The 144,179-nt window shown below is 37.9% G+C and overlaps 6 protein-coding genes across 6 annotated transcripts; 3 read left to right on the top strand and 3 right to left on the bottom strand.

The window, feature by feature from the left end:
• Positions 1-35,589: 35,589 nt before the first annotated feature.
• LOC109039072 (cathepsin F) lies at positions 35,590-44,984 on the bottom strand. Its single transcript, XM_019054405.2, has 8 exons — positions 44,802-44,984; positions 43,867-44,074; positions 42,976-43,127; positions 41,478-41,577; positions 40,410-40,678; positions 39,378-39,477; positions 36,518-36,597; positions 35,590-35,701 (listed from the first exon to the last, which is right to left on the bottom strand). Exons 1-8 carry the CDS (start codon positions 44,928-44,930, stop codon positions 35,627-35,629), a joined length of 1,113 nt encoding a protein of 370 aa, XP_018909950.2. The 5' UTR covers positions 44,931-44,984; the 3' UTR covers positions 35,590-35,626.
• An 18,259-nt stretch (positions 44,985-63,243) lies between these two features.
• flw (protein phosphatase 1 catalytic subunit flapwing) lies at positions 63,244-82,028 on the bottom strand. The gene is made up of 8 exons (XM_019054311.2): positions 81,873-82,028; positions 80,844-80,975; positions 79,264-79,494; positions 72,856-73,032; positions 71,431-71,582; positions 70,303-70,437; positions 69,799-69,905; positions 63,244-68,245 (listed from the first exon to the last, which is right to left on the bottom strand). Exons 1-7 carry the CDS (start codon positions 81,922-81,924, stop codon positions 69,807-69,809), a joined length of 978 nt encoding a protein of 325 aa, XP_018909856.1. The 5' UTR covers positions 81,925-82,028; the 3' UTR covers positions 63,244-68,245; positions 69,799-69,806.
• A 3,961-nt stretch (positions 82,029-85,989) lies between these two features.
• On the top strand, positions 85,990-101,159 carry LOC109039000 (cathepsin F). Its single transcript, XM_019054304.2, has 8 exons — positions 85,990-86,233; positions 88,016-88,223; positions 91,824-91,978; positions 92,360-92,456; positions 93,513-93,778; positions 95,700-95,799; positions 96,118-96,197; positions 97,700-101,159. The coding sequence occupies exons 1-8, from the start codon at positions 86,108-86,110 to the stop codon at positions 97,772-97,774; spliced, it is 1,107 nt and encodes a 368-aa protein (XP_018909849.2). The 5' UTR covers positions 85,990-86,107; the 3' UTR covers positions 97,775-101,159.
• LOC109039001 (uncharacterized) lies at positions 101,084-122,625 on the top strand. The gene is made up of 16 exons (XM_072297582.1): positions 101,084-101,335; positions 102,736-102,943; positions 103,632-103,789; positions 104,489-104,585; positions 105,922-106,187; positions 106,770-106,869; positions 108,183-108,262; positions 109,614-109,679; positions 116,895-117,044; positions 117,646-117,853; positions 118,199-118,353; positions 118,801-118,897; positions 119,322-119,590; positions 120,527-120,626; positions 121,206-121,288; positions 122,386-122,625. Exons 1-16 carry the CDS (start codon positions 101,228-101,230, stop codon positions 122,458-122,460), a joined length of 2,220 nt encoding a protein of 739 aa, XP_072153683.1. The 5' UTR covers positions 101,084-101,227; the 3' UTR covers positions 122,461-122,625.
• Positions 122,626-124,144: 1,519 nt separating this feature from the next.
• On the top strand, positions 124,145-136,056 carry LOC109038999 (cathepsin F). Its single transcript, XM_019054303.2, has 8 exons — positions 124,145-124,324; positions 125,832-126,051; positions 127,699-127,853; positions 131,502-131,598; positions 132,183-132,448; positions 132,833-132,932; positions 133,416-133,498; positions 135,911-136,056. Exons 1-8 carry the CDS (start codon positions 124,205-124,207, stop codon positions 135,983-135,985), a joined length of 1,116 nt encoding a protein of 371 aa, XP_018909848.2. The 5' UTR covers positions 124,145-124,204; the 3' UTR covers positions 135,986-136,056.
• A 460-nt stretch (positions 136,057-136,516) lies between these two features.
• Positions 136,517-143,035, bottom strand: LOC109039003 (cathepsin B). Its single transcript, XM_019054307.2, has 6 exons — positions 142,603-143,035; positions 141,348-141,611; positions 140,307-140,498; positions 139,269-139,449; positions 137,860-137,976; positions 136,517-136,887 (listed from the first exon to the last, which is right to left on the bottom strand). Exons 1-6 carry the CDS (start codon positions 142,705-142,707, stop codon positions 136,682-136,684), a joined length of 1,065 nt encoding a protein of 354 aa, XP_018909852.2. The 5' UTR covers positions 142,708-143,035; the 3' UTR covers positions 136,517-136,681.
• Between the last annotated feature and the right edge of the window lie 1,144 nt (positions 143,036-144,179).

The raw sequence follows: 144,179 nt of genomic DNA, 5'->3' as shown, positions 1-144,179 counted from the left end.
ACTATTTTTTCGTGACGTCACCTTGACACCCGCGGTCGCTGATAACAGGGAAAGAACAATTTGCTTTTGGTGTTTTCATGAGAAGGATTGTAATTACATGGGCAGTATGGCAACATCGGAAGTTTACACAATGCGCTCTGACCTTTGTCGTCCTAATAAGATCGTTTCCTCAGGCGTTTTTTTTTCTTGTGCCTGAGCAAGGGTGCAGTGGCGTGGCGTGAATTGCGATGTATCGATTCTTATGCCATTTAAACCTATGGTAAAGAATCGATTATTAAGGTGTTCGATGCGAACACCCTGTTTATCGATCCTTTACCGTTGGTTAAATGGCAGATCAATCTATACATCGCAAAGCACGCCACGCCACTGCAAGGGTGGTGATACGTCGCACATCCCTCGACTACTGAATACTTTTTTCTTTCGTTTTTACATATAGATACCATTCGTATGTATGTATGAGCCGCTTCTACGGCGCACTAGGGCGCTCTGCGACGCCTACTCTCCACAGGAATCTGTCATGGTAGAGATCCTCCGGAAGCTGGCGTCTCTCCATCTCTTCACGGATGCCCTCTACCCACCGTTTGGCTGGACGCCTTCTCCGTCGCCAACCTGGGGGGACCCACTCCAACACCTTCTTCGGCAACCTGGTATCAGCCATTCTCTGCACATGCCCATACCATACCAATTGCTTGGTCATGATATCGTGCACAATCGTCCCCCCAACGCCCATTATCTCTCGGATACGTTCATTCCTGACACGTTCTCTCCTCGAGATTCCAGCGTCCAGCCGATCTTTGCCAGAAATCCATCTCGGTCGCCTTGAGCATTCCTTGGGTCCGCTTCTTAAACTGCCACACTTCACTGCCATAGGTTATTATAGGCTTGACAACCGAGTTAAAAATCCTTTTCTTGTTGTCCTTGGAAATCCTTTGGTCCCAAAGGATCCCATTAAGCATGGCGATGGCTTTCCTTCCTTGAAGATTACGGTCCCGAATGGCCTGATCCAACTTCCCATCCGAAGTCAGCTTCACCCCCAGGTACTTGTATTGTTCGCAACTTTCTATATGTTGACCATCTTCCAGGACTATGCTTTGCTGAACACCTCCAACTGACATCTTTTTCGTCTTACGGATACTAATATACACTAAAATCACTAAATCTTACACACTAAATCTTAGATACCATTCGTAACGGTGAAAGTTTCTTGCGTAGAGAAAAAATTATACGTATTCTAAGAGATTTCACCATATTTTGCTGAAAAACTGACAAAGATAGCGGGAGAAGGTCCTGCTGAGCGTTACGTAATTTATTAGGAGGATAGAGAGGGAGGGAAGGGGGGGGGGGAGTCAGTCCAAAGGGAGGAAAAAATTGATAATATACGACACATAAGACGTGCACGTTGTGAGAATAATGCACCCACCCCAATATACTTAGCGACGCGGAAATCAATTTGGAATTTGATTGGAGAAAGACAAAGCATTTTACCTCGAGGTTATATTGCAAAATTTTCTGCTAAAACTTAGGGACTCAATTTCTTCTTGAAGTATTATTAATAATTGACCGACTAATAATCGAGACGATTCGAATGAGTTTTGTTAGTTTTCTTTGAGTAAGTCACGGAGAAAAGGAGGTAAGACTCTTGGAAAACAAAAGTTCCATCGGGACCGATTGAGTAAGTGCCTCTCGAGAGGAATGGCTGAAGTGGTTGTCCGGGAAATCGGAAAAATAAACCTTGATCTTAGGGAATTAAAAAAAGTTGTCGATAGCGATAGCTCGGGTTAAATGTCAGAGTATCATGGCAAGAGTAGCAATGAAACTAGACGTCGTCGCACAATTTACAAAAACCGCGGTTCAAAGATCATCATGCAAGAATGTTTTAAGTAGGTATATCTGAGAGAAGTCCCGCCTAATTTTACCTAAAGCCGTGTCGTGAGGTATGGTGTATGGGGAAAGTTTTGGCACATATTCCTGAAACGCTTATGTGGCGTCGAGAATTTCCTATATATTTGTATCCGCCAGAAAAGGTACACGACCAACCATTTAAATAATATAATAATTACTTTTACCCCTATATTTTGCTCTTTTTTTAGTTTAATCTATTAGCGTCATCCTTAGGTTGTGTTCGTGTTTTTTTTTTCTTTTCCTTCTACTTTTCTCTCTCTCTCCCCCTTTCTCCCTTTTAAGGGGAAATGGTAAAGAAAGATTTGTTTCTGTCGATCAATAAATTTTGATGATTCTCACCCAATCGGGAAACGCTTAAAATCGTTTTTCAATTAGGTGAGAGTCATCATGCGTTTTGACTGAACGAAACTCTAAATTTTGCTGTTTCATAGGTTTTAAGAGAAAAAAACGATCCTGCAAGACGTTTTGGTGTCACATTACTTGAGAACTTTATTGTCCATATAGCTGCAAGCTTTCAAAGTCGCATATGAAACTGGAGTTGCACCCGGAAATCCATGAAATGGCAGGCCTTTCATAGACATTTGCACCATTGAGTAAAGTATTACTACACTTAGAGATCGATTTTTTGGAGTATTGAAGAAAACCGAATCTAAAGCTCGAAATCTCTGTTAAAATATCATTATACCAAGATTATTTTCCAATTTTTCTTCTCCTCCTTTTTATTGAATTATTGCGTTCGGGACCAGTCTATGTTTCCTCCCCGTATTGAACTTGCGGAGCATAATGACACAGAGCGACTTGGGAACTTTCTTCTGACCTCTTGCGCTTTGAACTTGAGCCGCGAACTTCCTTCGGATGAAACTACGTCACGCTAGAAGTTGAGCAGAAAGAGACGTCTTTTGAAGGGCCTTACGAGCCTCTCCAGTCGTCCTTTTGCTCGCAAAGTCTGCAGCCCACTGCCAGGCTTTAGCTAAAAGCGAATCGTCGTACCACATCGTGTCGCCCGGGTTGCGTTGGCGCTTTTTGAGGCGCAATTCGGGAGACGACCTCAAAGGCGAACCGAGAGCCGATTTGACTGGACTTCAAAAGATTCATTCAGCGTCCTCGTTGAAGTTGGTGCAGAATCTTAAAATCTCAAGGTAAATTACCTGAACTCCCAATATAAGAGGGGGAGGAGGGAGGCTGGTTTTTTGATCGTTATTGGTAAAAAGGCTACCGTTTTCAGTCATTGAGTCTTGAAGCATTACGAGATGCACATCGACGGTGTAAGTACCCGACTACGTATCTCGTTTGCGGTGTTTAAAAATATCTGCTCCCATTTTATTTTTTTAGAGAAAACAAATTCATAGAGTTTTCTTTCTCTCATAGAGAGGGAAAAACACGGAAGTTTTCACAAATTGACGTCGAGTAGTTTGCTATTTAAAAAATTGAGTCTATAACGTCACAATCCGAGATACGCGCCTTGGTAAAAATTGGCGATGGGAGCTGCGTTTCGAAATACAATAGGAATTCTTATAGCCGGCTATAGAATGCGATAGAAAATAATTTATCTAGCTGTAGAAAGCGAAGAAAATCATACAGCCGGGCTTTTGTTCCTATCGCCGGGCCGTATAGTTAATCACCTGGCTGTAGCTTTATCGCTATCGGCTGTAAAAGACTATAAGAAATTGTATAGCCGACTATAGAAGCTACATGAAATCTTACAGCCGGCTGTAGGTTTATCGTATTTTGGAACACAGATACGACTGCCAATTTTTACCAGACCGCGGTCTGGTATAGTTCACCGTCAACATCCTTTCTTGTCGCAATTTTGGTAATTAATGTTAGTCCGAAGTTTTTAGGCTCAAAAAGGGCGTGGGAAGATGTTATAAAACCTCAAAAGCTCCTAGATTTGATGACTGAATTGTGCCTAAAAACGGTGTCGTTATGAATAAAAGCGTGGACATTAGCATTGATTCCGGTGGCAATAAGTTAGCACCAACAAGCGGATCGGACACACAACTGCAGTTGCAAATCACGGATCGCCTGCCAATGTGTCGCTCGAAAAAGGGGAGTGTGCAAACATTCAAGCATTTAGCACCCCATAAATTACCCTATTGATCCAGACGCCTGAGCACGGGCCAGACACAAGGACACAAAACAATGGAATCGAACCCCGACCTCCAAGGTGAAGCCCTAGTTCCTGACTGTGAACTTTCGCGCTTGAGTGGAGCCATTCAAATCTGCAAATTAGTTGCCAGATTTGCCGCGATTAATTTTGCAACAAGATTAAGCTTAAGCTTTTAGGAGGAGGGGTTTTGTGCTGCCGTGCTAAGGAAGAACGCCGTATGAACATTAGAGAGTTGCCGAATTTCCCTTGATAAAAAATGTATTTTTGACGACATTCATTTACGTTTTTCTTTGAAATTTTCAGATATTTTAGATTAAATTGCGTACAAAATAGTCTGAAATGTTTGGAAAAAAATATTCACAATTTTCCCAGTAAATTCGGTTTTTATTGAAGGACACTTGGCTACGGCTGAAGGCTCTTACGGCGTTCTTCCTCAGCACGGCAGTGTAGGTCTTATATTCTGCCGTGCCTAGAAAAACGCCGTATAAACCTTTAGACGTTGCCAAATTTCCTTTCATAAAACACGACTTTCCTGGTAAACACATGAATATTTTCCCTCCAATTTCTCAGATAATTTTCTTGGCAATTTCACATAAAGTTCCTGAAAATTCTATGGAAAAATATTCAAAATTCTCCTCAAAAATTAGCATTTTATCGAAGGAAATTTGGCAACCCTCAAATGGCCGTACGGCGTTTTTCCGGAGCACGGCAGTATTGATCAGTAGGATTGGGGGCTCACTAAAATATCCTGGTTAGCATTTACCAAAATGAGTAGCGAAATCATTCCTTTTTGTCTCACTAATCTCAAAATTTTTCCAAACTTTTCCTTATCCAGTTTTGTTTTTTTTTGTTTTTTTTGCTAAACGTTTCTGCAGATCTGGGAGTTTCCTTGAAAATGTTGAAACTATCTCGCGCGACACGCACGAACAAACTTTAGGAACAATCTAAAAAAAAAAAATAGTTTTTTTTTTACCGATACACAGCTCGGACATTCGAATAGCTCAACTGCAGTTGAACTAAAGTTCAGTGGAGGAATCGGTTTCCCCCCCCCCTTTTTTTTCCAACATTTGTATATCCTCTATTATTTAACAAAGGGTGGAATTTCACATTGGTTTTTATGCAAACGTCGACACTTATCAGTTACTGCCTGAAACATACAGCTTACATGGTTTTAAAATGTTTTTTTTCCTCAAACATTATTCTCAAGCAATTACTTACATAACATCTTGTGGTTTCATTTGATATTTGTATAGGTATAGTATGTCGAGCAAAGTTTTTAATCAAACTTGATTTAGCGGTATCCTTGCCTTTTTAGGACTAGGTAACGCAAATATGACAAATATTCGAGGATTCAAAAAACGAATAGTTGTTTTTGGTACGTTAAAACTTGCTCGGATATTTGAAATCCTAGAGAATTTGGCACCGTTTGGACGCTTGATTAGGACGACAATCGCGGTTATTTCTGAGCAAAGTGGGGTTTGGCGACACCTTTCTCAGACATTATCGTCATTTGATCCATAATTGGTTAGCCGAGAGTTATCATCCCATGAATCCCACTTTGCATAAATAATACGAGTAGCGCAGGACTCATGAGCTAATTTTTTGTTAAACCGCTCTCCCATTCAGCTGTCCGTTTGGGGTTGCGCGAATTATCCTGTTTAACGGAGCGAAAATCGTGTGGAGGGCTGACAACTGTGAGTTTCAACGTGCAGATGCGACAAAACTCGGGAATGAATTTCGGTGGACGGAAATTACAAACTTTTAAATGAGCGCATTCGAATAATCAGACTTTGAAACTTTTTCATCCACACAGAAGGCACAACGTCCTGAAATTACATTCCTTCGATGTAACTCCGAGGCTTGGTGTATATGTGCATATTGCAGTTCGTGTTCATTTCGGTCAGTGTTTTTTAGACCACTGATATTCATTCATATGCCGAATGGCAGGCGCTTGAGATAGACCAATCTGTGCAATGCGGACACAAAACGTCAAATATATGATGAGAAAAAACCTGAAAAATCGGCAGACAGTGCATGTGTCGTAGGCAATTAGAAATCGCCGGTAATTTGCAAGCGGTTCACATGTCGTTTCAATATATCGCAATGATGCGCATCGGCATAATGCAATTTTTAAGAGTTTTGGTCTTCAAAGGTATGAGCTCGGCTTGAAGCGCCTTCATTTTTTGTGATACTCTACGCTTTGTCACGATGTTAGTTTAGTTGCCTGTCCGATCTCAACCAAACTAATGTCACGGAGTTCACTGCACGCTCTCCTGAGGGTGCATATTTCTGCCATGTTTTCTAGGACGGAAAAGTGTCTATTCACATTATAGGCAACATAATCAGCACTCAAATCCTGTTCTTTTATTTTTGAATTATATGATTTTCTATATTTATTCACCACTGACTTGCAAATTGCCGGCGATTGCTAATTGCCTGCGACACATGCACGAATGTGATATGTAATTCTGGAAAAATAGTGTGATTCCGGAATTCCTTCGATATTTAAAATGTATGCTTTCCATTGCAAACGGGAAATATTCTTTATCTTACTTCAGAACATGAGCATCATAATTTATTGTTTTCGGAGATTGATTTTTGATTGAAGCATCAAATTGGATTGAAAAAATGCCGATAGGTTGCCGTAGACGATTCTGGATTTCCCCCTCCCCTTGCAGAACACGTGGAGGACGCCCTGCCAAATCGTGGATTGATGGAATAAGGCAGGAAATGAGGAGATGCGATTTTGATGAGGAGCTTTGGCAGGATCTCTATCAGTGGCGATTGGATGTCGCGGAGAGCACGGAGGCGCCATTAGAGCGGTATGTCAGTAGTATCAAATTAAATTGATTAAAAAAATAAGATTTAAAATTGTTTTCTTATGCAAAATTTTTGCAGGATTAAATTTTGCAGAGGAAGTAAATCCTTAAAAACTCCACAAACTCATTGCGGGCTTGCAGCCATTTTTGTGCGGAACACTTTGTGGATTCAACCGGCCCCAGTCCGCAGGGAACGATGTATATTAATCCAGGAACAATACACACAAAATTGCTAAACTTACACTCCACATTGTGCCTTCTATGATATTCCCTCGCGCAAAGACTGAACAATTTCAAGACTTCAAACCTACATTTCTCCCCCTCAAACACCCTCCCACAGTTGTGAATAAAATTAATCTTCCTGTTGATGTTAAATCTCGAAACCAATGCTTTATACACCTTTATTTCATTTCGTCGGGGGGAACTTCTTTTGATGGCAGTTGGAGATTCTTCTTATTCAGACGGTCCGCATTGTGAAAAACTTAGCATCTTCATCCCTCAAAGAGACGAAACCGACAATTTGACTGGCTCAAGAAGCCAATTGATCTCATTAAAATTCTTCCGCGTCAACTTTTCAAACATTTAGCGAGCGGCGAGGCGGCGAGGGGGAAAGACAAGGCGGCAGTGGAGAGTGGAGTTTCTTTAAGTTGCAAAACAGACCCTCCTTTCTCTTATGATCTTTGTGTATCCGGCTTTGTTCTGAGGGATGTAATTACGGTCCAGAAGAAGGTCTAGCGTAACGTTGCCGCATTTTTATTCCAATATTTTTCCTCTGTTTAATTAAGTTTTTCGTTTCTTTTTCATTTGCACCGAAAAACTCTGAATCAAAGTCTGGATCGGAAAAATTTTGATGAAAATAGAGACAACGAAGCAATCCCTACAGACAACTAGGGTATATTTACTAACTCGAAGCTTTCCCAACTTCTTCTTCGTAAGATTTTTTCAAGCAGGTGCTTTTTGCGAAATGTTGCTCCTAATTTACGACGATACTCAACCCTCTGTCATACGGCATAGCGTTATGAATGCGTAGCAACGTATTTTCGGGGTTTTTAAAAAATTAATCTCACCCCTGTGGGCCTTGTGCCATACTTTTGCAAAATTTCATTATTTTTTTTCTTTTTTTGGAAAATTGATTCCCTTAACCCTAAAATTAGTGTCCCCTAGAATCTGAGATCCAAAATTAATTCATGGCAAGGAGTGTTAAATGGTTTACTATGCAAAATGAATATGATGTGATCGAGTGAATGTGATAAAGAATGGTTTTATTTGTGTGTTTGAATTTTGTCAATGTTGTGAAACTCCGCGGTTTCATATATGTATTATGGAGATCTAGAAGTCTTTCTCTCTTCATCCCAATAACTGCAGTCTTGCTAGATGCGCATCCGAGTGAAAACTTTTGGAAGTATATTTCGAGGTCAACAGGACCTACATTTTAACTCCCTCTTCAATAGGAGGAGCACTCTGAGGGGGTGAGCGTGGATTCCAACTATTTTTTTTCTCAAAAGGAAACCTATATCTTGTGATACAAGTTTGAAAGGGTATAAAAAAGTAATATTTTGGCGCAAATTTGCGGTCATCTCCTAAAATCGATTTTTTCCCCAAATCGAGCCTGGAAAATAAAAATACATGAATGAAAAATGAAATAAGAATTTAATTTAATAGGGACATTTCTGTGAATTTCACTTTAACGAGTGCCTCAGTATTTTTTTCTATTCTACTCATTTTCAGCGAAGAGCAATTTGTATAACAACCTCAGTGAGATTGCATTGAATCCTATTCCTTCCCTCTAAATTCAATCCAAACGCATTGTGCGTTCCAGACACATTACTTATATCGGTGCGCATGACATACGAGTAAGTAAATCACCCTCGGCGGCTTCGCACAGTGGAATGAGTCTTTCTTAGAAGTCGGACAAGACATTTTTGACAAGAATGGTATAATTGTACGTTTATCTCGTTTCAATTTCAATTTTAAGGGGTGATTTTCATTGAAAATTTTACGAGAAAACCAATGAAACTACTTTTAAAACATCAAAAATTTATATTAATGAAGGTATACGGTTTTCAAGTTTTTAAATCATGTCCACCCTCTCCCACTGACTCGATCCACTGTGCTTCGGTTCGGAGCTCGGATGCTTAGTCGGTATGGTGCCCCGCTAATGTTCAGACCGTATGATACGCCTTCATTTTTCCGTGCCACTTCTCGCGCGCGCGGAAGATCGGATAGTTAACCACTTGGAGTTGGAATTTATCCTTCTGTATTCAACAGGAACCGCGAGTTAAAAAGCATCCTCTGGTTTAAATTCGCCAAAATGTAGTTTCTTCGCCTTGACATCTGTATTAGCTTTCGGCAGAGAAAAGTCATGTATTTAAATGCTTTAAATCTGATGCTGAAAGAAATAGAAATCGAAAGAAGTCTGCAACGCCGCAAACCGAGATACGTATTTCTGTTGTTCCACCATCCATATGCAATACCTGTCCTATGAACTGTTGCGCATGTCCGTAGACCTTTCTTTAAGACTAAGCGTGTAGATAGGCTATTTTTGATAAAGTTCATCTAAATTTATGTATGCAGCTTCCATGCGTTGGTTGAGCCCTGAAAATTCGTCAGCTGAAAGGGTAGTTTCCAAACAACGAGGCTGAGAGATAAAACAATCGAGTTTTTGCTGCTAATTTGGTGTGGAAGCACTTGCATGAAATTATCTCTACTAGAAGATTTTAAAGTTAAAAAAAATTAGCTATTTGCTTTGCTGCATATTTTTAGCGCTGCTTCTTCATCATTCTCATTTTGGAATGCCACCAATTTTTGAAAAACTTCGTTACTTATGTCCGGTAGTTGCTGATTTTTTCGAGTCCATGAGGTATTATGAGCCAAAATTTTTTGAGAATTAACAGAACAATTTTTTCGAACCATTAGAGTTTCTGGCCTTCAGCGGAAGGAAATGGCCCTTCGGGCTATCGAAGTGCGAATGTACAACAGCGAACTCGCTCTAGGAGAGCGATTCTATATTCTCTAAAGCAAGCAGTTTTAAGGTATCGAAGTTATACTTTGGGGGCTGAGATGATGTGGGGAGTCAAAAATGGTTTAATGAGGATTTGTCAGGAAAGTTTCGGAGGTGTTATCGGAGCTCCGCAAGTATACATTACCGCACCGCGCTTGTTTAACGTTCGTTATTTGATAATTTATCTTTTCCGCACAAACTGAAGCTAAACAGGCTCCTCTGCATTATTGTGGCCAACGCTCTATGCTGAAACCTTTAACTTTATTTAATTTATGTGTTATTGTTATCCTGACTCAAAGCTAAAGGAAACTTCGTCCATATACACACCCATATCGGTGTTTTGCACATAGGATTTTCCATCAACTATTCGATTTGGGAGTACTTGGATATTTTGAAGTTGAAACTATCAAAAACTGATGCTAACTTTCTAAGCCTTCGTATTCTTTATGACAACTTGGTCCTTGATTTTAAAGTCACCTAATCTGTGCTAGTCTAGTGAGTTTTTTTTTTTTTGCATTTACGTTTTATTACCTCTGTAAGTAAATTGTAATGACTCGAAATACAAAACGACGAAAGACCAGGTACAAATCGTTCAAAGTGATGTTAACCAGTACTACCGTGTTAAGGAAAAACGCCGTATGAACATTCGAGAGCTGTCAGATTTTCGCCCTATAAACTGTTAATTTTTAATGGGAATGGACCACTAGACAAGGTACGAGTTTCATCATTCTGGTACATGTTTCATAACTAAAATTTCACGTAGAACACGATGCGCACGACAAAAATTACCGCAATTAACTCCTTACGGAGATAAATATTGATTCTTGATGCGTGAATTCAAACCACCCGCTCATGAAAACTCAATGCTCTACGTGATTCACATCCCGCGCTAAACGTCATCATGACAGTCTCTGCGATATAAAAATCTGGCAACCTCAATCTTGACGCTTTGGCTCAGCTATAGCTAATCGCTAATAGTTTGAACAACACATGGTGGGAAATTAACATTGCTCGATTGAGAAGCTTGCTGAAACCGTTGTAGTGCGCGATTTGACTCACGTAGAGCTTTGAGTTTCTTGTGAGTGGGCAGTTTAAATTCCCCGTGACCAATATGAAATAAAAACGTTAATATCTTCGTTAGGAGTTGGTTTCAGTAGTTTTCGTTGAACGAATCGTGTTCTGCGTGAAATTCTTGTTAAGGAACATGTATTAGAATGCTTAACTTCGCACCTTGTCTAGTGGTCCATTATGAATATTTTTCTTGAAAATTTCTGACACTTTAGATTAAATTGTGAATGAAATTCTGTGAGAGATTGAGAGAATATGAACCGCAAGTTTTCTAGCAAATCCTCATTTTATCGAAGGAAACTTGGCAACGCTTGTTGGCTCATAGGGCGTACTTCCATTGCTGGCAAAATAATACTCAGACTCGAGCAAATTACACGTTTTGTTGGATCATTTTAATCATTTTTAGGAAAAAATCCTTATTTACGATATTAGCTTCGCATTTAGACCATACATACATTTTAGTTTAATTTCAATCAACGTGCAGGATTCCTCTAAATAAAATTTCAATTTAATTTTCCCGTGACAAACAATGTGATTTGTCTAAATCGCTAAGTCGATAGAGCCTCTAGCTAAGTAGTGCTTTTTAATCGATGTCGAACAACAATTTTATACTTTTCTTGAGGTGATTTGTTTAATTTTTTTTTAAATTTGCAGAGTCGAATTTCTGAAAATTTCATATGACGATGTTTAAATTGTATTACTACAAATAGTAAACTATTAGAAGAAATTACGAGGTATCGGTGTTTGGATATAGCGTTCAGCAATCGGACTAATGAGTATCACTCGAGACCTTGCATTATGCGAAAGTTTCGAATTAACGTGAATGTCGTGTAAACTTTCTTTTCTATGTAAGTTTTCTTGCAGAAATAAGAAAACGCCTGGAAGCGTGTTGAATCAATGTATACAGGAAGGTTAAAAAAAAGGCTAAAGGCCGTTCGTAGCCTCCCTTCCTGGCGTACCAACAGCGGCTCAGGTTAATCTTGTAACCGGAACATCGCGGGGAAAAGATTTTCTTTACAGAAACTGCAACTTAGTTGCAACATAGGTGTGGTGAAAGATAACCATTCTCGATTATAAAATATATAAAACCCTGCTTATGTCTGAAATCTGGCAACGCACATTGCAAGTTGCGTCCCGCGATAACCGGAAAAATGTAGGGACGCGCCCGCCGCGAACCTATCGCCTCCCTCTCCGTAACAACCTCCTAAAGTTCAGCCCCTCATGCGGTTCTAATCAACTATATTCAAGCAAACAAAATAAAGAAAGCGAAAGTTGGGAAAGGGAAAGTCTCCCCTCGAGAGAACACAATGGTGTGATAAGAAGAGCGGAGGTATCCCTAGCCACTAACAAGCACAATGTGTTGGCTACACCGCGGAGTAACGGGTGCTGCCTAAATAACCGGGCGCAGGGCGGCCGTCCTGCAGCGGCGAGGCGTGAATGATCGATTATCGATATTTCCCCCTTTGAAGCTATGGTAAAGAATCGATTGTTAAGATGATCGTTGCGAACGCCCTTCCATCGATCCTTTTCCATAGGTTTGATTGGCAGCTCAATCGATGAATCGCAAAGCACGCCACGCCACTGCCATCCTAGTGATTTTTCCTAAGTTTTGTGTGCGTGCGTGCGTTCTCTAAGCTTTTGGATACCTACAGGGTGTCCCAGAAGGCTGGATACTCGGCTTTTACACATTTTTTCCAGAGGAAGTGGATTAAAAACTTAGATGAGACTTTCATCAGCATATGTTCCTTTCGGATTTGAGCTCTTTGAGTAGTTCAGTTTTACATAACTCCTTGGTTTTAAATAAGAAAGAAAAAGAAAGAAAGAAAAAACAACTGAGTAGGTAACGCTTTGAAATTTTTCAAGAGCTCCTTTCAGCTTTATTTTACATTACATCGTTCTGCTTATATTCGCACAACAGATTCAATAATATTCTGAGGAAACGTATTTAAATTTACAGATGAGGGGTGTTTTGACATGTAAGCAAAATATCTCACATGATTATAGCCATATCCCATACGTATGCCTACATTTCCAAAGACTGAGGATGAGGAGAAATTTCATCACTTTTTGAGGCACCCGTTAGGTCTTTCGAATTTGAACGTGCGATATTTAATAAAACGGTCGGTTGGCGGTGGTAGACCGGAGAATGTAGCATTTGGAGGGAATGAGTTGGAATGCAATAAAATTTGTTGTATTTTCCAAATGGCGAGGATATCCAGGAAATAACGAATGAGAACGTCTTTCAAGGCCGCTTCCTGCTGTTTGCTTTTTCCTTCGATGGAATCTATGGCTCGATGTAATTAACCTTGTAAATCAACGGCCGACTGCTCTTCAGCTGCTATAACCCACCCCCAAATGTTTTTCCTTTTTAAAATTCTTCCTTTTTGCGGTGTGAATACTAAATGAAGCTTATCTAAAGGTTACTATTTTCACCTTATCTGTTTCTAAATCAATTGCTTCGGCGGCCGACGTTTGCAGTAAGAAGGTTACATGATTTCACCCTCCACCGAAAGTAAGAAAGTTGGATTTTCGATTTCGAATTTTTTGACCTCCTCCCTCGTGCGGTGACGCATCCATATCAAAGGTCTGCATCCCCCAACAAAAACTCTTTTTTCCACCCCCTCCCCACAATGTGACGTTTTGTAATGAATTTGGGATGAAGAATTGCCATCTCGTTGCGTATTTTATGGACGATCCCTTCTTTAATTATGACAGTTTGATTCTATTTCACAAAAATTTGCAACGATCGCACAAAATGTCCGTGTAGCTTTTCTGCCGTGCCAAGGAAACACGCCGTATGAACCTTCAGATGTTGCCGAATTTCTTTTGATGAAACACGAATTTCCTGGTAAACGTAAACATATTTTCCCTCCAATTTTTCAGATAATTTTCTTCGCCATTTCACCTACAGTTCCCGAAAATTCCACGGAAAAATATTCACAAATCTCCTCAAAATGAACATTTTATCGAAGGAAATTTGGCAACTCTCGAATGTTCATACGGCGTTTTTCCTTAGCACGGCAGTTTTCACCTCTGTCGCGTCAGCTCATCAGCAGAAGCGAGAGCACGGTGATCAAAAGCACCTCAATCGAATGGCTCCGGGAGCAGTGATTGGAAAAACAATAACTATCGGACATGAATGAGTTGAATAATGACAGATTTATGCCCGTGTCGAAGGCCCCCCTCCCTTCCAGCGAGGGGTTGCTCATTTATCACATCGCAAAGCAACCCCTGCCCCACAGCTCCCTGCATGTCGTATCGCCCGCTTTATGAACGCGCGGGGCACCTACAATGAAACGTTGAGCGCCATCATGTACTACCTGTCAGCTCGAATTTGGCCATTGAATAAATTAATGTCCGGAGTGCTTTCGCCCCGGGCCGAGCTGCGGAGGTAACGGGTTCGCACTGTTGCGTGGGGAGGAGGGTGAGGGCCATTTAGGCGGGTCGTAAAAACCCGCCTGAAAATTTATGCACCTGAAAATGCGGTTCCCGCACAAGGGGTGCATTCTATTTTATTGGGTTTCGTGAGCTCAATCTTTTCCTCGGCGGATTATTTTAAGTACATCGATCAATTTTCTTTAAGTAGGACGTGCGCATCCAAAGAAAGCAATTTCGGTCAGGAAGACTGAAATTCAGTTCACAAGGAACATCAAAGTTTCCGATACAGGTAATTGAAGTTGTTGATAGGAAATATGACCCTTAGTACGACTAAAAAAGCTCTGGTTCTCTGAACTTTTGATCCCTTTGACCGACAGCTTAGGTTGTCTAAACCGTATGGCATCTGAACCGCAGCCCCCCCCCCCCTCCTAAACGTAACGTCGGCTGCTGCTCGAGAGATCCAACGAGCATTAAGTTACCACTATGTATATAAACGTTTGAAAATGTGTTCAGTTTCAAGGATATTTTTGTAATTGTCAGTCTCGTAAAATTGATGATTTTTGTACGCAAGAAGGATTCAGATGGTAATTACACATCGCACTCTGCTTGTACTTGCTCTTACCTTCCACTAACATGACACGCAGTTCTGCAATTTATTTTACCCAGAACCAGCTACAAATATTTTGTATGAATTTTGACCATGCGAGAGATGATCTCAATTAAGGAAAGTCCAGTGCGTGGTGCAAGCGTATTTACGATAAACTCTCCTCAATTGGGATTGTAAGTCGTTCAACACAAAACTTTTCGCCAAAAGTTGGTGGATCGTACCCCGTCAAAATCTGTAGCCATCGACAAATGACGGCTGCTAAAAGTCGATATTAATGGTTGAATTAAACAAAAATGTTGTTCGTAATTATTGTTTCGCTCACCCCTTAATAACTTTTATTTTCGTCTTTCACACACTTCATCTTCGACATCTAAAACAAAAAGTTATTCTCTATTTCACTGCACATTGAACTGTACCAACATGGAGAATCACGCATTCCTCAATTGAGTGTAGGGCTACCAGTGTGCGGCGGCTCCTTGGTTTGTGTGCTCCATGTAATTAGGCGCCTTGAAATTTACACCACCTCAGCTCAAGATCAACCCCCGGATTTTACCCGAAATTACAACCCTCAATTTTTGCGGTTGGCTCCTTTTTCGGAGATAGTTTGCTTCCTTCGTCCGCTCTCCTTTCAGCCGTAGTAATATTGCGGTATCTTATAGCCTTAGGGAGAAATCCACGCACCTTTTGTTGTTTATGACGCTCTCTCCAAATGTTTAAAAACAATTAACCACCCTCGCGTTTGAATTGTCTTTTCCGAGCGACCATGCAGTGCGGTATAATAACTGGAGAAGCGTTAAAAGTTATGTGCCCATAGTTGCAGTTTATGATTGAAAAATGAAAAAAGGGGTGGGCTAGGCATGGCGCTAATTTTTTGGTTCATTATATGTATGCTCGGTGCATTGACATACTTCTGATTAGCAAACCATTTTGACAATTTAAACACACTGTCGGAGAAATATGGAACTCTATTCAAGGCAACTCTGGTGGCGGAATATTAAATTGAAATCCACTGTGGATGGATTTTTACTTACCTTTTCGTTCCCTATCTCTTTTTTCTTCCGCTCTCTCTTGTTTTGCTTAAACGGTGATTCATTGTGACTGAGCGCACTTCCTGCGTCGCGTATCAAAAGCTCCTCCAACTTTCCCTTTCCCCGACTCTCTCTTCCGATTCACCTTTTCTATCTCTTAATATTTTTATCTTTTAACCCTCCACTTGACAATATTTTAGCTAATAAGTCACGCTGCTTCGGCGTTTGCGCTAGAAGCAAGCGGTTTTCGCCATTTCTCTTTTCTGTAATATTCCTCTCCCTTTTCAATTTTCTTCACTCGCGTTTTTTTCTTGAATCGTGAGTGCCTCGGCTAGCCTCGAGCTTTTTATGCCGGCGGTTTTTTAAAATATGAGTGGTGCCGTGGTGCGGAGCTACAATCTTTAGCGCGGTTTGACGTGAAAGCTCTGCATAAAGCGGAGGAATATCGCGGAGCCCTTTATTATCATTTTTTGAGGATGTTTCATAAAAGTTATTTTCTTGCTTGACCATTTAGCTTTTTTCCGTGCTGGTTAAGTTTTCTCTATTCCTATCATAACTGACAAGTGTATTCATGCAGGGGGCTAAAAATTGCGATGTATGCCTTGAGAAGCTGAATCGTAATACAAGACATTAGTGCTGATTTGATCAATTTACTAGTTGCAAAAAAAGCCTTATGAAGGCAGGAGGCCAATGTCTCCCGAGATTAACTTTGGCGGTATAGAGGGATAAATGAAAAACATTGGAAAATTATCGAATAATGAGCATCGAAAATGCTACTAGTTCTAATTTTACTTCATCGTCTATATTTTCAAATGAGCGTTAGTCTACAAAATTCAAACTGATAAACTTATACGAGCGCATGATTGAAGGAGTGTTTTGAGACGATTTTTGCACAGCAAATCGACTAAAAATTTCAGACAAAACTGGCGTTGTGATTGGAAAAACATAAAGTTCTGAGGGAGGGGTATCCATAATGGAATTTGCCACGTTCAGGGCACAAATAAATTACCCTAATTTAAAATGCATCTCTCTAGTTTTTCATCTTCTAGTCTTCTCTCAAGTTTTTCACCGGTGCAAAAATGTACTGCTCAGTTGCTAATTTTTTGGAGGAAGGAGGGGCATTGGAAATATTTTGTTTTCGAAATTCAAAATACGATTTATTGATAATGGCCCATGAAGCCATGAAGGTTAGAGATGTGGACGTGGCCCTGCGATGGGCTGTTTGAAAAACGAGCTGCCTGGCTGCATGGTGTCCGCTCTAAAGACGAGGCGTCCCAATCGTCTCTTGCGGTCGTGGGTTGCGAAGATCTAATCAATTAATAAATTATGAAATAATTTTTAGCATTTTAAGAAAATTATGAAAACACAAAGGAAACTACGTCCCAACCAAAAATCTTGCAAAAAGAGCTGTTTGTACGTTTTCAGGGCAATACAAACCAAAAAATTACATGGTAAAATGATTGAAAGAATAATCGAGCTACGAGCCAAAATAAATTGAACAAATAATATTTCAAACTACATAGAGATGAGAAATACTAAAAAACTTACAGGAAACAAAACGAAACAAACGTTTCGACCGCCAACACTGCGGCACTGGAAAAAAAAACATATTGGATCTAGAGACCAGACTCTTAAAAACATCGACAAGAAAAAATACTCTTGATTCAATCGGATTTTTGCTTAAATCAAGAACCAAGCATCTTAATTTGAGCGGATTTCCTTTTGATTTAAGCTTAAATCTGATTGAATCAAGAGTCCTTTTTCTTGTCAACGTTTTCAAGAGTCTGGACTCTAGATCCAATATGTTTTTTTTCCAGTGGGTCTTCTTCAGTGCAACAAGTGGAAACATTTTACGAAAACAAATCTAAAAAAATATATAAAAAAGCTACCAAACAATTACTAACTAAAAACAAAACTAAACTAAACTAAACCTAACAAAACAAAACTATTACAAACTATTAGGCCAAAAAATCACGCAGAAAAGGCACGGTCACAATACATCGATACAAAAACCACAGATTCTCCATTCAATCTCATTAAGATGAAGCTAATCACACGTTTAATTTGGCAACTCTCGGAAAATGTCGCAATATCCGCATGGGCGAGTGGGTGACGGCGATTAGCGAATGAACAATCCGATAATTGCGCCGTAATTGGTCGCAGCAGCCGTAAATCACGGGCGCTCATCGCCAAAGGGACGACATCGGGGACGCCCGCGGAGGCAGGGCTTGTTTTATTTCGTCGGGGAATCCATGTTTCATCCCGTCGCAAGAATTAATTAAGTGGAAAACGGTTGAGCTTCGGCGTCGATAGTGGAGCAACGTAACGGAGGAGTGGAAAACTTCGGGGATGAGGGTGGAAACCTGCGAGGAGGTCGAAGAGGGAGTATGGAGCATAGGGATATGGAGAAGAATAGGAGGGAGGGGTGCTGTTAGCAAAAAAAATAGGTTTATAGTTTCATGCTGTAAGGGATGAGTAAGAGCAGAATAGAGAATTAGCAGGTGTCTTAAATTTTGTGTGCTTCATCTTTAAAATGATACTGCCAGGAAAACTGAGTACGAGGATATCCTTGGTTTCTAAATTGGACAAGTATTGGAGAAAATATTATAAAATAAACTAATCAGTGGCGTGGCGTGCTTTGCAATATATCGATTGATATGTCATTTAAACCCATGGAAGAGGATCGATTAACAGGGTGTTCGTAGCGAACACCTTAATAATCGATTTTTTATCACGGATTCAAATGGGGAAATATCGATAATCGATCATTCACGCCTTGCCACTACTAATCTGCTAATATACATGAGTTTAAATGGAAAATGCCGGATGCCAGATGACGTCTTAAGGCGGCAAATTTTCTCACTTTTAAATTTATTTCTCTCCGAATGGGCCTGTTGCAAAAGTTTGCTAGGGCAAAAATAGGAGTTTTTCCTTATAAATAATGTCTCAAAAATCACGATGAGCGCATCGGCAAACTCTGAGATGCACTCCTAACTTCACAATCTGCGTAAGAAATTTGCGTTTTTTTACGTTTAATAAAATCGACAAGAAAAAATACTCTTGCCTCAATACGATTTTTTCTTGAATCGAGGAGCCGAGCCTCTTGACCTATGCGGATTTCTTCTTGATTCAAGCAAAAAGTCCGATTGAATCAAGAGTATTTTTTCTTGTCAATGTTTTTAAGAGTATGGACTCTAGATCCAAGCGACTTTTTTTCCAGTGTACGAATTTTAACATTTAACGAAAACACGGCATTTAACGATACAAGAGTCTGAGGAAAGGACATCGACCGGGAGAAGTCGCGGAGAGGCTGAGGTCAAGAATCAAATTTGAGAAATGTTCAAGCCCCGGCACGGACGCTGTGAGGGCCACACAAAGCGACGACAGGGTGGGGGAAAAAGCGGTCGTTTTACGCTAAGTGATTCAATTTCTTAATTAAAGCTTTCGCTCTAATCTAATGTTTTATCCGCTCGACTCGCTAACTCAATTCTGCGTCCGCCCCATTGATTAATCGCGCAACATTAGCGATTGATTCAACGGCTTCGTCTCGACTGAAAACTGGACCTCCTATATTTATCCGGTCGTGAGGGAGATCGAAAATGTTTCGACGATTCATGAAAAGGAATGAAATAGCTGATCAATCATTCAATTAGGCAGAAGCAGAACTTCTGTCGAATATGTCTCGCTTGCAACAAAAATTGGACCACACGAAAAAAAAATAAGGTTAGTGGTTAATAGACTCTTGGTTATACAGGTAAGTTTCCTTGGAAAGCTTGGAGCCACTGCTAGGTTTGTGACAGTGCTTCATGCGGCCGGTTAACGTAACTAGAGGTATAATCAACACTAACATATCAGTGGCGTGGCATGCTTTGCGATATATCGATTGATACGCCACGAAAGCTACGAAAAAAGATCGATTTTCAGGGTGTTCGCAGCGAACACCTTAGTAATCGATTCTTTAACCTAGATTCAAATGGGGAGATATCGATAATCGATCATTCACGCCACGGCCGGCCACGCCACTGTAACATATCAACACTGCGGTTACTGAACTTCCCGCGATTCATGTATACAGGCTCGGATTGGCTAAAAGGCCAATCTGCCATTGGCAGATACGCCCCTTTTGCGGGCTGAAAACATGCCCCTCTTAAAGATAGCAAAAGAAGAAGAAGAAAAAATTACGACCGTGAGTATGAGAGAAAAATTTCTTAAATGAACGGAGGAAGAGAGAGTTAGGAGTAAAGAAAGGTGCTTTAACGCATGATAGTGGTGAACAGAGGTCCAAGAACTACTTTCTGAAGCGTAGACTATTTTCTGTGAAATTTTCACCTTCTTCTTGGAATACGGGCGCTTTATCATCCCCCTCCTTCATTCGCTATGTGTAACTCCCTTAGAGGCGATAGTCGGTTCGATTTTTAGACATACGCATCCTTCATGGACCTCTTAAGAGACCTGTAAACATATTTCCTCCTTTTCAAATGACTATTGATTTGGACATACCGTAACATAGCTCGGGCAAACTTAACCTTACTTTATCTCGAAATTCAAAAATAAGAGACAGCTATGTAAACGTGCGATACAACTATTCGCGCAAGATGGATGTCCACATTGTATATGAAAAATGTAAGACGCGATGCCGTGAGTCGTGAACTCGCACTGCTCTACTCTAGTTTGAAGCAACATTACAAATAAGACGAACGCAAACAAACACGATATGGAAATAAAGCGAAGGAAAGGATGCGCGTTAACGACGGCGCAGAGATACAACTATTCGTACTTGATGGACGTCCGTGTTGCATCTGAAAAATTGAAGGCGCGATGAAGCGAAGCGTAAGCTCTCAATTCTGTGCTTCACGTTCAATTTTGCAATTTTTAACTCCGTGCGATCAATAAACTTTGAACCTGAAAATAGCGTAAACTTGTGCTGATTTGCCAAAATTTTCTGAGCCCCTCTCCACATAGGGAATGCTCCACCAGGAAATATCACATTACGCCCCTTTAACCAGCCAAGGGTCTACGCCCTCAGATGCGTTCGATGATATCGGATATGGGCGTCAAACATCAGTTGGCCATTTAACATAAATTCACACAACTTAAATAAAAATAAACTTCCCAATTCATATATTAATCACTTATCGAAGAAACCAAGTCCAATGCGTATGATCATCCGTTTGACTTTTTTACTAAACGAAATAGAGATTTTGATTGAAGTTAAGCACTAATTTGTTGAACCACTCAAACCATTGGCGGATCCAGCAAATTGGCAACATTGTTTTTCTCCATTTAAACCTGTGGAAATATATCGACTCTTGGAGGGGCCAGGTGCTCCGACAAGAATCTATTATTTAACATAGGTTTAAATGGTGGGAATCCGGTGTTGCCAAAGTGCTGGATCCACCTCTGGACCCGCAGAGTCCCACTTTTCTATTTCCCGAAACTAAAAGGTCTCACTCTAGATTTTCAGTAATTTTAACTTTTCCTGTCACTCTTCCACGACGATGTGTCATCGGCCGGATAGACACCATGTGGCAACGAGAACCCAGTGGAGCTTTTGCGGTGTTGCGAGGGGGTTGAAGCCTCCCCCAAGTTTTTCTCGGCGCGCACGTGACCAATCAACCCTCCCGCGGCTTCAATAAGAGATTGTTTACGGCCTCAAATCAATGTTTTATTGCTTTATAACGGAGCCATTCGGAAGTTTATGAGCTCGGCAACTTTACAAAATCCTGCCGGACCTTGGCTTCCCCCGTGGTCATCCCCGCCTCCGGCCCAGACTTCGCAATAAAAGAGGCGGATTTGACGCGAATGAATTTTGATTTGCTGCTCTCAGACTCGTAAAGCGTCGGATCTGCCGCATATAGTGACTTTGGGGCTCGTTGCCTGTGGCATCTGACATTGATAACGGTTATCTCACGGGACGAAACAAGACCTAGATATTAGAACAGGGATTATACAGTGGCGACAGGGGGTTTTAGAAGAAATAAGGGTTTGCCAACTCCCTGAAGGGCTTTGGGAGGATAGGGGACTTTGGCGGCTAGGAGTCGCAGAGCGCCAGAGAGCGCTATAAAAGCGGCTTTGTACATACATTATATCGTTCAATGGTATATGGAGACACGTATCTTAGTCTTTGATTGAGACGACATTTTAGCGTTTCATTTTAAGTTCACACATGGAAGTAAAAAAAAAAAAACCCTTAAATGCAACTCCTACGCCCACTAACGTCTTCCTTACCAAAAATCACGATAAGCGCATCGAGTAAGTTTGAAGCACACTCCTAATTTCACAATCTGCGTACTGAATATGCGTTGTTTTAAGATTTTCGCTTCAAAAACGATACTACTGCATAGGTGAACATTTTGAAACAGGAGTCATCCCATCTAACCATTCCGCACTAACAATAAGATGCTACACAACATTCAACATAGCTGACCATGACCGGATTCACCTACTTTGCCGCCCCGTTCTCATTCGTTTTGAAACTCGATAAAAACCATCAAATGAACGTGTTAGCTGGGGAGGGGTGCATAAGACGCATTTACTCGTGTTGAACACATTTTTTGGGAAAGCCCTGTCAACACTACTAGCAAAAGTTCACGGAATTTTGCGCGAAAGTTAAGTTCCGTAAACCTATTTCTGTGTGGACAAGGCCTTCCATTCATAAGAAATGAACGAAAAAATTATGAAAGAACAAACATAAATGTGGATCAATGATTTTAACTTCCGCCGCCGCGCCGCGCAGACCGCACCGTGTTTGGCGCAATGCGTGAAGTATTCCGAAAGTCTTGTAGGCGCTATGCGTTTCACGCTGACCGCAATGACCGCACTCTGCTTGATGCAATGCGTGAAGTATTCGTGCAGTCTTGTAGGCGCTAATATGTGTTACATGCCGATCGCCTTGCCGAGGGCTTCTTCTTTTCATCTCAAGTCCTCGTTATCATTTCTCTCTAAGTCGCGCCGTTCCAGGCTAAATTGCGTGTTTGGTCTCTCTCGTAACTCGACTTATTGAGGGTGCTGTCTCTTGTATCACTAAGAGACGACAAAATTAGAAATTACTATACTCTCAGGAAATGAGAGATTTTGTCGTCTTTTCTCGTTTGTAATTTGGTTTTCATAAATTCGATTTTTTTTATACCTGCACTTTAAAAAATTGGAAATTTTTGCCGCCCCTTAGATATGCCGCCATGGGCCGCGGCTCATGTGGCCACCCCCTTAATCCGACCTTGTAGCTGACGCTTTCGCGCGAAGATCGTAAATGTAACTATGAGCATATCGGTTGATAAAATCCCGTCTCGTCACATGTTTGGCGGGTTGTCGTCGGCCATGTTGAATTTTGCGTAGCCTCCTGGTGCGCAATCCAGTCGGAAAGAGCGACGCCAAAAACGACCGTTTTTTGGCACAATTTGGGCCAGAAGGGATTTTTCTGAAACCGGGCCCAAACGATACCTTATGATACCCTAAAACTCTGGTAAAAATTTTAGCTTGAGTATACGCACCGTTTTTGAGAAATGGGGGGGCAAAGTTGCCAAATCGCCATCATTCTGGACAGCATTTTTACAGCAAAAAGACGGGAAAAATGGACGAAAAAGTTACACTATTGATGGGTTTGGGCTGTAAATGTTCTTATTGAGCCCCCGTGCATGTAACTGTGTTCAGTTTCAAAAATTTTGGACGTACAGTGGTCCAAAATGGGGAGAAATCGTGGACAGATAAGGATTCTTTGTCAAACTTTTTAAAAATGGAAGTAAAATTGTTGGTCTCCTGCAGAGATCATGTGGAAACAATGTTCTTATCGGTCTTCAATGCATTCAATTGAGTTCAGTTTATCAAATTTTCATCGCACAATGGTCCAAAATGGGAAATCAGTGGACAAATTAAGATCTTCTGCCTAACTTTTTAAAAATGATGTACGACTATTGGTCCCCTGCAGAGATCATGGGGAACAATGTTCTTATCAATGCATTCAATTGGGTTCAGTTTATCAAATTTTCATCGCACAATGGTCCAAAATGGGAAATTAGTGGACAAATTAAGATCTTCTGTTGAAATTTTTGAAAAATAACATGAAACTATGAGGTTTTTCACTAGATTCGAAAGGTGTAAATTCAAAATAAGTTAGTAGCCAATAAAAGCTATCCATGTTCACTGTTTTGAACTGAACAAATGAGGTCTGGAAACGGTAATTCAGGAGGAACTTAGCTTTTGGATCCTTAAAATCCGGCTAACTGGGTGGTTTTTGTCCTAGTTAGTTGTCAGAGAATAATTGTAGTTAGAATAATACTTTACAATAAATCCTTTCTAAGGATTTAGGAAAGGTTAGGTTAGGTTAGGTTAGATTTCAACAGAAGATCTTAATTTGTCCACTAATTTCCCATTTTGGACCATTGTGCGATGAAAATTTGATAAACTGAACCCAATTGAATGCATTGATAAGAACATTGTTCCCCATGATCTCTGCAGGGGACCAATAGTCGTACATCATTTTTAAAAAGTTAGGCAGAAGATCTTAATTTGTCCACTGATTTCCCATTTTGGACCATTGTGCGATGAAAATTTGATAAACTGAACTCAATTGAATGCATTGAAGACCGATAAGAACATTGTTTCACATGATCTCTGCAGGAGACCAACAATTTTACTTCCATTTTTAAAAAGTTTGACAAAGAATCCTTATCTGTCCACGATTTCTCCCCATTTTGGACCACTGTACGTCCAAAATTTTTGAAACTGAACACAGTTACATGCACGGGGGCTCAATAAGAATATTTACAGCCCAAACCCATCAATAGTGTAACTTTTTCGTCCATTTTTCCCGTTTTTTTGCTGTAAAAATGCTGTCCAGAATGATGGCGATTTGGCAACTTTGCCCCCCAATTTCTCAAAAACGGTGCGTATACTCAAGCTAAAATTTTTACCAGAGTTTTAGGGTATCATAAGGTATCGTTTGGGCCCGGTTTCAGAAAAATCCCTTCTGGCCCAAATTGTGCCATTCTTGGCGTCGCTCTTTACATTGAAATAATATTCAGCCAAACTCAAGGAGATTGCTGGGAGCTTGTGATGAGGAGCTTCGGGTATAAAGGTTGACTCAACACACCCGCACACTGAGTGTGTAAGATTGTGATGTTAATATTGCCATAATATTAAGAATTCAAGCTCAGGTAAACACTAGGTGGATTCATATTGTCAAAATGTTGCAGCAATATTAGGAACACAATACTGTGAATTTAACATCGGTATCGGTAAGGGAGTATAAGTGCAATCGTCCAACAAGAAATTGTCAATCAATTGCTTGGAATAACTCAACATCATACATTATTATTGACCTGTAAATTTTGAACTTTAGTTGAGGACAATTTTAGCCTGCTTTGATGTTTACTATTATGGGCAGCATTATGTCTGAAATATTATGTACTTTTATACCCAGCATTGTCTATAAAAATAGTTCGGTTGATCTTAAAAGATTTCAAAGTAACTACAATAATCTATGTTTATGAATGAGTACATTTTGTACTGGAAAATAACTTACAAAGCCTTCTTGAATCAAATCGGGCAATAAAAATAATGAGAGAATGTTCCATGAACATTTCAAAAATAGCAGTTATCAAGTAGCAGTAATTTTTAGACTTTTTCGATGGGTAAATTTTGTCTTAATTGGACCGAGTTAAGCAGAAAAGAACCAAACTACATCACCAATTGCCAAATTTAATTGGGCCCTTTAATTTTTTACATGGAAGGTTGTGTAGATTCTTGTGCAAATTTCAGTTAGCTTTCTGCTTAGTACGAAGCAAATTCCTTAACATTTTCAAAGGAATTCGTACGAACATAATCTTGTTAAAAAATTAAAGCTAAAGTTAAAAGCCCAGTTAAAGACAATGGCTGATTAGCTGAGGTAGCTTGGTTTCTTTCTGCTAGACGTGGTCTAATCGATTCTTACAACTGAGAAAAATTAGTTTTTTAGTCCACTTAAATTTTGCCCCAGCCACTTAAAATCGCTACACGATGTGCTTCCTCATTAAAATTTCAAGTAAAAATACTGACAATTATAAAATTCATTGAGCTGGTCTTTACAATATACGTTAGTAATAAAACATGATTTTCATCCCGTTACTATACGTATTGATCGATACTAACTCCCCACTTGCAAAAAGAAGGAAAAAAAATCGTTAGTGACATCGATGTGTATCTAAATAAAATGAATTAGTGACTGATTGTAAAAGTAAATGCACTGCAAAAACTTCTCGCTATCCCTGTGAACGGGCGTCGAGTAAAATGCAGGATGCCGAGAAAAACTTTCGATCGTAACACATGAGAAATTAGTTTTGCACACAAATTGACTCCAATAAATTGTTTTATGGCGAGCGTCCGAGGTGATGGTTCCCATAAAAGTTCCTCTCTCAATTAATTATGAATTTACTGGGGACATTTTCAATAAATACACTATATTCGAGTTACACTTCAATAAGGAAGTATGGACTATGGCACTTGCTGTTCCATTTTATACGCAAGGTCTAGGTCTACAAGTCAGCGCTTTTACTATAGAACTGATTGTGAGGGATGAGCTAAATCAGCTGTACATTAGGAGGTTCCAAACCGACGGAAACCAACTATTGCCAGTTTGTTAGACAAAGTTGGATTTACTCATTCATCAAGTAGGGACGAGGTCGAGGAGGGGTAAGGAATCAAATAAATAGCCCATAAATTAGTAAACCTCTTAATTACAATTTATTGACCGCAACCCCCCTCCCCCCGTTACGTCATCGTGAGTCTGTAATCCCGAATAACTCAATTAATCGGTCATAAAAATTTGCCACCCAATTAATGAGACCAAAAATCGACGGGAAGTTCCGGCCCTGAGAGAGAGGAATCATCCCTCAAAACAGAGTGCATTTCCGCACAGATGCCAAATTTTAGCGCCGAAATTCAACGCGGTAATTTACTGTAGTTTTTCTCCTCCTCAGGAAGATTAACTGCTTCGGCAGCCTGACGCCTTTTAGCAGTTGTACTTATCAGTGTTTTGCTTAATCTGGCACCCTGGTTGATCGAGGGGGTTGGAAAATACTTTCCGGGCTCGAAACGGGCATTTTACGAACTTGGGGAGGTTGGGACAGTATTGAGACAGTGTCCGAGGGTTTGCGTCGAAAATTCAGTCTATGTCACCCTCCTATCACCCCCCGCTAGGACCATAAAATTCAACGGTCCTCTTGGTGCGCGATAACACGCGTCTCAAAAATGCGCCCCATCAGTGATGCTACAATGTGCGAAATAATTCAGAATTCTTTCAGTGCACTGAGAGAAATACTCGGCCCAAAGTACAAAATTTTTCGTGAAAAATCAAATGTAAAAATCTAAAATAAATGTAATGCACAGTATAAAGGTGACTCTTATTTTATAGAAAAATCAAAATCCTCATTATGAGAGAAATGGAGCATGCTGTGAAAAAAGGCACCGCGTGAACAGTCTGCTACCCCTCTTCTCTGCAGCTCATGCACCACCACGCATCCCTACAGCCATTTATTATATTTGTTTTTAGTTTTTTTTTTTTTTTTTTTTAATTTGCGTTAAATATTATTCTTTTCACTCTCTCGCTCTCCTTGCTGGTAGAGGAAGTATTGCCATACATAAAAAAAGTTTCATCATTTCTAGGCGTCTAAAGGTGCCAGGAGTAAAAAAAAACCAAATTTGAAAAAATGTGTGTCAGTCCGTCAGGCGCCCCTCAAATCTGTGCACAGCCATATCTCAAAATCTATCTATTAAATTTTAATCACAATTTGCATGGAAGACCAAATCTATGGTCTCCTTATGCACGACAAACGATTTTGGGGCATGCTAAAATTTAGAGGGGAGGGTGGCTAGGGGCCAAACATGATTCTTAGGAAAATCATACGGATAGCTCATTTTGAAGGACTGTGAATTTCGAAAAAATGCCTTTTTTAATTTGTCTGTCCTCTATATCCTTCAAGTATCATTCTATTTTAAAAAGTATGATATCTCTTGAGAATTTTAATGTTATTGAAAAGCTGCACATGAGAGGCGCGAAGCGCCTGAGGGAGTTGGACCGCGGAGCGGTCAGGAGGGAAACCTCTGGGAAGGAATAATTTGTCAGACGATATTACGGAGTAATGTGACGACATTAAGTCCCTCTGGCCCTGACCTTATTTTCTAATATTAACGTACTAAAGTTTGGCATTGTTTTGATGTTCGGTGGCGAATTTTCCGTCAAATCTTGCGTCTCCGGATGGAGTGAGGGCGTGGGTGTCGTTACGCGTTTTCGAACGGGTTTTCAGGAAACTGTGATGGGTTAGCCCTCGCTCGACCCTTCAGCGACATTCCCGTCACTCCGCCGCTGTCGTGTTGCGTGGTTCCTTGTTTGGAGGGTTGCGATATGACATGTTTACCGAGGTGGCAATACTCACCCGGACTAGTTTCAGGAAATCATCAATACTTCGGCTCGGCGTCGTCCATTTTGGCGCCACCCCTGTTTCTGAGCTCTGAAACCACGAACTCTCTTCGTGGAACAACTTCCAAAATTTTCGAATATGTTAATTTTGGTTGGCTGAATAAGGACACAGTCTGCCGTGCTAAGGAAGAACGCCGTATGAGCCTGCGAGCGTTGTCAAGTTTCCTTCGAAAAAAACCAACCCAACAAGAAAAATTGTGAATATTTTTCCCAAAAATTTCAGATAGTTTTGTACGCAATTTAATCCAAAATATCTGAAAATTTCAAGGAAAAATATGCATAAATGTCGTCTAAAATACATGTTTTATCAAGGGAAATTTGGCAACTCTCGAATGTTCATACGGCGTTCTTCCTTAGCACGGCGGGCAGTGGAATTTTCTGAATGAAACATTTTGAAAGAAGATAACACAAGGCTGTTCTGTCATGCTGAGGAAGAACGCCGTATTAGCCTTCAGACGTTGCCAAATTTATTGGGGAAAAAAGTAAGAACATGATTTCCCAAAATTTTCAGACAATTTTGCACGCAATTTAATCTAAAATGTCTGATAATTGCAAGGGAGTATTTACATAAATTTTGTCAAAAGTACATGCTTTATTATAGGAAATTTAGTAGCTTTCGAATATGCATGCGGCGCGGCGTTCTTCCTTAGCCTGGCCGCATTAGACTGGAAAATAAAGAAATCACCATAGCACATGTTTCCTCATCAACATTTCACTTACAACCAGGTAGAAACAACGAATATCTAAATTCAAATCATACATAAGTTTGTCACTGTGTAAGTTGATCGATGTCCTCTGTGTTCGTCATGTTAATATACAAACAGCCCACTTGGCAGAAATCCCTAGTCTATATTTGTATTCAATTGGTCATAAAAAACAGCAAAATACTGCGGTAGTACTATATGTATGAGTCACCGTTTATTCAATGATGGTTTAAGTCTGCAGATATTCTTACTTACTACTGTTGCGATGTTCATCGTAACATTGTTTTTTGTCGAAGTTTTTCCCTTCATTGATTGCGATTAAACAAGGCGTTCGAAGTGACGCATGTTTACGAGAATCTCGTTAATGTATATGTTACGGAATAAAGGAGAGGGGAAAAATACGGTAGCTGGGACGCTAAAGCTCAGTCTACCTGGCACATGAGTCTTATTACTGGCTCGAGTAAGTTGGGAAAGGAAACACGAGTTATGCGAATCTGCATAATTCTTTGATTTCTCCGTGGTGGTGCATCCCTAATTTGTAATGTCAATGCAGATCTATATTTTATTTACAACGCGGGGAGGGGGGGCGGTCAACAGGAGTGCCTACAGGAGAGCGGTAGGGTTGGCTCCGAAGGGTTCGCCAATTGAAAATCCTCCTCGAACATGAATATTTATGGGCGGAAACAAGAAGCACCCTTCGTAAAAAAAAAAGAAAAAACGGAAATTTCTGTTTTGCGTTCTTCAGCCTTTCGTTTTTCGGACTTTGTCGTCCTCGTGTTTTTATCAAGTCTCTTTGTCAAAAACATGTGCTTTTTTGGCGTTTCAGCTGAGGCTGAGTCCCTGTAAAAGGATGTTGGATGAAGTAGAGCTCCAAAGTATTCGGAACTTGCAGTCATCAAAATGAGGAGTTTTGCTTGCTGTCGAAAAGGGAAAAAAAATCTAGCCCTCTTCTCTTGTGGGAGAAAGTGACGTTCGGGGAACAATTTTTTTTTATTTTTTTTTTTGGATAAAATGATGTTAGTGAATGGAAATTATACACTCACTGAAAATTATTTTTCGATTGAGTGATTCTCAGATTAAATACGGCCGATTTTTTTGATCAAAACTGTTTAAAATTAAGACGTAAAATAAATCTATGAAAATTTACATTTTTTCAGAAGAATAAGAGTATCAGGATGGTCTTTTCAGTTGAGATATTTCCCGTTACTTTTCAAAAGTTAATTTTCATAGTGAAAAATGAAAATAAACCCTGCGCATGCGCCTGGAAAATATGGAGGTATAAAAGTAATACGTACTTTTACAAGTTTGACGTGTGAAATATTCGCAGAAGTGATGGTGGATAATTTGTGATACCCAACCATAAACCATAAATTCAATAAGGACCTTCAATTTTTATCTGACTGTGAGAAGAGGTATGACTTCGAGTACGTCTATAGTAGTTGCGCGCAAGGCTTCGATTAATGATCTTATCTAAAGAGAGTATAACTCGCTCCGACGACAGTCGCCATACTTACTCCGAACGGTGAAAACACTTGGTTAAATTATTTATGAGGTTAACTGAAGTAGATTCACCTCTGTATGAAAGTTTTGTCATTGTTGTCAGATGGAAACTGAAAAAGTTAGGTTCAACTTTCAGATCAAAAATACGTTGTCACATTTAGATCATTCACAAAAGCTAATAAGGCTCTTTCAGGGAGAAAAAAAAAATTATGAATAGCATTAGGTTCTCAGGCTAAAGATCCGTAATTGCAAATCCTCTCAGATTTCGATACTCTTTATTAGCAGCTTGAGCCTTCACTGTAGTTTGATTTATTTCAAAGGAACAATTATTTTACGACGTAATTTTTTACGATTACGTTAATTTACCATATATTAGTATGCGTCGCGTTCAATTTTCATGATGCTATCTTAAAGAAGGTCAGTTGCGTTATACACAGAATTGTTGTTTGATAATTTAAGCTTACAGATTAGCAAAAAATAAGATTTATCTAAACGACAGGTCTCCATACTTCCATTATTAGATCATGCATTAGAATATGCTTTCTTCCAACTTGGTTTCATCGGTAATTGATGAAACCTAAAAGGTGGGAGATACCATGATATGCACAACAGTGGTGGATGACATCAAACACCTTGTTTTTCGATGAGTGTTATCTACGTAAATATTGGAAGTAGAAAGTCGGCTTTTGAACAGCATTTATTAGTTTTCGCGAACCCATGACCACAAATTAAGACAACATTCCACGCAGCTTCACTGAACAAAATGCAGAATTTTGAAGTTGCTGAAATTCAAATAATAAGTCAGTTATTTCAATTTTGACACATTCCGCTGATATTCCTAAAAATATTCTTGCAGAAGGAATATCATCATTGACGATTTCATAACGATAATGAAATTGAGTGAACTTGTGAAATTACTCAAAAGATGAGAATTTATAAACCATTAATTATCATGATTAACACTGATCATTGTCTAAATGTAATGGTGACCTAGAGTCGCCCATAAAAGGTCGTCAGAAAATTGTTCTGGTTTTCCCCTCCCACCTTGACCTAACAATTTCTTCACTGCATAGCCGCCACACGGAAAAAAAGAGCAAAGGATTGTCGGATGATACGAGCATTTCCAATTACTTGTGGTAGTCTGGTAGTACACCAATGAACTAGGTTACTAACACAAATGTTGCAGTTCTACTTCAACTTGAGTTGTGGCACTATCAACATTAATTGGAAATGTCAATATCATCCAACAAATCAAGGCAGTACGATAATTTTAGGGAATGACCCCTAACACTTTTCTTCTCTGCGCTACACTACGTTTTGCCCCTTTGAAGATTTACAATTTATATTCTTGTTAAGGTGATTCGTCGGTGGCCATTTTTTGTGTCAGAGCGACGTGCGATACATCGCATCAATTCATTCCATGATTTCAGCAACTTGTCTTTTTTTTCGAATTTTGAGAGCGCACTTCTGGTGTCATAAGACTAAAGAATTCATGTACCAAATTTGACAAAGAAATTCTACTTTTAAAGGCAGGGTTATTTCGGAGAAAAAATATCTCATTCGAGTGCAGTTTCGATATCAATATCGAATGCGCAGTTTTTCCTCTAAAAAAAAACCCTACCTTTATTACGGTGAATTTCTTTGTCGGTACATAAATTCTTTAGTCTCATGACAAGAGAAGTGCGATCTCAAAATTCGAAAAAAATGACAAGTAGCTGAAATTATGGAACGAATTGATGAGGTATATCTTACGTCATTTTGACACAAAAAATGGCAACCGTCGAATCACCTTAAGCCGTTCTTTGAAAGGAAAGTTACACCGCGCATACTGGCAAGATCGCGGAGCCACAAACTAACCGATTTCTTGATAAAGCAAGGCAGCTACGCTTCGATCCCATTGCAAAAACGGGTCGACAAAGATCGAGACGTATCATTTTCGTGGCTGGTGGGACGGGCGGGAGGGGACCTTTGTCGCTAAGTAAGTGGCGGAGACAATGAGAAAAGTTACTCGTGCTCTAATAACAATGAAGATGAAAGCAAAAGTTTATTTCTCGACGATAATTTAAAATCACCCGATCCGGGAGGGCAGCTGCAGAATGTGGACGGAAAGTTTCGTTGCAGATAAAACGCAGTCTTTCGTCGCTCCTTCGAGTCTTTTTTGGCCTAATGAAAGATGATTAGAAAGTTTCTGCCTGCTATCCCCTGCGATTCTGGAAGTGGAATAAATCAACGCTGTATTTCCTGAGAAATCAAATCTCAATATCTAACTTACGAGACAAGGAATACATTTTCAATTGAAAATATTTCGAAGTTGATGACGCATCGTATCGTATCAATTGCTAAGCAACATGTTTCAATCAAATCTGAAAGTGCACTTGTCGATGAATACTTCTTCATCACAGGCAAGTACTTATTTTTGAAATCCAAGAAAACATAATTGATCCCTTTAATAATTTTTCAAGAGAGAGACGATTTGACGATGAGCACTCCCTTATACTCTACCAAATCAGTCAGAGCTGTTTTAGTTATTCGTTGTCGCCGTTCAAGACACAGAGTTGCTTTATTTGATGATTTCGAGCCCCGAATGTTTCAATCTTCATACAACGACTCTTCACAATAGCTATTTTAAAAATGTGAACTTGACTTTGGCATCACTTTGATATGGTTTCCCATTTTTGGGAATTTTTTGTGACAAAAAATTGGTATAACACTTACCTAAGCAGCACAATAAATCGTATTCGATACATCAAACAGGTGAGATTGTATCGATACCGATTGGTTCAACATGCAAACATAGTCTCAAAGTCAATTTAGATTTCTGAGGGAACGGGTCTTTTGTGATAGATTTTTTATTTTTTTGGGTGCCAAATGTCAGTGAAAAGTGTAGTTGTTAAAAATGCTCTCATTTTCAGCTTTTCTAACTGAAATCCTAAAATGTTTGTTTGAGGTTATACTCAATCGTTTTGAACCAGACGATACATCGAACCACTATCGAATACGGTCTATACTCTATACATATGTTAGCGGCAGAACCCGATTCCAGGCAGAACTAGATTTGCCTAGGCAAAACCTGTTTTGCCTGTTTTCCGTTGGCAAAACTAGAATTGCCTAGGCAAAACTAGCCGACCGTAGGCGGAACTAGTTTTGCCTGCTGATGTTCAGGCAAAACTGATGAGGTACGGCAAAACTAGTTCCGCCGGAAATGAACCGGCAAAACTAGTTCCGCCTGAAAAGAACCGGCAAAACTGGCCCTGCCAATTGAAATTGATAAGTACAAGCGGAGTGTTCGGCGATGCTGAGCGAGACCGAATTACGTAACACTGTTTACATTTCGGGAGGGACATGGATCTATCACCATAGAGTTCATAGAGTCGTAATGTAAATGGGAGAGCTGGCGCCATGTTCTGCTCAACGAGTTCCGAGCCCGGTGTGCGCCGAGTTCGGGTCACTTATTCGATACATGTTCGATCCAAAATGGCGGTGTGGAATACGTGGTGATTCCTATCTTCTTTGTTTACATCGGATGGCCGGGTACCCGTGTATCGCAAACAATCGATTATGTATCGAAAAAGTGACCCGGCGTCACACAGGAGTCTCGGAATTTGGGACCTGGAAAATGCTTAAAAGTGGCGCCAGCTCACCTACTTACATTACGACTGTAGGAATTGCCTCCACATTATCTCAGTAAGGTCAAAATCAGTTCAACATTACGTTGGCAAGTCCCCAAATTTTGGGAAAAGTTAAAAAAACGAAATTTAAGGTGATGAAATTTGACCGTTTAAATTTCGTTTTTTTAACTTTTCCCGAAATTTGGGGACTTGCCAACGTAATGTTGAACTGATTTTGACCTTACTGAGATAATGTGGAGGCAATTCCAGAGGAAATTGGCTTATTTCTTGGGAGAATTGAATGACCTTTGAATTGACGTATTTGGGGGTCCGAGCCCCCCCTTAAAATTAAATCGAAGTGATTTCTGAAATTTTTACGTAAAAGCGAACACAATTTGGTAAATTTTCCCGTTTTATTTTTTTCTTTACGATAAATTGAACCGGAGTTATGATTTTTTGAAAATAGGTCAAATTTGACCTTTGACCTATCATAACTCGGTCAAAAATTGAGATATTGATCTGCGGTTTGCGCCAAAATTCTTAGTTTTTTATGCTCTTTCGAATGAGGTATCACAAGATAGGGGTTGCTATTTGAAAAAAAAAAGGTTGGGGGCCCCTGTCCCCCCCTGAGGGGGGGACCAAAATTTTGACCCCCTCAAAAGATGGTCCCCTTTGAGATAGGAACATTCCCAAAGTTTCATTTCCTTAGCTCAATTCGTTCAAAAGTTAGAGGGGGGGTCGGGGACTTTTCGCTCACCCTGTATGTACATACTCTATGTCTGTCACCGGCAGGTCGGGAGCACCTAGAATCCGATCAGCTGAGCTATTATCAGTGTCTCTCCCACTGTTGAGAAGATTCGGACGCTCCGATGAGTGATATTGCCGCTTTGTGCTAAGTTGCCGAACTAAGAACGTTGTCTATAGTGTGTCATTTCATATTGAATATTTTCTTTTATGCAACTCTAAATGTCATGGCAGCTCCGCATGCAACAATAAATAGATAAATTGTTACATTTATTTTTTAGTATAAGACTTCTGTGTGTAATAAATAAAGTGACCCCCTGCTCTTAAATTTTTCGTAAAGTTACTACCTATTTTATCCTATCCTTTATTTTCTTTTTAATTATTATTTTTCATTTTTTTTCGGTCCGGCAAAACTAGTTTCGCCTGGTCGTGTTCAGGCAAAACTGACAGCGCTCCGGCGGAACTGGTTTTGCCTACTTTGCGCAGGCAAAACTAGATGCCTCGGAAAAATACATTTTTGCCTAGGCAAATCTAGTTCTGCCTGGAATCGGGTTTTGCCGCTAACACATATACAAGAATCTCAATTTTGAGGTTTTTAGCACTTTATAAGGTTCTTTCTTTCGTGAGCGGCATTTGTTATTGTTTAATTAATGAAAATAAGCAGGTACATTTATCGGTAACCTCTTAGTAAATTTATTTTTCAGTTTTATTCAATCTCTGCTGAATGAGGGTCCACTGCAACACCGCACGAGCTGTCGCCTCTGTATAGATAATAGTATCCCTGAAAGAACATAACGGTAATAACAAAGCTAAATAAGCTAATAATGAAGGAAGAGTAATAATGTGTCGAACGACACGTTATAGGTTACTTTCGTCGTATTGATTTAGTTCGTAGATGCATGTACTTTGCAGTTAAAAGAACATAACAGAAGAAGGTATTCGCAGCTTTACATTTACAACGTCTTAAAAAAAATAAAAAATAAAAAAATAAAAATAAAAAAATAAAAAAAAAATATCAATTTTGCCAGAAATTTATTTTGATCATATTGTCTAAATTTTCATGGAGCATAACAACATGCATGTGAAGCATGCATGGTCAAAAGGGCACAAAATCACGTTTCCCCACTTTCAAAGAACTGAGAGCAACTGTAATTTTTTTTTTTTCCACATGATATGTTTTTTTGAGCCAGAGCTTACATTACAGCCTACGATACAATATAATCCTACCTCTTTAATTATGTAAGTGGGTAATTTATAAAATTCTCATTTAAAACTTTTGAATGTATTTTTTTAAAATTTTTGCTCATTCCTTTAAAATTTTAAAAATTGTTAGGTTAATTTCCCACTAAAGACCCCCAACATTTAATGTTTGTTAATCCTTTTTAATTTATTTAGATACAGCTTCAATATAGTATTATGAATGACTGCTGTTATCCATTTTTCGTCAAAAATACTCTTGGGCCCTCTAGATCCTGCATCATGCTTCACGTGACAGAATGATGTGAAAATGATGAAGATACATTAAGATATCCACGGTTCATTTCTCATAAATTTCATTCAGGGATTGGCATTGTGGCCATAATAAGTGTTATCTTACCTTTGCACCCCATTTTTCGCCCCAGCTATTTTTCGCGATCCAGTATGGTATTTTCTTTTTGCGGCCATTAGCACGTTCAACTGAAAAGGTGACAGCGACTCTTAGAGAATTCAAGACAACGATTAATTTTAATACCTATACATAAATGTCAATAGCGGGTCCAGAAACAACTTTAAGGGTTGTTGATTTTAACAGAATGAGTCTAAGACAGACATCTCCAGTGCAGAGGGGCGGGGATCCGAGAATCTTCTCGGAAAATTTTACGAAAAACTTCTTAATGTTGGAGCAGCTGAAAATGATGTTTAAACTCGACGGACTTGTACCTCTTTTACTGTGATTTTTCTCGAGTACATAATTTGTTACTATGGGATGTAAAGTATTTGAGGAAAAATAGAAAAAATGAGAGGGCTGGAGTCTGAATGAAACCATGTCTTCTTCAGTAACAAACATAGGACTCCCCTTCCCACCCCCCACCCCCCACAAACAAACTACGATCAGGTAGTATACCCATTGTATTTAGTTTCTGGGCATACTTTTCACTCAGTTTTTCTCTCTATTTTCATGTTTTTTTGGGTGAATGGGAAGGGGCGGTATGAATTGGCCACTGATAAATGCATAACCCGGGATAGCATTGGCTCAGCGTGATTATTCATATTATTTTTTAGTTATGCATAGAAATGATATATCCAAAACACGCGGCAAAATGTCTTACTTCAGTGCTGTTTGGCAAAACGAAGAAGAATATGATAATAATTATTGGTCAGTTATCTATATGAACATTCAAGTAATTGCCTCTTGCGAAAGTTCACGTAAATGTGACTGACATGGGACTTTTGACATACTGTAGAGAGGTCCCAGAATGAGGTGAAAAGAAGAATATACCTTAAAATCACTTAATAAATCAAGCTTTAGAGGGCCTTATCAACGGCCGCCGTGAACGGACGTGTCTCTGCTACGCTCCGAGTTTTTAATTCGAAAAATGTGTAATACGGGCGTTTTTCGACATGAGTTTAATATCAAGTTACTCGTCTTAGTCTCATCTTCAAGGCTATGTGTGAATTTTCCGCGATTTTCATCTTTGCGTGAAGTTTTTCTCGAGTTTTCTCAGTGAAAAAAGGCTTATAGCCTAGTATTTTATCAGTTACATCGCGCAGTGCAACGTGACTTTGTCGTCTCGCCCGCAGTAATCGCGCAAGTTAATCTCGCCGCTGATAAGGTCCGGGGCATTGTCGGACGAAGCCAAAGGCCCTTTACACCTCTGGTGGGCGCCGGCCGCCCCCCCCCCCCTCCGCACCTGGACATGTGCATCAAAAACGAAGGTTTTTTCTCCGTTCGACGGTTTTCCTTCGAGTTATCCTTCCGTAAGGAAATCAAGACAAAGGTGGTGATTTGACATTGAGAAAGACATCTCACTTCTGTGAAGTTGTACTGTCGATTGTTTTCTGAAGTGTTGGCATTGTTTTCCTCTGCGGAGTCAAGAGCTCCAGTCATGTTTCGGATGCCAGACTCCATATGCAGGCACGGAGACGGCCCTCGACGGTTTTCCTCTGTTGTATCAGCGTTCCAGTCATGTTCGCGAACCACGATCGTCAGGCATGGAGACTTAGTCGTGGCTGCGGGAAATCGCACGCAGGCCTCGAGGATTCGAGTATTTGGAGTCAATCCAGCGGGCATTTTTTCTCCAAGGCGATACGGACGACAACAATTATGACATCATTACAGGCTTGACCTAGTTATTCTTTTTTTTTTTTTTTTTTTTTTTCACTTCAGACGTTTATCGTCTAGTTACTTCATGTGTCTTTTCTCTTTTCTGTTAAATCACCTTCCTGTAGTTAATTCTTTTATTTCTGTTCTTACAGATTTCATTAACGGCCTTCTGCCGAGTTTTTATTAATTTTTAATAATAGCATCAGAGTCTTGCAATCTCTTCCTTTTTTTGAGCAAACCCTGATCTGTGGTTCTCGCGGGCCGGCGTTTTATAGTAAGGTCGCAATTGCTGCCGGTTGTACTTACAAAGTACCGAAGTTAGCTGCGGACAGAAGGGGGGGAGGGAGTTCGGGTTTTATCTTGGGGGGACCTGGGGTTTTTTTCCGATGCACGACTCCGCTAAAGTTATTTCTTCTTCAAAATTTTAATTTTAAAATTTTCCTTTTTTTCATTATTTTATTTACTAAAATAAAGTAAATTTTTCTTTTTGGCTTTCCCAAAATGTGATAACGTCCTAGTTGACAGGTTAGGGGTACGTATACCGGAAGGTGATTCTACCCTATTTATTAGAGTGTATCGTTAGGCCATCGGACTGGGGCCCTGTCCTCCCCGGTTTCCACCTTGTTAAGATTCTCTAATAAATGAAGCCCGAAAGGGAAAAAAAAAAAAAAAAAAAAAAAAAAAAAGCTTTAGAAAAATTTGGAAGGAAGCAACAACTAATCCCACAGAAGCAAGGAAAAATTGGATTGCATTTTGCAAAAAGGAACCACTAGCATTGCAATGATGCTAAGATTGTGCAACTTCATCCTTTGCAATAAAATTGCGGAAATCGTGAAAAACTATGAAATTTAGATGGTAATTTTTGTCTTAAATCCACAGTTTTTAGCGAGTAAAATAGAAACTATTAATGGATAATCGGGGTTTTCCTACAAGATAAAAGAAGTTGCACAATCTTAGCAACATTGGAATGCTAATGGTTCCTTTTTGCAAAATGCAATCCAATTAAAATTCATGTTTACTGAAAATTAACGGGAAGGGCCGTAAAATAATTTGGTTACAGATGATGTAGAAAAACTAAAAAGTATAAAAAGAATCTGAAGGCTCAGATGTTCGTTTAGGTGCCATCAGGTGCTTTGCTTTAAATGTAACTTACCTTGCACACCGTATCCTACCAATGTGATTTCATGATTCAAATCAGCTTCTATTTTAGAACACATGCTCTCAGGTGGGTGAGCAATTCCATCTTTATAGCCCTGTTTTTTTAAAAAAATAAATATTATTAATTTACTAGTATTTGACGGGTACTTAATTGACTTTCCCATAATCTCTTTTGTAAGTACCTTTCGATCATGGCAATTTTATGACTGTGAAGTTGTCCAAACTTTTACCGACCGTGACTCACTGTGCAACAAGCATTTTTATTCAAAGCTCTTCGTCTCAGATTCATCGTTAGACCCTCATAACTACAGCCCCTTAACAACTCTAAACTTCTAGACCTTGCCAAAAATGAGTGAAACTAACTATTCTCAATTGCACCAATACCAAAAAATTTCAAATTTGGAATTCTAACGATGAAAATTCCAGCTTGAAAGAGCCTCAAACTTACTCGGATTATTGACAGTATCGATATGTAATTTTCCGCTTAACGCCATTTTCATGTGGCAGTTACAAAAATCACAGTTTTTCCCTTCGTTGTGTTGAAGATCATTTTTGTATTCACACTGAAAAAAAATTCTCGGCGTTTTTACCAAGGTCCGTTGATACCTTTACCATCTCACTTTTTTTTACCAATTATTGGTAATTTTATCAAGAGATACTGGTAAGCTTACCAAAAACCGGTATTTTTACTGTTTTTTTTCAGGTAAGAATACCACTTTTATGGTAATCAATTCCCGGTAACTTTGCCATTTTATCTAGGTAATTCTACCACAGTCGATAAAAAATATTGGCGTTTTTACCAAGGTCTAGTAAAATTACCGAAAAAGTTCGATAATTTTACCGAGATTTCTTGGTAAAATTACCAATCCCATAAATGGTAATTTTACCAAGAAAAAACTGGGATCAAATAGAACCCTGAATTCTTGGTAATTTTACCCTTTTCTTAGTAAATACACCGAGATTTTTTTTTCAGTGCACGACTGTAACTGTATCGAGGGGACCCACGAACGAGAATAACGTTACTTACATACATTGCGTTGGAGTCAACAGCAACCTTAACGGGCCCGTTTTTGAACAGCCACCTCGCGACTTTCCTCTCCTCGTTTCTGGGGAGCGGAACGAGGTCTTTAACCTTCAGAACAAAATTAGTTGAATTCTGATGGCACGGTTCAGTTTGGGCTTTGTAAGGGTACGTTTCATTCAGTTCTAGACCTCCTGCGCTCTTTATGTAATTCACAGCATCGGACATGAGGCCTCCAGCGCAGCCATATGATTCTGGGTCACAGTCAACGAGCTCTGAGAAAAAATGTGAGACGTGGCGTTTACTGAAATAAAATTGCAAGACAACTGTCCTCGAAGGTTCTAATTTCGTTGTTTTCTAGATTTAATAGACGAAGAAATGTAACTCATTAAGGTTGTAAAATTGACCCAAGCAATCCATTTTTTTACGAGAATATAAGCAAATTTTGTCTAAAAAGTTTCTGATTTTTCGAGTAATTTGAAGAAAAAACAGTAGAGTTTTTAGATAATCTTTCCTGGAACTATCTTAATGAGAATACAATTAACGAGTGTAAATTTTGCAACACTGGAATAAGTTATGCTCACGCTTAGAAAACGACAATTTTTGCCAATCTGAGCTCTTTAACGGCATCAGAGAGTTTTAACAGATTTTTCCAAGGATAGCATCATGCTTATAATTAAAATAGCGACAAGCACAGATTTCTATTAGAATTTAGAGGGGAAAGAGGGGGGGGGGATTAGATTTAAATTTTTTTCCCCTTGAAGCAAGTTCTTGTTTCTTCTTCTCCGACCAACGTAAAATAGGATCATAATATATTTGTGTTCAGCGCAAAAGTACTTGGGGAAATCGAGTGTTAAGTGCATAATTGTAATTCGTACACATCGAGCGTCTTAAAAATAATTTTATTAGAGTAGAGAGGATTTTCTGAAATGATGGTACTTCTTCTGAATTAAGATGGTACTCAAAGATTCATGAAATTATGAGAAGAATTCTTGGGCAACCCGGAAATTTGGAAAAGAAAGAAACTTGATACTTTGATCAAAAAAACGCGTGTCCGGAATGTTAAAAACTTACGCTGCTCAGAGAAAATTTCCATTTTCTTATGTTTCAAGTAATATAAACTTTCCAATACAGCAACGGTCGCAAATGCCCAACAAGAACCACAATGATAACCCTGGTAAAGAAAGAGGAAAAAATTAAAGAAAAGGAAGTAGTAAGAAAAAGCTCCCCGGCGGGGGAGCGAGAGAGTAAAAATGACGTCTCTTATTCTTTGTTAGGTACCTTTCACTTCTCACTCGTGCTTTTTATTTTTTTCATTTCTTTTCAATTGTTTATTTTTTTCATTTTTTTTCAATTTTTCATTTATTTTTTTATTTGCCACCGAAAGGTTTACAGAAGGTTTACAGGTTTCTCACTCGTGTGTGGCACAGAATCGTACTAGGTAGTCGGATTTATAGAATCGTCAAAAATGATGAAATGGGCCTGTTGCAAACTTTTGCTAGAGCAAAAATAAGAGTTGTTTCTTCTAGATAATGCCTCAAAAATCACGAAGAGCGCATCGGCAAAGTCTGAAATGCACTCATAACTTCACAGTCTGCGTAAGAAATTTGCGGTTTTTTGAGCTTCCCGCTTCAAAAGCGATACTACGGCACAGGTGAACATTTTGTAAAAGGAGTCGTTCCATCGTCGGCAATACTCATCATGGCCGACGCCAATCCGCCAAAACACGTGTGATGGGACGAGATAATACCTGAACTGGATTAGACCAGATAACAATCGGCGTGTTTTAACGTTCATGTTTTCCACGCCCGAATTGATTGACCTTGAACGCGCAAGCGTCGGCCATGATGAATATCGCCGACGATGGAGCGACTCCTCTAACAAAATGTTCACTTGTGCCGTAGTATCGTTTTTGAAGCGGGAAGCTTAAAAAAACGCAAATTTCTTACGCAGATTGTGAAGTTATGAGTGCATTTCAGACTTTGCCGATGCGCTCATCGTGATTTTTGAGGCATTATCTATAAGAAACAACTCTTATTTTTGCTCTAGCAAAAGTTTGCAACAGGCCCATTGCGTCTGAGTTCAAAGTCTACTCTCTAAACGTCGTCGTTTACCCCACGAAAGAACGTAACTACATTTGAATGTTGCCAAATTTCCTCTCGCAACCTGCATTTTTACAAGGAGAATCTTACGCATTTTCAATTGAAAAATTCACTGATTTTTCATGTGATCTTATACAAAAATCAGATAAATTTTGGACAACAATTATCATCAGGTACATTCTTGTAAAAAATTGAATTGCTTGAGTTGATTTTGCAACCTTGTAACGGAGTTTCGTTCCTTTATCTGAGAAATAACGATATTAGTCATACCATAAAATAATAGCTAGACTACTCTAGGGCCAGACAAAAAGCGGCAGTGATATAGTCGAGTGATGTTTATCATATTTTCAAAAGCTCACGCTTTCTATTTGTTTAAAGACAATTTGGTTTCATATTTTGTTTTAACGCGGAAAATAATTTGTTCCATGGGCTGTTTTCGTTTCTAAAATTAGATATTTTGTTCAGCAAACCTGGCTTTTAACTGGTGAAACAGCGCTCTTGGTTCTCCAATCAAAATTCTGTGGAATTTTCAAATCCTCTATATTTAAGGCGTGAGCTCCGTCGGCCTCTGCCTTGCGTGTATACTTCGTTTTAAGCAACATTTTCTCTTTAAATTCCTCTTCTGAAAAACATTTCAAAACACATCTTAACAAATTCAGTGCGCAAAATTAATGAGTAGACCTTCTCCTACCACCAATTTTCTTCATGAGGAAAACACGACGTCAGTGAAATTCTCACAACATTTACATTAAAAATTGGAGACTTCTTATATTATTTTCAATTATCAGTTTTACATAGTGAGCTATTGTTTACCTGCTGCTGCAGCTGATTCTTGCAATTTTCTTCCCTCTGGATCACCAATTCATACTTTTTTACAGTGTTTTAAAAAATGTTACAAGTTTTTTTGCAGCACACCCCGTCTCCTCAGACCTCCCCGGTCTCCTCAGATCCCCATACAGGAGTCAAGTGCTAGCCATTGAAGATGGACATTTTGCGTGTTGTCAAGTTTTAATATAGTGTAATTTAATTTAAAAACACTTTACGTAAAATAAGTCGAGCCAACATGCTGGACCCTCACAATGCTGCTTGCATGGCCGCGAAAGAGGGAGTTTGAAAGATTTTATCTGCGAAGAAATTATCTGCAGCACTTGAAGTAATCTTTGCGCCAAATTTTAGGGAGGCAAAAACTTTAAAGACATGTTCTCACAATATTGGGGTCAAGATTGTAAAAATGCCCTATTTCGAAATTCATTCAAAGACATGCGAGGATAAAGCTATTCGCCACTACTTCCATGTAATGTACAACCCCCTGTAAATAATGCGATGGAATGACCTAACTTTCGTAGGTATCAGCAGATTACCTGACATGTCCGAAAATTCATCAATTCCGTACACCGCTGTTCCCATGTCCGCTTCATTCAAAATGTCGTATTTTTTCAAATTCTGCACGAATAATTTTAGCCTCCTCTCCTTCTCTTCATGACTTTTGTATTCCTTGTTGTGCTCTCTGATGAAATTGTCGAACAAATTTCGGACAGCTTGCTCATCAAGCGATCCATAGTGAACTTTCTGGAAAATATAAACCTTAATGTGCAGTATCTGTTATAATATTCTGATGTAAATGGAGCAAAATTGATTGCGAAACTTGTTTGACGTTGGGGAGGGGTAAAACTTTCGTTAGGATCTATTTTGCAGAAAAAGTAAAAAATGTAATGTGTCATGATTCATTTGAGGCAACCTTTTAGCCTCCAACGAAACCATGCTTTCGACGCATAATAACAGAATGAACAAATTATCGCCATTTTGAATTGAGTCTAAAGCGATGTAATTTGAGCATGTTACTGTTAGGGGAACCTTTCTATAAAATAGTTGGCGGCTCCGATAAGTCCAAAATTTTGAAAATATTTTTTTACGACTATTCATGCGAAAAATGGTAAAAAGTTAAAAAAGAAAGGTATAGGAACATTTGAAACTTTCAGTCAAAGGAAATGAAATTTTATCACTCACTTCAGATTTTTTTGATCTTCTTCAAACAACATTTTGCGTATAATTTAAGTTAGCTGTTATTTTGGACATTGGACATTATTTTTGACAGGTTATTTTGTTTAGTGTGGCTTTATTCATTATATGAATGCAGCATACAGAGGTATATACACATCGAACATAATAGTTCTAAATGATGATAAAAACTGCGCATTCCTCAGGCTGATCTTCGGAAACAAATTATGCTAGAAAAGTTCGGAATCGTTTGGCGCAAACTTGTAGAGTTTTCACTTTTCATGAACGATGAACTCACCTCTGATTTCGTAATTTCAAAGTCCTCCAAAACTGCATCCTGGTTTCTAAACTTAACATCACAGCCAATTTCATGTACACCAATAAGAGCTAAGAGCTCTACCAAAAGAAATATTGCAATACCACTCATGTCGTCTTCTCAATTTAACTCTGTTTCTTTCATTTCGGTCATGAAGAATAGCAGATAATGAACGGATGACGAATTAAATTTTCAAATTGAGAGCCACTTGAGCGCATAATTGAGGGGCATGGAGGACAAGGCGCATAAGTGCAGTTCTTGCTGTTTCGAGAAATACGTGTTTGAAGTTTCGAAATTACATGGATCTTTATGGCGGAAAGAAAGTTCAAACTGACTTTTTGATGCTTAAAAATTGAATTTTGGAAGCGAATTTTTCACAGAATATGCCTTAAGATTAGTTTTACTTGAAATAATTAATACGCCAATTTTATCAAAAATTGCTCTTATGCGCCTTGTACTCCGAGCCTTCCAATTGTATTTGTCACTGAAAGAATTAAACACTTCAAAATCTGTCCGAATATGAAACTTGTGAATTGATGTGAAGGCAACATGCGATTTGATTGTGAAACTAAAAAATCAAGTATTTCAGTTTGTAACGTTGCAGATTTTATAAAGTATTTAACATTTTTAAAAGACGATCGAGCATCTCAATCAATACTCAGCAACTTCGTATGACTTGTTCTTGCATATTCTCTAAAATTCAATGCGGAAATTCCAAATTTTCGAACATTTTAATCAAGGCACATACGTATTTTCAAATAGTGGCATTTTTATGTAGCATTAAAGGTGCGATTTGATTTTTGTGGATATACTGAAGATAACAGTATCACATATGAGCGAGCCGATTCAGACGACTCGTCTACTATCTCTACACCCTAAATCGACCCGAAGGCATTCTATAAAATTATTTTCAGCTCCCCAAAAAACTTCTTTGGGGTATCTTTTTTTGAGGGGCGGGGGAGGTACCGGCAACAACCCCCCCCCCTCCGTTTTATCTAAAGTAAAAATGTTAACGTTGTGACTCCGAATTCAGGTTCTGCCATAAAACATGAGACATCAAGCCCTTAGAATTTTCCCTCATGCCCCATTTAATGATTAAAACACGGGGATCATGATGGAAACGCGGGATAGTAAAATATATTATAATGGTTGAATTTGAAAAATATAACGGACATTTGCACCTCTTTATTAGCAGGCAGGAGAGAGGCCTTGATAACAGTGGCGTGGCGTGCTTTGCTATCTATCGATTGATCGGCCATTTAAACCTATGGAAAATTATCGATAAACAGGGTGTTCGCAGCGAACACCTTAATAATCGATTCTTTACCATAGGTTTTAAATGGTATAACAATTATCAGTGGTATTCAATGGTATGGGTATCAATGGTATCAATGGTTATCAATGGTATAACAATGGTATCGCAATTCACGCCACGCCACTGCTTCATAATTAAATAGCATTACCTCGGATCTGTTAGCTTCGAAGATATGATTAATGCTAACGCTATGAAAAGTGAATATTCGTTTGGATAAGCCTCAGAGGCGTGATGCATGTCTCAGTCCATTCTCTCTTGTAGGTATGCGTGAACTTCAATGCAAATGTAGCTTTGTATCGCAAGATATTATCATTCGAAGCGCATTTCGTTCTTGTAACTTCTCATATTTGTTACAGCATCTTTGAAGTGGCGCAGGGATAAAGAAAAGTTTTATTTCGATCCGCCTCCCAGCAAACTTCGTCCCGCAACGTAAACTTCTCAATGTGATCCGTTTCCTCTCACCGGCCTCTACCCTATATTTTCTCGATACCATTCATATCTAGGCTAACCAAACACGACGACAATGGTTTGCCAGAGTTGTCAGAAATATATTTTCCAGTGGGAGTGTTAAAATAAAATCAACACAGTGAATTGATACATACTAAGAAAAAAGTTTTTCTTTCGAATTGTGTTAGGTTTCATGAGAGCTTTTTGCAGTAAATATACGTCATCTGGTGGTATCGTCTGCGTAAAAGTTAGGGAACCATACTAAAAAATGACATCCATGGCAAAAATATTAAAAAAAAGCACACAGGCTACAATTGAAAGCGATCAGTATTAAATTCGATCTGTGATTGCTGGAAGTTTGACTAGATTCGCTGCCAAAAAAGCAAGGTCACAAGACTTGCAACTTATTTTCTCGTGAAAAATATGCATTGAATTATTAAATTTTGTAAGAGGTGTGCACATTTAGTTTGAAAAGATGTTGCTACGTGTAGAATCTTTTGTATTATCTTTCAAAATGAATGCACAGTGTAGAAATTGATTTTTGCACGATCCTATAAGTTTTGCCTGGATCTCATGAAGCTTATTCTAATTGAAGCACTGGGTGCAGAAAGGACATTTCTTGGTTGCGGGGTCTCAGAATCTCCACTAATGTTTCATCCTTTATAATTTAAGCAAATGAATGGAATTTGTTGAAACTTGTATTCAATTTTCTTCCGTATTTTACAATGCTGAAAACGAGAAATTTCAGAAAATTTACTAAAAAGTCTCCTCTCTAAATTATTTACCGCAGTGAATATTTTGAGACACCAGAACCATGAAATGCCCTTTTTCTACCCGACCTTAACTTTTCGACGGAAAATATCATTGAGCTGTGCTTGCCGCCTCACAGTGGATCGAATCAATTAGCGAAGTTGGACATGAAATTTTTGACTTAACCTGCAAATTATCATGTTTATTTCGTCACATTTTAAACTCTAAGGGGTGCTTTTTGAAGAAAATTTCACAAGAAAACCAATGGAACCACTTTTAGAACTCCAAAGTTTTGTGTAAATGGAGTTACAAGCGTTTAAACTTTCCAAATGTTTTCCAACTTCTCCAATGGAGAATTTGCAGGTGTCTTAAATTATGTGTATTTCATCTTTAAAATGATGCTGACAGGAAAACTGAGTACGAGGATATCCTTGGTTTCTAAATTGGCCAATTATTGGAGAGAATATGACAAAATAACCTAATCTGCAAAAATACATGTGTTTAAATGGGAAATGCCGCCAGATGACGTCATAAGGTGGCACATTTTCTCACTTTTAAATCTATTTTCCTCGAATTTCCCATGTCAGAAAAAAATTATGAAAAATACTGAGAACTCAACTCAATAGGCACTCTCAGATAAATGTATACAATTTTTGTGTGCAAATTCTCCATTCACTCGATCCACTGTGCGCCTGTGCGCCATACGTTTTCAAAGGCTTACTTAAGTGCAGTCTGCACTTAGCTGCCGAGAAAATCATGCATGGAGAAATTTCCTGAACGAGCAGAGCGCAAGAGAACTCTGTTGGATTTAAAACTGTTCAATGCATGAAAAGGGACGTGGAGAGGAGAGGAAGGTCCCGAAGGTAAGTATGCGAATCAATCAGACGAGATGCGGCTGGTGCATAAAAATCGAGCAGGAGGCCGAACGGAGGGCAGAGCACGTTTAATCAATAAGGGGATTTTAAGATATATATTGGTTTAATCAAAGTTCTTTTGTCATTACAAACTCTCATCTGTCTGCGAATTGCGGGGAGGGAGCCGTTCGAGGCACCCAAGGCTCACAAATTGGAAACTGGAAGAGAAAATAATTTGTCGGAGATCTCTGAGGGATTCCTACCTTTTTTTCCCATTTTGCCTCCGTGTAAGAGGGGTTAGAAGTCGAGGCTTGGACGTGTGCGGAGTCGCAAGTGAGGAAAGTTAATGGTACTTAGAAGGTACTGTTACACCGTTGCCGTTCCGAATGACGTCAGGATTTTACGTTAGTTCTGAGTGAAAAGTACCTGGAACGGACGACAAGGACCGCTGCGCTGTTGAGAAGGATATCTACAATGAATGGGGTTTAATATCGTCGTGCCCCAGACAAAGTAACGTAGCTAAACTGAATGTCGTAAAATTTCAAATTGTATTTTTACTTGCTAATCATTGGAATTTGTTTAACCTAAACCTCCTCTGATTTTCTTAGAATCACAAGGAATATAGAACATAATTGCATGGCATATTAAAATTCTTGAAGAAAATTGAATTTTTTGAGTAAAATCCGCAATTTTAGGATGCAGTAATGTTCCTTTGTGTGGAAAACAGCGACAGATCCTCAGCTACAGGAAAAAAATTCCAACAATACATAATATCTCCTATATAAGTGATAACAATTTTATACGTTAAAAAAATATAAAATTCTTTATGTGTCTTTTATTTATTGAATTAAGGGATTTTGCTCCGTTTTTCGGTTCCGTAGTCTCATTGGCTAAATAAAATGTACAAAAAGTTACAATGTACAAATTTGCTCCAATCCGCACAAAGTGCGAGAGCTTTCTTCGAGCTATCTGTGAGTCTTGCGTAAACTTTAAGATTGTCTCATTTTATACCGGAGGAGTTTTAAGAGCATAATACTTGGGAAATTAACGGCGCAAAAAAATAACATATCTGATATTCTAATTACTACGCAAATTCAGTGCCAATTATTTGAAAATTTACATTAGATTCCATGATGTTTTCCAAAAACAGAACCATTCTCAATTTTCAGAAGATACACGAGAATATGGCTAATGCAGTATGTTAAGTTGTAGGCAATTTGACGATCCTTGAGGCTTGGAAACGCAGGCAAAACAGTCTATTTTTTCTTGTTTAAAAACAAAATTGAAATAATTTATCTCTCTCTACAAGAGTTACGAAAATCAAGTTAAAATTGTCGTAGTAAATCCACTTTCATTTCAGATGCTTTCAGAAAATACCGCACAACTAGGCCACTCTGGAAAAATAAGCCAACATCGAGGACTGACTTTTTCAAGCGATGCACGGGAGCGAGAACTTTCCAAAATATTCGCAGAATAGAGAAAAAATTACACCTCACATCATCTCACACGTACGTATCATTTGAAAAAACATTCTTCTTCTGTACTCACCTTCATTTGTGAGGTTTTTTGGTGACGTTTTCCCCGTGACAGCTGTGATTTTAGTTTTCCAAAAATCGCAGAGGCAAATGGCCCTCGAAACGCATTTGTTTTGCGCATGGTCGAGAGCGAGTGGAAATGAGGGAGCATCATTCCCAGACAGCATCATGCGTATGGTTTTTTATTTTCCACCGGCAAGCTTGCTCTATGAATTTGAAACATTTTTCGCTTGGAAATATAGAGGTTGTAAAGCGTGCCTGTTCACAACATTAACGTCCTCCGAATTCATGAGATCCAAGCGATCAGTGAGCCTTTTTGTAAGATCTAAGATTGAGATGAGAGAGGCTCATTTTTCTGCTCCTCGATAATTTCTTTAATTGTGCAAAAATGTGGTTTAATTCATATTATACCGTTCAATGTGTTTACTAATGTGACATCTCATATAATTTTTAACCAATCATCATTCAACCATTACATAAAAAAAAAAAATGAGACCAACTTTCACATCTATTTGCCGAACACCAACTAAAATCTTCCAACACGCGCGGAAAATTTTAAAACGTGATTTTTAACAGTTGATCGATCTAAATTGAGTTTGTTCATTTCAGAACTGTTTACGACAATAAGCCCTTAATGTTAACTCTAAAATTTGATCAAAATAAGTGGGTATTTTAACCAAAAAAATATCTATGATGATTTCATATGCCTGTATGTGGGCTTGTGTAGATGACCCTCGTTCTAACTGGAACTTTGTTTTCGAGTATTTTCCTTCCAGTCTTCCACAATTGTGTCTGCGCTGTAGGTAGTGCCATTGATTGTTGTGTTTGCGTTCGATACTTGCGGGATTTACTTCCCGAGGGCGATTATTTGTTCCAGTCATGTTTTGTATGCTGTATTATTTTGCCTTTGTACGTAAGTAAGACATTAATAGCAACCTATTAAGATACACCAGTAGGGAACTTAGACAAAGACTCATGCAAAAAATGTTTGATACTAATTTAGCAACGGTTCACAGCACTATGCAACAAAAATGTGTTGTATTATGGATAAGATTATAGGTATGCCAGATAGGTATGAATGTGCCAGATTTGAAGATTTTTCCTGGAAATTTTAGTCATTTTTGATCCCCTCTAAAGGTGGAAATTTCTTCAGTAAGGGCCTTGTCTTTTAACATTTTTCTTGAATTTGAGCGACACTTTATAAGCAGCATAGAATGGAGCATTGCGATGTCACACCTCACGCCATCACGCCTTCAATTTTGCAGATGCAACATGGACAGTCGTCAAGTACGAATAGTTGTATCTGCGCAGCCTTGATGGCGCGTCGAGGTTCCTCTTTTTTATGAAGTTTAAGAAAATGTAAAGCTTTTGCAATTTGCTTAAAATATGCTATGATGTGTCCAAATCAATAATTATTTTGAAAACATATATGACCCCATAAAACATAAACTTGGGAAAAGTCTGACGTAATCATTGACGGTAAATAGTACATGAGATGGCGCAATGTCAGTCTGCACCTTTGATGATTGTCAACATCATGACACATAACTTATTGACTCTTATAATTTGCACTTTTACACGTTTCATTATGTGCGGGGATAAATTGGACTGAGTTCATTAGAAAGGAACCAACCCACAGGTTGAAACTGAAAAAAAGATGTTTCAAGTTTTATTCCTGCATAAGGCTCAATGTAGAGAATAAACTTTAACTCCTCTTTCCACAAACTAATTTCTTTTTTTCGATCGACTTTCAGATTTTGGCAGGAGAAAATGAACGACTAGTGGAACTCAAAAACGAAACTCAATTTTTTCATAAATGTGGGTTGGTTCCTTTCTGATAAACTCGGTTTAATTTTTGAATTGCTCTATCTTACCCAGTACCCCCTATCCCTATCTTGGCCAATATACTTCGAATTTTTCATTGATTTAAGGGATGGAAATAGAAGATTTGCAAAAAATTGATCGGGCCGCGCAAGCATTTATTCTGAATACGGATTGATGCCGAATGGACAATACAGCTTTCAAATTTTCTTTGTGCGTCACTGTTTTTTTTTTCGCTACTCCGAGTTCATGACACGGCCTGGCGCACGGTAGATCTAGTCAATAAGAGAGGTCGAACAAAAACTTAAAACGCTTATAACTCCGTTCATACAAATTTTTGAGGTCTTAAAAGTGTTTCCATTGGTTTTCTCATGCAATTTAATTTCAGAGACACCCCTTAAACTTTGAAAGTTGACGAATTACACATCAAAAATTTAGTTAAAAATTTAATGTCCGACTTTTCTAACTGACTCAATCCACTGTGCGGCGTGACACTATCCAGTGCGCACAAGTAGTTTTCAGTTTTTCATCAAAAGCGAAGAGACAAGCAGAAAGTAAAAATATTCACATGTTCATTGATTCATGAAAAAGTAGGTATCAGCCGTGGTGTTTTTTCAGGTGCAATTCCTTTTGTTTCAAGAGACAGTTTCAAGGCCTGGTTTTGCAGGAGAAATTCGGGATTCAGAACGAGCGATGCGGAGTGACGAGCGCCCACAGAAAGTGCTTAAGGTACTGTAATGTATACTGAATTATTTCCTTGTCACATATTTTGCATCGAAAACAATTACACACCTTTAACCATATCAGTGTAACTGCATTGCACGCTGACTGATTACCTCGCGTGTTTTATTTTTGCCACAAAAAAGTAAGCAACCCTCTGCCTTTAAATTTACGGAGTTTATTCTCTATAATCAAGGGGCAATTTACAAACAAATTTCAAAGTATAACTTTGCTGAGTTTTTGCTGCTAAACGAAGAAAGTCCGAGAGGAATTTTGGCAAAGTTCAATGTAGTTATGCTAATTCTACTTACCTACAGCTGTCCACTTAATTGTCTGAACGGTTTTTCATATGAGAGGAATTTCCATCCTGTTTCGCTCTCAGTAATTGTTGATTTTTACTTTTCCGATCTTTTTTCGTCTGTATATATTAGACTGGTGGCTTGTGGGCGCTTCGCGGCCATCAACTGCTGAAAGCAGAATCTCTTTAATATTCCGAAAGAAATATTCTCAAGTATTTTATGGGCCAACTACATAAAACTCATGAACCATGGACCGCCGTCAATTTTTTAGTAGATTAAACTTTGGAGAGTTCGTCGTTTTACTTTGAGTGATTTTAATAAAATTATAATGGTCACTGTGGCAGCAAAGTGACTTAAATGTTTTGCTAACATTGCTGCTCCTTTTTTTTTTTTTCAAATCAATATTCGAATATTTTAGATTAATTTCTCTTTTGAATCAACTTTCAGCTTGTTCCAAGGGACGGAAATATCGGTTAGGAACCTTGTCGTTTATACAATTTACCTGTAAAAATACCTATACATATTTAAAGCTATAACATTCGTTTATAATCCGTTTTGCTGATTTCAGATGCCGGATATGAGAAAAATCTTTATCGTTCCTGGAATCAGAAAACTCACGCCGAGTTCAGAAAATCAGAGTCTAGTGAAAAGAAGTTTTCAAAAAAAAGTGAAAATGGTCAGACAAGCTTCTAAAGACATTCTGAAAGTAATGAGAAGTATAAGAAAACACAAGGGTCGACCTCCAGTCTTGGAAACTAAACCAAAAGGCATTGACTTAGAATACCCAAATAAACCATGGCAACAGATGTTTACGCAGAGAAAGTATAAACCGAGAGGCGCGATCAAAGAGAAGCTGACCAAAATTACTATCTGTGGTTTTCCTACGGTCCTGGAGATTTAAAGGGTGACAAAAGCGCGGGTCCATCTTGCTTATTTATCAACAATAAGGAGAGAACTGGAATCAGCAAAGAAAAAAAATAATTTAAACTGAAATTCCTTATACTTTAGCTTTTACGAAGAGAAAGTGAATAATGTTTCTTTTGAATTCCTCCTGCATGTAATATAATGCATCTGAATACCTACAATTATAAATTATTCTTCAATTGTTTTTTCCTTCTGTCTCTTTTTTTCTCATTTTTACTTTTTTTTGGATGAAAGAGCCATGCTCTTCGCATATTTCTTTCGTCGATCTGGACATATCACGTAATCGTGATAGGGCCTGCTTCTCAACCAATCAGCTTACGTGTTTTTGGATTCCAATCGCGTTTTCTCTATCGAATGAAATCCTTAATTTTTCGCTGTTTTATACACATCATTTTTTTTTCTTAATGCTCTAGATATATGTACGTGAAAAGTTTCTACAAAATTTGATGTATAGGAGTTGTTTAAATGACCTATGGTGCTTAAATAAACATTCATTTGAACATCTTCCAGTATATTTTAGAAATAACAGCTCATGTACTATGCAGTAACTCGTATTTCTTTGAACGTTCTTGTTTGATTCCCTCAAAACTCGATTCAAAGGCTGTCATTTGCCATTGTTACACTGTGAGTCTGATCCCTTTATTTTTACGTGGCTTAATACAACGGAAAATCTGTCGTGGTGCGCTGGCTGGAGAAAGTGACCATAGACAATACACGCGTCGAGGGATGCTTTTGGCGCCAAACTGTCGCGACGAAAAGTTGATAGTTGAGGTGTTGCCTAGCAACTCAGGCTCCGTCCCTGCGAAAGTTTCGCGCTAACTGGAGGGTGCCTCATCGGATTTTTCGCGCGGCGATTAAACATGGTTGGAGGAGACTGCTTCAAAATTTAAAAATAGAAGATACGGATCAAAAATTATGAGAGCAGAGCTCGTTGACATATTATTCCATCTGTAATCAACAAAATGCGACACATGAACACAAACTTGTGCAAAATGCAGCATGTTGACATTCCATCACGCTGCAATAGTGTCATCACCCCAAGTTTAATCTGGGATTTTAGCTAATAAATACTATTTTAAAGGCTACAAAAAAAGCTATATGGGAATTTAAATGACTGCAATAGTACATTTCAAGGTGATGTTCACGCTCTTTCGATACCTATAATCCGAAGACTTCTAGCCCTAACTTGATCAGCCTTCGTGCAAAAGTAAACAAAAATATGGATTCAACAATGCCTTCCCAGAGAGAGAAAATTGTAGATTGAAACTTGAAAACCTGTAAATGTGACAATCGATTATTTTATGCTGTAAAAAAAAAAAAAAAAAAAAAAAAAAAAAAAAAAAAAAATCCGGTCGTTCAGTCGGTTCAGCCCCTCTAATGAATATTTCTCAGCTAAAATTGTATGTTTTTAACTAAAAATTGTATGCCTTCCTCATTTAAAATATTTCATGAAACGAGAATACACATTCAGCAGTTTCCAAGAATTATGTCCGTGTGTTCAAAAATTGCTTCTCAACCTAATGAAGATGAGGAAGATTCCGAATGATCTAGAAGACTTTTCAACCGAGATACAATTTTACACATGTACAATTATAGCAACTAGAAAAGCAACTAATTGGAACAGACGCCTTCAGATCCGTCGAGTCGGCAGTACTGCCGGAAACTTTGACTTAACACAGACGTGGTCATGAAAAAAAGCCGAGAGGGGCGGGTGCCAACAACAACAGTGCCGGAACGGTACTATGATCAGTGATCGAGGAAGACGTTACTCAAGGAAGGGATGAACTAGCGGAGCTGAGGAAGAGGGTGGAATCTTATGAAAGCCCCGGGGACCTCCGTCCGCGTCGCTAAGTTTATTAGTTGGAGTAAATCTTGGCGGTTAGGGGGAGGGGGGTAAGTTCGAAGTTGGTTCCTGCTACGAGAGACAAAGTCATCGGAAACTGACCGGAAAGGCAAGCGAAGACGAGTTTTGATGAGCCCTCCCCCTCCCGCTGCCAATATTCACCCATCCACCCCAAGTTATGCCGGATGCGGGAAAAATCGAGCAAATGTCTTCTGATCCAGAAATATCGGTTGTTATTAACTGTGACCCGCGTTGTGAGTTCAGGCACACGACTGCTTTTCAGAATTAGTGCTACAAAAAAAAAAGAAATTCTGTTAATTTTCCTTGTCGAATACATTAATAATCAATTAGTTAAACGGGATTTGAACCTGTATGACAAGAACATTTTTCCTCACTGTGGACCTTAAAGGTTTCCCGACATGGGAGAAAGTGACGCAACAAAGGAGTTCGGATAACTGTGGTTAGAGGATATTAAATTGAGGGAGGACGAAAAGTGAAGGTTAAAATATCGATTAATCATTCTTGGGTTCGAAGCGAAAATCTGGAAAATTACAGCATGTCAATTACAAATCATGGCAGGATGAAAGTTAAAAGTATCTTGTGTGGATGACCGAGGAAATGATGTACGCCAAGTGATAATTTCTCGTCAAAATTGTGACTTTGCGTAAAAGAAAGAGTTTCAGCTTCCAGATTTGCAAATTAGAGCCCAATTGAGTCTATTAATGCATTAATGAATGCAATTTTTTGATGTTAGCGCGAGTAAAATTCTTAATAATTGCTCCGGGCGACCCAGATTTTGCGCTCTTTTATTATCTTCATTGATAATCTTAAAGGGATTTTTCGCCTGATTTGACATCTATGAAGGTGAAGTTTCGTGATTAATTTGTAGGCGGGAGAAAACGACTGCTTTTGCTTGTTACAACTCTCGTAGCTTGACAACTCGACACCGAGGTCACCCGTGAAAATTCATCCCCAGCATTTTGTCAGCGAGTTCATGTACTCGAAATTTGAGTCACTCGGAGATGCCGAACATGAACCCTCTCACCCTCTAAACCCGGCTCAGGTTTCTTGGGATCAGAGTTTTTAGTGAGTTTAGCCAGCTTTTTAGGGGTGTGAATAGTTTTGTAAAAAAAATTGACCCTTGAAAATTCATACTGATTCAGAATACGTCCCGAGTTGTTATATGGTACCCCGAAATTTCCCAGCCTTTTAAAAAGTCTAACTTTTAACCTAGGTTTGTGTTTGATGAAAAATAAAATTTTTCCGGCACTCACTTGCGGTGATTTTTTTATTTACACCTGCGGGACGCTTTTTGGAGCTCAAAGCTCTATCCCAAGTCGGAAGCGAACTTCTTGTGTTCGTTTTGTTCATCCTTAATACCTACTTTCCTCTTATCCATACTGCCCTGTTTCGGGAAAGAACAGTGTCTATTAATGAGGGTTTTCATAGAAAATGAATTTTAACTTTGGCCTGATAACATGGCATCTCATAACCAATTCCATAATATATTCGTTGTCATTTTTCACAAATTAATATTTTAATTTCTGTTATTACTTTGCATAGATTTGTTTTTCAAACGCGTGAAATAAATTGAATTGAAGGGACGTACTTTAAATAGGTACCTCTACGCTCCTCCGGTATAGGTACCTACTGTGCTCTTCATCTGCAGGGAACCCCGAGAAAAAAAGAGACAAAATATTACGATAGTTCATTGATGGATCCTGCACTTAAAAGAATTTCAGAGAGAAATCTGGTGTGCATTTCTGCTTATTATTGCCTCCAAAAAACATGAATGGTATATAAGGGGTGGAATCTGCTCTTTAGGAATGAAGCTAACTCCGCGAAAAGAGTTGAATCCACTGCGAACATACATCACACCCCAGATAAGACGTAATATTTTTACAATATTGGGCAAATATTGTCAGTACTGTCGCAATATTTACACAATACTGACAATATTTTGATAATATTATAATCAAAATTATTTTTTTAGAAAATATTTAAAGAATCATCATTTAGTATTTTTAAAAATAATATGTTTACCCAAAACATCATAAAAATATTTTCAAAATATTTGTATTTCAATACTGTAAAAATTTATATCGTGAGAGTATTTTTAAAATATCAGTACATATAATATTTATATTCAAAATATTTATTATATATTTTAAAAACATTTTAAAAGACAGTAATGCATTGGTAAGTATTTTCAAAATATTTTGAAAATATTTTAAACAATAATACTGCTATTCAAAATATTTTTAAAATATTTTCGATATCCTAATCGGTATAAGTCATCATACTAAATGCCTGCCCATAACGAAAAGTATTAAACATAATAAGGCTTAGATTTAAGACGTAGCTCAAATGTGTTCTTTCTGAACAATTATCCATTATTTTCAACCTTATTATTCATAAAGGTTATTGCAGTTGTTGTCAAATTTAATATAATATAATATAATATATATTTTTTTGCCTCCCAAGAAATTGTTGAATTTCCACCTCCTTGAGGTCATTTTCAATGTATTTGCGCGTGATCTCAGTTTATTTCTTTTTTTGTTTCGTTTGTAGTTCATGTACTGTTGTGAATATTATCATTGAATGAGAATGTTATCATTCATTCACATCTGGTTGTTTATTTTTTATTTTTCAAATTTCAAATGAAACATTTAAATTCAACTGAAGAAGAAATTCTTGATCTCGTGTGCTTATTGGTCTCCTGTAGAACTTGCACTTAGTAGCTGTGCAGCTGTGAGATTATGGCAATCGCACCTGCATAGTCTTTATGAGGAAGACATCAAACTGCAATCAAATGCAAAATGCATCTCAGAATGTCGATGAAAAATTTAAAGAGAAAAAAATAAATAAAATAATAGAATGGTGGAAATAATAGAATAACAGAGACAAAAGAAGAGAAATAAAATGAAGTAAATCAAATTAATGATAAAATGAAGTCAAAGACTAAACTGAAGTAAAACATTAGAGGGAGCAAGGAGATGAAGTAAAAAAACTGAGATGAAGAAAAAAATAAAGTATAAGGGAAAAAACTAAATGAGGTTAAAGAATAGAATGAATTTAAAGAATTAACTGAAGTCAAAAAAATTATGATGAAGTATTAAAATAAATTACAGTAAAACAAAACAAAGTAAAGGAATAAGAAGTAAATAATTAAAGAAAAAAAATGAAGTGCTTGAAAAAAAAAAAATAGAGTGAAGAAAAAAATAGAGTCAGCAAGGAAATAAAACAAAGTAAAACGATAAAATAAATTTAAAAAATATAGTAAAGTAAAAAGTAAAATAAATACACGGACAAATCCAGGCAGATGGAAAATATCCTAGTTGCCCGTCCAACTCGACGTTAAATACCGGTTTTAAGTCACTAAAATACATCGTCTAGTGAAGCTCAATCGGTAGGGTCGTCGGTTAGTGTTAGGTAGGTCCCGGGTTCAATCCCAAGGTGGATGAAAAATTTCTAATCTGCAAAATCGATTCAATAACATCCCAGTGGTTTCATTATTTTTATTTTTCATGGTTTCTAAAATTATTTCCACAATTAACCCTTTTCCACCATCCCCTAGCTGCGAACCCCTAAATTGATTCAATATTGGTGTAGTATTGTCTCAATATTGATATCCAAATACTTTCCCTTTGAAGTACTGGCACAGTATTCTCAGCCAAAGTATTGGCACAGTATTTATGCCAAAAGGAAAGATGGTGTACACTTTTAACATTGGCTCAATATTTAACCAATATTGGCCCAATGTTTGCATAAATACCAAAACAATATTGTTTAAATATTGGCTAAATATTCCTGTCTTATCTGGGACCGGTTCTTTGAGGGGTGACCTAAACTTAAACTCCGAAGTGAAATGAAGGGCTCACAGGACAAGGCGCATAAGTGCAGTTTTTACCATTTCGAGGAATGCGTATCCTTATGGTGGAAAGGAAGTTCAAACTGACTTTTTGATGCTTAAAAATTGGAATTTTGGAGCGAACCTTTCACAGAATTTGCATTCAGACTAGTTTTACTTGAAATCATATCTCAATTTTTTCGAAAACTGCATTTATGTGCCTTGTCTTCCAAGATCCTCAAATGCACCATAGATTTCACTCCGAGGTTTTTCAACGAACATACATCATGAACGCAAATGGGGAGCTTATGCTTCCATACCAAATAATGAAAACAGTTTCGGTCAAATTATCACTAAGTACTGTAATAAGGGTGGAAAAGTTTTCATGCAGTTTATCTTGATGGAATGCAACGTAATTCAACAAACGCTCCCTCAGGGTTTTAAATACCGCGGCTAAACCGCGAAAGCAAGCCTTTAGGCGTGTTTAAGTACCCAGTCATTACGATTAGAAAGCTCAGGAAATGAAGTTGGCCCCTCAGTGGTTAATTGAGACGAACGCGAATGGTCACGGGAGGGGTGGCGAACTTCGCTGCAGTTCTAAAGTATAAATCTTGTCAAACATGTACCGAGCCGATGGAAGGATAGGTAGGGGGCGGACAAATCCTCTAGGGATTGTTTTTTCAAGAAGTGCCGGGAAAGCTAATAAGCACACTCGATAATATGAAACTCTCTGCGGTTGAGGAATTGAGGATGTGCCTTGATTTAAGTTGATAAACGAGTCAAGATTCGTCACCGTCAATTATGTGTTAGCGGATTTATTGTTTTACATCTCCCCTCCAAATTCAACCAGATCGGGTTTCATATCAAATGATTTAAGTTTCGCAGAGCTCAATTTTAAAATGTATACTTTCTTTTATTATAACAATTAAACAGGGTGTCCGGAAGTTAACGTACTTAATTTTCAGGATCGATTTTTCAGCTCATAGTATGACTTTTTTAACTGTACAAATAATGCCCGAAAACGCTTCATAAGTGAACTGTGCGCTTCCAAAGTTGCCATTTTTTTTCTTTCAAATTGATGTAACTCCTCGTTTTATTTAGTTGCACGTGGCTGAAACTTTGTGTAAAGGGGTATTCTTAAGCGTATACTGTTCATTTATTGTGTTTTCGAGGTCGTGCGTCTTTGGAAAATGACGTTACGAGTGTTCCCGAATTTTTCAATTTGCACAAAACTTTGCGCAAAAGTTAAGTTCCGTACCTATCTCTGTGTGGACGAGGCCTTCCATTTGAAGAAGTGAACGAAAAAATTATGAAAGAACAAACATATAAATGTGATTTAAGAATTTTAACTTCCACCGCCGCGCCGCGCCGCGCTGACCGCAATGGGTTTGGCGCAATTCGTTGCCGCACTGTGTTTGTGACGCAATGCGTGAAGTATTCATGCAGTCTAGTAGGCGCTATGCGTGTCCCGCCGACGCGCGACGGCTGTTGATCGCACTGTGTTTGACGCAATGTGTGAAGTATTCATGCAGTCTTGAAGGCGCTATGCGTTCCCCGCCGACGGCTGTTGATCGCACTGAGTTTGACGCAATGCGTGAAGTATTCATGCAGTCTTGTAGGCGCTGATATGTGTTACATGCCGACCGCCGCGCCGAGGGTTTCTCCTTTTCATCTCAAGTCCTCGTCATCATTGCTCTCTGCGCCGCGCCGTTCCAGGCCAAGTTGCGTGTTTGGTTTCTCTCTTAACTCGACTAATTAAAGGTGCTGTCTCTTGTATCACAGAAAGACGACAAAATTAGAAATCACTATACTCTCAGGAAATGAGAGATTTTGTCACCTTTTCTCGTCTGTAATTTTTTTTATACCTACATTTTAAAAATTACAACATTTGCCGCCATGTGGCCATCCCCTAGATCCGGCCCTGGGGGGGAGGGGGGATTGGATTCCCTCCCTTAAATTGAGCCACTGTCGAGTAATTAAGTATTTGGACTGTGTTAAGCAGAGAGGAATTTAGCCACATCAGATATTGAAAAATTTAACTGGGCAATTTAATTTTTTACAAGAGCTCGTTTGTGCGGCCTTCTTTGAAAATTTTAAGGCATTTGCTTCGTAATATGTTGAAAACTCACTGAAATTTGCATAAAACTCCGCACAACCGTTTTCACATAGAAAATTAAATTTGACAATAGCTGATGTGGCTCGGCTCCTTTCTGCTTAACGTGGTCCATCTCATAAGTAGGTATATGGCATTCACGACTGGGTAAACCAGTGCTCAAAATAACTCCCTTGAGTACGTTTAGAGGGGTTTTCGCTTCTGCATTATCAACATGACCTGCTACAAAGCTCAGTTTCAAGTTCAATGATAGTTGCCTGCTTTTACTACTTCTTTAACCTGAGAGCTTATCAACTTTTCCTTTTCTATCTTCTTAGTTTGCCTGTTACTTTTGTTCATCAAAGGCTCACTCGAGGTAGCCAGGCAAGGTTTTCTTGTCGGCAAAGCCCATATTTTAGACATATTTTTTCTGTCTATTACGTTCATTATTTGTATTTAACCTGTGACGGTGATTAAATGTAAAGAAAATTGAATACATTCATGGATTCTTTGACGTGAAGTAATTCTTGAACGGACCAGCATCATGAAAAATGAGTCTTTCCACATAGGTACTTCAGGAGGATCTCTGTTTGTTCCGAGTCTTATTTTTTTACAGCTCTGGCGGTCCTTGGGCAGAATTTAGACTTGAACTGACTTCCGACCTCCAATCCTAAAATCAAATCAGACAGATCCTCAGATCTGTTCCTCAGACGATTGTTATTTTGAATATTCCAATGAAAATGGGATCTTTTCGCATTAATGCTTCCAAATAGAAGTTAATAGAATTACGTTTTATAGAAATACAATGGAACTTTACTCCATGACTTAAATGACTACTTATTGTAAGTTTCAATCCGTGTTTGGAGTTTCTTATTTCACCTAAGTAAAGACAAATGAGAAGTTGGAGCACTTAGGTGGGAAAGGAATGGCAAAAAATGCACCTTCAACTTTCCCTGGCATTCTATCAAAATTTAACACTTTGAAAATGATTCATGTGTGTAACAGTTTGGTTACGTGTGTCCCATGTTCCTAACCCACATAGCACAGAATCTTATGTCAATACTGATACATATTGTTGGAGATGTTGACATGATATCACCAACACTAATGCAGTATGATATTAAGATGTCGTTTAAAATGTTTAACCGCGGTCAGCAATGAATATAACACTAATACCTTCAATATATCAACACAACCATATTGAGTCAATGCTGACGAGGTAAAAAAAAAAATAACACTAAAAGAAATTAACACAAAAAATGAAAAAAAAATATAAGAAGAAAAAGAAGCCTAAGAAAACACGGTTTAATCAAAGTATGAATGAAAGTCAGCCGCGCAACAGATGCTATGCATGCTGTATAACAGCCTTGACAGGAGCGTGATTTTTAACCCGAAATAGTACCATCATTCCCGTGGCTCAATGGCAAAGTACTTACTGGCTAGGAATTCCGAGTTTTCGGGTTCAACATCCACCCAAGCGTCCGGTATTTTACGCTACTAAACCTCGCAGGACATCAGTAATGTTTATAATATTCAATACTTGATATCTTGTTAATTCATGTTTCAAATGTAATACATGTGAAATACTATGAAATCGTCCATCGTCTGAACTATTCATATCTACTTGACGAGAGTGCCTGATGTACAGACCGAGTTCATGTCAAGGTAGTATGCATACATATGTCGTTTGTCCTGCAGTGTTCTGATGACCTTGTCATAACCCAGATTTCCCATATGACATCACCTTTTCGCAATACTGTTAACAATATTTGACCGCTTCCAAAGCATAACTATAAATACGGCATGTCTTGATATAATATTTAAATCAGGATACATCCGCATTATATAAAACTGACACTACTACGTGTTCAGTACATTGTAGTAATTATATCAAATTCGTGCCTATGTGTAAGTGTTTTTGACCTCAGGGGAGGGGTATCACCTGGAGAAGATAAGGTAAACAACTCTACAGAGTTACATCAAAGATTCTTTTTATTTACACAAAAATAATTTATCTGAAATCAGTAAAATTGTTAAAAAATCAAAGTGACAGACTAACAGCTACTTCCTTCAGCACGGCAGATCGATCAGAAAACAAAGGAGGACAGAATTTTAGGACGTAAGGGGAAAGTATCTAACACGCTCAGATAAATGCAATTAGAAAAATAAGCTACAAAAATACACTTTTGTGGTGTCAAACCATTTCGATGTACTTAAAGTAACCTTAGTTTTGAAAATAAGACTTCTGCAATAAATTGTAAAGAATTGCATCCGAAACTGTAACTTCTCAAAAAAGAGTTGATGCAGTAAGTAGGAATAGTATTTTTACGCTCTTCCCTTGCATTACACAACTAAATTTTCTCACGTGTAGTGATATTTTGATAAAAGATGATGTGCCTCTTTCTCACACCTAAATTTATAGATGTCAGATTTAATTAAATATACAAGGTATGTTCACTCTTCCAAATATTGCCTGTGATGCCAAACAAATTTTTTTCTCTTTTTATCCAAGGTTCAAGCTTCCTGTGCATATCTATGGTGAAACTGCAAGAACGTATTTCTCGTTGGTGGTGTTTTAAATTCTCCTCTCCCATTTTATTTAATCAAAGGAGTATTAACAAACACTATTGCTCAAAATTAACACACAATATTCTTCTAACAAAACAGAAAATTCTGGGCATTTTCAAGAAAAAACATTGAGTTTCATTCCATTTTAAAAGTCAAGTATGATAGGAAGTTTGTAGCATTGCAAACTCAGATACCTACGCATTCCTGCAGTTCTACCGTCAATATCTAGAAAGTACTGACAGAGGGTGGTGTTCAAATGCCATCAAGCAAAGATTCTTTGCGTGTGAAAATAACTGAGAGTTTGAATAGTATCTAGGTAAAAACGTATTAGACCTCTCTTCAGATACTTCGCTGATCATGATGAGATTTTTATTAGGGGAATAGAAAATAACTAAATTTTTCATTTGCCACTTCTTCAATTGTTTAAAAATAAATTTAAACAAGAAACTTTTCTATTTCAGGGAAGAGAAGAAAAAAAAAAAAAGATATGCCTTAGTAAAATAGAGAGAAAACACAGACTAAATGAAAATTAAAAAAATCAATAAAACAGGCAGAGGGAGGGGGATATTGGTCTGAGGTTGTTTCTTACTTGCTGAAAACAATGTCTAAAGCATTCCTCATATAAAATTAAATACACTATCAGTCAAAATCAGTTTCAATCCTATACAACTTTAACTAGGAATGAATTAAACTACCATTTGTATTAAAATTCCAACAAATAGGTTCGTTTTTATAACAGCGTATCTTGTGATTTTATGATATAATACGATTTGGTTCATAATCTATACCAAACAGAACAGATAGAATTAGAATGGCTTTCTTATGCATAACCGCTCATTCTTCATCTCATATTTAATGTTACAGAGGCATAAATGATAGGAGTTTTTCAGTGACATGTTTAAGATGGATCCACTTATGATACAGTTTCTGATCTTTGCTACATTTCATAGATGAATAGAACGATGTTTCCTATACATTTTGTGTGACTCTATAAATGCAAGAATTTCAGCAAAAATTAAGTTTAAAATTGAAAAAAGAAAAAAATAGAAAATGGAACAGAATAAGAGAAGTTAAAAAAGGAGAAGCTTGTCCCACCTAGTAGAAAGTTTCTAGTAATTCCCTGTTCCCATAGGATGTAAAGCAAATGCATTAACAAAACGGATAAAATCTGAAAATACTTGCTTGCTGTTCAGTTTAGAATTAAAATAAAAGAAACCTTAATCATGCTGCACGAAGAAACATCATCAAATTATGCACCAGCAAAACGGCTACAGCACCTTACACATCAATACACACCATCTAATGTATTTTTCCTTCAACATTTTATGAGTAGGACAATTGGATAAACAGAATGCTTCTGCATGCTTGTTACTTACTTAAAGTAGGAATTTAATACTTGAAAATTTTCCAGATTCTTCTAGAGGTTAATGCCTCTGAACAAAAAAACGAAAAGAGAAGCTTATGATGGAGAGAATAAGTAATAATTGAGTTACATTCCTCTGACGTCTAAGATTTATGGTCGAGTTAAAATTCAGTTCTTGTTGAAATCGACTGATAATCTGAAATTTTGACAGAAATATTTTTGCACAAAATGAGATTTTGCTCCCTGGAAACAACCAACTATTTCATTGAAATTCAGATTTATAGTCCTCCTTCCTGTTTTGAGTTTTTCTCGAAAGCACTGTAAATTAAATCGATATCTCATGAACTTTGTTCACAGTTAAAATTGAATCTACAATTATTATACTTCTAATATAAATAGCTGCATATCTTTGATTTCAATTCATGAAGTTTTTTCTTCCAAACTTAATGGAAAGAGAAGCTGAGTGGAACACAAACTTCAGGACATCAAATTCTTTGATGTCAAGATCAAGATTTTGGTGCATACAAAGAACAAAGGGACTGGAGAAAGAAAAAAAATGAGGAAAAGCACTGGTACTCGGAGCTTTGAAGAAAATTTTGGAGTATATTCCTGTCAAAATTTTCGAGGCCAATTTTTGGAAATGCTGAGAGACTTCTTATCGTGTCTGCCATATGCCCTCTACACGAAGACAATACACAAATCTATTTTGGTGGAATTAATGTTCTAATGATAAGTTTTGCGTGATCATAAACTTAAAAATTGATTCATTCGAGAAGCGGTAACCTCATCTTGCGAGTTGAATACAGCAGAGAGGCTACAAAAACAAAGATTACAGTAGCAAATTAAGTTTAAAATAAACAAAGATTACAGGTTGAAACAATGTAAGCAAATAAAGAAAACAAATTATCAAATAAATTATTTAGCTTGTAATTGCAAAAAAAAAGAACATTTAATAAGATCAACATGCTTCCAATTCTTTAAAATTTGATACCCTGACAAACAACTAACAAGCATTCTAAATCTAGATAGTGGTCACAATAGGATGCCAAAGTCTTGGGAATTGTTTGATAGCTGTTATCGAGTAAAAATTGAGAGTCTACATGGTAAAAAAAAGAAAGCAGAGAAGGCTGCTAGATTGGGCGGTTTTGAACTAAAAATGCCCGGCATTTTAAAATTCATTGAATTGAGACAATGCTCTCTGAAAACTTGTTTCATGGCTAAAAAGTGATCTTGAGGAGTCAAATAAAATAAAAACATGAATTGCTTTGATCTTCAAGGAAGTATCTCATTAAAAGTAAAGTATGGCTGAAAGCTGTTCTTTTCTTATGACACATAACAGGATTACGCAAAAAATTATACAAGAAATTTACTTTGCAATTATCAAGCCTCTAATTCTACTTGAATCTATCAATGATGCAAAGAACTGATGGTATTTTTGATTCTAAAAGATAAAAGATGATGATAATTGTTCAGACAATGGACAAATATCTCTAGTATAGGTTATGTTTGGTGTTTGGTTCTGAATTTCCAGTACAGTTAATAGAAAGAACATCCAAAAAAAAGTGGAAAAGCAGCTGCATACTAAAAAAAATGACTGTCTCTTTTCACACCCCCTCTTAACATTCAAATGAAAATATTGGACCATGCAGAAAACTCTGTTTTATCAAATTTTAAAAATAATTATTGAATTAATTACATGGTTTAGAGGGCATTTTACTTCACCTGAATGCTTGTGCTTCTTCAAACACTTTTTACCATCTTTACTTTAAAAACAAGTTCAAAAGCGTCAATCTAACAGTGATAAAAAATACAGCTATAAATAGTTGCCTATATAGTTAGAAAAATTTGATGAGTAAATATAATAAAAACAAAAAAAAAAAAAACCCAACTGATAATTAAAGAGAAAGGAAAGGGTCTGAAAAAACGGAAAGAAAAAATTAATGATGCATACAAATATAAAAAGCTCAAAGTGATAATCAAAAAGTTAAACTAAAGGAAAATAAGAATGAAGCATGTGGTGACGATATGTCTTCATTAGTCACGCTCTTCAGTTTTTGAGTAAGCTCTCCTTTTAAAGGTGACCATCTAATTCAGACTTCTTTTGCTTTAGGGATGTCAGATGGCACGTGGCGAATAAATTTTCTTGATCGTAAGAAAAGTTAAAATTTTCTCCATTTCTTTATTATAGTTCAACAAAAATAATACCTACAAAAACAGATATAAACTAATTTACTTGTTTAACTTCTACCACTTTTTTTTTTTTTGGGGGTGCATGTGAGGTTAAAAAAAAGGAACATGAAGAGATACGAGGAGGTTCACCCCAATGGTGTATTTCTGTCTTCTGAAAACAGAAACACTACTGGGGCATTCTCCAAAAATTTATGGAATTGAAAAAAAGAAAGATTAATAAAAAAAAAAAAAACTACCTAGTTTTTATTTTCTGCCTAAAAATGTAGTAGAAAAAAAAGATTCAATAGGTCCCTTATTCTTTCATTCATGCTAGAAAACTTAAAGAAAATTCTAATTTTTAGGATAACCACTCTGCTTCAGTGTGAAGCGAGGAAGTAAATTTAACTATTAAAAAATGCCTCTTGATTTCAGAAACAATATGTAAAAAGAGGAGAAAAGCTGTTTAGAAAGATTAAGAAGGATGGCTGCACGCTGCTGGTGTCCTCGAGGATTAATTAGAGCTAGGCTCTTTGAGTATGACTGTCTCTTAAAACTCTAGGAAGAGGTTTTCACGCGTCAAGAGTGCCTAATTGAGAAACAGAATACATCAAGATGTAAACGTTGAAAGGCATGGAGAACTAAATTATTTTTAGAGTGCCATCCCCTTGGACAAGAATGGAACAGGTGATGGATTATATACAATTTTTGAACAAGAAAGTAAAACTAGATAAATAAATAATAATGAACTAAACACTTCTGCGAAGAGGAGGAAGTAACAGATTTATACAATTTTTCTCTTCTTTAGCTGTAAATCAGCATTGTTTCACGAATAAATAATCTCTTCTTTTGGTCAAATCCAGTCACTGGCAGAGGCATCTAAAACAAAGAGTTCATATGTAAACATTCTTCTTTGAAGATTGACAAGGACATGTCTTGGATAAAAATGTATGTGATGAAGTATGCTTTTTTCGTTACAAACCATATTTCACCCTTTCAAAAATGATTATAATTGAAAGTGAATTATGACATAGTGTGCCTTATGAGCAGACGAACAAATGGAGTAACTTTCACTTTGAAAAACTTTATGATTTTAGAGACGTAAAGAGCACGGTGATAGCTTCACAAAATTTTGAAATAAGCAGATGTCTTAGCAAAATCGAGTTGTCACAAACTCAGACTCTATCATTATTCTCATGAGTCTGCTGTTGCCAATTCAGTCATGGGTAAACTTGATTTCAAAAGATCAGATAAATCGGGCATTTTTGGGTCAAAAGCAGCCTACATGCCCAAAAAACTGAGCCTAAACCACAGGCACTGTCAATTGAGAGGCCTTGTAAACCAATAAGCATCAAGCCGGGGTGTGGACGCCTCTGCGTTATTTCATTCAAAGCCTTGGTAAAAAGCCTGATAACAAGTGTTCTGGGGTACTTAAATTTCATGCCCCAACCTAATTAACCCTTCCAGTCACCATGTGCAGTCGTTTGCATGGAGTCCTATAGAAAGTAAAAATATTACCATTAGGTCTTGAATTATTCCAATGGTCTTTAATGGCAAAACTTATCATTTAAAAAAGTTTTTCAGCGACAATAAAGTTTCGTGACTGTAAGGGCGTTGGAAAAAGATGCCGATTCATGCCAACCACATATATCTTCACAGGTCAAATGCTGGGTATCCAAAGCGCATAAGGTAAAACACTATGAGTGTCACCAGCTTCTACGATTTTATGGACATGCAGCAGTCGATTGTAGCAACCCCAGCAAGTACCCTTCTTCATATCCCTAAAACCAACAGAGATACGGCTTTTTTTGACTTCACCAAGAGACATGATTAACTCCAAAAAAATTAATTGGGCTCGTACTGCATTTTCTCTTAGCACGGCAGCATAAAAGAAATAGTTATACCCTGTCCAGTGATTTATGGCACTTGGTTAATTGGAATAAAAAGCACAATGTAGTGGTGGCCAGCTACAACCACCTTCGCCATCTGTCAATGCGCCGAATCAATCTCTTGTCGCACAATGGACTGCAGTGCCGCAGTGATGTGCTAAATACTATATTTTGGGAACAAATGAGTTGAAGGTTGACTTAATCTCTTTCAGGTGCTTTATTGAGATTCCATCAGGGGCTATTAATCTTAAAATGAGTACTTGTACTGGCAGTGATCAAATAATCTTTAGATAGAGATTTTTGATCAGTGATCAATACTTTTCACTGTGAAAAGGGAAAAAATTGGCCACATTGACAGGTGATGAGGGTGAGAGCAGCTCTGCCGCTACCACATCCTGCCTATTATTCTGATATACCAAGTGCCATAACTCGCTGGACAGAGTATAGTAAATTTTGGTTGATTTTTGTCTCGGTGAGTAGCGAGACAACTGGTTGAAATAAACTGCTGAATCAAGCTGGAAATTAGGCAGCATTAAGAATTACCTGCTTGTCTATTTCTTTTTTATCGGATTCCTTTGAGGTGTTGAAGGACGGCCTGAATTCATACCAGCATATTGATATTTTGCTTTCTTTTCAGAGGGTTTCAAGATCTGCGGCAAAAAATAAAAGAAGAAACATGTAGTATTGGTGTTGCGGTAATGGTGCATTATGACAAGGAAACTGCAAAAATGTGTGTATTACAGTTGCTGTGTTTCAAAATCTCAGCTCCTTTTTCATTTCTTAAAAAGAGACCAATCCAACCAATGAAATGCCACCTGGAGTGCCAAACTTTATTGCATTCGTCCTGACCATGGTTCTGATTACCTTTCCTGGTCACCCGATCACTGGTAATAGTGCTAGCATAATACATATTAGTAATGCGAAACTGAAAATTAAAGCTGAAATGGAACTTCCAGAGCATTTGTTGGATTCAATAACTGATTTTCATTTACTCAAATAAGAGATTAGCGACTGATGAGAATAGTTGAACAATTACTTCCTTATTACCTGGAAAGAGCACATTAAAGTCTCGTCTACAGACATCATTCCACCAGCATTATCAAATTCTCCACAGTAATTAGGGGCAGAAAACAAGGTCACTAACTGCCTTTTTGCAAAGAATTCATATCCATCTTCAACCACCTGGAAAATTACCACAAATATATGATGGATAACTGAGCAAGAGAGCAAAAGAAAAACCAAAATTGACTTGGAAATAGAAACACATAAGAAATCAACCCTACTATCAGAGCTTATTCAATTTACTCCCTGAGCAAAGAAATAGGCTGCTAAAGACAAAGGAAAAAAGAAAAAAACATGTAACCCTGCATTAAGTAGGACTCTTAAAGAACTGTGCATTTGATCATGTCTTGTCCAGTCCCATATTTCACAACTTCAATATTTGGCATACTCAATGCTTGCCTGATCACAAGCCTACATAGGTACTTGAGTTCAGCCAGGACTTTTTAACAGGGAAAAAAAAAAAAAAAAAAAAAAAAAAAAAAAAAAAAAAAAAAAAAACCATGTGAAAACGCTTTTATTAAAACAAGCTTTTCTACAGGATGCATGAATTATGTAGATGAAAATTTGTATTTCTACTGTTTGCTAATTTATTTATTTAATCACATAATGGGCTAAAGCCCAAACAAAATAGAACAATACATAAGATAGCAAAAAAACAAAGCTTAAATGAAGATAAGCGAGATAACAATAAGTAAGAGGTAAAGATAAAATAGAAAACAAAGTACCCTATAATACATTCTCATAGTATTTCAGCACTTCTCCTTTTATGACATTTTTAGACTGAGTAATGACAAGAGAGGAGTTAGCGAGATGCGATGGTAACTTGTTCCAGGACCCTTTAATTCTGACCACTACAGAATTGAAGCAATATGATGTCCTGGAAGGATCATCATACAAAGGCCTGGAAACTCTTAAAGAATATTCTAACTCTCTCGAACTGAAAAAACTTAACAAAACGGGGGACTTAACATAATCATTTAAAATTTTAAACACAAAAATTAAATCATAGAGGAGGTGCTGTGATTCAATTGATGGAACATTGAGCTCTACTGACAATCTGCAAAAGTCATGGTCGAGGACTATTGGGATTTTTTCACAAAAAAATAATATTACCTGATGTGCTCTGCAAATTAGATCCAGATCATGCCTATTTAGGAATTTAGCCACAACATCGATACCAAATGTGAAAGAAACACCACGATCATTCTCACCCCAACCTTGAACATCTTTGTCTGGATCCGACCACAGCAAATCGCAAAGCAACCCTAAAAAGAATCAAACAACTTAATGTCAACAAATATTCTGCTGCAATGTACCCACTTAAGGTACGAATTTTCTTCCAAAAGCATATCTGAAAGCATATTCTTGAGGTTAAGAGTTTAGAGAGGTTACTAGGGGGCCGTTAAAAAATAATGTAATGCTCCTAAGGGGGGTTGAGAAGAGGGTTATGGCTCTATTTACATCAATTACTGCAATTTTGCAAAACATATACAATTTTCCCCAGACTTCAGCAAAAAATATGCAAATTTAATTACCATTTTGCAGAAAAGCACGCAGAACATGGGAAAATTTTAATGTTAGTGTGTTAAAACCAGATTATAAGCCGGCCTCAATTTTTCCTGTCACCAATTACGATGCTTCAGTTGCGTGATCATGAAATTTTTGCACCCCTGATGCATCCATGCTCAGATAGAGACTTACATTAAAAAAAAAAAATCGCTTAACTGTGACTAAAATTCTCAAATATGCAGTGGCTCTTGAGTCGCAAATCTGAACTATCCCTACAACTAAAGTTGCTTCTCTACAAGTTAATGTTGAGGCCGGTTTGGAGTTATGGTTGCCAATTGTGGGGTTGCCCAGCCAAATTAAATCTGAATAAAATCAAAGTAATTCATATTAAATTTCTATGCACTCGAGTTAAAGCAAAATGGTATGAGATAGATGCGCACGCTGACCTCAACATTGACTTTGTGGAGGATTACATCACCAAGATGTATACTGCAAATGAGTCGCGATTGCATCGCCACCCCAGCCTGAAAGCAATTGCGCTTCTGGAATAGGACCTAAGGAAGCGCAGGCTAAAGGGACATATACCCCATTAGCTTGAAATTAAAAACAAATGTGCCTCTTCCCGCATTTTTGGAAGCATTAGGGGGTTCCTTGGTTTTTGACCGATGATGGTCGACCGCAATGAAGATAAAACAAAAGACTTTTGAAGATAAAACAAAAAGACATTTTTAATTACCATGTCATATTTATGTACTTATTTTCCTCCTCGATACTTTCAGGCAGTATGTTGCGTAATTTTAAAATGTGTATGTACATAATTAGTTAAGTTAAAATCTAGCTTTTAAGGATATTACATGTATCCAAAAACATTTAGTGTACAAATTTTATTTTGTGTAAAAAAAAAAAAACAAAAAAACAAAAAAAAAACTCTAGCACATGACATAGTTTGACTGCTAGTAGAATGGGAAAAAAGGTCAGCATCCTGGCAGAGGTTATCTTTATCTAATGATATCTATCAATAAGACTTACCTGTATCCGGCACATCAGTAGGCCGCATTATACGTCTGATTTGTTCCATTCCTTGCAGATCTGGGCTTAAACCACCATGACAGCAGAAGATTTTCTCATCGATAATGGCGGCAATTGGTAAACAATTAAAGCAATCTGTGAAGGTTTTCCATAATTTGATATTGAACCGCCGCTTACCTGAAAATAGCGAATGGTTGGATAAATAACATGCCAAACAAAGATGTACAATATTTGCAGACTGTTAATCTGATGATTACTTTTAGTTCACGGATAAAATTTTAAAAACATTAGGCTTGAGTAAATGAAAATTAATAGTAGATTTTTACGAGGAAAAAATTTGGACATACTCACGATGCCTACATAAGTAAAATAGGTACCTCAATAGCGACTTTTAAAAATGTCCGTTGATGATTTAGTTTTGTCGTGGAAAATTAATTGTCAAGTTACTAGGAAATTTTGTGTAATTTTTATTTAGAATGAGTGAAGAAAATACACAGAAAATTTTAATAGGAACTGTTGCCTAGTTTTCATTGAAAAAAATAAAACAAAAGTTGAGAGAAATATTTGAAGTTTTCTCCCTTCAGAAGATTAAAGTGAAAGGACAAATTTTAGAGCCTTACACTTGCTAGCTAAATAATCTTTTTTCTTGTGGAACATTGAATATTTATCAGAATTTGCATTTTGGAAAAGAGTTCATAGAAACAAAAATTGGCCTCCGGCCAATTTATGCGCGGCGCTTCGCGCCGCGTACCGGCGCTACGCGCCGGCATTCGGGGGGCTTCGCCCCCCTATCCGCTTCGCGGATTGGTGCGGGGACCGCACGGGACTTTCTCGCTCGAGCCGGCGCTTCGCGCCGGCATCTTGGTGGCTGCGCCACCTGTCACTCAACGATCTGATTCTGTAAATACCATTTTTATCGTGTTTGTTGAAACTTAATTGGAACTCCTCAATGATATGTGATGAACATATTCAGAATCGCTTGTCAACACTGAGAGGCATCTTCGATTAAATAAGACACGAATAATGCCACACAGTGAAGACTGCGATCCTTAAAAATCTTAGCAATTCTAAGATTCTTGACGAGAAACGGAGACAACGAAACATAAACAACACAAAAATAAAGTTCAGTGTTCAGTGGAACTATTGTTCAAGAAAATAAAATGATTAACACTGACTTCGCTCTTTAAATCACAGTTCTTATGGATATAAAAGAGGAAAGAAACGATTAATCCCGAAAATTATTCAGTTTCCAGAAGAATAGATTCAAAACGAGAGAGCAATCTTGCAGCAGTGCAGCCAATACCAGCCAACCCGTTCAAGATGTAGCAAATGAGTGCTTCATTTGTGTTTTTCATAATGAAGAATGAGCTTGTTCAGTAATTCGTAATTCTTGCATTTTTGGAAACTAGAGAGTGCACATAGTTCACAGGAATTTTCCCCGATTTTTTTGAGCAATATTAACCCACCAAATACGAGTCCAAAAGTCCGTATTTTGGGCTCCCATTTAAACGCGCGCCGCTTGGCCCATCTCAAAATGGCGCCCATTTTCTTCGTCCGGCGGTGGCCACACTTTTGACCCGGCGTGCCGGCGAGGTACCTCTGCATGCCTCTGACGTGTCGTATAAACAAACGAAGATTGATAACACAAATGATCCAAACAACTCGAAATCTCTTAATTTTAATTAATTTAAATCCATTTTCGACTACAACCAAGCATTTAACAATAATATTCATCGTGTTTTACAACCTGAAGCCACGGCCTATCGGCTCATTTTAAAGGGCATTCTGGTACCTCATCAGGGTTATTATGCAGATTAATCAGTTTTACAAGTCTAATGTCTAAACCCAGACATTCTTTTTTTCTGACCATTCTCTTTTCATTTCCGCCTCAAATCAAATGTTTTGCAGTTTCTTTGTCTTAAGTATGTGGTCCTGAATTCATTCAAGAGTTAGAAGTTCACCATTTATTTAGTATTATAGTCTTTTGACCTCTCAAGCTTTACCGATATGATCTCATGTAGTTCAAGGTTTCTTTGGCCCAAACCAAGTGATTACACATCGGATTTGTGTCTTATGGCTCTTCAAATTCGCAGTTTAGAACTAAATCAGAGACTACAGTTACTTAATCCAGTTCTGCTCTCTTGTTCAATGTTTGTCATAAGTGTTTGTTCGTGTCTGTTCTTTGTAAGTGACCACTGTAGTGCATACACACAGTTATGCTATCGGTACAGGTATTATTTCTTGTTTTCTACAGTCAGGACTTTCTCTTAAGCGCAATAATTTACCAAAGAAATTCACCTAGTTGCGTAAATAATTTGGTGTATAGATATTCTGTTAATATCTCCTTGCGGTGATGCAAAGTTTCTGAGATCTGTCGAAAGTGGGTTTTGCATTTAGACGGTCACTCTTGTTTGATAAAATTACTGCTCTAGCAGCTTCAAATTTATACTTTGATCTCTGATTCATCACTAAATGTCACTCGTGCAGTGTCATTTATCTTTAATCAGTTCAAAGCTATTTCGACAATGAATCATCAAAGGTCCGATCGAAGAAGGAATTTTCTGGTGTGTGCTGCGGCTGAACCTATCGAGAGCATCAACCAAGACATGATCATTCGTCTGGAAGTGGAAATATGTTGCAACTCATCAGCAGGCCGATTATTGAAGGCTTAGAGCAAGGGCTATGTCTTATAGTTTCAGGTTCATGCCGCAATCACATGCTGAATGTGGCTTGAATGTGGAAGTCATCGGCCGGATGCCTGAATTTTGCGCGTCACGCGCAACTATTCAACTATTCGAGTTAAACTATTCGTTTAAACTATTCGAGCAGATTTGATACACATCTGGATGAAAATAACTCGAATCTGCTAAATTTCAGCCGTTGGACGATTACTGTTGACTTCCACATTCAGCGTGCTGAGGCGACAGCGTGCCACATCACAGCTGCTAAATTCAGCGTGTGATTGCAGCATCACTTAGCTTCAATAATTGGGCCGCAGCTGGTGGCCTCATTTTTAGCACTGAAATAACCTATCCCAGCAGCAAACATAATTTGGATGATGGAATAACTGTGTAAATATGGACTGCGTATAGCAGTAAAGAATCAAGTCTATTGAATTGCTTTCAAAAAGATGCAACTTTTCCTTTTTGTGAAAAATGCCCCAGAATTTGAATAATTTTTGTTTTTCCACCCAAACATTCTGGTTTTAAATGAAATGAACGGGAATGCATGCATTCAGTTTCCCTTAAGGTCAGGTTGCATCATTTTAATGGCAATGGAACTTGATTCATTTCTAAATATCACTGTTCAAATGAGCTTTAGGATTTCCAAAACAGGATTTTATAGGTATCTATTTACTTAAGAGGACCCTGCATTAACAATGCCAAGTAAGATTTTCTTGGGAGCGCAGAGCCTGCAAAACAGCAATGGAACTTGATTCATTTCTAAACATCACTGTTCAAATGAGCTTAAGGATTCCCAAAACAGGATTTTATACCTATTTATCTCAGAGGACCCTGCATCAACAACGCTAAGTAAGAATTGCTTGGGAGCGCAGAGCTTGCAAAAGTTTCTGATTTCATACCCTATCATTTCTCCATGGTCAGCCGATTATGTCGCAAAGGAAGTTTAAATCCATTCTGCCAATACCATTCCTCAGACACAAGCAGATATTAATTTGGCTATTAAGTACAGTCAAACACTATTTCTACACATTTTGTGTCCAATACTCTGAACTTTTTCAGGTCATTTATGCTGCGTTCGAGGAGAGGTACTCTGTGAACTCGGAGGAAGGAAATTGCAAGGTTGTTGTGATTGAGTTAATAATTTATATCAACAACTGTAAAGTATGGCATTTGGTACACATATAGACCCTGCGTCAACAATTCTAAGTAAAAATTGCTTGGAAGCGCAAAGGTGACAAACATTCCTGATTTCATACCTCATCATTTCTCCTAGGTCAACCAATGGTGTCGCTGAGGAAGATTTAATCCATTCTGCCAATACCATTCCTCAGACACAAGCAGATATTGAGTTGGCCATTAATTACAGTCAACAACTATTTCTACATACTTTGTGTCCAAGAAAACTGTAACGGGCAGAGGTTGAATAGTTTGCATCGTTACCTGGGCTCGGCTTTGAACTTCACCGCAATGTCAGAAAGTAGAAGACAGAAAGCAATGTTCTTCTCTTCATGTTCAAAAAGTATCGGGGGAATAAATAGGAGATCTAAGTGGTTACGCAGGATAGATCAGTAGGTATCGTCAGCGCTGACACCCAACATTACAGCACATGCATTTCAAATGAAGAAGGCACTCCTCTTGGAGCTTTATTATTCTAGGTTTTGGTGTAGAGAATAGGTCGAAGAAGAATTCGATTGACTCGACATTCATGATAATCATCATCATCATTATCGTCATCATGACGGGATGAGAAAGTGAGCATGAGCGAGAGCATAGAACAAATTCCAGCCTTATTATTTATTCTATGGCGAGAGCGAGGTAGAGACAGGTGAAGGAAGAAAGGTAGTCGCAACTGGAGTTGAGCCGCCATTTTAAAGGCTGTGACGCGCAGAGGGTACATGGTGTGCCATGCAATCAGGATGAACCCAAAACGTACACGATGCCGTGTGACGTCAAGAAGGTACGAAATGCGACTACCATTCTTTATCCGCTTTGGAATGAATCTTCATCTTGTTGGTTGAATCGGGTTTGAACCAATCAAAGAGCGGTATGGGCATGGCATTACTCTCCCGCATTCCGACTCTCAATCTCCTTCTCCATTCCATGATTCCTGTCTGTGATAACGTGGATCTTTGTTTACATCTTAGTCAAGGTGTTTCTATTTTATTTTATCTACTTTTTGTGTTATTAGTTCTTAATTTTGACATTTGATTTCATCATTCGCTGGGTAACAATGCATTATAGTAGTATTAAAACAATAATAAACGATTTGCATCGTAATATCGTGAATATAATCGGGTATAGTGTTTTACTTTCTGTTCCTTAACCCTTTACCTGGTCTCATGTTATCATCATTTCATCCGTTCGCTCACAGTTTAAGCTGAGTAGGATAGTTGTGCAAGGATTCTTTTTGGTATGTAGCAGTTGCTAACTTTTTTATCTCCAATTTTAATACATTTAATCCATTTGTTAGAATGTTACGCCCAGACTGCGGAGCTTCCCACCGATGAGTGATCTCGATACCCCCTTGAGATGGTCTGCACTCCTCGTATTTTGAGTTTAGTCCTATCTTTCAGGAACTCAAATCAATGATTCAATTGCGTTTGATGCCAAATTTCACAGAATTAACGGCATTTTTCAAAATTTTAGTCCATATATTCTGTGTGATTTCGCAGTGCCCTCACTAAATGACGCGTAACCCTTCAATTTTTAGTTTAGTCCAAAGACCTCGTAGGAACTTAAATTAATGAACCAGGTGGTGCTCTTATGCCAACTTTCGAAGAATTGAAGGCATTTTTTTTTATTTTTTTTTCAAATTTACAGTCCTTGAAAATGAGCTGTTTCGCGGAGCAAAGTGCCCTACTTTTGGGCCTCGTATCTCTTGAATTTTGAGTTTAGTCCAAAGATCTTTTTGGAACTTAAATTAATGACCCAGGTGATGTGCTTGATGCCCATTGTTAAAGAATTAAAGACATTTTTCAAAATTTACAGTCTTTCAAAATGAGCTTTCCGTGTGATTTTGCTAAAAATGGACAATTGAGCGTAGCCCCCCCAAATTTTAGCGTACCTCAAAATCGTTGGACGTGCATAAGGAGACCATAGATATGGTGTCCTGTGCCAATTTTGAATGAAATCGAACAGATAGATTCTGAGATATCGCTGTAGACAGATTTGGGGGACGCCACACGGACGGACACACATTTTTTCAAGTATGGTTATTTTTACTCCTGGGACCTTAAAACGTCTAGAAATGATGAAATTTCAACTTTTTTTTTTTTTTTTTTTTGGAGGATGACAATACTTCCTCTCTACCCTATGGGAGCGAGAAAGTAAAAATGCCTGATCTCCATCACATGGCGCTATGGAGAGGCAGATTGTAGGCTTCAGGACAATTTTCATCAGTTTTGACTTTCTGATGATTATTAATCCTGCCCTAGTTTTACAATCAATGCTAGAATTAGCGCACTTTGCTTTACAATGAAGCATTTCTCAATAAATTGAAACATTTTCTGGATGGAAAACACATTGGATCATTGGTCAGATTTCAAAAATCTTTGCACCTCTATGAAAAAAGATCACCAGTTCAGCTAAAAACTATTATTAACTCTTTTTCTTTCCCAAAAGTTGCATTGGCTCTTTGCTCCTTAACTTTGTGCAAATGAGACTTGGTTCTGTTAATTTACTGTCCTCATTTGTATGTATGAGCAACACTGTTAAATTGACTTACATTCATCATAGAAGCCATATATTCGATTGATACTTGCACACTCATGGTTTCCACGAAGGAGGAAGAAATTCTCAGGATATTTTATCTTGTATGCAAGGAGTAAACAAATTGTTTCTAATGACTGCTTTCCTCTATCAACATAGTCCCCGAGGAACAAGTAGTTTGCTTCAGGAGGGAATCCACCATACTCGAATAATCTCAACAAATCAGTGTACTGCCCATGGATGTCACCTGGTTAAATGCAAAAACAGAGGGTTTACTTTAACAGCATAATACTTGAAAAGAGTGATAAACATTTAAAGAAGTACAAAAGAGACATTGCAAAAAGAAACACACATAAAAAAAAAAAAATGGTTCCTCTAATAGGTACTGATTGATAGAGTTCTTTGCCTTCCCTTTTTGGATGTTAAAGGTCCTAGGGTGCAACTAATGAACAGGGCTGGGCGTTACTGAGTAACACTATCATTAAGTAGCGCGGAATCATAACTAGGTATGTCCACGTTGCTTTCTGTTGGTGAAATCTTATATTTGATGAAACGGTGATCTGGTGCAAGGTAAACATTGAAATAGTTTCCTTGGAGAGGCTAATGCACAGTTTTGGTGCTAAACTGGATTTATTACTAAGTTTGAGAGTTTAAAGTCTAATTATAAAATTTTAGTATAGAATATTTTTAGTAAGTTTAAACTAGGTTCACACATTCAAGGGGAGTTGATTAACAACTGCTCAAAAATGTTCCATTGAATCATTCTTTCACACATGCATCACAGGTAGTAGTTCTAAAGAACAATAATTATAGTTTGTTATCTTTCATAAAAAAAGTTACACTTGGTAATTGAACATACGTTGTTGAAATAACTTTTAATAGTTTCACGATCAATCCTTACTTAGAAGGAAAACGTTTATCTTTCCAAAGAACCATTTTCATATTTCAGTCTTGAGTTTGATTTCATGTAAGAAAGTGAGTTAACTAATCAAAATGTTAAAAATTTAGCTGGATTAAAGGATAATATACTACCACCATGATGCCAATTTCAAGATGTATCAAGGGAATTATAAAAATGATTCAGTGAGTGTCACATCAGTTTTATTTTAAAATACCTGAATAGAATTTTTAAGTTACAGATAAGTCATTGAGGAAAGTCTAGCATAAGTACTGATAACAGTTACACTGCATAGGCGGCTATCAGGTATTATATTTCATTTAGATTACAAGATGTAAACAATCAATGAGCCCAGGCACACTAAAAATATGATAGTTTCCCAATCTGTGGATCCCTTGCAATGAATACACCAGCTACATTTCAGCGGCAACTTTTGGTCGAAATTCAGGGGACCCCCTGCTGGTGTACACTAATCGCCTATCTTGACAACGCAGGTAGCAGCTTGCTAAGTTTGACAAAATTTCTAGATTCTGAACTTCGTGTGGTCAAAACTATTTTCTACTGAGTTTTTTCATAATTCCAGGCTGTTAAACATAGCGCCAATTTTCGAAAATGATGAACTACCAAGGTACTTAAAAAAATACAGAAATTAACGGAGAGGAATGCAAAGTAGATGTTGCAAACCATTAAATACATACCACAGATTTTAAGTGGAGCTTCTAATTCCAGCAAGATTGGCTGCTGAAGAAATATTTCTCTTGATTTTGAGCAGAGGCCTCGAACCTCTGCTTCGGACATCTGCACTGATTTTCCAGGGCGACATCCTCGGACTGGAACAAATACAAAAAACTTTTTAAAGGTACAGAAAGATAAGATAGATGGGAGCTAAAGGAGGTTATTGAGACAATTCAGAGTCTCCAATTATTCACCGTCAACGGTGCATACATATTTCAATTATTGATCTGTAAATTAAAAGAAATAAATTCTAAATTAATGTCAGAAGATTTCCTACAGTTCATACCAATAGGAGATGGGATTAATGAGTACAAGCATTCCTAACACAGGTTCTACGAGAACCATTAAACATGGCATACTCCTCACAAAATGGAATAAATGATCCAATTCTGCACGAGTGGATGGATGAGAGAGGAGGAAATGTATACCATCCATCAATATATCATTGCCTATGTTGCCTGTCAGGAAATGGACAAACGATGAGGCAGGCAAGATAAGTGCATTCAACGAGCGCATTTATGGAAGCAGTATCAGGCCAATAAAGAGAATTTGAGTTCCAGAGACATGTAAAAAAAAGTAAACATGATCTGTATAGTGAAAATGAGTATGAATTGTTGGTGATTTGGTATGCAACGCCGATTGCTTGAAAACAGTAGAGATTACAGTAGATGTGGCCTTGGATTTAACCAAAACAGCCATCAAAATAAAGGCATTGAAAAGGAAGTAATACACATTCGGTGTGCCACAAGGGCATTCGTAATGATCGATAGAGGGAAGTGAGGCATAAAAAGGGGTGTGGATGCTTAAAATTTGTTTGCTAAGTGGATTAAATGAGCTAAATTCGACAAGTGAAGCCTAATGAAGTAACCTGCCGTGTCGTAGGTGCGTAATTCATTTCGTGAGGGAGGGAGAGCATAGTGGTGCAAAGGGAAAGAAAACAACGGAGGAACACAATATGAAGATGATAAGTTATAAATAATAGGTTGAATTACCTTCTAAGAGTCGCTGAATTAGATTATCAATATTTAATTCAATGTCAGCCATTACCTAGAAAGTAAATAAAGAAACATCGGCGAAAAGAAATCGAGATTGGAAGGATGCAGTCAGCGCTGCAGGTGTCGGTAAAAGTAACGAATGTGAATAAAATTGACCAAACTATTGGTTTGCTGCGCTCTCTAGTTGCGATTCTCTGAAGTGCAATACGCGCGAGTTTTGAATTTGAGAAGGCCTTGCTAAGGGGGAACGCCGAACGCATCTCGCGCCCCGTGCGGACATTCTATTAATATTGCATATTGTGAAGTGAATGATACAAAACACTTTTGCTCGCCCAGTTGTGTTGCAATATGGCTATTGCGCTATTGCAACACAATAATTGACTGGCGCGCTTTTTTGAACCTAATCGGGGATTTTAAGATGATTCGTCAAGCTCAAAAAAAGTGGTCGAACTGGCATGCGATATATCGCATCTTTCAGGTCAAAAATTTGGGCAGATTTTGAATTTTCAGCAGAAAAAGGACGATAGCCCCTGCGCATGAGCCGAAAGAATTATTCTAAACCCAAAAATCGGCAAAATTCAGGGAAATGAAAGCAGGATAGTGTTTAGTAAAAAACCTCGCATTCGATACAGAAATCGATAGCTGAAAATCGGCAAAATTCAGAGAAATGAAAGCAGGATAGTGTTTAGAAAAAAACCTCGCATTCGATACAGAAATCGATAGCTGAATCGAGTGCGAGGATTCTTTTCCAAACACTATCCTGCTTTCATTTCTCGGAATTTTGCCGATTTTTTTTGGTTTAGAATGATTCTCTAGGCTCATGCGCAGGGGCTATCGTCCTTTTTTTTGCTGAAAATTCAAAATCTGCCGAGATTTTTTACCTAAAAGATGCGATATATCGCATGCCAGTTCGACCACGTCACTTGAGCTCGACGAATCACCTTGGTTGAAAATTAAATGCACGATTCCGATTGGTCCGAATTCCTACAACAATCTGCCATCCAAAAAATGAACTGTATCCAGTCGCGGAAATTCCTCTTTTGGTCAGTTTGACGAACTAAGAGTACGCGATTAATGGAGCTCTTGTTCATCGGGAGGCGAAAAACTTTCCGACTTTTCACGCCGCTCACGAGATACGAGGCTGCATGCATTGATGCAAACTATGAAAATTCATTGCAGGAGAGGTCACACAACTCGCATCTTAAATTACGGAAAAATGCTGCATTAATATTCTCTACCGTGCAGATTTCCCGCCGAGCGTCGCTCGTTAAATGACACGGCCAATCTGCATTGAGCGCGGTTACAGAATCACTAGGCGAATTTTTGCGATTGGATTTAGTTTACAAAGTGAACCAAATCCAATCGCATTACATGAAGTGAACCAAATAAAAAAGATGTGTGTTTGTCAAAGGAGATGCAGCCCCCACTGAAGATTCACACGCCGTTTTTCCTGAACATGGCAGCATAGTTGGGCGTAGGGAATTGTCTGCTGGTGTTCCAGATTGGAAGATTTTCCCCGGAAATTTTGGTCGTATTTGATCCCTCCCAACGGAGGAAATTGCTTTAGTAAGGGCCTCGTTTTTTTTTTTGGCTTTTCTCTCGAGTCTGAGCGCGTGGACCTCATTGACAGCGTAGAGCGGAGCATTGCGAGTTCACGCCTCGCGTCATCGCGCCTTCAATTTTGCCGACGCAACACGGTCATCCATCAAGCACGAATAGTTGTATCTCTGCGCCGCCATAAACGCACGTCCTTTCCTTCGCTCTATTTCCATGTTGTGTTTGTTTCCGTCTGCCTTATTTGTAGCGATGATTTAAGGATTACGTGAGCAACAGAGCCGAGGATATAGGAGAGACGTAATTGAACTTCATGTTTTAATTTTCCTTCCGAATCCGAGCGAAATCTTATTGGCAGCATAGGGCGGTGCATTGCGAGTTCACACCTCTCGTCATCGCGCCTTTATGTTTGCAGATGCAACACGGACATTCATCACGCTCGAATAGTTGTATCTCTGCGCCGTCGTCAACGCGCGTTGATGTGCCTCATATTTATGAAACTTGAGAAAAGTAAAGTTTAAGTTTGCTCTATGAAGTCTTTCAAGCGCCCCAAAGGGAGTTTGTCTAAAAAATAGGTACTTTGGCGAGAGTAGGGTCGTGTCAGCAAATTTTTTTGACAATCTCCTAGAAATCCCGAGCTAGGTCAAACTGACCCGACTGTCTCTTCGGTAGGAGTAACTTAAGTACGGCTGCAGGGCCGGATTTACCGATTTGCTGCCCATGGGCCGCCTGTATTTTGCCGCCCCCTTCTTATCCGTTTTGAAACATCAATAAAAACAATCAAGTGAACGTGCCGGAGGCGGAGGGGTGCATAAGAAGCGTTTACCTACTCGTGTTGGATACGTTTTTTGCGAAAGCTCTGTCAACACTACTGCAAAATTTCACGGAACTTTGCGCGAAAGTTAAGTTCCATAAACCTAGAGGTGTGGACAAGGTCCTCCATTTATAAGAAATGAACCAAAAAATTATGAAAGAACAAACATAAATGTGGTTTAATAATTTTAACTTCCGCCGCTGCGCCGCGCTGATCGCACTGTGTTTAGCGCAATGCGTGAAGTATTCCTGCAGTCTTGTAGGCGCTATGCGTTTCACGCCAACAGCTCTTAACCGCACTGTTTTTGGCGCAATGGGTGAAGTATTCATGCAATCTTGAAGGCACTAATAAGTGTTACATGCCGATTGCCGAGCCGAGGGCTATTCCTTTTCATCTCAAGTCCTCGTCATCATACCTCTCTGCGCTGAGCTCTGGGCCAAATTGCGTGTTTCGTTCCTTTCTTAACCCGACTAATTAAAGATGCTGTCTCTTGTATCACCGAAAAACGACAAAATTAGATTTTACTATACTCTCAGGAGAGAGAGATTTTGTCCCCTTTTCTCATTGATACTTTTTTTTTCCTGAATCCAATTTTTTTTATACCTACATTTAGAAAAAATTCAAAATTTGCCGCCTCGGGCCGCGGCCCATGTGACCAGCCCCTTAACCCGGCCCTGTACGGCCGATGAAAAGGTGTCATCAAAATGTTTTCAGTATGTCAAAAAAAGCGGAGCATTTAAAAAAAATGTATTTTTTACCTTCAAAAACATAGAAATATTCCATAAATTACTTAAAACTATCAAAATCAATGAATATAAGTATGGGTCAATTTAATCCGACTTGGGACTTAGCGTATATAAAAAGGTCACAAAAATCTGAGGGTTGCCGGCCAGGTTGGCCTAGTGGTCAGCGCGTCTGACTCTAGGCCAATAGGTCCCGGGTTCGAATCCCGGTGGTGGCGACAAATTTTCATGGAACTGACGAGTGGATCTGCAGAAACAGATTCCACTCGGCCTTAATCCCTGAAAATTTGAAAGCCTGGAGCATGGATGTGCCTAAATCCCATGATGTCTAAGGACAATAAATACTGTCTATCGATGGCTGTAGGTTCCAACGGAATATAAGCCACTAAACCAGCAAAAAAAAAAAAAAAAAAAAATCTGAGGGTTAACTAAAGGAATAAACAAAATAAAAACAATGCAAAACAGTATTGAAACATTACAATTGCGATGTGTTCTTTGATATGAATAGGTTCATCATGGGAATAATCAGACTTATATGGATTGCATTTTGCAAAAAGGAATCAAGGACATTCCAATATTGCCAGGATTGTGGAACTTACATTCTTTGTAATAAGATTACTGATATCATGCAAAAAATTAAAGTTATAAAGGTAATTTTCTTCTTGAATTTATAGTTAAATGGGAATGGGAGTAACGATACAATTTGTATAGATGATCAGTTTTTAATCGCAAGGTAGAAAAAGTTGCACAATCTTAGCGACATTGGAATGCTCTTGGTTCCGTTTCGCAAAATGCAATCCATATATCCATTGATAACATGACAAAAATCAGCATATTTTGTGAGGTCGGAACGACTCGTAGAACGTCACAGGTGGGTACCCACTCACCGAAAAAGAACATTTCACTCACTTGACACGAGTGCCGATGATGTTAAATTGAAAAAATCGATCGAATGAGTAAAGCTTAGTTTAATTCGACTTACCAAATTTAATCTTAAGATCCCGCCGAAAGAGCAAAGTGAGAAACAAATGCACGTGCTTGACTAGAGCTTGGAGAGTATAAAAGGAAGCCGCGGTTAAAAAAGGAAATTATTTTTTGAACGACGTGCCCGCTGCGTCACAATGAAGTTTCCCGTGAGTCGCGTCGTGACAGCCCTTCCCGTGCTTTGGTTTTCTTTGACATTGGGCAAAAGTGAGGGGTTGGACTCGTACGAGTACGGAGAAAAACTGCGGCTACAGAATTTGACGGTGAGTTTTTCAGTCAGACGCCTTCAGTTCCATATTTGCGTGATTTCGAAACGAACTGTTTTCGGCTGAGCGGACACCTTCCCTGAAAAAAAAGAATCTTAAATTTGCCGCCATGAGGTATTTTTCTTGGATCAAGAATTTTGCTGCTTAATATGAACTGCTTTTTTGCTTAACCCAAGCATTATTTTCCTTGTATCATCAAAAATTCTGTTTAAATCAAGATAAAACCCTTCTTGGCGGAAAGTTCAAGAATCATCGCGCTTGAGCTAAGCGCATATTTTTTTTTCAGTGTAGGGCATTACTCTGCCGAGATAAGGAAATACGCAGTATGAGTCTTCGGGCAGTGCCATTTCTTTGAATATAACTCAAATTTTCGGAAAAATCTACGAGCATTTTTCCTTAAATTTCTCGAGATTATTATTCGTAGTTTGACATAAAGTGTCTGAAAACGTCAAGGGAAAATATTCAAAACTTTCTTCAAAATAAATATTTTATGAGAGGATTTGGAAAAATTTGAATACCTTTACGACGTGCTTCCTTGGTCCAGCAGAATTTAAAGAATTGGCATAGTGGGGAGTGTTATTTCATAAGGCAGTCTATCCTCACTCCGGATGAAGAAGGAAAATATAGAGAAATAAAAATCAAAGATGCAAAAAGCTCTTGGCTCTCTTCTGATAACAATATTTGTGTTCTTTTGTTATTTTGGGGTTAATACAGGAAGTGAAATACAAACCAACACCAATTATGTGTTCAGTTACAGTTACAAATTTCTTCCAGAAAAACTAGCTGGCATTTTCTCTTGAAATTGTCAACCGAAGGCTAGGGTTATTTTGTGTTGAAATTTCTCTCTGTGTCTCATTCTTGAAATTGTTCTTACCACATTTGCAAAATCTTTTGACTGCAATTTTTTTTTTTTTTTTTTTTTTTTTTTTTTTTTTTTTTTTTAACACGAGAATTTCACCATGATGCGGGAAACGCACGATTTTCTCGCTGAGGACTGCCGAGGTCTTCCCATTTTTCACTATCAATTGGCCTTGCAATCCTGCAGGGTCCCGTTCCTGCAGCCCTGATAAGGATGACAAGGATTTATTTGAAGATAAATTTTACTGTCAGAGAAATCACACTGAAAAAATGGTATGCTGTTTTAGCACCTAGGATGTCAGAAATATGTCTGGTGATCCTAAGATGCTACCTTGATTGTCCAAGCAGTTGAATTTCCATTCGTACAATGTATAAAGTTAACTGCCAAGGCAGCAAAGACTGCATTTTGGGATCACCAGACACATTTTTGACATCCTAGGTGCTAAAAAAGCATATTATTTTTTTCAGTGCATATACCTTTAAAGTGATCAACTATTTCATCTTGGCTCATCTTCCCCCAACCACGAATATAATTCAGGAAGGTGGTACATCTTGTGATCTTGATCAATCTAATTTCAAACTTAAAATTACAGCGAATGTGTCATTTAAACACAATGACGCAGTGATCTATACTTCTTATTGGTCATTCAATAAAAAAAGTAAACATTTCTAAAATTAGCTCAATAGGTAAAGAAGAAGAAGAACCCCTCTGTGGGACCTTTTCTAAAAGACCTATTTTACATTCTTAATGCCAAGTCCCCAGTTTTTAAAATCAATTTCTGACATCCAAAATTACTCACGTTAATCAACCATTCTTTCGGAAAATTCGTTTTCTGTGCCCAAATTGATCCGTCTTTTGTTATCAAATTCTGCGACAAAATGTTGGTGAATCTAACTAATGCAATTTCGTAATTATTGCAGGTGAACGAGGACTTGTCGATGACATCGGGGGTTGTTAAATCATTATTTGAAGGTTTCATTAAGAAATACAAAAAAGTTTATGCGAGTCCTACCGACAAGATGAAAAGGTTGGAAATCTTTTCGGAGAATTTGAAGATTTACAACACGTTGAATAAGGCTGAGCGAGGAACTGCAACCTATGGTGTGAATAAGTTTTCGGATATGACAGGTAAAGTTTCCAAATCGTAAAATATTTTGAAAATAAATAAGTTAGGTTTTCTTAGGTTACGAGTATTTTTCTCTGGACAAGAAGCTGACTGTTAAGAAAAACTGCTCATGGATGAGGGCCAAAAAAGAAACTTTGATATTAAAGCTGCATTGCTAATACTTTAGAAAACTTACGGCTATATTTCTAACATATGGATTTGAATGGGAGAAGTCACACCCAGTTTTGACTTTTTGCCGCCTCGATTCAATTTTAATTTTGCCACATCCTCAAAGGCTCCGACGGGACAGATTACGCAGTAATGTGCTTTTCCTTGAAAATTGCCAAAAAAATGTTGTCACTTTGGAGCGAATTTCACCTATTTTACGTTAAATCTAACCCGCGTATAACTCACTGTGCATAGGATTTGGGAAAATTCGGACACCATTATTCTTCAAGGAATGAATATAATCCGGAAGAATCAGGGAATTTGTCAGAAAATTAATGCTAAAACCTAAGAATTCATTCGGAAATAGTTTAAAATAGCGGCATCGCAATCGACTCAAGAGATCAATTTATTTCTAAGAAAAAAAAAACAGATAAACAATGAATATTTTCAGTTTTACCGGAACTTTTCAGAAAACGTTTGTTGTTTTGACGAGAAAATCTCCAGGAAAATGAGAGGGTAACCAAGGTTTTTACCAGGGAACTTTTTCCTGTAAATCAGAGAAAGGAGTGCTGGTGACTTTACTAACGTGCGCTCAAAATTTAGTCAAAAACTGAAGTCTCTTTCAGACTGAATTTTGAGCACACGTCGGTGAAATCATTAACATTCTACTCTAACTGCACGTGTGTCGAATTGCTATTATTTTTGATAATCGGGAAAACATTGAAATATCCACCAGGGTTTCAGGACATTTTGTCAACGATTTTTTGTCCGCGCACCTTTTTCGTCCAGTAGTTCACGCCCACGTAAAATAAGCTACGGTGACTTGGTCCAAGCGTATATTTTAGTCGGTATGTAAAATTATATTGACAATATGGAAATGAGAAATTGAGAGAGAAGGAGGTATTGCTATGGTTGCTCATTTTCTAAATGAAATGTTATCACTTTCTCCTTTTGAATCATCTTCTTAAATTGTCATTGGTGAATATTTGGTTTTATTTCTATCCTTAAAATATTCGATGTACAATATACCTTATATGTGTATAGGTACTTTTTAAATTTTTTTTAATGTTTTATTTACGAAATTATTACTTCATTTTGAAAACATTTATATTTTTAAAACGTGACAAATATTTTTAAACCCTGTTCCAAGCGACATTAATCTCAATAAGCCGCAGTTGTGCCGACAGAAACTGCAAAAATGAATAAAAGAGGGAAAAAAAACCAAGAAGCACGCAATCTTTAGTTTTAACCCATTTGTACATCGATCTTTTAGAGTCAAATACGTCAAATTTTGAGCGTTTGGTTGCGCGTAAACCTCGCTGCAGCACAATAAAAACACAAAATGTAAAAGAAAAAATTAAAGTGCTTTGGAAATCATTAAATTTGACACGGAGCCACCAATATTTAAAAAAACACACATTATATTATTATTCTCCTTTGATAAATTGATACATATTTTTTCCCCATCAATTTAAATGAAAATAATTAATGCAGAGTGTGCAAAAATTTCAAAAATCCTGAGTTAAAAAACGCTGACTATGCGAGTATAAATATTAAAGCCTAAGAGAGCGGAGCGGCGTGCTGCTAGCACGAGAGGCTCACTAGCGCCTACAAACCTAAGTGGATACTTCGCGCATTGCACAATGCTTGAAGTATCCACTTAGGTTTGTAGGCGCCAATGCGCGTTTCGCGCTGGCCGCCCGCCCGCCGTGCGGCGGCGCCTGAAGCAACTATTTCACAACAGAGGTGTTGCACAGTATTATACGAAATTGAACGTATTAAGAATGAAAGGCATCCTTTAAAAGTACAAATCTTTCCTCACAAAATAAATCAAGACACTTATCGTACACTGGAAAAATCCAAGAGCCTTTAGCTGAGGCAAATATAGAGGTTTATCCGGTTCAGGTATAACAAGGAGGGAAAATCTTGAAAGATAATTAAGTCCTGCTACACCAAAGAGGTGTAGAGAGTTTTAGTGAATTTTGTCTCTTGGAATTACCTCCATTTTTACCAAAACTCTCAACTATATTTTTTTCTCCGTTGGACCAAACAGACAAAACAAACAAAAAAAAAAAAAACAAAAAAAAAAAAACAAGCAAACCCTCATTCTTCCAAGACATTTTACATTTTCATCCAAAAACTTCGTGAGCAATTGTCGTTTGTATTTACATGTGGGCCAATTAACTTTGGGTCTTAACTGGCACGTGGACCAAAACTCCCGAGCCGAAAAAACGCGTGGACGTAAATTACTGGAAAGAACAGGTGCGCGGACAAAAAATCGTTGACGAAATGTCCTATAACCATCCACGAGTGATACAATCAGAATTCTAGACAGTAAACACTATGGCGTGCCTAACTTTAAACTTGGAAAAAAAAAAAAAAAAAAAAAAAAAAAAAAAACAAACAAACTCGTATATAAATAAAATGATAAACTCCAAAAGCGTTATTTCCCCCTCTCTATAACTCCCTCTCCCCTCCGTAAATTGTCATTTCTGATTTGCCGCCTCTCAGCAGTTACTTGCCCAGCAAATTTGCGCCTAAGAGAGGTAAACACTGAGAAAAGAATAATTAATAAAATGTAGTAGGATAATTTTACTTGGACATCAGTCGTGTCACGTGGAAATATTTGGGCACTTCACATAATATCCATTCTTACATAATCAGCACTCTCCACCTCAATGAGAGGCGATTAAGGACCTGAGGAAGATTTTAGAGGAGCTAAAAATGACCACCCTCTTCTGCATGCCACTCTCGACATGTCAATTTAGTTAGCGAAAAAAAGAAAGGGAAATTCCAGAGTAATTTCCAAATTTCTTCAAAACGGACAGTAATTGGATTGACGTCATAAAAGATAAAAGAAACGCGATTTTATAGATTTTGGTAGTTCCAAAAAAAGACGTAATTTCTGAAGGAATTAAGTGTGGAGATACGAGATTTGATCAAAATCAAAATAAAGATGGTTTACGTTTTTCTAACGGAGTCAAATTGTGAATTAAGTACGTGACTGATATCGTGAGTGCCTCTAGTGGAGCTCGAGAGCAATAAAATCATTGAGATCTACTCAACTGAGAGACCACTTAATTTGTCGATATATTTTTAGCGTCCAACTCGAAGTTATGAGCACTAAATCACGTGCATTTGAACGTAAAGCACTGCCTGGGTGTAACTAAGCTAGGGGATTAGTTCGGCGACTTTCACTCCGAATGAACAGGTGATAATATCCTTCACATTTTCCGTAATCAGTTTTTCCTCGAAAACTCCGGAAAAGTACGCTGTTTCAGCGAATTGATAAATCTATTTACTTACCTATCACAGACACTGATAACAACAAGATGAATGAAAATACCACAATTTTCCTTGACATCATTACAACGTTGAATTAATAGTTATTTCATTTTAATACAAATATTAAGTTCACAAATATACAAATTAACATAAATATTTCTTGTTTACAGTTCAAGAATTCAAAGAAAAACTCTTAAAGTTTGACGCAAGAACTTTCCTGCAGACCGAAAATGAGGTCTACGACGCCCCAGAGCTGAAAAGCATGAGAATTCCCACGCGGTTTGATTGGCGGACTAAAGGAGCGGTTACAAAAGTCAAAGACCAGGTCCGTTATAGGATTGGATCAGATTATACTTACCTGAATGGATACTTTCCTTGTATTCAAGAAGATATTTGATTTGGATAAAAAACTCCAACCATGAAAATCTCAGCTGAGCATGCACATAATGTTTTATTTTTAAATTTACATTAGAAAAAAGAGTGCCATTGATTGCAATAATTTGCTAAAATACATGGAATCCTTACTCTAGCTTAACTTGGTGAGTAGAAGGTATCTATTCTCGGGATACTCTATATAAGAGGAGATTATTTATTTGGCTTGAGATTCTTAAGAGTGAGAAAGTATTAGATTATGGGTTGGAAAAAAAAATTCCTTCTTTCATTGATGATCTTATAAAGTTCATTAAGTTTTGTTCGTTTTTTCCAGAAAAATTGTGGTTCCTGTTGGGCGTTTTCAGCAGTAGCCAACCTAGAGGGCCTATACTATGTTAAACACAAAAAACTTAAAAAATTTTCGGAGCAACGTAAGTAAGCGCTATAAAAAATGCTGTTTAGGGCGTTTCAGATCAAATTTAGAAATGTACTAGCGTAAACCATGGTTTAAAATCACAAAGTAGATAACAATTTTAAATGTCAGGCCATTTTATTATTCTTCGTTCATTTTTATCATCGTCACATGTTTAGTCTTATCGCCATGTTTTGTCATCCTATGTTCCAGTACCAATAATTTTCGGTATTTGCAACGTTTCATAGTTAATAAAAAAGAAAAAAAATCAGTCATATTTTCCCCCCAATTTTTTAATTTTTTTTTTTGGGGGGGGGGAGGGGGTCTCTTTGAGAGTTTGATCAGATACAGCGCGGGATTGCATCGTATATCTGTATTTAATTTTCCGCTTATAGTTATCTTACATTACGCTGGAAAAAAGTCTCTTGGACCTAGAGTTGAGACTTTTACAGCATGTGACAGAAAAAATAATTTTGATTCCATCGGCTTTTTGCTTGACTCAAAAGCAAGAGATCCGCTTAAATTAAGAATCTTGGCTCTCGATTCAAGAAAAAATCCGATTGAATCAAGAGTATTTTTCTTGTCAATTTTTTTTAAGAATCTGGACTATCAGGAATCAAGAGATTTATTTTTCCAGCGTATAGCACATCGAAGTGTCGTAGTATTTTGTGAAAAAAAAAAAAAAAAAAAAAAAAAAAAAAAAAACAAACTCATGATGATTCCGCTGTTTACTTATAGAGAGAGTTAAGACAACGCGGCTCATGGATGTCATAAAATGGGAATGAAAATTACACAAATTGAACAATTTTCCCAATCTTTGATCAACTCATCATTCCCGAATTCCTGGTCCCGTTGTTTTTCTCATTCCGTTTGTTCCTTGCGGTTCCCCTAATTCCCCAGTCCATTCCAGTCTTTAATCCTTGCAATCGGTGAAAATGCAATCTTTATTCCCGTTTGTGACACTGTGGGGGCCTAAAATACGGGAACCAATCAGAAATGGATTCGTATTGTCTTTACTCTCAGTATAAAGGGACTCTAATTTACGTGAGAGTAAGGATTTGACTTGTGGTTCCAGAGATCATCGATTGTGATACGAACTCGGGTGGTTGTTATGGCGGTTACATGACGAACGCGGTGCGATACATCCGCGATGCGGGTGGATTGGAGAGGTCTGCCACTTATCCTTACAAAGCGCGGAATCAGGCTTGTCGATTCAATGCATCAGCGGCGGTCCTCAGGGTCAAAGGCAACCGCTTTCTCCCCAAAAACGAAAAAAAAATCGCCAGGTTCTTGTTTAAGCATGGTCCCGTCTCCGTGGCGCTCGACTCAACCGCCATGTGGGTGAGTATCCAGTGCCATGCACTTCTCAAAATTTAAATACTGTACATGAGTAAAAAAAAAAAAAAAAAAAAAAAAAAAAAAAAAAAAAAAAAACTGTTTACACTACATAATCGCGGCGAGTGAAAGACGAAAGTCAATGGAGAGCCTGATGTCGATATGTCGACGTCAATGGATCGAAATTAAGGCTCTTAATTGGCTTCCGTCTTTCACTCGCCGCGATTAATCGCCGTGTGTATCTAGGCCTTTACATGACTAGCCTGTAATTAGCCTGTAATGGCGCAAGGCCTGTAATTTTCAGTAAGACCGGCAAATCTAAGAGGATCATAATACAATTTTTAACCACCCAAGTTCTTTTCGATAGACCGAGCAGGAGAATGTCGATGGCTAAATTGCGAGACCATGTATTTCCGTTTGCGACGTTGTAGACTTCCGGTCATACTTTATTTTTTTTCGGACAACCAGTCCACGTGATTTCTTGAAAATATCCTTGCTCTTTTTTCTCTGATAGTAGAATATTATGAATTGTATACGTTTTAAGCTATAAACATAACAATGTTCCTCTTCGAAAAAATAAACTACTAGTAGAGATTTTGAAACATTGCACCGGAGGTACTTGGTGTCGCCTTTAGCCATCGATATCATTGCCATTAAGAGGATGGAGAAATGAATAAAATCAATTTAAAACAGCTTTCAAGCCCCGCGATTTTGCGCATACAGCCTCACGTATTATCTAAAATACTGGTACATTCCTGGAAAGATGAAGATTCATTCTAGCTGCACTTAATTTCGATCTCTGTAAGGAATATTTATAAAAAAAATCATATTCGCCAGGAGGGCTGGATTTTCCTACTTGCCGCCCATGGACCGCCTGTATTTTGCAGCCCCCTTCTCATTCGTTTTGAAACATCAATAAAAACCATCATGTGAACGTGCCAGCGGGGGAGGGGTGCATAAGACGCGTTTACTCGTGTTGAACACATTTTTTGGGAAAGCCCTGTCAACACTACTAGCAAAAGGTCACGGAACTGCGCGAAAGTCAAGTTTCGTAAACCTATCTCTAATGGACAAGGCCTTCCATTTATAAGAAATGAACGAACAAATTATGAAAGAACAAACACAAAATTTGGTTTAATGATTTTAACTTCCGCCGCCGCGCTGCTTGAAGTATTCACGCAGTCTTGTAGGCGCTATGCGTTTCACGCTGACCGCACTGTGTTTGGCGCAATGCGTGAAGTATTCATCCATTCTTGTAGGCTCTATCCGTTTCACGCTGACCACAATAACCGCACTGTGTTTGATGCAATGCGTGAAGTATTCGTGCAGTCTTGTAGGCGCTAATATGTGTTACATGCCGATTGCCGCGCCGAGAGCTTCTACTTTTCATCTCATGTCCTCGTCATTATTTCTCTCTAAGTCGCCGTTCTAGGCCAAATTACGTGTTTGGTTTCTCTCTTAACTCGACTAATTAAAGGTGCTGTCTCTTGTATCACTGAAAGACGAACAAATTAGAAATTACTATACTCTTAGGAAATGAGAGATTTTGTAGCCTTTTCTCGTTTGTAATTTTTTTTCTAAATCCGATTTTCTTTTACACCTACATTTAAAAAAAATTGCAAAATTTGCCGCCCCCTAGATTTGCCGCCATGGGCCGCGGCCCATGTGGCCACCCCTTTAATCCGGCCCTGCATAAGGCATTATTTTTATAAAGGTCATCATATTGTTAAAAATTAATAGTTTTTTCCCCCAAAGTTTATAGCTAGTGTAGGCTACTATTTTTGGCCCGGGAGATCTCTTGACAGTCTTCCTGTAGGTTTGTTCCTCTCTTTTAAATTATTGCTATAACAATTAAAATTTTAGAGTATAGTGTCTCATTCAAAAGCACCCTTCAATCACTTAATCATACTCCTTAATTTGTTGGCAGGGCTATCAAGGTGGAATTTCACATCCTTCAGAAGAGCTGTGTAGCAAGAATTCAGAAGATGCTCATCATGCTATTGCCTTGGTTGGTTACGGTGTAAGAAGTAAGTATAATAGTCTTTTTGCATGCTAAATATTTTTATGGTGACATTTTTAGACTTAAACATAAATCTGAGGGGTCCAAATACTCCGATTTGTTAAGCTCCTTTCGTAGATTTTGGAAAAGCCTTGCATAATTGGTAATTTGAGGAATTTAAAGCTAGGTTTACTTTATGATTGAAAGCAATTTGTAAAATCGCTAAAAATATTTTAAATGAAGTTCTTGTGATGCAATCAGTGCATTTTCTAAACATGAGGTTATGAATTCAAAAAAAGAAGTTCCATTTTCGACTAATCAAGACAATTTGTTCTGTTTTTCTCAGCGGTAAAATTAAACGGAGTGAAGAAGCGCTTGTCTTTCTGGATCGCAAAAAATAGCTGGGGTGAAGATTATGGAGAAAAAGTATGTATAATATCTTCGCCCATTGTTTCAATTTCCTTCCCAGTGTGACGGTAGCCAATCACTATCCAATGGGAGGTAAGCACAAGGCGCACTGCTCGCTCTGGATGGTGATTGGCTACCGCCACATCAGGGACCCATGAGCTAACAGTTATCTTCCTTATATTCTACTCTGAATAAATCTTCAGTCGTCAGTTTTATTTTATCCTTTTCATCCACTTTTTCTTCAATCTGCTAAATTAGCTACAACCTCAGGCTCATCCAAACGTAATTGGTAGGTCTAATACTGCCGTGCAAAGTAAAAAAGCAGTATGAGCATTCGAATATTGCTAAATTTCTTTTCGAGAATATTTATTTTTGAAGAAAATTTTGAATATTTTTCCTTGACATTTTCAGACATGTTAGGTCAAATTACGAACGAAATCCTGTGGAAAATGAAGGGGAAAATATTAAAAAATGCGTGATTAGTCGAAGAAAATTTGGCAACGCTTGATGGCTCATACGGCGTTTTAGTTAGCTCGGCCAGTGGCGTGGCGTGAATTACGATGTATCGATTATTCTGCTATTTAAACCTATGGTAAAGAATCGATTATTAAGGTGTTCGCTGTGTGCGAACACCCTGTTTATCGATCCTTTCCCATAGGTTTAAATAGCATATTAATCGATAAATCGCAAAGCACGCCACGCCACTGAGCACGGCAGAATACTACGGCCGTAGTAGGAATGATTGAGAGTAGAAATCGCATCATCGATACATTATTTTGTTTGCATTCTTATGTATTCCTAAAAGAAACCTCGTCGATGAACCGCACTTGGCTTCGGTGCGGCATGTTGTATTCTCGGAGGTTTGAAGGAGCGTCTTAAGTAGATAGATATCAAACGGCGTACATTCGAATGAATATCATTGATTCATTACTTAACGTTCATCAAATTTTGTTGTATCCATTAATTTGAGATTTTAATTTTAATTTGTTCGAAATATGCATGGGATTTCATTCTACGTTTACAGATTTTCATAATGAATGTTTAATCTCTAATATAATGCGACACTACTTGATAGCCTTATGAACGTGAAAGAATGAATTTCTTGAGTAACGCTAGTTTTGTGCAATATAAATGTGTGGACGCAATACAGAATTGTTCAAGAGACATCTTCTCAGTTCTATCAAATAAATGAGATCTATTTGCAATAGAAATGGATCAATGCATTATGAAGCATTTGCTTCACTTATGTACACAATAGTGATTTAATTGTGGGTATAATTTCTTAGTAAGGTGAGCTTATTTTAGGACTTTTAATAAAATCCAATAAGGCAAATCGTTTATTGTTAATCCTCTTAAATGAGCTGGTTTTTGGTGGGAACCAAATAGCAGATTGATGTATTTTGTATATACTGATTCCGGGTGGAAGCAGTATTTTCAACTACACACTATGAAAGTTGTTATTTTTGTATACTTAAAATAGTTATTTATATCTATTTCATATAATTTTTTTTGTGTTTCAGGGTTATTTCTACCTTCATAGAGGCGACAATTCCTGCGGAATCAATAATTTTGCCAGCTCAGCAGTGATAGCCTAAGTAAGAGGTGGAGAGATGTACTCAAGACTGAACGAAGATTTCGCGGGAAATAGCAGATTTTCTTTATTTCGCAGTTCTATTATAAATGATCTCATTTTTTATACTTTACTTAGAATAGTAGACAAAAAGTTTTACACAAATAAAGTTATCAACATTTTTTACTTTTACACCTAAAGAATTTGAGTTTTTATTTGATGCTAGGACCATGGACTGGTATCAGTTTCAAGGTTCCTAGCGTTTTTTTTGCGGAATAATTCAACGTAGCCTTCTGCATGAAAAAAAAGTCTTCCAAAAAATCACGCAGAGGAGTAAGGTATAGAATAGAGGGACTCAAATTTGGAAATTTCATTTTCTACACAAATTCTCCAATTTTCCGCCTCAAGAAATCGAAATTCAAAATCCATAACAAATCTTGGAATTTTTTATTTTTTTAAATACTTCCACTTGGGGTGATTTTACGATAATGTAGAAATAGTCATAAAAAATACATGATAAAATTGTCATTGCACATGGACTTTAAAGATCGAAAATATGAGGCCAATTATATGTCAGTAACCCCTATTTTGAAGCGTGAGAAGATGTTGAAGCTATAAAGTGACTCTCATGGATTAAATAATGACATTTTCTTGGAAGAGTTTCGCAAAGAGGGTACATTGCAATATTGTAGCATATATTTTTACGCCTGCAGCGAACAAAATCATTGGAAAGGCGCGTCATTGCAATTTGCAACACAGTATGACAATGGCACTTACTTACTATGTATTCTTTGTCAGAGAAAGGCAGGCATTTTAAAATGTTATAAAATACTTTTCTTTACATAATTTTTGAGATGTTGCACATTTCAACTGTACTTGCTTTCGTAAGAACGTCCTGATTTTAATGCGAAAATATACGCGCGTGCAGAAATAAATCGCGCTATGGTTGAGTACATATTTGACACTGCCAAAGTCAATTGTATAATGAAGGTAATAACATCACATTTGTCTACGAAGAGATACTAAAACACACTTAAAAAAGAAAAAGAAAATGATTAGCGTGAACTTTCATTAATCTGTAGTCTACAATTTTAATAATTTACATAGCTATTAGGTACTTCTACAAGTTTACAACAAATATTTGATACATTCCTCATTCAAGGTTACGTAATATAGCTTTTTGGAAATTCGATGAAAAACGTGTATTGATTAATTGATCATTCATTTGATTTTGTTCTGCTTTGTCGTGTTATTAATCATTTGAAATGGAGGTATCACTAAGGAGCATTTAAAGAGCTTGCTAGTCTTGTATGAGCATGTCTTTAATTTAACCAATTTTTTTCCAAATGGACGTATTTATGCTAAAAGGAAATATGTGCATAGAAATTGCGGCCAACATTTCTCCCTTTAGCGTAAATCAGTCTAAATTATGAGATTAATTACATCTTAAGCGCCATAACACGATTTCGACTAGAACGCAAAAGCTGCATCATTCGACCTACTATCAGCCTTAGAATTTCAAAAATAAAAATTTCTACCTCTTCAAGTAGCAATTTAGAATTTATGGTTGTTCAAAAAAATTTGCAAAGGTGATCTCCGTCATTTCTGACTAGTAATTTGGAAAATGATAGGTTCAATTAATATTACCGTTAAAAAAACCTCAAAAATGAAACAAAAAGTAAAAAAGCCGGGAATTTTAACACTGAGTGTCAGGAGAGCGCGCCGTGAGAATATATGTACATTATCTCATTCGGTTGTATGCTATGGTTCTAATAAGTTCTATAAAAGTTTTTAATTTTATATCAAAATAAAATTTGCACACGCCTCCTAATTTTATAATGGGGAATAGTTATTCTTCGAATATGTTCAAATCATCCCATCAACTCTTCAATTTCAAAGCTCGATAAGCTGATAAGTCTCTTTACGTAGCTTTTTTTGGAAAGTTACGATCCCTAATTTTTAACTTAGGAGGGGTGTGAGAGGATTATTTCAATATCAAATTGACTGCATTTTGCGATTCAGAACTACAATTTCTAGCTCATCCGGAAAAACACTTATGAGCACAGGGAAACTAATGGTGCATACGTTGTTTTTAGACTGAGCTAGAATTTGTAGCTCCTAATTGCAAAATGGAGTCAAAATAGAAGACATTCAAAAGCTTCAGATAGCTTAGTGCATTACCAAATTTGATGAGTATTAGTTATTTATTTATTTGCCACAGAGCACTCTCGTAGATAGAGTTTACTTTATTCACTTTAACAATGCATCTTGTATGATACGTTAATCATGGTGTTTTAAACCATACATAAAGATTGGGTCATAAGCCTTTTTGTTTTATTTGGCAGCTTCGTTGCTTTAGCCGCGCCTCATTGTTTCCAAGAACTGATGTCTCAGTGGATTATTCATTCAACACGATTGAGCTTTAATATTTGACGTGGCCTTCAGATAAGTTGAGTATGAAGTGAATGGTCCTTACTTCATGTGGATACTTTACTTCAGACTCCTTATCTCAAAAGTCTAGCCACGTTACTTTTGGAGATATGTAAAAAAAGCTATGGTAATTAATATTGCACGGTGTAAAATGAAAAATGCACGGTTTGCTAATTTCTGATGCAAACACTAAGCACACTTGTGGACGCTCTAATTTAACGATTTAACGCAGGATTCAGGGATAATCTTCCTGCCTATGATTTGGCAACTTTTGATTCAATTTATTTTTCCTAATAACGACGAAGATGATAATGATGATGCATAAAAACGATGATGATGCACAAAAATGATGACGATGACTATTTTTGATGAAAAGTTTCATCAATCAAGTTTAAAGGTACAAATTATTTATTTATTTGCAATGAAGATAGAACAATGAGTTTTTGATTTGACCAAGCTTGATTCACAGGGAAAGTATCTATAGTTCTACCTAACACATGCCAATTTGCGGCAACATCAACTTTATGAATATTAAACGCATTTGACTAAACATTTTACATCAAAACACACAAAATCCTTAGGCGGTTTGTTGTGATTAAAATGAAGAAAGCCTACGATATTACATTTTTCTTTTGGCTAATCAAAAAGAGAAATCTACCATGTTCGGCATAGAGCAACATATTCATCCAGTGAGTCAGCCTCTTAGCAAATATCTGAGGTATAGTTTTAACAAGTGGAAAACTTAAGTACTCTCATTTAAAAACTCGATTGCTTCTTTGATAAAGTTATTGTCTTCATAGCTCACTATCAAGTATACAGTAGCTCGCTCTTTGAAACACACATGTGGTCAATTCCTTGGGTTTCCTAATAATATTCTGCGTAAATTAAGGGAATATTTTAATGCAAATTGGCATCATTGGCTTAGTCCTACTGGTAAATGTATCAAAACACTTAAGAGGTGTGAAAATATCTACAGTGGAGGTTTGCTCGAGGGTTTATATAAGTTGCGCATAGTTTCTCGTTAACTGAGATTCTAGCAGTTGTGAACATGACATCAGTAAAACTTTTTTGGGGGGCGCTTTTGGCTCTTAGTGTTGGGATCGACACTACCTTTTCCCATGATGGTTTGGAATTCCTGCACCCTTCGGCGCCCGAGGTAAGCTTTTTTAGCCTTCTTACACCAAACAAAACGTCGGCGCAGTGTTAAGGCATGTATATAAAAATTTTTCCGGCATGCTGAAAAATCCCGAAACTTTCCTTGTTATTAGGTCTAGGAGCGTGGCAATGTGGCAAATTTCAAGCATGCACGGAAGTTGAGGAGACCTAACTTATAGGAAGGAAAATTTTTCGATCGTTTCAAATTTTTCAAAAATAATGTTCATCATTGTAATTACCAAAACGACTGGGAATATGCGGTCATATCCTGTTTTCCCGGGTTTCATAGTGGAACTTGAAAAATACCGCACATCAGAGTGTGTGAATAATTAAAGATACAATATGTGAACGTACTTCTGCCAAACGAAACTATAGACGAGTGGGAAAGATGGGGGTGTGCTGCAGGAAGCTGCATAAGTAACAATGTAAAAGTGGGCTTGGTTCCCTTCGGAGCAATGGAAAAGCGGGATTTTACATTCTGTCAGACGGAATTATGTGCAAGCTGAATGCGGCCTTCATGAGCCCTGGGCATGTGACAAGAGCGTTGTGGACAGGGCTCACGAGTTAGTGACTCCCGATTGTCGTATCGCGTTTTGGTCGTCGCCGCTGACGTCACTGGCGCTTTAAAATTTTCATTCACTTTTATGGCCCTAGACAAACGAGCACACCCATTCTTTCCCACCTGTTTCTGGCTCCGTTTGGCAGGAATACTTCTATGTAAAATACAAAAATTTTGAAAACAGAAGAATTGTTCTTGTTTCCAAATTCAAAAACGTTCTGTCTAAATCCTGAAACATACCTCGCCTAATCTAAAACCAATGACTCATTTTTTCTTCTTATTCATTTTTCTTGGACCTTATACGGTTTTTGTCGCAAAATCCGAGAACAGCTTTATTTAATCCAAATCAGAGTACATTTAAAGAAAAATCGTTGGTAAACAATCCAAGCTGTTAGAAATAATCTCGTGAAATACGCTTCGAATTAACTCGCCAAACCACAATTATACCCGAAATGAGGAAGTACCCTACGCTAAGAAGTCTCAAGTTCGATTCACGTCGGGTAGATAACTAAACTAACTGCGTAGCAAAGCGTTGAGTATTACAGGAACATGCAGGCGCTTTTAAAAGAAAACTTGTTGAAATTGAAACGATTTTGAAATTCTTTACAGACGGAACTTTCATTATGCCTTCATTATCGTGGAAAACCCCAATACACAATACCTAATAAAATACTGGAGGGTCACCCGTGGTTATGACAACGCGTTGGCGCAAACATTGTTTAAATGTGCCATTTTTTTGACGGGAGCAACATGCGTCCTGAATGCATATTACGCCAGTTACTAGAAAGAACTGCTGAAAATTACTCATAGCGCGCTTATTTTTACAATGCTATTTATTTCAGAGGGTGCATTATGGCTCACTTGACGCGAAGGCGGTAAAGTCATTGTTCAAGCAATTTACCATCGACTATGGCAAACGATACGAAAATCCGAAAGAAGAAGAGGAAAGACTGAAGATATTCTCAGAGAATTTAAAAGTATATGACCAGATGAACGAGGAGGAAAGAGGAACTGCCGTTTACGGGATCAGCGAGTTCTCCGACATGACAGGTAAGAGGACAGTGATAGACAGTATTAGAGCAGATGAGTGGTTACGTAATCCGTCGTTTCAAAGATTCCGCTTTATTCGTTATTTTAGAGTGAAACTTATTGAACGTTTAAAATTTAATTTTTTTGTATCCAAAGTTCACGAAAAATCCAAAATCAATCATATCAAACTATGTTAAATAAAATTATGATCGAAGAAATAATTAATTAGATAAAGATAATGTCATTAATAATTAATACGCATGTAAACTCACAAGAGCATAATCAAATGAACACAAATCACAAAATAAACAAAAGTAAGTGGATAAAGTAGGTGCAGAGATTAAAATTAAGAGTTTAACGAGTCAGTATAGATTCAGAAAATTTTACTTGCTTACCGATTTTTAAAAATAGCGAGGTAATTTACACACTTAGCCGGCTGATATTTGCAGTGGTACATACATTATTTCGTTGACTATTGCGAGACACACTTTAGCCACATTTTTCTAGTGTTAATTTACCATCAAACTGCGGCAGAATTCCTGAAATTTGACATATTGGCGGTTCTTTTTGTAACACAAGAAAAACTATCTGTACTCTTAACTCTCTCTCTATTCAGAAACCGCGATTTCAACAAATGTTACAAGAAGTAAAAGTTCACTGACGATTATGTTCTACGCAATATTTGACGTGCTTTACTTTTAATTTTTAGAGGAGGAATTCAGAAATAAGATGCTGACACTAGATATAAATGCCATGAAACATCAGCTGGGTGATCACCATTATGATGATTCAGAACTGAAAAACGTGAAAGCTCCAAAAAATTTTGACTGGAGACAGAAAGGAGCAGTCACTCCAGTTAAAAATCAGGTTTGTATTACGATTTTCTCAACTAATTATAAGAATCCTTGTTCCTCGCATTCCTCATTAAGACGGTAACTCATGAAAATCGCAGAAATAGAACACTTCTATACGTAAGAATAAGTGACAGAGGTCTCCCTGTGAACTTCGGCATAATTCTGAGTGACTTATGAATGGAAAAACATATAATCAAACTTGCGCGGTGTACCGTTAAAGTATGCTTGCCACCTATCACCTTTTAAATATTTTGAGCAGATAAAAATTTGAATTTTTAAATTGTTCGCATTTCCGAATATTTCCATAGAGAAATAAACATAGAAAGCATGTGAGGGTTTTTTTTTTTTTTTTTTTTTTTTTTTTTTTTTTTTTTTTTAAACACTAAATCATAACGGAAGAGAGAGTCTCGGTTCACATCAGGAACAAAATTGCTCGAGTAGCTTACATTTACACCCATAAAAGGTTCGTCAAAAAAGCAAGGACGATTTGTGTCACTTTTTGCTTCCGCCCGCTAAAAATCCTAATTTTTGGGAGCTTTGAGGTAATACAAACAGATTATATTTAATATATTGTGAAAAGTAAGCAGTCGGCCATCTTACGTGCGTTAGTTTGGGGAGGATGTATGTCATGTTGGCCAAAGAGGAATTATTTTGGGCAAGCATTTCATGTGCCAGGAGTACCTCAATCAACTGTTCACCTTTTTCCCCCCAGAGATTCTGCGGTTCTTGCTGGGCTTTCTCGGCTGTCTGTAATCTAGAAGGACTTTACTTCAATAAATACAAGAAGCTGGTGAATTTATCCGAGCAGCGTAAGTTAATTATGATTAAAAAGTGATCTATTCTAATTTTAGCAATGTTTCGGTGGTGTAGTGGTCAAAGCAGTTTGCTGTTAGCACTGACGTTCTGGGTTTGGCACAGTGGTACCTGGTACCCGTTGATGAAGGGTTCTCTATATCACTCAAAAAGTTGCCATCGAAGTTGTGCTGCCGTGCCGAGAGTTGACACATTTCCCTTGATAAAACGTGTGTTTTTGACGCAATTAAAGCATGCGTTTCCTTGAAAGTTCCAGATATTTTAGATTAAATTGCTTCCAGAATTGTCTGACAATTTTGGGGGAAATTATTTACAATTTTCCAAGTAAATTCGATTTTTAACGAAAGAAACTTGGCAACGTCTGAAAGCTCATACGGCGTTCTTCCTTAGCGCGGCAGTGGATGACTATATGCCACCCCAATGCCCTGTTTGGTCCCTCAGCAGAGTGCAAGAGGGACATGGTCATCCGGTAGCGGTCAGTCCGCGGTGGTCGGCTTTTTTACAGGGATTCGTGGTACACACGTGGTGTGCACGATTGCCAGCGTCACCTTTCTGTATAGGAGGTTGCAACACTATGGCCTAACTTGGAAACTGCTCGAAACGCCGTTTCCGACAGCGTTTGCCACATTTTATGTACATAGAATTAACCTGTTGTTGGCTTATTTGACGGCCGCTGAGTCTTGTGGAAAGAATTGATCGCATTTAGCAGAAGGGAACCAACCCGATCACAGTGTTTTCTAAATTGAGCAAATTTTTTCTGATTTAAAAAGATATCAAAATATGCATCGTAGTACAATGTATACAACCATTTTCCTGTAAAACTTACAATTTTTTGGTTGGATCACAAGAAATCTAGGTATTTTAGGCACTATTTTAGAGAAGATGAAGATGTACGATTTTTAAATTACTACAATCGCGTTGCCTCCCTACGGCTAAATGCAATCAAAATGCGGTGTATAGCAAAATAAACCTAAATGAATTCGAAGATTAGAAGTCTGCATGATGCTTTCATACCTTATTGCAGTATAAAAGAAATAAAATGAAATAAATACTTAAAAAACACCTATTTTTTCTCATGTCTCTGTTATATTTAAGTACTTTAATGTCACAGAATTATCGTAAAATAAATTGGGTATGGGAAAATGTTTAACTGTTAGAAATTTAAATTTTGTCGCTAACGATGTTCAGTAATGAATTCAGATTATTTGGAAGGAAAGTTCAAACGAAATCCAATTTTTGTGGCTCTAGAGAGTGTTGAACTTGTACAGTGAGCAATCGACAGTTCATCACATTAATTGTTTTAACTTTATACATTTTGGTTCGTGTCTTTAGAGATCGTTGACTGCGACACAACATCGTACGGATGTGGTGGTGGATGGATGGAGAATGCCATAAATTACTGTAAGGATTGCGGTGGAATTCAAGACGCAGACTCATACCCGTACAAGGGTTGGGATCAAGAGTGCAGTTTTGACAAGTCAAAAGTTGTAGCTAAGATCGAGAAAAATGTCAACCTTCCAACCAATGAAAAGAAAATGATGCAATACACCTTTAAAAACGGACCTATCTCTATTGCTCTTGACGCCATGGCTATGAGTGTAAGTTTATGAGTCTCTTTCTTTTACGCTCAACGCTAGTAAGCCTATTTTGCAAAAATGCAAACCTGAATCGCCGAGGTTCAATTCAATTTAAGAAAGCTGCAAAGAGAGAAAAACGGTGGTTAAAATGTTGCTTATGTTAATGGATCACTAAACCATGAAAGAATTTTGACATGCGAATACAGTTTTCTGAAGTTGAATGACGCATAGAACACGATGTGCACAATCACATATATTTATTCAAATTACGCGATAAAAACACAAAAAATCAGTAGGAAACAAGGCTAAAATCAATAAACACAATATGCAGGACGTTTCGGCTGGTCACCCGAGCCTTTATCAACCGCTGAAACACAAATAAAAAATGAAAACCAAGGCTAAAAAAACCACTACATTAAAACGCGTGTGATCAGCCCATACGAAAATTAGGACCATTTAAATTAGGAATTTATCGGATTTTTCATTTTCCATTCGATCTGTTTTTATAGAAAATAATTGTCTCGCGAGAATTTGGCTTTTGTCTCTAATTATTGAATACTATATTTGTTTTAATTTTAATTTATGGACCTTTACTTTTTCAAGGCTTACAAAGGAGGTATTGCCCATCCAAATGAAAGATGGTGCTCAAAGAATGAAACAAGAGCAAACCATGGAATCGCATTCGTAGGCTACGGTGTGGCAGGTAAGTCGGAAGTTTTTTTGGTTCACCCAGTGTACTTAATTACGTAGAGAGAGACAGTATTTTCCGAAGAAGTAAAAATATCAATCATGAACCTTGGATTGGAATTGAGATATAATTCACATATTCAACCACGCAATTATATTTTACGCTGAGCAACCATCAACTCGAAATGCAGATAACTCTTAGAGTCATTGATGGGTTTTTGTGGAAAATGCAACTTTCTGGAAGTTCCAAGATTGCAGCTGGATACAAACATTTTAGATGCTCTCTCATCAGGATCGCAACATAAACTGGACCTTGTTTAGAAAGGAACGAAGCCACGTCAGCTATTTCCAAATATAATTGGGCGATTCAATTTTTTACAAGTGAAAGTTTGTGCGGATTCTGTTGAAAATTTATGAAATTTGCTTCATACTAAGCAGAAAATTCAATGAAATCTGCACAAAATTCTGCACAACAGTTTTCATGTTAAAAATTAAAACGCCCCACTAAATTTGGCAATAGCTGATGTGGCTTGGTTCCTTTCTGCCTAACGAGGTCCAACTGTGGCATCGGTGTGCGGCGTTGCATCATTATAAATCAGCGGATTCACTCAAAGTGCCTGCATTTCGGTGGGTATGCAATTTCGAAACAAGAGCAAGGTCAAAGACGGCAAGGGCAGCTTGAGATTCCACAGTTTGAGTGCGCCGCACAGTTCGAGTCTGTGGCCAGCTAACTGTGGATATTGGTGTAACCAACATGACTTGCGGAAATTTTTTTCAAATATTATTTCGACCGAATTTATACCTCTCGAGAGAGTCAATATAACGTGAAAAATTATACATTGATTTGATTAAAAATACAACGCTGAAACGGAGAAAGGGGCAAATTTTTACTCACGGCACTACGGCACTAAAATGATCAGCATGAAATATCTCCCTGTTTCTGTGTATTTATGGTTTTTCATTTGAACATCTCTATGTGGTGCCCTCCTCTCTTTTGAACTGAACGCCCCAAATGGACTACATTTTGCGATTGGGAACCATAATTTCTTGCACATCCATAAAAGATCTTATGTGCATAGGAAAACTAATGGTACATACGTTGTTCGTAAACGGAGCCAGAAATTGTAGTTCCTTCTTAATTGCAAAATGTAGTCCAAATGGTATCTTGTGTTTTCCATGAGAGACCACCGCGTTTATACTGAGTATTGAAACACTAAATATTGATACATTTTACATTCTCCATGAGGACTTTTGACGAGGATGCATTTCTATTGGAGGTTCAATTATAAACCTTTGTCTAATATTAGTTCTGTTTCCTTCTATTTTTAGTCGTTAAACTAGATGGAAAAAAGAAACGGCTACCTTACTGGATCGCTAAGAATAGCTGGGGCACACACGCTTGTGATAAGGTAATCATACTTTATAGGTATATAATTGATAGCTGATAGAAAAACTTGGCGGTGTTTCTCGAAAGAGAACCAGGTGATAAGATGTCAACAAATGTATTTGCACATTTTATTTTTTCCACAAGAAAATAGCTCCACTGATATTCTTGGAATTTTCAAGAGAACCGAAACGACCATTTGCATGGAAAAAAATAAATTGTCAAGACATTTGACACTCAACAAAGGAGACAAGTCATATTGAAGCACGAAGGAGACGGAGAAAGTGTTGCGGCAATCAAGATTCAACTTATTCTCGAACACTTAGCTATTTTAGTCACAAGAGATAACATTTTTCACGTTCTCTTTTTCAGTTATTTTCCATGTGCAAGTAATAGCTGTAACGGTATCTCTTCTCTTGAAATTCATATGCATTAAATATATCTATTTCACAGTTTTATAACTTTTAATATTGGTCGGAGGCCAGAATACGCATTGAAAAATTACAACAACAGATTTTTCCCACTCGAAACTTCACGGAATCTTATCGATAAAAATGTACACCATAATTCTGACCAATTATGAAAAGAACATGAATTTAAACGGTGTTGACAGTATCAGAGCAAGATTTTGTCTAATTAAAGCAGGGGGCTGAAGTCTGTCCCATTAATAACGAGGGTGATAAACATTTTTTATAACACGTGGGATTAAAAAGACATTGAATGGGGCTCAAAAACCATTGCGATATCGGCTTCATAAATAAAAAATCGGAAATGCGGACATACCTACTGATCATGGAACTTTTATTGGGGGATACGTGACGGGGGGGCTGTTGAAGTAAATCGATGTGGTAATCTTCATGATCGGAAGGGCATAAAAACTTACATACTACAGCGGTAATATGCCCGTATTCCCCTTGATGGCGTCGTGAGCCTACCCTTAGCGCTTGTGACTCTGACTACGTCACGATTTCTGGTATTGTTTTATTTGCACTTAGACTTTCAACCAAGCACAACTTGGTGTTTAGGTTTATGTCCACGATAAAGAAATATTAATAAATTGTCATCGGAACAAGTTATCTTTGACACTTTGAATTCATAGAAAATTTTACATGAAAATGTTTTAATGATAAAATTGTTTTCATTAGTTTTTTTTATGTTAACAACAGGAAGTTTTTTGATTAATGGACAAAAGTGTTGGTTTACTAGATTGATAATTTGCTTTGTATATTTGCAGGGTTACTGGTACGTGTAAACGAACAAAAGTGTTGGTTTGCTAGATTGATAATTTGTTTAATATATTTGCAGGGTTACTGGTACGTGTAAACGAGCAAAAGTGTTGGTTTGCTAGATTGATGATTTGCTTTATATATTTGCAGGGTTACTGGTACGTGTACAGAGGTGATAATACATGTGGAGTCGCGAATTACCCGAGTAGCGGTGTTTTGAAATGAGGCGAAGCTAAATGATACTTCTGTTCATGATGTATCCTCATCTTTTTTGCCTGCTTGTTAACTCCGACCGGAAGACCAACAAGTTTTATCGACTCGCATCCTTAAGAAGCATTGTCAGCACACACTATTTGCATGCAAAATTGCACAGGAGTCGAAAATTTATATTTTTGATAATTACCCATTAATTCATGTGGTTTGCACCATTTAGTATGTATCTGTATTTCTAAACCGAATGAAGATATTAAAATACAAATATAAAGCGGTCATTTTTAGTTCCCCGTTTTGTTTCTTTTCTATCAACTGGATTATTATTTATTTAAGAAACTAAATTTAAAAATTTAAAATTGCCTAGTCCCCGACGTAAATAGCCTAGATGCTGATCGTCGTTAAATAAAATTAACTAACTAACTATTCATTCTTTTTTTATTTACCTTATTCGCCAATTGCATTCTCGTTAACTGAAGATATAAATTTAAGATTTGTTCCGAATATATTTTACACGTGGCTGAATTCTTTTTCATTCAATGCTTGAATGTCAAGTTGAGTTCCTTCCTTACAATTCAAGAGGATGCTCTTAAAAAGTATTGCGTTGTGTTGCTATATTTAATTGTGAGATGACGACACCACGACTCTCACTATAAATATGTTTCATTTTGTGATGAAGTCATGGACCCTTCTTTAATCCAGTTTGTGATATTTCCTATAAATTATATTTTGTTGAAATCCAATTTTAAACATACCCAGAGAATCAAATACGTGCTCTAAATATAGATTCGTCTCAAGGCTTTTGTAATAAAAAAATATATATATTTGTTTTTTTGTGTATACATACGCACTTGGATGCAAAAAACAAAACTTTTTGGGTCAACGTTCCATCAGCGATAAGCAGCAGGCTAAAAACTCACAATAACAATGGAATACAAGGTGCTATAAGTATGCTCACATGCATCGTAATTAACACCAGAGAAAGAAAAAATGCAAAGAGGTGGATCAGTGAGGCAAGGCAAGGCAAGACTAAAGAATAAAGTGGCATAGTTATAATGAGAAAGTTTGTGTAGGGATTCCGCGAACCTCTAGAGGTTCTCGCGCGTACAGGTTCCTCGAACCTCTAGAGGTTCGAGGAATCTGTACATTACAGTAACATTACAGGGTGACCCAAAAAGGCCCAAACCGCCTCCATAACCCGTAGAGTTTTTACCCTTTTTCGGGATGATACACTTGAAATTTTGTGGGGAGGGGTGTCCCAAAAGTTGCTTACTTTGACCCAGGGGTCTCCACAATATTTCGAGTCTTTACTTCGATTTATTTAAAAGTTACAGGGTTGATGTATGGTGCTAGTGGTGCGGAACTTTTGGATCACCCTGTGTAACAGTATTGCGCTGCAGTTTCTCTTAAAAACTTCCTTAGAATACTCATTGATTAATTACCCGATTTCAGATTACTTTTTGACGTTATTTTTGAAAAGAAAGAAAAAACCTACTGTTTTGTTTATGATTTGAGAGCAGTAGAGTTTTGCCACTCGACGGTCTTAAAAATACCCTCGATACCCATTATCCACCTGATAACGGCGGAGAGAGCGATTTCCATTCATCGAGGGAAACTTCCGTTTTCAATGATCTTTGTAGCGATATGTCACACGTGGGGGGTTAAATTTTAAACCTTTTGACCCATAGCCTCCCTAAGTTCCAAAATAATGGGGAGAAGTTGACCCCAATAATTTAAATTGGTTACATGACATATTAGAATGGGCGTGTTTGAATAAAATGGGAGCTATATCAAATATCCATTGTGATCTAAGCCATGAGACCCATTATGATACAGAATCATGACAGAGCCCGTTACAATAGTCCTCTCTATGCACAGTGGATCGAGTCAACAGCACGGGTCGGACAAAATTTGGAAACTTTAAAAGCTCATATCTCCGTTTCTACAAAATTTTGAGGTTCTACAAGTGGATCCATTGGTTTCCTCGTAAATTATCTTCTTAAAACATCCATTAAATCTTGCAGTTTAATTGAAAATTTCATGTCCGACCTCTCCATTGACTCGATCCACTTTGCGACGTAACGAGCGTCGACCTGGCTTATAGGTCAAAAACAGGTTCATACCCAGGAATTTGCCTTCTCAAGAGCATGAATAATGGCTACTGCCGTTGTTTACAAGTTTCTGGCGACTGAAAAATCAATGCAGTTTCACAACAGGTTCGGGTGTGATGTTAACCGCCTGTCAATGAATATAAGAAATCAGTGAATTTTAATATATTTTTCTCCATCACTTTCAATGACGGTAATTCATACAGAGTGTGCACAACTCAATGGTAGTAACAAATTGGAAAACGCTGACTCAGCGAGTTAGACCATCGGCGCCGAACACAGCACAGTCGGCGGGAAACGCATATTAGCGCCTACAAGACTGCGGGAATACTTCACGCATCGCACCAAACGCGCGCCGGTGCGGTTGACCGGCGCGCGAACCTTGAACGCACATTAGCGCCTACAAGACTGCAGGAATACTTCACGCATTGCCTGTTCACTGCGATGCGAGCTATAATCGTTGAAAATTCGTAATTTTTCGGTGCCGGACTAACCGCGGTGTACGCCTTCATGCACACCAATTCACACCTCGAGCTCGCAATCCTAAAATCGAAAGATCATAGAAATTTTGCAGCCCTGAATGGTACCAGAATCTATTAAGTCATCGATGCCGAAGTTTGTCCATCTTTTTCTGATCGACAATCGTTACAACGCAAACCTCTAAAAAGAGTATGACATGGTATCGCAATGGAAAAAAATACATTGGATCTAGAGTCCAGACTCTTGAAAACATTGACAAGAAAAAGGACTCTTGATTCAATCAACATTGACAAGAAAAAGGACTCTTGATTCAATCAACATTGACAAGAAAAAGGACTCTTGATTCAATCAACATTGACAAGAAAAAGGACTCTTGATTCAATCAGATTTAAGCTTAGATCAAAAGAAAATCCGCTCAAATTAAGAGGCTTGGTTCTTGATTTTAGCTAAAATCTGATTGAATCAAGAGTATTTTTTCTTGTTGCTGTTCTAAGAGTCTGGACTCTAGATCCAATGTGTTTTTTTTTCCAGTGCGAGAAAAAAGGAAATCAGGGAATTTTTTTGATAACCACCCGTAGAAATTCCAAGCCGAACCGAATTGACTCGACTGTCGCTGGGGGAGGTATATTGCCGGTACATACGAACTTTAGATATAGTCTTCAAAATATCCTAAAGACATCACATTGGAAGAAAGAAAAAAAATTAGAAAGTCAACACAGCTGAAGACAGAAGGGCCGTATTCGGGCTTCACTCTTCTTACTTTCCTCCCGAATCTGCGCAACACCTTATTGACAGCATAGAGCGGAGCATTGTGAGTTCTCACCGCCCGTTATCGCGCCTTCAATTTTGCAGATGCAACATGGACACCCGTCAAGCACGAATAGTTGTATCAATGAGCTGTCATCACCGCAGGTCTTTTTTTTGCTCTATATGCTCATGTTCAGTTGATTCCGTTTGTCTTATTTATAGTGGTGCTTTAAGGGCTAGGAGAGAAATGCAGCCAAAAACAGGAGAGACGTAATCGAACCTCGTTTTTTAACTACTTTCTTGAATCTGAGTGACATCTTATTGGTGGCATAAAGTGGAGTTAGCGAGTTCATACCCTTCACTATCGCGCCTTCAATGTTTTAGATGCAACACGGTCATCAATCAAGCACCAATAGTTGTATTTTTGCGCTGTCATCACACGCATTGAGGTGTCTCTTATTTTTGAAGTTTGAGAAAAGTTAAGGTTGCCGGCCAGGTTGGCCTAGTGGTCAGCGCGTCTGACTCTAGGTCAATAGGTCCCGGGTTCGAATCCCGGTGGTGGTGACAAATTTTCAAGGAACTGACGAGTGGATCTGCAGAAACAGATTCCACTCGGCCTTAATCCCTGAAAATTTGAAAGCCTGGAGCATGGATATGCCTAAATCCCATGATGTCTAAGGACAATAAATACTGTCTATCGATGGCTGTAGGTTCCAACGGAATATAAGCCACTAAACCAGCAAAAAAAAAAAAAAAAGTTAAGGTTAAGTTTGCTCTAAATATGCTACAAAGTGTTCAAATCAATTATCATCTTCAAAAAAATGTAAACAGGTAAAACATTTTTAGAGGTTTTTCAAGTGCCCTAAAGGGCGCACGTTAAAAAATTGGTATTTTGACGAGAGTTATGTCGTGTCAGGGAATTTTTTTTCACGACTGTACCCCTAGAGATCCCGAGCAAGCTCAACCGACTATCCCCCCGGAGAAGTACATTTGGCGATAAGGAGGAAGGGGGAGGGGGGGTGCGAAAGCGCCAGCATGTTCTCAAAAAGTGAAAATTTAAAAGCAAGTATTTACTCACCATCCTTCCAAAATATAAAAATTGAAATTTATAATACCGCAAAACCATCAAAATCAATGTATTTAAGCACGGGTCAATTGACTCGACTTAGGACTTTGCGCACAGAAACCGTCCTCGGCATCTAAGGGTAAAACATTTTTTCATGTATTTATTGTTTTCATAACACGCTAACGAAATCAAACATGGAGACCTTGTTGACTACTTAATGCAGCTTAATCGTATATTTCATGAAATCTATCGGGGTCGACAGTTTGAGGCCACCCTCCATCATTTAACAAATTGGCAAAATCATCAAAATTAATATCAGAGGAATTGGCAAAAATCGGTAAATAAGGTAACCTCTTCAATTTCATCATGAACCCTCAATCAGATGAAGTTCACAATGTCATCAAGGTTTCTATTCCTAAAGTAACTATTTCCTTAGAGGTATAGTTGTCGTTGATTTTGAGTAACCGTCTCTACTATTCAATCAATGGAGTGAAATTCTAACCCAATTACCTAACTCGTCGCCATAATATGTATGATCCTCGACTTGGAATCAATATATCAGTTTGAAGATTGTTAAGTAGAGGGAAATCAATCAAACGAATTCCAAGAAAGAGATGTTTTCAATCACAAGCCTCTGTCAAGACGCAGTTTCGAGGATGTTTATTTTACACTTAACGCACGGTCTACGGTTGTAAGCGTATGTTGATAGTCATCCCTCCTACACTTTGCAGCGTGATTTTAATGAATCATCGTTGGTCAATCATCGATAATCATTATAGTTTTGCTCTCATTTAATGCCAGTGGACTCCAAAATTACATTATGTCAACAGGGCCAGATTAAGGCTGACGCATAAGGAACGGCTCCGCCGGACATCATCACGACAGGGACGCTAAAATGAGAGAAACGATTAGCAGGAGGAAAAATAGGAGAACTTAAATAAAAAAAGAGAGGAACTAAAAAGAAAGAAAACAAGAGTAAAAACATAGGAAGAGAGAGTCTAAGACTTATAATGACAACGACGTGGTAACCTGCATTATTCGAGGGGCAGCTGGTTGCCAATTTAGGGGATTCGTAGAAAAATATATTGTATGTTTGAATAATTAGAAATACCTTGATAATTTGAGGATGTATTTACAAAAATCGTGAGGAAAAATTGAGTTTAAAAATTCTTGAGTTTTTTTTATTCTATTCGAAGTAAATTTACGTACATGGAAAGCGACACGCGGGGCTACGATCAACTAAATTATTCGCGACTTACTTAGATGAGGGATTGGATTAAAGAAGACAATAAACTTTCGGGAGGACAACATCTTACGAAAGATGAGCCGAACACTCAATTTCATCCCGCGCTGATATTTTGTCATTGTTTATCATTAAGTGTAAATATAGAGACTTAAAAGAGGAATCCCGAGTACACATGCAAATGTTCGGATGGGTATAGAAAAAGAAATGATTGAAATGGCTTTGCTAGACCTCTGTCATATAAGAGTACTTAATCAGAACGCATCACTGAGGAAAATAGTCAGCTTCCTCCCTATTTTTGATAGATATCACCCTTAAAGTTCGCTTTCAGCCACGCAGCAAATCTCCTGAGCATAAAAAACAGCAAGCTATTTAAAAACCACACGACCACTGTTACATGCTTTGACCAACACTGGAAAAAAAACACATTGGATCTAGAGTCCAGACTCTTAAAAACATCGACAAGAAAAAGTACTCTTGATTCAATCAGAATCTAGCTTAAATCAAGAACCAAGCCTCTTAATTTAAGCGGATTTCGTTTTGATTCAAGCAAAAATCCGATTGAATCAAGAGTATTTTTTCTTTTCAATGTTTTCAAGAGTCTGAACTCTAGATCCAATGTGTTTTTTTTTTCCAGTGATTTGGTAGATTTCGTTTGATCGAAATTTTCTTTCAATTCGAGAGCAAAGGCAACGAACCCGCTTGGAAGAGCAAAGAAAGCGAGTAAAATGTTGACTCAAAAACATCACATTCATATAGCTCCGAGAGCTTTGATTGAACTCATAAACGAGGTTTTCAATCCCTTAGAGGGTATGAATATTGTTCAGTTGAAGTCCCTCTCCAAGTTCGCCGCCTAGGGAATAAACCTATTGTGGAGCGAGAATTGTTGTCCATTCAAAAAACGCAATTCATCTTGCGCCATAAACTTTCATTGGAGGACTAGACAGTGCGTAAACCTATTGGCAGTTACTGTCCACTTGAGGATTGCCTTCAATTTTGCTGCATAGGCAAAAAACATACCGGGGAGAGCAGAAAGGCATTATATTCAAGAAGCACATCATGATACCAAACGTTAATGCAAAATAATGTGTCCTTTAAACGTAGAACTGGATGCAGAGTTAGGTTAAATCTACTAATCGTGAACCCTATTCTAATCTTTAGCAAGTATCTCTCTACAACTTACACGGGATTCTGGAAGTCATATTCCACACAGTGGCTTTTGCTCAAAACAGTGTATTATCACAGAATTTAGAATTTGAAATTTGACATTAGACAATCTGTTGACTCTTTTACTGATATTTTTCTTTTTACTTCAGTATGACTTATGTTATTCTTCCATTGTTTGATGTTTCGTAAAATTGTATCAAGTAGAATTTGAGGTCTTTGTTTATCGAGATTTTTCAATATGAATCACTGAAGCTATGAAGAGGAGCACTGCATTATGAATGTGCTTGAAGTAGCTCTTCACCTCCATTCTTACCGTGCTTATTTCCCCGAAGTATAACTCTTGAATTTTACATTCTTTCAGATAATCATGGATTCAGACTTGTTGTAATTGTAACTTATAAATGTAAATCCGTGACCAGTGTTGGAAAACCTGTGACAAGAAAATGAAGAATACTTTGTTCGTGCTCGTTTTTGGATTTGTCTGTCAATTAGAATCAGGGAATGGCAGCGAAAGTGAAGTGCGGCGACAAAATGAAATATGGCAGACAAAGAAACTGAAGGTAAGGTTGATTTGAAGCCGGTAACGTTGTTCCTTACCAGCTTTGACAGTGAATACTGATGGGTATCAAATAATTTACGACTGAGGATTCAATCATAAGTCTTTGAAATTTGACGAAAAACTCAGCCTCATGATCTTAAAATAACTTTTGACTGAAGCATGTCTGGACAAAATAACCTTTAGCTTGGCTAAAAGTGACCTTTCCTCCTTTAACGGCTCCAAAATTTCATACTTGGAAGACAATTTAAAGTGTATTGTAGGTGTAAATTGTGAACCGATCATGACTTACATCCCGCGATATTTTCTTTCAATGCATGTTTCAGCAGAACACACCTCATGTTTGGCTCCACTGCGCTGTATGGTTAAAAATTATGTTTTTCAAAAGCTGATCCATTAGGATTCTTCTCATTTTTTCCAAAAAATTTCCTTTTGCTCAAGTTAGGTGCTTAGAAGCTCTCGTGCCATCGTTCTTCATACGTACAGACAACGACAAAATTAGCGCTTTTGATATTCAGTTGAATTATGATAGGTGATCTAGATATGTGACATTTTTGAATGAAGACATATCTAACAGTTTTTTAAAAAAAGAATTTCTATTTTAGCCGGTTCACTATGGATCCCTTGATGCAGAGGCGGTGAATCTCCTATTTGAAGATTTCATCAGCCAATATAATAAACAATACTTGAGCCCCGCAGAGAAGGAAAAGAGATTGAAAATATTCTCGGAGAATTTGAAGGATTTCGACAGGTTGAATGATGCTGAGAGAGGGACCGCTCGCTATGGTGTAAACCAATTTGCCGACATGACAGGTAAATACGATATTTGACCATTAATGTTTGATAACTTGTTCGTCTGATTAATAAAGTACTACTTTAGTTCTCCAATTGTATGAATAAAATTTCACCGATGTGACGAAAATCGAACAGGTCTTTTAGTCTTTTTAGAAGGACACTGTCAGACCATGATTTAATATACCAATTCTCCTTACAGTCTGTTAAAGAAATTAAAATAAATGAACATGAAAAAAAGAGCCTGTCTCGAGGCATCTATTGTAACATAAAAATTATTTCACTGTAGTTTTCAGAGTATCTAATTCTAGACCTTTAAAATTAATCAAGTTTAGTAGATTGAAGTAAGATTCCTTTCTGTTTCAGTTGAAGAATTCGAACAGACAATGCTGACATTGAGGAAAGATGATCTACCGAAGACAGACAGTCGATTCAGTGATGAGCTGGGGCTGGATGGTTTGAAAATTCCCAAGAATCTCGATTGGAGAGAAAAAGGGGCGGTAACTCCTATTAAAGAGCAGGTTCGTAAAATGGATGACACACGTTTGCATCGATAAGTAAGCTGGGCATTTAATTTATGATTTTACATGGTTTTTCAGAGCTGAGTCCAAAAATGATATTGGTTTTACTCCATCTACTAAAATTTTAAAACAATTTGAAAAATTAGATATTTTTAGAAAACGCTTTTTTCCGGGGAAGATTTTCTCTTGCATGAAAGGTACACATCAGACTCGTAGATTGATTCATCACCAAAAAATAGCCTAAGTTTAGCATGTATCGCATGCCTGCCCAATTTCTCAGCCGTTCACGATAAGAATGTTTTCCTGTCAACTGATTTAATCAGGTCTATAGAACACATGTTTAACTGATTCGATCGTTTGCATGTAGAGGGATGGGAAAGTTTGTTCTCCTACTTTGACTTACTTGAGCGCATGCACACGAATGATTCCTTAAGTTTTCATTTCCAGAGGTACTGCGGCTCATGCTGGGCGTTTTCGGCCGTTGCCAATTTAGAGGGTCTGTATTACATAAAACACAAGAAGTTGGAGACTTTCTCGGAGCAACGTAAGTTTACTTAATTGATAAAATAATTTTTAAATCAGAAAAAATTACGTATTAACGTCGACTGAATAAGCTGGAAATATTAAAGCTCTCGCTTTTAGCTCTAATTTTGAAATTAAACCCAGTCGCAAATAAATCGATGGATGCAAAACATGTCAGCCTAAACATGTTAGATGTGCCAAGGAAAAGCCCGGACCCAAGTATTTGCGGACGTTCATAAAATGGAGAGTTTTTCCTTTTAGGAACAGTTGATGACCAGCCACTAATATGATATCACTAATTAATTTAATTAATTAAATTAGACGGTGACCTGGCGAGATCATGCATGTTTTAGTAATGGAACAATGACGACTACTGCGTCGAACTGCAATTTGTTTGTATGAGCTTTTACCCCTGTTTTGGCATGCGATTGGTGGACGTGTTTCAGAGTTGGTGGACTGCGACCCTCTGTCAAAGGGTTGTAACGGTGGATGGATGTCGTATGCAATCGAGTATGTGAAGCAGGCAGGCGGACTCCAGCTCAACTCTACTTACCCTTACAAAGCCAGACAAGGAAATTGCTCTGCCGACGCATCCCTTGCCGTCGTCAAGGTTAAAGAAAATATCGAGCTTCCCGCGAAAAATGAGAAGAAAATGGCCCAGGCCGTTTTCAAGCATGGGCCCATATCGGTCGCTCTTGATGCTAGAGCTATGAGGGTAAGCGTTATGGCTATAATTTTTCAGGGATTTGTACAGATAAACAATGGGTATGATGCAACTTTTTTGCAAGAACGTATGTGAGTGAAAAAAATTAGAAGGGATGCTAAAGGAGGTATGTGCAAGGTAAGATAAAATAACCGAAATCTTGTGTAAGAGAGAAAAACACCAAGTAACACAAGCTGTCGGTTGATTTTTTGTTTGTTAGTTTTCTCTGTGTCAAATCGACTAAATCTTTGGGTTTGGATGACCAAACTTTGTGTTTAAGATCTGCGACCTCGTTAAAATCAGTTGGCAGCCGCCAGGATCGAGCCTGCGGACCGATTATGGAAATTAATAGACACGGCGATAGACAAAAAAGACATAGGAACTGTGGAGTTATCCTATGGGTTGAAATGTGTGGTTCCCATAGACTAAGCGAGAAAATGATGGACTAACTATCGGGTCCCTCGTGGGTTGACGTTACTTAGTATATTACCTACCTCCTTTGCCCATTGCAACCATCCGCTTCCACCAATAGGATCTCTCCATATCTCTTTTGTCTTCTTTGTCTATAGCTTTGTCTATCAATTTTACCAATCGGCCCGCAGGAGGGCATCGGTGAAAATCCAATGCGCTAGCCACTCGCAACTCGCAGCTTCTGAATGAGAGGAGGAAAATAAGAGTACGTAAGTTCGGCAGGAAACTTTCTTTATGATCCGATGTCTCAGAGAGGACTACGGTTTGGGTTGACTTGACACGAAACTGTGTTGAGTAGACATCAAATACGGAAATTTTTATCCGTGTACAATGTAAATATTGCAAATTGATTGATTTATATTACTCTTTCCAATGATAAAATCCATTCGAAATTTTTGGATGAATCTAATGAATTTTTGTATAAATATTGACAATATAATGACAAACTTCTACAAAGTGTTCTTTCGTTTTTACCAGGCTTATCTAGATGGCATTGCGCACCCCCCAGAAACAATGTGTGGTAAGGACGAAGATACGCTCAATCATGGAGTCACATTGGTTGGATACGGCGTCCAAGGTGAGTATCATCCACACGGCAAGGAAATATAGTGAAAAAGAGGAATGAAGAAAAAAATAATAATTGGCCCGTGACAAAATAGTGTCTCCGATTTAAAAATCGTGATAAAAATAGGATTTCCACAACAATCACAACTTACAAGACAAATCATTACAAGTTCCATAAAAAACCGAAACTTTTAAAAATAATTTGTTTTCATTTGTTTCTAAAAATTGTAGATGGCATAATTTGTTCATTTCGTATGGTTCTAACGCTATCGTTTTAACCAGTGAGTTCATAATGCAAAGACACACTCGTGAAGATTTTCTTCACTTGAATATACTTGACTGGAAGATTACTTAAAAATTATCCTTTTAAAAGGCGCTTTTGATGAAACTGAACGATATGGTCAATCTGTTTTTGAGGAGCAATACAACTCGTTCTCCTGAATAGCCAATCTGGAATAGAGTAGGATAAGTAAACCTAGCACATATACATTTTAAATACGATAACTTTGAATACATAACAAGATCAATATTTTGATTCTACATTGTTCTTAGATGGAAGGAAACTTAATGATTGTTTCGTTTGTTCGTTCAGTGGTTGACACGGGAAATAAGAAAAAGACGCGGCTGCCCTACTGGATTGCAAAGAACAGCTGGGGACCTAGATGGGGCGCTAAAGTAAGTATTTTCACAAATCATTGAACTTTGTGACAACATCGATGAAAGGATTGAAAGCACTCCAGCGTTTTACTGATCTTTACTGATCTGATCAAATGAGCACCAGAGAGTGCTGGTGAAAGCCTAAAATTATCATCCAAATAAAATAAGTTTGTTTATCTACATAAGTAGCCACGGCCCAATTGAGGGTGGCCCATTAGGAGCAACTGCAACGGGCGCTACCACAACAAGGGCGGTAAAATGAAAGGGAGGAAAACTCAGAGAGGAAACAAGAGCTGCAATAAAAATTGCCGGCCGAGTGGCATCCCTACTTTTACGACGAGTCGTATCTGATTGGCCGAGCCACCTGGTGCCCACTTGCTGCAGACCTTGCGGAAAATAACATGGGGCTCATTTTTCATCGAAAATATCTCGAATAAATTGATTTTTTTTCTTTTTTTTTTCTTTTGTTTAAGTCGAAAAATGTATTTGTTGAAGATATGAAAAATCAATTTTCCAGATTTTCCTGAAGAGATTGATGGGTGATGCACGACACTTAGTGTCATAGTTCAACTTGAAAAAAACCCAGGTCGAGCTGCTCAGTGTCGTCGAGAAAAAAGTGTCATGTATCACATATCAATCTCTTGAAAAAAGCTGGACAATTCATTTTTGAAATTTCCGACATTTAAATTCCTTGTTTGCGAGAACTTTTTGATGAAAAATGAACTTTGTGCCACTTTCCAAAAGAGCCCCTGCAAGTGGGCACCAGGTGGGTTGGCCAATCAAGTACGAGTCGTAAAATAAGGGTTTGCCACTCAGCTCGCAATTTATATTGTGGCTCTTGTTTCCTCTTTGGGAATAATGCGAGGAAAAAGAGGGGAGAAAAAAATAGCAACCTATTTGAAAATATACCTAGTGGTACCTCTCTCGCAGCATGATTTGACGGAACCATAAAACGGTGTGTAATTCTGTCGGTGGGTTATACTGAAATTCAAACTTGGCTTCAATTTTAGAGCATGCGTGTGCGCAACAAATCTACTCCAAAGCGCAAATGTAACCTGATCATTAGAGACATAACGAATGGTTTTTGCATCTTATTTCCTTTTGTTTTTTTTCAGGGCTACTACTACATATATCGTGGAGATGGCTCTTGCGGAATAAGTTTATACCCAAGCACAGCTGTCATTTATTGATTTAGACGACAAGCCATGATGCGGAGGCAATGCAGCCCTAAAACTTTGAGTTTTTACTCGTCTTAATACAGCCTTCCATGTGTAACGTAGGAGACTGCACGCAGTTGTAAATTTTGAAACCTAATGTTTAGATCAAAATACAGATTCCTGACTGGAAAAACAGTATGATTTTTTACCATCTTTGCCCTCACGAATAACCCAAACTACAAGACTTCTTGATGAAATTATACACGTTTGTCACCATCAATTGGACGTATTTATGCTAAAAGGAACTATGTTGTATGCTAGCCTTATGCACATAGTTCCTTTTAGCATAAGGAAGTCCAATTTATGATACTAAAAATTAGGGGAAAAACTTTTTAGATACACTTATGCGTATGTTCTCTGTGAAGATTATGTGACAGGATGGATTCAAGTGCAAGAAAAAAATCATTGTTGTATTTCATCCGATTAAATTTCATTAAAAGCATTTAATTCTTTGACTTTTTACATCAGTTCGTGTCTTGAAATTTTGACATTTTCATCTTAAATTATGAATTTACGCCACGAAAAATTTAGCAGATGTACCCATAGATTTCTATCAAAAAAAGAAAAAGAATGTAGATCATGTAAATGTAATCATGTAGGATGTAATTTCATAAACTTGCTGTATAAAAAATGTTTTGTTTGTTTGCGACCTAAGGCCAAACCAGGCAATAAGCGTGGTCAAATCAAATAAAGCAGAGAGAGAAAGAGAGAGGAGTCATCAAAGATATTAGACAATTGTTTGAGTGGTTTTAAAATTTCTACCTAAGACTGGAGTGTTCACACCAGGCTTCTAAACTTTAACCTCAAATTTTTCGCTTTTGTCAAAACTGCAATAATTAAAACTCACGAATCTCGCCTTTTATATTATCACATAAGCCTTTGTCCCACGATCAAGTGAACTCATCAAATACTCATCAAATGCAAGATGGCGGGTTCATCAACATTTGACGGCCCGCTAATTTTTGATAGTGGACTTGCGCGAAAACCACTCGCCATCTTGAATTTGATGAGATTTGATGGGTTCATTTGATCGTAAGACACGGGCTATATCAAATCAATATACACAGTCTTCGCTCATCACATTTCAGACTAAAAACAGGGAGGAAGTGAGAAAGGAAATACTTCCAGGACATAAATTTCAAGCTCTACGATTACTCCAAATTGTACCATTTTGTAAATTATCACGATACATGGATTTTCCTGATTATTTTAAAAATGATTAAAAGTATAGCGATGTTATCAGGCTGCTCAAAAAATTTAACGATCTTTGATTTGATACACAATTATTGAGTATCACGCTGTGTTTTCTTTTATATTGCCGTGAGTGTGTTTATTTAGGTACTTCAACTCCTCTAAGTCTTTTGCTATGACGCATTTCCTTGCAAACAGCCTTTCCAGAAAAATTGGCGTGACAAATAAAGAAATTTCCAACACGTGGAAAAATATAGAAAAAAGGCATTTCATGAAAGTTTTTTTATCAACTGATACCTTGATAAAAAGGGGGTCTAAATTGTTATCATTTACATATCGATACTTGTTTGAAATGGGAATTCAGAAATTGTATCATATGTTAGTTTCCGGAATCATATATTTTTGGAAGCTATTCTATCCTGAAGTACTCCATTTATCTTCTGCGTGTGATTACACTCGTTTTATTTATAAGTGCAGTAGCAGTCCGAGAGAAGGGCGCACAGTTCCTCATTCCTTGGTCGCGAAAATGAATGGTGCGTCGTGTTTTTTATTTGTGGTGCTTCTTGCACTTTTTGTCCCTATCAACCATTGCAATGGAAATCCAATGGATTTTGGGGTTGATTTTGATGAAATTGAAACGGGATTGGTATGTTTTAGTTTGTTGTTTACTTTGATTTATTTTTTCGGAGTTCTCATGAAGAAATGATTGCTTTACTTGAGTGTATGCTCAGTTGAAAGATAATGTTTTTGTCAGTTTATCACCGGTTTATTTATCTATACATTTTTTCATTTTAACGATGCAGTTGTGAGGCTGTACAAATTTTGTACACATTTCTTTACATTTGATTGAAATACTCATGTAAACTCAGAGGCCGGTTGAGAGGAGGCTCTCAAAAATGTTTTGTTTTTACAAAGATCTGAGCGTGTCACTCAAAGTATTGAGGTGTTAAAGTAAATCTACTGCATGTATTTTAGAGTCTCTCTCGAGGAGCCAACAATCCGAGCAATGACAGTATTTTGTTTGAGTTTACCATAGTTTCTCACGTATGAGTAACTGCAATAATATTTTTTTACTTTTATAATTTAAAATATCATTAAGATTTCTTTAGATCTCAAACAAAGATTGACGGACTGTTAAAACATAAATTAATGGAAAAACATGCAAAACACTGGGAAAAATAACACATTGGATCTAGAGTCCAGACTCTTGAAAACATTGACAAGAAAAAATACTCTTGATTCAGTCGGATTTTTGCTTGAATCAAAACGGAATCCGCTTAAATTAAGAGGCTTGGTTCTTGATTTAAGCTAGATTCTGATTGAATCAAGAGTACTTTTTCTTGTCGATGTTTTTAAGAGTCTAGACTCTAGATCCTATGTGATTTTTTTTTCAGTGAATTAATCAAGGAGTAGCATTCAAATGCACCAAATCTCCTTTGTAAATATATCAACGCGGATTCACACCACTAAAATATTTCTTCCGATAATCAATCGTGAGAAAATCAGACCAATGTATTAGGAATCATGTTGCGTTATGCGGTCTGATACTACTAAAATGACAATGTGTCTCTCAAAAGTGCAGAGTTTAGATTTACCTAATCGGAGAAATTGATCGACCATTCCATATCGGAGGAACTCCGATTTGAATGAGAAGCTCTCACTAGTGATCGCACTAGTCTGTCCATATTTGGAGACGATTTCTGTTCGGCAATCACAAAAGGAGCCGAAGAGAATTTTGACCTCCGTGCTGAAAGTCCTCCTCCACTTAAAGGTCGTTTTTCCGCGGTAAAGCGTGGATGATCGGCTATTGATATTCCCCTATTTTAAGCTATGGTGAAGAATCTAAAGGACCTGAGAAGGGATTATTCAGGTGTTTTTTGCAAAAACTCTGTTTATCGATCCTTTTCCATAGGTTTAAATGGCAGATCAATCGATACATCGTTAAGCACGCCACTCCACTGTCTTTCCTGAAATTCGGGGGCTGTTTGATCTCTTGAGGATCCTGGGTTCCTGTCTTTCTACCCATTTAAAAGCTTTGATTACAGATTCTTTCTTTGACATTTTTTTTTGGATGAGTTACTTTCAGTTTTTACGACACATTCTAATTTATTATCAAAAAAGAAAAAGAGATAACATAAAACATGTTATTTCAGGAAAAGCCAGTCTTGGAGCAAGATGAAGACTTAAGCAGCCTCTCAATCCGTGATCAGTTTGAGGAATTCGTGAAAAAGTATAATAAAGTGTATTTAAGCTCGCAGGAAAAAGAGAGCCGAATGGAAATTTTCGCCAAGAACCTGAAGAGATATGAAGAAATGAACGCGGCTGATATGGGGACAGCCACTTACGGCGTCGATCAATTCTCCGACATGACAGGTAAATCTCCTCTGAATGAAACAATCGAGCTTATTTACTCGTATATTTACTCATATTAAGGGGACCGAAGTTGTTAAGCTCGGATTAGAGGTGAGTAATGACGCAAAAGTCGCCGCACAGTGGAAAGAGTTAATCAGGGAGGTGGGACATGAAATTTTTGACTAAAACTGAAAATTTTTACATTTATCTCGTCAAATTTCATATGTTGAGGGATGAGCCTACCAGAAAATTTCACGAGTGAACCAATGGAACCACTCTTAGAACCTCAAAGTTTTGTATAAACGGAGTTAAAGGCGTTTAAAGTTTCCAAGTTATGCCCGATCTCTCCTACTGACTCGATCCACTGTGCGCCGTAAGAGATCGCAATTTTACGTCGCCAGAAATTTGTTGCGGGTTCTTTTATGAGCTACTGATAAACTCGACTTAAATCAATGTAAAAAAAAAATTTCTTGGTAATAATCAATTTTGCAAAGGTTACTTACATCCTCGGCCCTGACTCAACTTTTCATTTATTACAGTGTTAACTCATGCACAACTCTCTATCAATCCAGAGACTCTTCTCTCTACCACAGATTCAAATCGCGGCGAGAATAACTTTAATGGCGTTGGATTATTATTACTCTCAGTGGATTTGTATGGATGTCCGACTAACTGTTGAAATCAAACCAAAACTAATGCTAACTGCCTCTTTTAGTCATTAACTTTAAGGTTTGCAGCTGACGCCTCTATCGATGGCAATACGGGTGATGTCGGAGAGATCTTGGGCTCCTTTTGACGGTCATAGACAGCTTTTGCTCTCACTTGATCCCTAGGTGTAGCTATCTCTTTATAGACTCAGATTTGAAGCATTAAAATTCAATGTATAGGATATATATTACTTGATACCTATGTAAAATTGTTGGAAAAGTTCATATCTCCAAAAAAAAAAAAAAAATTCAGGAAAAAGACTTTTTTATGACTTTTGGAAATAATGTGGGATAACCTACAAGGATTGTGTGAGTGAGAGAGGCAGGTTACCATTGTTTTGAACTGAAAATTGCTTAGTTGTAGAAGGTATGCTGTCATGGCGTCACGACTAAATGAGTCCATTAGTAAAAGCTGATTATTGCATTTTCAAGACCGACTTTTTATGCTCATTTAATTAAAAGTAAATTAAATTTTGTTACTGTAAAGAGAAACTACTAATTAGCTTGAATCACACGTCTAGTTGACGCGTGGACTTGTAATGTATGTATTTTTCAATACTGTAGCCTGAAGTTTGGTAAATGCAAATTGTCGTCCTGCGTTAACCAGCAAGAGTAAAAAATACACACATACATCAAAGTATGATTGAAATTACCAATATTGTTTACTGCATAGCTCAACTCTTGTTTAATGCGTATTGATTAATCGAGCTCTCAGCAAGATTACATTTAAAATGAGTTGAGCTTAATGTGCCGTAAATCTGACATCAATGCGTACATACGGAACAGTGCCAATGTACGAGCTAGTTAACAACTAAGACACCACTTGATACCTAAATGAAGCGCTTTTACTCTTAATTTATTCAGGTCAGACCTCAAAATGAAGTCGTTATGAACTATCTTTGACACGATTGATACTGTTAAGTGTCTCTGTTTGAATTATGAAATTAATTTTTTATCACAGCGGACGAATTCAGACAAAAGATGTTGACACTCAACGTAGATGCGTATAGGAAATCTGCAACGAGAGTGTATGATGGACCGGAACTGCACAAGAAAAAACAGCCGAAAAATTTCAGTTGGGTCGATAAGGGCAAAGTCACTCCCGTTAAAAACCAGGTTTGTATAATACATCGACATTCAATCCTGTTCCTTAAAACAGCGCGTTCAGAGAAATTTCACGAAGAAACAAAATATTCTTAATTTTTTTCTTTTTCTTTTTTTTTAAACATATCCATTTTAAGGTGATTCGATGGACGCCATATTTTGTGTCAGAACGGCATGCAATATATCGCATCAATTGGTTCCATTTTTTCAGCTACTTGTCATTTTTCTCCAATTATGAGATCGCAATTCTCTTGTCAGGAAACTAAAGCACTCACTCACCAATTTTAACAAAGAAATTCAACGTAATAAAGGCGTGGTTTTTTTTAGAGAGAAAATATATCGCATTCGAGTGCAGTTTCGATATCAGTATCGAACGCGATGTTTACTCTCTGAAAAAACCACGCCTTTATTACGTTGAATTTGTTTGTTAAAATTGGTAAGTGAGTGCTTTAGTTTCCTGACAACAGAATTGCGATCTCAAAATTGGAGAAAAATGACGAGTAGCTGGAAAAATGGAACCGATTGATGCGATATATCGCATGCCATTCTGACACAAAATATGGCGTCCATCGAATCACCTTAAACTTGTTAAGAAAATTGAGCACAATGAGAAAACTGCCGTGCAAAGGAAGAACGCCGTATAAACATTCGAGAGTTGCCAAATTTCCTTCGATAAAAAGTTACTTTTGGAGGAAAGTTATGAATATTTTTCCGAGAAATTTTCAAGAACTTTCGGTAAAATTGCGAACAAAATCATCTGAAAAATTGGAGGAAAAATCTTTACAAATTTTCCCGAAAATTCGTGATTTACCAACGGAAATTTGGCAACGCCTGAAGGTTCATACGGCGTTTTTCCTTAGCACGGCAGAAAAGTATTCGATCGAAACAAACACACTGGCATCATTTCCGCTCTCATTACTTTCATTCCGTTCGAAGAGTCCAGGAGGCCCGCGCCGCGCCGCGGAGTCGTGGGCCCGTTTTCGGGATCTCGCTGGCGCCCGAAAACGGTTAATAATTACTGGAGATGCTCCACCACATGAGTGGGCGTGTCTCACCCTCGAGTGAACCGCTCTGTCCCTCCGCTCCGATGCACTGGTATGCAACGAAACCCACCGCTGTCAAATGTTACAACAAAAATGTTTGTTTCCCCGTTTACCGTACCAGAATCATATTTTTCTGTAAGTCTGCCGGTTGGATCTTTCCATCTTTGGTGCACGCCCCAAAAAATACGGCCTTGTTTCAATCTGCGGTCAAAAATGCAATCTTCACCAGTCTTCGTGTAGGAGTCTAACTACTTACACTCTCTTCTTTTTTGTGATTTCAAAAATTGTGAAAATGTGTTTTGCTCCTCTGCCTTTATTCCTGTTGTGGAGTGCGCTTTCCTCATTTGTCGTCCGCGGTCGTCCCCCGGAAAAAGTCAAGGACGAGAATAATACCCCTCCCCGACCCTCCCGTCCTAGCCCAATCCTACAGCCCATTTGACGGAACTATTTAACGAAATAGTTCTCCTTCCCACTCGCGAATTTAGATTGGACGCGGCACCGGAGTTACGCTCATTTGAAAAAGAGCTTGCGGAATTTGATGCAAAGCGTGGCGAGAGAGTACAGACATGTCAAAATATTGAGCTCTCACGGCCCAAAGAGGCGGCCAACCGTCTGTTGTAAAAAAATGTCTGCCAATCATCAGTTTCCAATATCAGACCAAGCTGACCAAGAATGTTTATATGTGAGCGGCCTCCCGCAGTAATGAGCGAATTTATGCAAAAACTAAAATCAAATACGTGCACTACAAACGACGGCTCCTAACAATTGTAATAATCGATAAATCTCTCAGTATGTTTTGATCTCATTGGCTTGCTGCCCTTTGGAGACCCTGAAGGCTCCGCGGCCTAACCTCCAAATTACTGACATGTACGTAATGTAGGTCCTAGTGGAAGTCGATCCAGTGCGGCAGGAGGTGGACCAGGGTCCGTGTCCCGTCCCCTCCCGTCGCCTCCCGTCGCCTCCCGTCGCCTCCCGTCGCCTCCCGTCGCCTCCAGTCCCCTCCAGTCACCACCCGTCACCTCCCGTCACATCCCGTCCCCTCCCGTCACCTCCTGTAACATCCGTCACCTCCCGTAACTTCCCGTCACCTCCCGTAACTTCCCGTCACCTCCCGTAACTTCCCGTCACCTCCCGTAACTTCCCGTCACCTCCCGAAACCCCCCGTCACCTCGCGTGAGCCCGTACAGAGGGAAGCGAAACGAAAGCATAGTTCGGCAATCCCATCCTCCGCAGGCGGCTGTGGAGTGCGAGCAAGAACGCCTCCATGAACAATTTATGGAAGAATCCGAGAAGCTGGAAGCTAATGTTCTAGAAAAGCGGAAAGAACAACCGCGTCTCTAGCTGATCAACAGTGACCCCCCCCCCCCCCCCCGTTTCCGACCACACCGCCGCAGATTTCGATAATCTTACTATTTTGTCAGCCTAACTTGTAGAAATATTTGGGACCCGGATCCCGATATTCAAGCGGCACTAGCGCGTATTTCCGCTGACGGCGCCGTCTATGGTCCGCGGTATCCCCCACCCCCTCTCTCTCCTAGCACGCTGTTTCGTTACACCCCTAGACCTCCATCCAGATCATCTCCTCTTCGTCCCACGACCATGACTCCTACCTCCACCTGCCCCCTCCCCCTGCCCGCGTTACCTTTTTGACCCGCCACTCTTGAGGCCTTGGCAGGTGGGATAAAGTTGGACGCTCCACCGATTGTCAAGATCACCCTCCTCGACGAATTAATGTTGGTATGACATTTGCTCACTAATAAATTATTGCCTTATTGAACCAGCTCAAATCCTGTGTTGGTCTATTTTAAAAAATTGGACGTATTTCTGCTGAAAGCAATAATGTGTAAAATGAATACATTAAAAAAAAAAAAAAAAAAAAAAAAAAAAAAAAAAAAAAACTATTCACCACATAAATTCAATCATGCCTATAGTTATTTTTATCATAAATGAGTCCAATTTAAGGATTTCCGAGACTTCTTGTATCAAGTTTCATTTTATGACACTAAGGAGGGAGTATCGCTCTATCTGATGCATCTGTTTACTTAGCGAAATATTTTCTCTAATTTTCTTTGTTAACACACAATTGTTATGACTTGGGGGAGTTTGACTTGATGTGATTTCTATTTCGAGTATGCAACATATTTATGAAACTACGCGAGTTAACACAACACACAGCTAGGGGCATATTGTAGATATAGTACGGAATGCGGCAGTTTTTCACTCAAGGACAACGTTCTATAGTTTCATCACGCATGAAACTAAAAGGGGAAATAACAAACTTGTGAGGATGTCGTAAAAATAATGTAAGAAGCGAAGTCAGGTGAAATAAGGAGACGATGTCGTTTCGTGTGAGGAGAGTTTGTTGGTCTGAAAATTGGGACGTATGTTCTTCCGTATTAGCACGCTTGTGCCGAAAGAGAGTAGTCTTCAAAATAAGGATTGATGTAGTTTGTGATCAGGATTAGCACGAAGTGCATAGTTGTGCTCATTTGACAAGTATGCCAAAACAGAGATTGTACTCATACCTACTCCTTTTCGATAAAAATGCCCATATTCAAGCGCACCCAAGGAAGTGTCGAATCATTTCTTTTTTATGATTTTCCTTTTCTTTTTTCAGGGTTATTGCGGTTCATGCTGGGCATTTTCGGCAGTAGGCAACATGGAAAGCCTTTACGCTATTAAACATAACAAAATGGAAACCTTTTCTGAGCAGCGTAAGTAATTCCCGGCATTTATTTCTCTATTTTGAATGTCCTAAGGACTCTTGCTAAGCACACATTGCTAACATCATCATTCTTGTGTAGGATGGGGCCATGTGAAGCACCACAGATCGTGCCATCGACGCAGAGTGGATCGGGTCATGGAGGAGGTAGGACAAGAAATGTTTGACAAAAACCGCAAATTTTAATGTTTATTTCGTCACATTTTTAATTTTGAGGGGCGCTTCTCGAGGAAAATTTCACAAGGAAACCGGTGGAAACACTTTTAAAACTTCCAAGTTTTCTATACTTGGAGCTAAAAGCTTTTAAAGTTTCCACATTTTGTCCGACCTTTGTCATTGACTCGATCCTCTGTGCGACTTAGAGTACGTAGATGGAGAGAGTGCGGACGTGCCGAAAAATTGAGCTCTTAGGGCCCAGAAGAGCAGCAACCCTTCTAACACGAAAAACGAAAGGTCGCCCGTTTTTTTTAGGAAAAAAATTGTGCGACTTTTTTGTCATTAAAAAGCTCCTTGTTTATAGGGCAATCCTCTTTCATCATTGAGCTATGTTCTGATAAAAATAAATATTATTTTCAGAGATTGTGGATTGTGACACGACGTCTGATGGCTGCAACGGTGGCTGGATGTCGAACGCTGTGGTTTACGTGAAGAATGCTCCCGGACTCGAAAGGGATGCCGATTACCCTTATAGGGCGTATCACCAAACGTGCGCGTTCAATAAATCCCTGGCAGTCCTCCACGTTAAGGAAAACGTAATGCTCCCACAGAACGAGAGGAAAATGAGTGCATACTTGTTTAATAACGGACCTATCTCTGTCGCTCTAGATGCCTCTGCCATGTCGGTTAGTAACATCAACTTCGTAATCCAAGATCATGAATGTCAATATACAGACGTATCATAGAAAACTTATCAGTCCACTGAAGTTTAATATTTGATTTTATCTTTTTTAAGATCTCAGAAATTCTTTGTATATAATCAGCATTTAACGAGTAGAATTCACCATTATAAGAATAGAAAAATATTTACCTCCGCATGTCAGGGATTTTCTTCACTTCAGGTTCAATCAACTTCCACACTCCAATTAATACTTATTGTTCCTTAGTTTAAGGGGCAAGTCCAAATATTTAAAGTGTTCAGTTTTTCATCTCCTAAATAGTTTTTATCTCCTTGCTAACTCATCTTCATCCCAAATTTTTTATTAATGGGTTTTTTTTTTGCCACGCAGGGATACAAAGGAGGCATTGCGCATCCACCAGAAACCGCCTGCTCAAAGAGGGAAGAGAATGTTAACCATGGAATACTCTTGGTTGGCTATGGCGTCTATAGTAAGTTAAATGTCATGTAAATATGTAAATGTAAGTTAAAAAGTCTATAGTAAGTTAAATGTCTTTTATCTTCTCTAGGCTTAGGTGGAATCTGAGCTTCCTCCACTGTTTCATACAAGGGAAATGGGGGAGGGGGGGGGGGGGGTCAAGCCTAGTTTCATGAAAACTTCCAATTTTTTTTTCTAAATAATATTTTCCAATGAAAATAATTTTGTAAGGTATTTTCCAAGCTTACTGCGTTATTTCCTGAGAAATTGGGGGAGGCGGTCAGACAAGTCTTACGTAATTCAAGAGGGGAAAGGGAATGAGAGGTGGTCTCACGGGTGTCTCACAAGGGAGAGAGAGAGAGTCAGCTAAAGTGACCAGAGGAATCCATTTTTGCATCTATGGTGATGCCCCTTCTCCTAATTGTAGTTTTTATTGTTGACTTGTTTTTATGGTCAAAATAGTAAAATTGTCAATTAAAATTTTGATTTGTTACAGCGGTTTCTTTGGGAGGAGGTAAGAAGAAACGCCTTCCTTACTGGATTGCCAAGAATAGTTGGGGAACGTCATTTGGCAAGAAGGTATGACAAATTTAAAATATATATCATATATCATCATAAGAAAACAAAGCTATCTTTGAAAACATTTTCGCTTTCAAATATTCATCTTCTGTGGTCAGATGTCGAGTTCAGAATGTCATTAGAAATATGGAGAATTTTCTTTAAGAAAAGAATAATATTTTGGCGCATTTTATTGCATGCATGACAATCTTTTTAGTACGACTTCAGCAAAAATGATCTGAGTCATGTGATTAAAAGAATTTTGTTAAAAACCAACGAATACATTCAGTTGACCACCTACTCACATGATTTCAGGACTACTCGCCCACAAACCCATCACCGACAACACTTGACCTACAGCTTTTAGGCCCCCATGCATTTTTTACATGAGGACTTTTTGCAAAGAAGGAGTTCCCATTTACATGTATTTGATACTAATCATAGAAGTCGCAAGGGAGCAGGTCGAGTTGATGCTGAACTTAATTTCTAACTTAATCGAAATTTTTGGAGCTTTTTGGCTTTTGTTTTCCCCGCGGGACGGTGTGGACCCAGCACCATTTCATCACCTTCTTAATTGCTAACTCCAGTTCATAGTTACTTAGACAGGTCCACGTGGGCAGTGCTCGATTCTAACTTTTACTACTTTTCCCACGGCCAATATTAAAAGATTTTTGGCGGGGAGAATCGAGTGGAAGTTATTGGACGTTTTGTTGTGTTGGTCATTGAAAACACAAAGATCACACCGCAAGTCACTTTTCCCAGGGCATCATGCTAAAACTAATATGCATGATTGTAACGAATATGGCTTATTAGGGTTTTGGTGCCATGTAACGAATATGGTTGAGGCACTATGTAACGAATATGATGCGAGTTTCGGTACTTAATTGTTCCTAATAAAAATGTTCGGCACCAGTTGGATTTTTAGATCTGTAGATCCAACTAACTACGATACAGTGAATGAAATTAAGAGAAACACAATTTTGACGCGGAATGTCTGTTTGTATTTGAAATGAACTTAGATACCACAGATTTTACAAAAGAATGAAATTAATTGTCACACAAGTTTATAAGTTGCACAGTGTATGGAAAATGCTCGATGTATCAGAGATCTGATTAAGGGACAAGACCTCGGGAGAAATAGACCGTAAAGGAGTACAGGTCTAGGGTCTACAAGTTGGAAAAAGACCGTAAAGCGAGGGACATAAGTCACGGGTCAGAAAGATGGAATAAGACCTCGATTTTTAGGCATCCCACGCTTTATAGTCTTACTGACGTCACGGGTGGTGAGACAACAAGGCTACGCGTGATTTGTTGGCTATAATCTATGCAGGTATCAGCTGCAAGTCTAGTCATTAAATTTATGGGACATTACTGAAGATTGTTGAAGGATAAAACTGAAAGTTGAAAAATGTACTGGTTTGAGTGGCACTAAAGAGTTAAAATGAAAAATCTAAAATGTATGTGAAAAATATGAGGAGGTATTGACAATGATCAACAACTTTTTCAACTTTTCCCACGGTCAATATTAAAATATTTTTTGGTGGAAAGAATCGACTGAAAGTTATTGGACGCTTCGCTGTAGTGATCATTGAGAACACAAAGATCACAACGATAGTCACTTATTCCTGGGCATCATGCTAAATTAGGATGAATGATACAACTATTTCAACTCCCGAACCGCTCAAATTGCGTCCGTCGAGTTGAAGGCGAACTTGATTTCTAACTCCAGTTCCCAGTTATTCAGGCATGACCGCGAGAGTGGTGCTCAATTCTAACTTTCGACTTGATGAAAACGCTTGTGGGTTAAAAAACCCACAGATTAAAAAGGTTGTGGGTGAATATCCGTGGGTTAAAAAGTCTTGGGTGAAAACGAGTTGGTGAATAGTCCCTTGGGCGGAAAGACTGTGGGTGAGTATTCTTGGCACCATTCACATTCAATGTCAATTTTAAAACTGCTCTCATGCCTCAGTATCTACTGTCTTTTTATCATTAGAGCAATTCCGAGTTGTTAACTGGAGACATTTTGCCAGTATTAATACGCTCGTCCTTGTTTCTTTCGTTTGTTTGATTTTATGTTCAAAATTTTTCACCACAGCTTTCTTCAGGTTTAGTCTGATTTTATCCGTCCATACTAGTATTTTTTATAATATGCCATATTGCGTGCCAATTCACAGGTGGAAATTAACTCAGACATTTTATTTTTCTCAGCCATATTTTAAAAGTGATGATTTATTTGGAGGTGAAATGGAATCTTTCAGCCTAATTAAGTAACTGCATTCCGACCAAAATGTCAATTAGGTTTGATAGAATACTGAATATAATTTTATTAAACTTTTAGAACTGATTGTAAAAAATGTGGCATCGGAAGAAATAAACATTGAAAGAAAATTACATTCATGTTGACGCAGCTAATCTTTGAATCTTGTGTTGCAGGGATACTATTACCTGTATCGAGGGGACGGCTCATGTGGCATTCATACCTACCCAAGCAGCGCAGTTCTCAAATAAATTAAAACCGAGAATGAGTGTAAATATGTACAACTATGTAAAAATTAAAGAAATAAAATCAATGTATGTGATTTTTGCGATTTTTTCCAGCTCCCAATTTCATTTTAAAGAGATTTTAGGAGTTAGGTGCGAAGAATTGAACCCAAGAGAAGTCGAAATTTTGTTGTAGTAAAAGCTAAAAAATGGACTTTACTGATTTTTGCAGGACAAACTTCAATTTTGTGCTTCATAGCTTTTTAAATGAGATCAACTCTCTTTAAGTCTCCCACTTGCAATGAAGCAATGAATGCAGCGGCTCACGTGCTAAAATGACAATGAGATTTTGACCCGCGCACAGAGGAGGTGGGTTCAGAAAACCCTACTTTTCTACCTTTCTGTTCGGAGAAAACTTTAATTTTCATGGTGCGTTAAAAAGCCGTGAGTAGTGGTATAATTTTTACAAAGTTTCTCTCTCTACCTTAGTTTAAATGATTTTGAGTGGGGAAACTTACTTTTTGGACGACATCGTACATTAAATTGAGACAGCATAGGTTGACTGATATAATAAAAGTGTATTATCACATTCTACAATTCTGTATTATAAAATCATATGAGTGGTATGTCACGATAATCATGTCACAACCCGGTTTCCCGTACTCTTTCCGCTCCTTTCTCGTGCCAGATTTACACGGATGAGCAATCCCACACAGAAATTACCTACTTAAAATATATTCCAGTCGTTGGAAGAGATTCAACAAGGTCATAATTCGAACCTCTGGGGATTTTAAACACCTTATTACCCCAACTATCCCAGCTATTAACAGCCAGCCAAAATTTGACATTACTCTCTTCACCCCAGCCAATAAGCTTCAAGCATTTAAATGTACTAATTCTTCGCCTTCCCTCTTTCTGCTGATACATTCCTGCGAATCAAAAATATGACGAAATGTAAAAAGAATGAAAGTCTGGAGTGCAAAATATTTTAAAGTAAGCACTTTAAATGTATCTTTATAAATGAATTTATTAAACTAGGGGGCTATGCCCCCTGGCCGCTTTGCATCATGTTTCTGAGCAACCGGTGAATGCACGCACGCAATGCACGCTTTGATGAACTGTTGGTAAGATAAATGGTGTGAAGAGCTCACAATGAAAATTGGTTAATAAAAAGATGGTTATAATATAGTGAATTTCAGTTCAGGCGAACTTGGTTATACAAGTTATTGAAACCTATCAAAGTTCTGGTAGTATTTACCACATTCTTAAGTAAAATACTGCTGGCACAGTAAATGATATCGGGCGATCCCGGCCCTATTTTTCACTTATTTACTCAAGAGTCCAAAATTAAGTTAATTTGAATCTTAGAAGACTGTATCTGTTTTCCGCAAAAAATGAAACTAAATTTGACAATTTTTCAAATATGTGAGTAACCAAGCCATTCATGGGCTCTTATTTGAATCCCATAGAATGAAAATGGCTGTACTGAGTTCATGCTAAGTAGGAATCCCGCAAAATTGAAATAATATGCAGTATCTTTTCTGAACCACTTCCTGATATATTGAAAAACTAATTAGTATATCGTGATAGCCAGCGCAATACTAATCGACGGTGAAACTACTATGATACGTATCTTGATTGCGATGTTTTAAAATCTCCGCTTCCTCCTTATTTTTCTGAAGGAGTACGAATCGATAACATTTTTTATTACAGAATATCTTCCCACAGAGTTTTTTTCGCCCAATGAAAAAAATTTCGCAAGTTTTCAAGAATTGCGATGTTGCAAATCGAGATACGTAGTTTGGTAGTTTTATCGTCGTTATACAACACTAACTTTTCAATGCAATCTACTTGCATTATTTTTAATTAATCGTTTTATCTTTTAGTTATGTTTACTTTACCATCAGGTTTGTCAAAAAGCTGGTCGGTGAAGATAATGAATGTAGCCACAGGTCCGTATGCAAATATATCACGCCTGATATCAGATTCGTCCCTCGAAAGCATATACCAAGTCTCAACTGCGGAAATAAGAGAACTTTTAAATGGATTAAATAAAACCGCGGGGAGAAAAAGAGGGGTAATAGAATTTGGGAGCTGAGCTTCGATGATGCTTAAAATTTCTTAGAAAATCACTATAGAACTGTAAAGCAAGTGAATGTAGGATAAACGATTCAGATTTTTTGCTCACTAAGTTTTGACTATCAAGAATGAATACCTCACAGACAGTTTTTTAAAGCTCAGTTTCCAGATTTATACATGTACCATGGTCTTGGTCGGCACGTCTGTCCATCGCATCTATTTCTCAATGGACCACTAGACAAGGTACGAATTTAAGCATTCTGATACATGTTTCTTAACCAGAATTTCACGTAGAACACGATTCGCGCAACGAAAACTACTGAAACCAACTCCTAACGAAGCTATTAACATTTTTATTTCACAATGGTTACGAGGAATTTGAACTGCCCGCTCACAAGAAACTCAAAGCTCTACGTGAGTCAAATCGCGCACTACAACGGTTTCAGCAATCTTCTCAATCGAGCAATGTTCATTTCCCACCATGTGTTGTTCAAACTATTAGCAATTTGCTATAACTGAGCCAAAGCGTCAAGATTGAGGTTGCCAGATTTTTAAATCGCAAAGACTGTCATGATAATGTTTAGCGCGGGATGTGAATCACGTATAGAGTATTGAGTTTTCTTGAGCGGGTGGTTTGAATTCACGCATCAAGAATCATTAAATATCTTCGTAAGGAGTTGATTTCGGTAATTTTTGTTGTGCGCATCGTGTTTTACGTGAAATATTAGTCAAGAAACATGTATCAGAATGCTGGAATTCGTACCTTGTCTAGTGGTCCATTGTTGAACTAGAAACCTCGATTATTTAGCTTGAATATTCACTTCGGGTAATTTAATAATTTTGAAGTTATCTGCTAGAAAATGAACAACAGCAGAGAATATGAAACGCCGGAGTAACACTCTGGCACGCATGGAGGCTTAATTCCGTCATAGTAAAATACATTGATTCAGCGCAGTATGTTCGCATGTCACATCCTTTTACTAGGATATGCGAAATAAATCAACGTTAGAGATCCGCATTGACATCATTCAAAGTATCTCAAATTGAGCAAATGTTCTGTTAATATTTTTCCTGAGGATGTTCTACGAATTCTCATTTATTCAGGCAAAATAATGTGGAAAAAATGAATATGATGATTTTAGCCTCTCGAGTTCCAGACATTGCCTTCAAATGTAAAATTATCAAATTATTCGCATATGCAACTGAAGATTTATGTGACAAAAATTCTTACGCTTGACACGATCGGCATCCAGAGATTTTGAATACTTGCGGTTAGTACACTGCTTGGGGCAGTCGTGATCGTACGGGAAACTCTCGTCGCATGGTTTCAGGCGCCTTCCACCCTTGACTGGGCTGTGCACGTAGCTGCCATTGGTGTGCCTGCATGGTGGATGGTCGTAGGGTAAACAACCCTGAAAGCGTGTAAAACCCAGTTTTCAGTTGTAATTCTGATGAAATACAATTTATTTTAACAAAAATTGTAAAGAGAGATGCAATTTCACAAAAATTTTATCACTCAAAAGATTCCACTCAGGGTATTAAATTATATCAATGTGCAGCGAATCGATGTTGAATATATTTCAGTCAATTATTCCCATATATATGACATCGAATTTAGTTGATTAAATAAGACTCGTCGGCCTAAACTACGATCATGGATTGCCAACGCAGTTATCTTAGATTGAGAGGAATTTTATCTGTTTTGCTCAGCTCCCTTGGAGACACCTGTAACAAAATCACTCGATTAATAAGGCAACTACAGACAAGTTTTTGTGGTTGAATCACTAAAGAACAGGGCCGGATTAAGGGGGTGGTCACATAGGCCAGGGCCCTGGGCCCATGGAGGCAAAATGTAGGGGGCGGCAAATTTTGCAATCTTTTTGAATGTAGATATCAAAAAAAGAGAGAACAAAATCAGATTCAGAAAATAAATTACAAACGAGAAAATGCGACAAAATCTCTCATTTCCTGAGAGTAAAAGTATAGTAATTTCCAATTTTGTCGTCTATTGGTGATACACACCTTTAATTAATCAACCCTTTAATTAATCGACAACACCTTTAATTAATCGAGTTAAGAGAGAAACCAAACACGACCTTGAACGGAGCGGCGCGGTGGTCGGCATGAAACGCTCAGCGCCTACAAGACTGCATGAATACTTCACGCATTGCGTCAAACACTGCGGTCAGCACTCAGCAGCTGTCGGCTTGAAACAAATTGAACCATCATTACTTATGTGGTCAATTAGTTTAAAAGTCTTATTACCCACCTTTCGAGAGTTGAAGCCGCCACCGGTTGGAATTCCTTGGCTCGTGGCGTATCTCCACGACTGCGCTAGTCTTGATCCTTGTGTGCAATATTCGGCGCAACCAACAAGCATTTCTTGAGACAAGATCTCTTTGAAAGATCCATTCGTGAATATGCAGTACCTGTCAGCCATGACGGAAGATACGATTCCAGGCTGGGGTCGAAAGAAAAATTTATACACGGGTAATATTTGATGGTCAAACTTGAGTTGTAATCTCATTGTTTACTTTCCCTTCTCCCCATGGCTATCAGTACAATTTTCTTTGATTTCATCTTTTTGTAACTGTGTATGGTGGCAAGGGCTTCAATAAAGATATTGAAGCCACACACTGTCTTTGGCGCCCGTCCGTGAATTAAATCAGATACTGAGGTAGGAAGCGACCTATGGTTTAACAATATAGTACGTACAATGCATGTATAATAATATAAAGTTGAATATGACGAAACAATACCAAAATCAAATTTTTCTTCACACGTGCTTTTTGAGTGACTTTCCTTGAATGTGCGCAAATTTTCTTAACTCTCTGACCCACAAAAACACATCTTCCACGAACTCCGAGGTTTAGACAATATCTAACCCTGTTCCACTGAAAAGAACTTTGCTTAGTTTTGTATCAATTTTATGCTGTTTGAGGATTGTGACTATTCAAAGTACATTGCAATTTTTAGAGGCTGAGTTACGCCTCACAAAAAGTTTGTTGATATTTTAAAATTTTAAAAGACAATGTTCCCAGGGTGGCAAAATTTCATGAAAAATAAAATCTTGAAATTTCAGAAATTTATGAAAGATATTAAAAAATACCGGTTCCTTTCCTAGTTTCGTAAAATGTAAATACTCGTATCGAGACTTTCTTCTATTTGTGTGTGTTTGAGTGCGGGTTGCATACATTAACCCCAGAAAAATATGATATATGTCACTGGAATTTCCAATCTTTCATTTCTCTCTTACGTTTCATGTCACCCTGTTTTCACATTTAGTTGTTTTCAATGAGATCAGACTCACCGAGTCAGTATGGCAGACACCTTCGTCTTGTACGTCGCGCAATAGATTTGAACAACTTTTCCACTTCTGCCTGGCGTCGTACCTGTCCGGAAGCTCTTGCGGGCTCACCCATTCCGGGTCGTCGATTTTCCTGGGTATATGGTCCATGTCAAGAGGAAGAGATTCACTTACCCTGGCTCGAAGCATGTCCTCCGTATCAACATCTGAACTACCGAGATAGGCCAGTGTCCTCTGAATGAAACTTTCAACATTCTCCAATTCAAACTGCAATTTAATGACGAGCGGTAGAGGCTTACATGTAATCACTAAGACTGTCTAAAAACAGCACTTTCGATTTTAAAAATCTAAAAAATCGTAAATTTTACTTATATGTTACGAGACGACATTCGTCGGTCTTTTGCTGTAAAATTACTATCGGAATTTAACCTCCTAAGTCCGCAAGGAACGACATCTTGCCAATTATTTTAGTAGTGGTAAAGACCTAATGTCAAAACGACTTGCCATTTCAAGTTCTAATTTAAGTCGCCAGAGCATTGCACTGACACCGGTGGGTAACTTAAAGGCGAGCTCTAATGTTCAATCTTACGCTGCAAAAGGGAGATGAATTTTGTTGCGATTTTTGACGGTGTGGAAGGTAAAAATGCGAAAAGTTAAAAATTCTCGGGACTGAGGCACTATGAAAACTGTAAAATCTCCGGGGCTTAGAAGGTAACTAGGAACCTTCTGAATGAATTAAAATTAAACATATAATTAAAAATGAAAAAATGAAATGAAATGAGAAAAATCGATTAAGTGTGGCATTATTAACAGAAAATCCACCCCAGACTCAGAAAACAATACTTTCACCCAATCTAGGAATAGAAGAAATCAAATTAGTAATAGCTGTAGCTCCTGCTTCAAAAAGATATTGACTTCAGACTAAAATGTAGCCTATAAAAGCAACTATTATTAAAAATAATAAAATAAAAATTCCCCTCAATCAAACTATTGTTTTTTTTAAAAGAGAAATAAAAAATTTCACGACCAACATGAATATAGATAAAAATTGAAGCTCCATTAATATGGGTATAACGAATAAGTCAACCACAAACACTTTATTGGCACTTTTATTCGGCTAGATTTCGTCAAGCTTCGCTCAGCACGGGGACGTATTACCTAATAACGAATAAGAATTAATGATCACTCAAAGGGAAGACGGTGACTTCCTACCTTCTAAGGTAACGAGTGAAGATTAGAATCTCAAGGAAGAACTCACCGACCAGGTTGGATGCTTTTTCAAAACTTCGGCTAGATAGTCCGATCCGGAAGTTTGATGTATCAGACCCACAGATAGAAGAATCGTCCAGGTAAGTTCCAACATTTTTCACGCCGCACTTTGATTTTAAAAAAACGACCTACCGTGGTACGGAAAGTTACTCTTAATAGGAAAAAAATCTATTTTATTTTATTCCTTAATTTATTGTTTTATTCGAGATAATGACGCTTTACTGCTTCAGTGTGCTCGTTTTGCACACGGAGGAGAGTTGTTAGGTGAACAGTTTTTTTGAAGCACGCTTCGCCCCCTTTAGGTAGTCAAATCGCGGCACAGTTTGGCAAAGGTGAAATCGCTTTCAAGGGTTTCTTTTAAAGCGTGTTTAGATGTGCTTGCTCACCTGAATATTACATCGCAATGAATTCTTGCAATCGAATATGCGTGGGCACTTGAAATTTGGCTGGATATCTCTCTCTGTTTAAAGATGAAGGTATGAACTGAAGATTATCCGAGACAGCTCCGATTCAACTCATCTTTTTGAAGTCGGTCGGTAGATATGTAAGGTGTTTCATCTGAATATCTTACGATTGGTACCTACGAGTAACGCGGGGTTTTGTCCAAAATGTGTTCTTATTAAGTGTTGAGAACAGTGGCGTGGCGTGAATGATCGATTATCGATATCTCGCCATTTGAAGCTATGGTAAAGAATCGATTAATAAGGTGTTCGCTGCGAACACCCTAATGATCGATCTTTTTTCATATATTTGAGTGGCGTATCGATCGATATATCGCAAAGCACGCTACGTCACTGGTTGAGAAACGTGACGATTTTATCATCCCGTTTGGATTATTTTATGCGGCAAATAAAAGAAATTAGGCAATAATCTGCGCTCTACATTTCAGTAATTGGACGTTTTTATGCTAGAAGGAACTAAGTTGCACACAAACCATATGCCCCATAGTTTCTTTTAGCATAAACACGTCCAATTTTAAGTTGTAATTGTAAGTATTTCTGCAGAAATGTTAAGGTGCTCAATGCCCCGAGGGTTGTGGTTCGACAGAGAGCGGTGGAGGTCAGGTGTCGTAGAGCGCGAGGAAGTACTATAAAGTGACCTATAGGTACTTATGCAATAGAAGGAGAAAGAGAGAGGGAAAAATAAAATGGGAGGAAAGGTTGAAAGGGAGGAACAGAGTGAAAAATGGACGGGAGAGTTTACAATTTGCAATGTATATTTGCTAACCTCACATTTATATGCAGCAGTTGTTTCCAAAAGGAATCAGGTCCATTTTTTGATGAGTCTCAGTTAGTATGTCCGCTTATGCAACTCAAGACTCATGCAAAAATGGACTTTTTCCCTTTTGAAAACAACCGATTCACATAGCTCAATAAATTTTGATTTAGCCGGTGAAGGATGCTGTGAGCCTATTTTTGGGAATGTTCCATTCAGAATTCATTTGCTGTACAGCCTATACTGTAATTAAGTTGTTATATTATCATGTGTTTCGGCTGATTACTTGAATCTTCATTACATTCGGAGTTCGCCTTCAATTGTGTGCATAGGCAACAAACCTACCGGGAG

Source organism: Bemisia tabaci, chromosome 3 (assembly GCF_918797505.1).
Source record: "Bemisia tabaci chromosome 3, PGI_BMITA_v3".
Taxonomy (NCBI): domain Eukaryota; kingdom Metazoa; phylum Arthropoda; class Insecta; order Hemiptera; family Aleyrodidae; genus Bemisia; species Bemisia tabaci.
The sequence above is the reverse complement of the archived record's forward strand: the minus strand, read 5'-3'. Positions and strand labels throughout refer to the sequence as shown.

What these genes read in the sequence shown, in the direction of transcription:
- LOC109039072 (XM_019054405.2), bottom strand. Translation starts at nt 44,930, where the DNA reads ATGAGTGGTATTGCAATATTTCTTTTGGTAGAGCTCTTAGCTCTTATT. An exon ending in TTGAAATTACGAAATCAGAG is followed by an intron (nt 44,075 to 44,801) that starts GTGAGTTCATCG and finishes TATATTTTCCAG; the next exon opens with AAAGTTCACTATGGATCGCT. An exon ending in TTTCACCAGTTAAAAGCCAG is followed by an intron (nt 41,578 to 42,975) that starts GTTTGCTGAACA and finishes TTTCTTTACCAG; the next exon opens with GGTTATCATTGTGGTTCTTG.
- flw (XM_019054311.2), bottom strand. Translation starts at nt 81,924, where the DNA reads ATGGCTGACATTGAATTAAATATTGATAATCTAATTCAGCGACTCTTA. An exon ending in ATATGGCTTCTATGATGAAT is followed by an intron (nt 73,033 to 79,263) that starts GTAAGTCAATTT and finishes CGCTATTTTCAG; the next exon opens with GTAAGCGGCGGTTCAATATC. An exon ending in TACTGATGTGCCGGATACAG is followed by an intron (nt 71,583 to 72,855) that starts GTAAGTCTTATT and finishes GATTCTTTTTAG; the next exon opens with GGTTGCTTTGCGATTTGCTG.
- LOC109039000 (XM_019054304.2), top strand. Translation starts at nt 86,108, where the DNA reads ATGAAGTTTCCCGTGAGTCGCGTCGTGACAGCCCTTCCCGTGCTTTGG. An exon ending in TAAAAAATTTTCGGAGCAAC is followed by an intron (nt 92,457 to 93,512) that starts GTAAGTAAGCGC and finishes TTGTGGTTCCAG; the next exon opens with AGATCATCGATTGTGATACG. An exon ending in GGTTGGTTACGGTGTAAGAA is followed by an intron (nt 95,800 to 96,117) that starts GTAAGTATAATA and finishes TGTTTTTCTCAG; the next exon opens with CGGTAAAATTAAACGGAGTG.
- LOC109039001 (XM_072297582.1), top strand. Translation starts at nt 101,228, where the DNA reads ATGACATCAGTAAAACTTTTTTGGGGGGCGCTTTTGGCTCTTAGTGTT. An exon ending in GGTGAATTTATCCGAGCAGC is followed by an intron (nt 104,586 to 105,921) that starts GTAAGTTAATTA and finishes TCGTGTCTTTAG; the next exon opens with AGATCGTTGACTGCGACACA. An exon ending in GGCAGACAAAGAAACTGAAG is followed by an intron (nt 117,045 to 117,645) that starts GTAAGGTTGATT and finishes TTTCTATTTTAG; the next exon opens with CCGGTTCACTATGGATCCCT.
- LOC109038999 (XM_019054303.2), top strand. Translation starts at nt 124,205, where the DNA reads ATGAATGGTGCGTCGTGTTTTTTATTTGTGGTGCTTCTTGCACTTTTT. An exon ending in ATGAAATTGAAACGGGATTG is followed by an intron (nt 124,325 to 125,831) that starts GTATGTTTTAGT and finishes ATGTTATTTCAG; the next exon opens with GAAAAGCCAGTCTTGGAGCA. An exon ending in TAGATGCCTCTGCCATGTCG is followed by an intron (nt 132,449 to 132,832) that starts GTTAGTAACATC and finishes TTTGCCACGCAG; the next exon opens with GGATACAAAGGAGGCATTGC.
- LOC109039003 (XM_019054307.2), bottom strand. Translation starts at nt 142,707, where the DNA reads ATGTTGGAACTTACCTGGACGATTCTTCTATCTGTGGGTCTGATACAT. An exon ending in AAAAGCATCCAACCTGGTCG is followed by an intron (nt 141,612 to 142,602) that starts GTGAGTTCTTCC and finishes ATTAAATTGCAG; the next exon opens with TTTGAATTGGAGAATGTTGA. An exon ending in GCGGCTTCAACTCTCGAAAG is followed by an intron (nt 139,450 to 140,306) that starts GTGGGTAATAAG and finishes ACACGCTTTCAG; the next exon opens with GGTTGTTTACCCTACGACCA.